The sequence below is a fragment of the Megalops cyprinoides genome, chromosome 9 (genome assembly GCF_013368585.1).
Source record: "Megalops cyprinoides isolate fMegCyp1 chromosome 9, fMegCyp1.pri, whole genome shotgun sequence".
NCBI classification, from domain to species: Eukaryota; Metazoa; Chordata; class Actinopteri; order Elopiformes; family Megalopidae; genus Megalops; species Megalops cyprinoides.
Window position 1 is genome coordinate 35,301,910 of NC_050591.1, and position 133,809 is coordinate 35,435,718.

General features: G+C 42.8%; 4 protein-coding genes across 26 annotated transcripts; 2 read left to right on the forward strand and 2 right to left on the reverse strand.

Moving 5' to 3' along the window:
* The first annotated feature begins 18,231 nt into the window (after nucleotides 1-18,231).
* On the forward strand, nucleotides 18,232-20,396 carry LOC118783605 (transmembrane protein 126A-like). Its single transcript, XM_036537549.1, has 5 exons — nucleotides 18,232-18,363; nucleotides 18,984-19,096; nucleotides 19,416-19,609; nucleotides 19,705-19,819; nucleotides 20,207-20,396. Exons 2-5 carry the CDS (start codon nucleotides 18,990-18,992, stop codon nucleotides 20,394-20,396), a joined length of 606 nt encoding a protein of 201 aa, XP_036393442.1. The 5' UTR covers nucleotides 18,232-18,363; nucleotides 18,984-18,989.
* Nucleotides 20,397-24,653: 4,257 nt separating this feature from the next.
* Nucleotides 24,654-57,886, reverse strand: LOC118783085 (synaptotagmin-like protein 2). 4 transcript variants are annotated; one of them, XM_036536772.1, is made up of 19 exons: nucleotides 57,716-57,886; nucleotides 49,652-50,018; nucleotides 46,382-46,533; nucleotides 44,683-44,800; nucleotides 41,740-41,806; nucleotides 41,078-41,183; nucleotides 38,437-39,264; nucleotides 34,443-37,757; nucleotides 33,508-33,624; nucleotides 32,909-32,965; nucleotides 29,862-29,956; nucleotides 29,302-29,421; nucleotides 28,332-28,501; nucleotides 27,906-28,008; nucleotides 27,296-27,457; nucleotides 26,615-26,693; nucleotides 26,208-26,307; nucleotides 25,486-25,691; nucleotides 24,654-24,953 (listed from the first exon to the last, which is right to left on the reverse strand). In XM_036536772.1, exons 2-19 carry the CDS (start codon nucleotides 49,750-49,752, stop codon nucleotides 24,805-24,807), a joined length of 6,045 nt encoding a protein of 2,014 aa, XP_036392665.1. In that variant the 5' UTR covers nucleotides 49,753-50,018; nucleotides 57,716-57,886; the 3' UTR covers nucleotides 24,654-24,804. The 4 variants fall into 4 exon arrangements, with proteins under 4 accessions (XP_036392665.1, XP_036392669.1, XP_036392667.1 ...); XM_036536776.1 differs by lacking the exon at nucleotides 38,437-39,264; XM_036536774.1 differs by lacking the exon at nucleotides 32,909-32,965 and having other exon boundaries at nucleotides 29,862-29,947.
* A 3,134-nt stretch (nucleotides 57,887-61,020) lies between these two features.
* picalmb (phosphatidylinositol binding clathrin assembly protein b) lies at nucleotides 61,021-96,316 on the reverse strand. Of its 20 annotated transcripts, none has more exons than XM_036536072.1 (24): nucleotides 95,798-96,316; nucleotides 83,722-83,864; nucleotides 82,201-82,276; nucleotides 81,549-81,651; nucleotides 80,959-81,052; nucleotides 80,400-80,511; nucleotides 78,731-78,837; nucleotides 78,588-78,629; nucleotides 77,364-77,375; nucleotides 77,090-77,175; nucleotides 76,300-76,423; nucleotides 75,222-75,346; nucleotides 74,342-74,442; nucleotides 72,763-72,915; nucleotides 71,764-71,847; nucleotides 71,341-71,421; nucleotides 70,693-70,800; nucleotides 69,380-69,505; nucleotides 68,815-68,845; nucleotides 68,352-68,451; nucleotides 66,618-66,677; nucleotides 64,520-64,615; nucleotides 63,670-63,774; nucleotides 61,021-61,915 (listed from the first exon to the last, which is right to left on the reverse strand). In XM_036536072.1, exons 1-23 carry the CDS (start codon nucleotides 95,925-95,927, stop codon nucleotides 63,679-63,681), a joined length of 2,190 nt encoding a protein of 729 aa, XP_036391965.1. In that variant the 5' UTR covers nucleotides 95,928-96,316; the 3' UTR covers nucleotides 61,021-61,915; nucleotides 63,670-63,678. The 20 variants fall into 20 exon arrangements, with proteins under 20 accessions (XP_036391965.1, XP_036391968.1, XP_036391982.1 ...); XM_036536075.1 differs by having other exon boundaries at nucleotides 69,380-69,475; nucleotides 75,222-75,352; XM_036536089.1 differs by having other exon boundaries at nucleotides 63,670-63,771; nucleotides 69,380-69,496; nucleotides 75,222-75,352.
* Nucleotides 96,317-102,914: 6,598 nt separating this feature from the next.
* On the forward strand, nucleotides 102,915-121,385 carry LOC118783836 (zona pellucida-like domain-containing protein 1). Its single transcript, XM_036537794.1, has 13 exons — nucleotides 102,915-103,023; nucleotides 103,198-103,418; nucleotides 103,814-103,995; nucleotides 104,774-104,846; nucleotides 106,109-106,206; nucleotides 106,997-107,077; nucleotides 107,281-107,452; nucleotides 107,631-107,736; nucleotides 108,871-108,900; nucleotides 109,619-109,790; nucleotides 118,220-118,238; nucleotides 121,018-121,075; nucleotides 121,162-121,385. Exons 1-13 carry the CDS (start codon nucleotides 102,918-102,920, stop codon nucleotides 121,383-121,385), a joined length of 1,542 nt encoding a protein of 513 aa, XP_036393687.1. The 5' UTR covers nucleotides 102,915-102,917.
* The last annotated feature ends 12,424 nt before the right edge of the window (nucleotides 121,386-133,809 follow it).

Sequence of the window (133,809 nt, forward strand, 5' to 3'; positions counted from 1 at the left end):
CACAGCGGCCTCATCCTACATACATGAACAGCACCGTATGGAAGCTGTACAAATCCAAGGCTGATCTTACATCTTACTTCCTGTTCAATGGAGCGGCAATCTTTTTCTTTTTTTATTTTTTTTAAAGACCACATTAAAGACAGAGTAGTGTATTTAAAAAGTAACCTCCCCTGAAAATATGAAAGGCCTACAGTGTTAGTCAAAATTTTGGACATATCTGATTAGAAGATAATGGGAAACATGCATTCAAAGACATTTTGATCTAAAGACTTATGCCTCAGCTATGAATTTCTTTCCAAAAAATTTATTTTACTATAAATATTTTGGCTACTTTGAAAAACCTAAAATAAAAGATCATTTTGATTTGCTTAATACTTTTTTGGTCACTGAGTACTTCCATTTGTGTTATTTCATAGTGTTGATGTCATTACTATTATTCTAACATTGTAAAAAAAAAAATACTAAAAATAAAGAAACACTTTCTATGAGTAAGTGTGTCCAACCTTTTGACTGATACTGTATACTCTGGTAGATAGGTATGCTGACTGAAAAGAAAATAGGGTTTCCTTGGACAAATTTGATGATTCCACCTGTCTGTGATATCAGAGAGCTGCACCCCCCTCACCCTGGAGTATGACTGATGACTGAAAGTTTCATTATGGTGACCCTGCAACATGTCCTTTCTGTTTAACTATTCATGATTCCTCAAAGCATGCATGGGTGACTGAAACACTGAATCCTTTTTTAATGGCATTATTAATATATCTCAGTTTCAGTTGAAACCAAGATTAATCCTTCTAAATGCATTCATATTTGCCTCCAGTTCCAGGGAAACTGGCCAGACCTCATCCAATTCCATACACTAAGACACAAACCATCTTATTATATAAAGAGTGGGCTACTCCATATCAAGCTACCTGTCTTCATAGGTACCATAGGTAGCTTGTAATTAGCTTGTCTTCTTAGATAGCTTGTAATTATGTGTTCCAATGAAAAATATACACTACAGGAGAAACCAGTGCTATATCTAGACTGGCCTGCCTTTGTTGAGTTGTACTTCACAAGGCACCATCATGAACTAACTCTTGCTTGTTTGTGAGAGGATAGGATATATAGGAATTACATTACATGCATTTAGCAGACGCTCTTATCCAGAGTGACTTCCAGCACAATAGAACATAAGTGTATCCATTCAAGTTACATGAGCAACAGTGTCAGACCAGGCTAACTTTTGGTAGGGTTTGAATGGTGTTAACTTGTGCAACCTGACTAGGTAGGCACTACATCACACTACATCAAGTTTTCAAATTCCACTGTGAACAAAACAGTTCCTTTCCATAATGGTACTACATGATCAAAATTGTGTTACCAGCAACATGGCATATATAGGAATAAATGCCAAGACTTGGAAATACTGTTAAATATATACTTCCTCAATAATATCAAATGTGGCTTAAACAGGGAATACACATTGAATTAATTAAGCATATATTGATTACATACATCAATTAAGTCCTGTAATCACCACTGCCTTAAGTCCAACTGTGAATGTTACTGACAGACTGCACCAAAGTCTTCACCTTTTCTGCTGAAAGTAAAACAGTTTTCAGCGATAAATGTGCTGCCTCAAACAAATGTGCTGCTTTGCCTGTCATTTCTCCCAGTGCTACCTTTCTCATGATTCGCATTTTACCATCCGGGGAATTTGATTTGCGTTTCATCTTTTGCCCAGGATGGCCACTCAGAGATGCTTTAGATGGGAATTCAGAAGCTGCAATTACTTACTCACCGCTATTTGTGACAAATGATAAAGAGAGAAGCGGGACAGGGCCAGGGACCTTTATCTGAATGCTTTATTTAATAAAAAAAAAAACTGGCACCCCTGCTCTGTGGTTTCCTTTCATGCTGTAAACAAATAACAGGCATTCTTTTGAAAAGAAAGAGCATTTTCACTGTCTGGAATTGCTGTCCATGACATCTGGGGATCTTTTAAAAGCAAATGTGTACTTTTTATCATTTAAATTTTCATTCCTTACAAAGAAGCTCCGTTCTCAAAGGCTTTGTTCACCGAGGTATACCCTTGTTTGCAGCCAAATCAGATAAATGAAATGTGTGTTTATTCATTATATCATTTTTGTGAATGAGAAACAACAATCTGAGATCCAAATTTGGAGCTGAGCTACAAAGAGAAGAAATGGATCAATGCATTCTGGGCTTTGCATATGGGTGATACAGCTGTGAATTCCATCACAAACACATACTTTTCAAATTACCCTGTATTTTTAGTTATTAAAAAATAAGTCTGTCAAAATGAGCAAATAAGCAAAGTGAGTGTTCCTAAGAAACACGTGTCAAGCAAAACCTGTTCTAATATTTGTGTATTAGTAATGCTCTTCAGTATGATGACAGACTAAAGATTAGCAAACATTTAATCTGCCAGGACTACTTTGGGATGCATTGCTGGTAACAGGTAAACAAAACATTACACATGCACAGAAATCCACAGCGAGCTCTGTTGCGTCAGAGACTGTTTTGACTCTGCTCTAATCAGTATGAGCCTGAGCAGTAGGCTTAAAGGAGGGGGGGGGGGGGTCATTACATTTCGATTGGTGCAGTGGCGGGAGCCTGAAGTTTCTGACAGGTTCTGACACGGCGTTTGGAGACGGTCCAGTCACAGGAGGGTTAACCCCTTTCATTATTCAAAAGATCACGCCAAAGCTAAATGATGTGAGCGGACGCACGGAAATCGGAGAGCTGGAGTTAAAGAAAATGAGGCAGTCGGAGCGCGGTGAAGCCGATCAGGGCAAAGGGGCGAAAATCCCTTTAAGGTAAAAAGACATGAATGGCACACGAAGACAGCCCACAACCGCTGGGAATTTACGGTCACATTCTGCAATCAGGCAACGTGGAGCGTGCAGAGGCATCTCTGTACTGCGGAGAGATTTCCCCCTCTCTCTCTCTCTCTCTCACACATTCTCTCTCTCATTCTCTCTGCATCTCTTTCTCTCTCCCTCTCCTCTCCTCTCCTCTCTCCTCTTCTCCCTCTCACACACTCCTTCTCCCCACTGTATCCCTCACTGGTGCCATGGTCTTACCTTGGTGGTGACGATACAAAGGCATTCCATCCTGGGGAATGGCTTATCCTCTGCCAGCGCTCATCACCCCCAAAATTAGCAGGAGAAAAAGAGGGGAAAGAAACAAGCTGCCACAGAGAGGCACACAGAGTGCTTTTGGCAAGGGGCCCCTTCGCAATAACTACAGTCCTCCTCCTCCACGGTGTTGAAGGCGATCATGTTTCTAAAACGACGCCGGAGCCCTCCAGACATCGCGCAGGGCGAAGTTGCGCTTGTTGCTGTGAGCCGCGAGCCCCCGGCGTGGAAGACTCCGGTCAGAGCGCATTCCTCTCTCCCTCTCAAGGCAGCGGCGGTGCGGAGTGGAGGGACGGAGAGAGGACCCGCGCTGATGCTGCTGACGGCAGGAGCACTGGCTGCGCTGGAGGAGTCTGCTTTCCCACGCTGCTCTCACTTTCCGCGCTTTGACTGGCAGTTTCAAAAATATCCATTTCTTTTCTACCTGCTCTATGTGTGCGTGCGTGCTCCTCCGTGTGTGTGTGTGTGTGTGTGTGTGTGTGTGTGAGAGAGAGAGAGAAGTGTGTGTGTGTGTATGCCTGTTTGTGTGCAGGGCTGTGTATCTTATGTGTGGCTGGGATTGAGTAAGATGAGTAATTGTGCATGAATTCCACGTGAGCAACACTCTGAATTAAATATGCGCTGTCACCTTAGAAACCTGCCCTCCATTCAAGATAAAAATATCCCATTTTTATCATGTTTTTTTTGTTTGGTCAGTCTGAAACAGTGTAATAGTAATATGTTTTTAATGGCCAAAAATGAATACATTGATAATTCATAAAAATGTAACTGAGAAAAAAATGAGGTGTGCAGATGAGCACCCCCCCCACACACACACAAACACACACATGCGCACGCACGCACACACATACACGCACGCACACACACTCTCTCATACACACACACATTTTCCACAGGAATTATACTCGAGTGAGTAACTGCTCTTCTGCAATGACCCTTTCCTCAGCCTGCCTTTCTTAGGCCTGCCTTCTTGCAGCAGAGACAGAGAGACAGCTAAGCAGGAAATAACAAGGTAAATTTGGAGTCAGACAGATTGAAGGGATGCTGTCTGTTAGATGAGAGGGAATTAATGCTGTCTATGCACTGTGGGACCACACTCTACCAGCCAGAGTTCTGACAGGGCCAAAGGAAATAATGGCTAAAAAAAAAGTATGTTACAGCTTTTTAATGCACCCCCAGTGAAATCTCTGTGAAGCCCTTGGCTTTCTCTCTCTGTCTCACTCTCCCTTTCGCTCGTTCAGGGCGTCATATTTTATCTATAACAAAGAGACCATAAAAGCGTGCTGATCTTATTATTCACACTGAAATTCATGCTCATTCGCACACATCCTTCACATACACACGAACACACAAACACATACGTACACAGACACATGGGTGTACAGACACACAAGCACGTGTACACAAACGCACACACACACACACACACACACACACACACACACAAACAAAATACTAATGATAAAGTCATCATCTAGCAGAGAATGTCATGGGAAAGCCACGATGTGACACGGCTCCAGTTTCTGTAAATAAATCGGGTGGTTGGGTTATTCTGCAGGGGATTGTCAAATCAGGATAGAATGTTCTTAATCAAATTTTAATCAAACTGAAAATCCACACTCTCTGTTCAAATTCCAAATTCCAAGTTCAGCTTCAGACACAAGAGTAAAAAAGTTAAAAAAAAATAAAAAAACAACAAAAACTGTCAAATAATTTGACATAATCTTCCTTATTGATCTTACACAAATTTTATAGTGTTGTACTGATTGAAGATTAAACAGATTTGGCAAACTGGCCTATGAACAGCTTTAACTGATTGAATCAGTAACATCAGCCCTTTTTTTTATATTCTCAAGTCAAAGTGCTCAGTCACCCATTAATAATCTGAATAATATGCTCTTTTTAGCCCCCAAAATGAAAAAAAAAAGAAAAGCTTTAAAACAGCAAATTTCCCTTTTTTGATGCAGAACCTGTACTTTTTTATTCCGTTGCCATGAGAACCATAGGTCGGCAGAGAGGTCTGAAAGTTCTGCTCGCTCACTGCCATCTGCTGTGTGAAACGGCAGAGATGCGTTGATCATTTCCCCCTCGGAGCAGACGCCTGCGCAGGGGACGCGATCGCAGACACCCGAGCGCCACAATCGCATGCGAGCATATGATCTCATTCAGCCTGCAGGCCCTCGGGCTGCGTCTTCCTCTTCTTAAGCAGGGACGTAATCCCATTTGTTCAGCTCCTCTGCTACGCACCACGCAGGGCCTTTCTCTGTACAGCCAATTTTAGGAAGTGCAACAACAACAGAAAAACCGGCAAAACCGGAGAACGTTCTGAAATCTCTGCCCTCACCCACTTTACCTCACTTTATTCTGGTCACCCTCATAGAAGTCAATCATAATCTACTGAAATACACGAGATTTACCATCAAAAGAAATCATCACAATAATTAATCTCAATTGTCTGAAAAGAGAAACAATTAAATATTTGCATGACTGTAATTAAATTAAATAAGCTAAAATGAGAAAACAAAAATTACTGTGAGAGAAGAACTTGACAATCAGAACTCAATACACTCAGCCACCCGGTTAGCTGTGTCTTCAGTCCCACATGAGAAGATTTGTAATCTAATTGCTAAAAAGTAAATAAATAAATCCTTATCTAAAACTGACTATCTTACTGATCAGAAACAGCACAAAAACAGGTTCAGGGCACTTATTGTAAGGGCAGGTCTGGTCCGCCGCTGTGTCTTGTGTGGAATCATCTCATGCTCAACTCTACGTGGCACAGGGGCAAAATGCCTGCACAAGCTTTACGTCTCCAGTGGGGCACCCCCAGGGCTGGCGCTATGGGAGTGTTTAGGGGTGCACTCCCAGACAGCCCTCAGTGTGCCCCCAGTTGTCTCGTTATCTAGTATTTATTACGCTTATTACATTTGTTTATTACGTTTTTCTTTTTTTTTTTTTTAAGATAGGACACTTTGTGACCCCCCATGGATTGCTAGTGCACCCCCTCTGTATTTTTTCCCGAGCGCCAAGCCTGGGCGCCAGTATTGAACCCTTGACCTTCAGTTTCCTAGTGGGACTGACGTCCCAAATGACGAGGTTTAAAAACGCAGCCTCCCTGCTGAAAACTACAGTCTAACTGCTCTCCCTGTCATACTTACAAGTTTCTAGGAAAATAATAATAATAAAATAATAATAAAACTGTGCAACTGACTTTGCCATTTTAGAGTGTGTGATAATGAAGCAGCATGAGGTGACAGCAGAGGACAATGTGGGCGATATGTGACAATTACTGATGGTACCGCTGCCTCACTGTCAAAATAAAATGGGGGGAAAAAATCTCCAAATGCTGCAAGTTATATAATGACTACTCCGGGATGGCAGGCAACCCTCTGGGTCCTGGCAGGGTGGTAACTGGTTCTTGTTCCAGCCAAACATTTAAATACAGAATTGGGCTGTGTCTGATGTTAAATGAGCAGATATGCATATTTACTCCATCTGGTGCAGACTGTCATGGCAATGGTGGGGTTTGAAAAAGGTGTGGCAAGTACTGTACTACTGCACACATGATTCATTCTAACATATTTTCATACCCTCCAGGTGACAAATAAGCACATATAATGTCTGTCTGCAGACAAGAGCCTTTTTTACGTGCCCTCCAGCTAGCTGTGAAGTTTTGTGACAAAAAAACATTAATTTATTCTACGTTTCAAAATTACCCTAAGAACTAAGAACTCCTTCCCCAGAGTAGCTGACATGCTACATTTTCCAGATTAGGACAAAGCATAACTCTAAATTTAGAAGTCAAGACAGCTGCTTCAGTTTCCATATGAAATATTTATGTTCTTGTCACTGGGTGTGTGGAAGGGGGATGGGGAGCAAGACAGTAATCAAATTCTCTTCTATGTAAAAATCATTTCTCTCACCGCATGAACAGTGAGTCCATTCCATTCTAGAATGGAGGTGAACTCCTCAACCCAATCTCAGCCAAAGGAGTAGAGCACTAGCATGTTAGCTTCAGCCGTCTCAGGTCTAATTTTCAGTCTTGCTTTTTTTTGTGAAGGATAGTGAGACAGCTCCAACGCGAGGAGTAGAGCACTAGCATGTTAGCTTCAGCCGTCTCAGGTCTAATTTTCACTCTTGCTTTTTTTTTGTGAAGGATAGTGAGACAGCTCCAATGTGAGGCTGAGATGGCCCTGTTCAGGAACAGGGTTAGCCTGGACTTGTCTGTGCTAACCTTAAAACATGGTGTGCAAGTTACAGATTTGGCAAGCAAAAAAAAAAAACCCTGTGCAATAGATTCTGAGAATAATAAACTATATTTTGCAAGTCATCGATGGTCACACTAGGGAGAAGATATAGCTAAAGCCAGAAGGTCTGCAAACTGTAGCCTGGTAGTAAGAACAGACTTCTATATCCAGCTATCCACAGGAGGTTAGCTTGTTTGGTGAGCTAAGCATATCTACTAGCACCATTTTGGAAGTGGTAAAATCATTCAACTAAGCAAGTGCAATGAAGTTTTTGCTCCAGTTTATGGGAACATTGACCACATCAGGAGTTTACTCCATTACTCAAAAGTATGAAAGCATGACCTTTCAAGCTCAGCAAAGCGTTAACTAAAGGTGAGAGAGCCAGGTGTGAGACATGAGCTACGACAGGGTTAACCCAAGGAACCACCATGCCTTAGCCTCACACGTCTCGAACCCAAAGTTTGTCAAAAAAAAAACAAAAAACAAAAAAAAACAATTTATGATAGCCACAGTTATTACACAAGTGCTTCCACATCAGAATGATGGAGCTCACAGTCTTGACATGGGTATCTGGGCTGGTCTGTGAGGCTGTGAGGCAACTTCCTCTGCAAAGGAAAAATGGACCAAAGGAAAAGCGGCACAGAGACAGTGCAAGTGATGTAGAAAATGCCATATATGGCAATAACACGCAACTGTATACTATTTTATTTATGCAGCTGTTGTAGCAAACAGGGCTAATATAACCAGGTATGAAAAGCTTTACAGATTTTTTTTTTCATGACCAAATAATGTCCCATAACCTCCTGCCACGGAGTTTAGATTTCCCTCCATGAACTTAGGTTTTTACCTGCGGCTGTAACCTTAAATGTAATCCTGAGGGCTGAACAGCATGCATCTCTGCACATACAGCTGCTAACCAATGTGAAATAACCCAGGTGACCCATCAGAAGGCAAAAGGCAAGCAATTGAATGCCATATGTGGAAATGGTTGAAAAACATTGTCTGGGTGCTGCAAAGCTATCTGATAATAAGTGCACAAAACAAAAAACAAAATATGGAATAATATTAAGACATTATATGATATTGTGTTATAAATTCTGGAGGGCCAGTACTGTGAATTTCCCTTGAGAGCTACCAGCACACTGGTAATGGGTTTCTCCAATTCCTCTTCAGTGGCTTTGCTGTGTAAACTGTTTTCCATTATGTTGTCTGAAAGACTTATGATTACAGGCAATTAAATGATCAAGGGCCACTTCACCTGTGACAGAGTGTGACCTGCAGGAAATAGAAACTCAGCTAAAAAAAATTACATGATCCAAAGACTGACAGGTAAATGGTATCAACTGTTCCCCCTCCAAAATTAAAAAAAACACTAAACAAAAAAAAAATAAACCTGGAGAAAGTGTTTGGCTGGACTGGCAACCTTTTAGTAACAGTGGTATACTGATAAGAAGAAAAACTTTCTGCATCCAGTGTGTCCAGAAATTGAAACCTGAATTCATGCTATATGGCCAGCTTCTCAGGATTCAGAAAAATGGAAATGAAGCCTGGTTAAAAACATGAAATTATGAAGCATTCTTAAATTTGAAATCATTCTGGCGCAGAAAGTATTTGCTTTAATTAATAATACCTTCTATCTTGAGGACTACTCAGTCACACTTCCTCTCACCCTCAGTGCTCTTGTGTTTGAGTGTCAAATATCCCCTCCAGCAATAATTACGATTTTTTTAAAAATCTCTCCCTCATTATTTCAGACTATTTCCCATGCAGAAGCTGTTACATACGTGGACGGGTACCTGCACATACAATGTTCTTGTGAGAGCTTCCAGACTGTTATTCAGAGCATCAGAATGAATTTCCATATTTACAGTATGAGGAAGGAGTTCCACAACCAGCAGGAACTTACAGAGGATATGGCCATTATGATTAGCTACTCAAATCATTATAGAATATGTTCCATGTCATAGAATGACTCCTTGAAATGACTGGTATCCTTTGAATATCCTGAGTCAGGTTGCTAGCTAATTTATTTTAACTTGATATATGTCTACCAGTTCAAATTATGTTAATTTAGTTTTGTGTTCTGAAGAGACTATGGACAATCTGACAAGTTACAGTTTGCAAGCTACAGGTAATAGGGCAGAGATGCAAGAGGAGGCAGGACATTAAGGCAAGGTTACAGGTAATGCCAGGGAGCTTGCTAATGCAGCTGTACCGCAGGATATTGGAAACAAGCCTCATACCTACACATTTTTTTTGCACAGGGTATTACACCAGCCATTGAAAAAAATGATCTGCCAGTGTGACTGTGCACCTGGAGAGGATGAGAGCCTCTCAGCAGTCTGACACAGGTGGAGAGTGCTGAATGAATCAATGTTCATTTGCATTTCATCCTGAATTTCCAAACTACTGCACCAGAGAGTGCTCTGACACTGCAGAAACACCCTCTGGTGAAGAGGCTAGCAAAGAATGGCAAAAGTAAGCTGCCTACAATAGACAGTTTGAAGGACAATGTGTGGATTAGCGCTGTTTTGCAAAACAGATGAATTCATTAAGAGTTAGCTGTGACTAAATCTTCCACCAGAGTACTGTTGCTGGGCTGAATTCAATAGCGCTACAGCGGTATTCAGAACCTTCGCCGGATGCACTTAACCCCTGCTGATAAATCAACTTCATGCTGTAAAGGCCATTGTTTAATTTGGGCCAGACTTTTGTCCAATCAAATACTTTACCTGCCTTTCGATTCCCTATTACATATTCAGTTATTTGAGGACACTACAAAAATCATGTCGAGCTCTCACTGCTGTATAGATGTAGAACAACAAGGTAAGGAGAACTAAAGATCATCAGAATGATCTTAAGTGCACTTACGGAGGAGGATCATGTCTTCCAGTATAAAATGTGTTTGCAAAACTGAAATAAACGACCTCACTGTTAACTGGTCATTGTGCAGCACAGTCTCTAACCAATCCTACCAGAGACTGCTGAGAAGAGGAACAAATGGCCAAGGGTTCCATTTTATTTTTGAGTGGAAACTAAAATCACAGATATGGCTGTAATAATGTACCAATTACTTCATTATACATTTAGTATGATGATCAGATTCTATATTTATTCTTATTCTTATTGCCATTGTCATTGTTATTGTTATTATTATTAATTTGTAGATGCCCTGTCTCATTTGGGACTTATTTTGTACATAGGTGGTGTATTATGTTGAAATTCTGTTAAAAAGAAAATAACCATTTCATATCTGACCAATAAGATGAACCAAATCCATAATTTATCACTGCAACAATTTCCAACAGTTAATTTTCTCCAGAGAGACTGCATTTACATGTGAATGAGGGTTAATTAATGACAGTAACTGATTTATATTCATAACCAGCTCATTATGTTTACCAGCTCAATGCCTGCATAAATATTCAGATTCCACCAAATATGGCTCAAAGGCACTTTTTAACAAAAGTTTGTCACGTCAAGGTGTCCAGCTCCAAAATGTACCATAACAAATTCCGATAAAAGAGAAACAAGCACAACTGCCAGCATGCACACCTCAGTTTTTGCAAACACGTGAGCAAGAATTTGAACTTCTGGATTTACGGCTCCTGGTGGACACAGATTCTGGCTTGCTTACAATGGTCATTTCCATAGTTTTTATCTTCTCACACTAGACTACAGAAATCCATTATTTGTAATGAACTGAGTTAAGTAAATTTATCTTGGTCTCCAAGTAGAGTGGGAGTGGAATGGGAGACAGCGTTCACCCTTAGCAGCTCCAATATACCACAGCACATTTCCACCTCAAACCTGTGTTCAGCAACGGGATTCAAGTCACCATTCAGGTGCAATGTTCCCCGTTCCACACAACCAACTACAGAACCTGATGAAATCTCTCTCTTACATGTTTGAATCACAGTCAGTGTAAATATCATCCTCTGCCTCAGTCTGAAGAATGGGTCATGTGGCCTTCTTATATGTCACTATGCCAACAGCATAGGGTTGCACGGCAACCAAAGGATAACCTTGTGCATCACAGGGAATTGCTTCTGATTTTTTTCTAGTTGATTTCAGGTTTTTCTGTTGGTGTTGTACTTCTTTAGTATATTTATTTAGTGTATATCATCAGATCAGATGAATGCAAGTCCTAACTTCTGAATAAGTTTTCAACTTTGTGGAAAACAAAGAGAGGAATAATAAAAGAAAAGAAAATAATAAAGAGTAAGAAAATAAAGCAGAGGCTTACTTTGGATTTTAAGAGGCTGCTTGCAAGGATGAAAACCAATGAAAACCTCAGATAGAACATTTATAACAATAATGTAGAACTTTAAATTTTGTACCAGCTTTGCCTGTCATTGAACTGAAGTTCTCCTGCAGACTAAAAGTTTTGTTATATACAGTAATTGATGTTGAAAAAAATCACTTAATAAATTCTTTCATATAATATTCCAGCTCACACAAAAGATCTTTTTGAAATAAGGTGCATGGGGGAAATGAAGGTCAATATTTATTTAATCAATGAAGCTGGTAGATTTGCCCTTTTCTTTGTCCTGGATGGCACATGGGGCAGGGTCCTCGATTTCTCATTTCACTCCTCCTCCGCATACAGAAGACCCTTCTGGGTCATTCGGCTTTAAAGAAAATGGTGGAAACAAAATCCTTCGTGGGTAGAATAGCTCCCACCACTCAGACGTCTGGTGCGGCCATTGTTCTGTAATGGAACTATGAGATCAAGAAGCAGTGAGAGGCTCCTCACAGATAACGTGCCTCAATACGGTGTGTTATATTAGAGATCAACTGATAAAGGCTATGAAACGGAGAGGGCTTGATGCCCTCGGGCTATTTTTTAACATCCTGAGTGGTGTGGATCCCAGTCGCAGCGCTCATTTTTTCCTGGGTGCTTCAAGAACAATAGTTTCTTGTGGTAGCATTGTGATGTAGCCCCAAAATGAAGAAAGCACATGTATTGCATTTCTTTGCGTTTTTCTTTGTGGCTCTTGTTTTTCTTTGTGGCTCTTGACAGGTCCTTTAAGGTATCATATAAATAAATAGGATCTATATATCTATAAGTCACCACGGAAACCTTATGCAGCCAAGTACTTCATGAGGGTAACCAATTCAGCTCCTTAAACCTACTGTCATGTGTTTCTTTTTCTTGTATTTTGCTTAATTTTATTACAAACTCATCCTAACTTTCGGCTTGCCACTATGAAGAGAACTTAGTATTCAAACAATCAGCTGAGTTGCGCTGGGCTGGATTTAACCAACTAGTCACATTCAACTTCTCAAACAAAGATCTCACCAAGACGTAAAAGAACCTCAAGAGCTTGACAGCTGGTTCAAAGATGAACGTGACGACTAAACTAAACTTTAATTTGATGATGATCCCTACCAAGAAAAGAGCTGCTTAAATTAGAGAACAAACAGAAGTTGAAGATAGATTAGCTCTGAATAAAAAAAAAAAAAAAAAAAGGATGGAGTGGAGGCTGAGTCTAGCGGAGAACAGATAAGCGATGGACAGCTGGAGGAGAAATGAGCGGCAGCCCGGAGAGGAAGTGAGAGGACAGGGTGTGGAGCCCCGAACCAGATGGAGGGATGAGATCTGTGCATTTGCGCCATGAGGATGGAGCAGGTTCACAGCCAAAAGGGAAGAGTGGAAACAGCTCTGAGAGGCCTCGGTCTGGCTGTGATCACAGGTTGACTGCGATGATGAAGGTGATTATGACGATGGCAAGTAGCACAGGAGGAAACCTCGTCACCTAAAAAACCAATTTGATTACTGTGTGCAAGCACCACTATTGTACCCTTGGGCAAGTTGCTTAACCCAAATTGTCTCAATGAATATATATAAAAGTTTAAATCCAGTGTGAATGGGTGGTCTGGCACCCTGGATGTAGGTGTTTGTTAAGCCACTTAACAGTAATGTAATGTGTAATGTAATATAATGATGCTGACAGTGAGGGTCAGAAAGATGCTTGTTTATTCAGTGTAGTTACTGGGCTGTATTGCAAACTGCTGTTGCTGGTGCCTGGGTGCAACCCTGAAGCAAGTGCGGGCTGGAGCAGCTGCCTGGGATATGAAAAAAGGAGGGGGCAGAGAGCTCCATCTAGATTAACTGCAAAGTCTAAAGTATGAAGTTCTGCGGTTCTGAGGCTCAATGCTGCTCCCAGAGAGAGCAATTTGGGGAGATTTATCAGGAAAGGGGATCTGCAGTGGAGCACGGCTTTTCAACTGTCATGGGGGCCAGACTTAGTTTTGTTTAAATGATGGTGCAGACGGGCCAAATATTTCCCACTTACTATTAATAAAGCAACGTGAATAAGCACTGTGCATATTTGCATGCAAATGCAGATATACTCTCCAAATATGCATAACTGCTGTTTATCTCACTCAGAGTAAAGAACTATTATTAACTTCTGTTCATTTTTTGAGTGTGGTAAATGATGAATTGAGAACAGGTGAGTGGTTATTAAACAATTATAGCAATAGTCAACAAAACAGGAACACAATCAATAACACTGCCAAAATCAAACACAATTTTTTTTTCCTCAAAGGACCAACAGGATATGAATGGCAGGCTGTTAGCTGAAGTCCTTCTGTAGAGCTTGCACAATACAGTACAACAGCTGTAGAAACAAAGTTCGTCTAGTAATTAAAAATTTCTCCCCATTAGCTGTAAATTCACACAAAAATACTGTGTCTCTATTGCTGCAGACACGGAGTACAGCACAAACTGCATCCTAGCTGGACTCATCTCCTGGTAAGGACAGCTCGTGAAGAGTGCAGCCCCTCCAGCTGCGCCCTGCTGGGGACTGAAGTAAAACAACGCTGCACTGATTTCCTTTCATTTAATAATCTGAGCGCGCGCTCCCGCATGTCTTCAAAGCTGAGCCACGGTGGCCTGCTACAGCTGTGCAGCTCGAAGGAGGCGCGCCGCTGATGGATGTGTGCCCAGGGTCCATTTGACTAATAGGCGTGAAAGCCTCACTTCCTGCGTTTGAATGGCTCGCTGAAGGATCATGGGGAATTAATGTGCAGCCTGGGTTCAGATTTCAGGAAGAGATGCCGTTAAAGAGGATATAGCTTTTTAGACCCTGGAATGTAAAACTGACGTCAAAATGAGCACCAACTGCTTAATTAATCCAGTACCATTCAATGCTTGTGACACGCAACAAACTACAAACAACAAATACAGCTCTGAGCACTAGATAAATCCTCAAATTTCCTTAATAAATTAATAAAGTATTTCTTATTCTTATTCTTATAAGCCAAATCTGTACACAACAAGGTATACACACACACACACAAGTGTGCGCGCACACACTCACACACACACAGACACAGCCAGTCCAGTGGGACACACAGACATACAGACAGTCTGTTTGACTCACTGGTATGGCTATCTCTGCTGGAAAACGGATGGGCAAAAAGCAGGAAGGAGGAGACTCCTGACGAGACTCAACCCCTGAGGAGATCCACCTGAAGTGAGTGAAACTGTAGTTTAGTCTGAGCTTTTCAGCCATTCGCCTCGGGGAATGATGAGGAGGTTTATTTATGGTTGTGCACATGAGAGTGTTTTTTGGACACAGAAACTGACCTGTAGCAGCTATTATGTTGGCATGCAAACTTCTCCTTCCCGAACTAGATTAAGATCTGTGGAAATGCAAGCCACGCTAATCAAGGTTTGTGCAAATCAGGCAGTTATTGAGACCATGTTGATATCATAAAGAACCAAACTATACTGCCACATATACATTTATGTGCCATGTATAACAAATTATCACACTTCACCCTTTAACTATCACTTAGAGCAATCTTTAAGATTAAAAATGTATGTCACTAAAACTGGATTTCACTTAGTCTTCCTGTATATCTATCTTCTCCCTATAGTGCCGAGAATGTCATTTCAATGTCGATCTGTCATCCGATAAAGTCCTGAAGATCTTATCTGCCCAAGACTCCAGTCAAGGGTAGCAAGTCTGCTTTAGAGATAGCACTGTGCAGCGTTTTGCTGAGCCGTCATTAGCAGAGCAAGATTAAGACGTTAACAGCGCCGTTACTGGATAGCACTCAGGAGTCATTTCTTAGCGAGACAGAGGGAATGGGGTGCCCGGAAAAACCTGCTGGCAGCAGCAGTGACAGAAAATTCGGTGACAGTTTGCTAACGGAAGGGTGACAGAGTTCAGAGATTGGCGAAGACGCCCGCGCGTCGCAAGATGGCTATGCTGCTAGTTAGCGTCCAGCCCGGCCTGCTGTTCACACTCATTGTAATTCACAGGAGAATCTGGTGTGGTGGTGGGCTCACAAAAAGACTGTCCTTCAGGGCATATGCATTTTTAAGCATCAAAAGATGCATATGAGTTAATGCGTTCACAGTGTTGTGCACACAAATAAAAGAAACAGAGGAATTAATTCAAAAGATTTTACTCAGTAAGCAGCCCTTGACTCTCACCTGTGCTCAGCCTGTAGATCTTTGAAGAGCTTTGAAGCATCATAGAGTTATGAAATTAGAGGGGTGTTCAGCTGTGTGATTGTGACAGGAGATTCTTTCTGTGCACAATGCAGGGACCCAGACACAGCCTGGCGTTTCGTAGGACAGCCTTCAGACTGTGCGGCGAAACACAGCTTGGTTAGTGGACGTCTCTTGCTTTCCCGCCTCATGAGAACGCTCTCCTCGCATATTGATGACAGATGTATCCTAATGATACTTATTTCATCTGTTTTTTTTTTTGTCTGGCTTCCAGGTACACAAGCAGCTGCCCGCATGCAGATTTACCAATTGCGTTTCCAAGGCAACCTGGCAGCGGATCCAGGGAGATTCACATCCACACAGACACGTACACGCCACCCACACAATGAAGATCTGCAGCCTTCTTCCACGCTTATGTAATGGGTAGGTGGAGTAGGTTCCAGCGTGCCGGGCTCAGCCCTGTAATCTCCTCTCCTCTCCCCCCCCCCCCCCCTCCGAGGAGTGATTATTCGCAGGTTTCCTCCGCCTGGGCTGGGGGAGGAGGCACCCCCCCCTCGGTGCGCCTCCGGGGCCGTCACTGACACGACATTCACTATTCATGAGTCCTCATGTTTCCAAATGAGGTGTTACAACCTCGAGCCGCACAGACCATCGGAGATCCCGCGTGTGAATGTGTTTGAGGTGCACAAGCTGTGGATGTCACTGACTTATTTATTCATCTCTGTATAAGGCTCCTACAGTACACTGACTTCTGAGGTTTTCCAATTCATCAAAGCACACACACACAACATAATACGTGTTAAGTAGGGAGACAGGAATAACAGAAAACAAAATATGCTCAGGAAGACATATTTAAGCATCTATCTATGACCGTCCTACTTCCTAGAAACTCCTACTTCAAGGATCCCTCACTATCTGGAATGATAACATTTACATTTACATTTATTCATTTGGCAGACGCTTTTATCCAAAGTGACTTACATAGGTTACAGTTCTTTACAATGTTATCCATTTATACAGCTGGATATTTACTGAGGCAACTGTGGGTTAAGTACCTTGCCCAAGGGTACAGCAGCAGTGTCCCAGCGGGGATTGAACCGGCAACCTTTCGGGTACAAGTCCTGCTCCTTAACCACTATGCTACACTGCCGCCCTGATAAGACTTACGTCGGGACACTGGCCCTTAACGGCTGACACCTCAAAGTCTCACACCCGACGAGTGACAGACAGCACCTTCTGTTCTCACACTCAGACCGGTCATGCTTTTAAGCATCAGTCCCTTTTAGTGTTCACCACTCTGCCATGGTATAATTTATGTGACAGCAGGAAGTTTCCAATGGCTACAAGAATGAAATGTAATGACCTCCACACTCCTCCCCCCAACCCCCTGTCAGCAAATTTCCACTAACCCCCCCCCATTCAAATCACACGCGTTGCACTTTGCTCACCTTGAGATCTCTGCAACAATTACATTTCATTATCTTGCGATTATTGTAATTGCCTTCAATTATTATTATTTCTTTATGTACGCACGTGATGCCCTGTTTTATTGATCTTCTTAAACTCTGCCGGTGAAGCCGAGGGTACTTTCTGCTGACTCATTAACTTGTGCGCCTTCATTTCACACACCACTGAGCCCAAACCAATGAGCTGACATTCATACTCTTCCTCCTCACACCCATAAGGCTATTCTGCTGGCCTGAAAAGTTAAGTTAAGGCACATTGATTAAATATAAAATATAAACTATATTCTGCATGGCAGCAATAACTTTCTGTACACATAAATATAGCACTATACATGTACATACAGTAATACTTATATCCAGGTGATAATTAACAGTTATCCGCTGCTTTGTATGAGTTATGGCTATTGTAGGCCTAAATATTGCACTTAAGTAGAATTTAAATAGCACAATAGACATAAGCGATCATCCAAACAACTACGCTACTATACGTACACGGCACACTACCATCGCCGTAAGCGTACTACTGTTTACAGACAGCAAAGTAACCAACAAGGTAAACCTAAAGTAACCAACAACCTTAAAGCAGACCTCTAAATCGCAGATTCACTGATCTGCATAAAATGTGCACAACTTATAATGTTCTCTGACTCACCGACATCGGTCTAACATCTAACACCTATGGAAATCAATGAATTTGAAAAAGGAAAAGCTTTTCAAATTAATCAGAGTACTGACGGTGCTGAGCATACACACAAATGTTTATATTATAGTGATGCAAAATGCTGTTACTATTCTACTATTTAATGACAGGACCTTTTAGCCAATCCGTGCTACATACGCATCAGTTTGTATGCGCAGCATCCGCGCAGAGCTGATTTCCGTGAACATGCAGACACAACCCTTAGCTGCGACGTGTGGTTCAACATGGCTGCGCCTGTAGCACAGACCTAAACTGATATTTAAGATGCATGTCACTCTGCAAGTGTAATGAATCTAGGTATATAACAAGGACACACAGCTAAGCAAGGAAGGTAAGTGCCAAATAAATGAATCACAAAACATCGAACTTCACGCATTGCACGAGTTTCTTTTCAAGGTCAGCCAATGCTAGCTAGCCATCATAACATAATATCAAATGGACTATATGAAAACGCCACTTGAATTTGTTACATGTGACTATTACTTTATCAAAATATCTGCAGTGCCGGCACAGCTGTGAAGCTATAATATTGCTCACCAGCGTAACTGGCAGTGAATATGTGACTATTTACGAACGGCGTAACTCAATTAAATGCTTCATAAAACGAGCTGAGAAAATATCTTCAGGGCTAGCTAGAGAGTTAGCAATCAGATTTGATTTGGATGGGTGAATGAGACTGTGAAAGTAAGGACTGTGTCCGCTGGGGTGTGAAGTCTGCGCCTCCCCCAGTTGCAGACATATATGCATACAGTTTCAGATTTATATAACTAATTAAAACGCAACTTTAAGCAGTGATCAGTGGCTGCATTTTCTCAGGGACAGTTACTAAAACCTTAAGTGATGTCGTTACTGTATCGTAACTCGTAGCTAACATGGATAACCTGTAAAAGCAGAGATGCTTAAATGCAGTTCTGCAGCTATACTGAAGGTCCTAACTTTACTTTTCTCCAGATAAAGATGTCAGAGACAACCAACGCCCTGAAGGATGTGGACCAGTTGCCTTCTAAACCTACGGTCCTGGAATTACTCCTGAAAAAGTTTGAACAGCTTTCGGATGCAGAAAAGTGCGCATTTGCATATTGATCATTATCTGATTTTAAATCATAATACACATTCTTGATTAGCAATGCATAATCTCACAAGGAAGTAATTTGTTTTCAGTTTTACACTGTGCAGCATATTTATACACATGAATGCAAAGGATTCATGTGTATGTTTCCTGGGACAGAATATCCTGCTAAGAGCAGCAGCGTCCCACAGACTGTTCAAACCCAGGTCCAGTGTTGTCACATTGCATACTGATCTGATAGATCACACAGCTAGCTGGCTGCAGTAATTCTGTGTTTAATGTGATCTTTAATGGTCCTCATTTTCGCTCTACAGGAACTTCTTCACATACGGCCCCCTGTATCTGGGATTCAACGGGGCGTTTTCTGGGCTGATCGCCAACAGTTTATTTCGGAGGGTGCTCAGCGTCACTCACGGCAGGTACACATCCAGCCTGCCGATGGCTGTTCTGCCTTTCCTGACAACGGTGGCGGCGTACCACGGGGCGATATCCGAGCCTCTGCTGTCGGGTGAGTGCAGGAAAGGCAGAGGCGAATATAAAACCTCAGTGTCCATAAGCTCCTAATCGGTTTCTAATCTGTCAGCGTTTGTCTGTGCTACACAGGTGAACTGAACTGTCAGTCCTGCGCGCAGGTAAGAGGCGTGCTGGTTGGTGCCGTCGTTGGTGGCTTGTACCCCATCCTTCTGGCCTTACCTATGAACATTGGCCTTGCAGCAAGGTAGGGGGAGCACAGAGATACTGTTCACGTAAACCTTCTCAGTAATTATCGTCAGAGTGTTTATATGTGTTTTATAAGTTCACTGAGAATGTTAGGTCTGTGAGGCAATTACAGTAAAGGCCTGTGATGTATCAGGCTGTGATGAAGGTCAAATGGAGAAGACATTAATGTGATGACATAGTTTCCACTGTGGTCAGACACAATTAAATGTTCCAGCACAATGAGTACATTTATCTAAATCTGCGTTTTTGATTGGAGTGTCACTTTTTGGAGGGCAAAGTCTTGTTTTTGTGTCAGTTTCTGATTGGCATTATTGTTTCAGCTGTAAACTAAACAAGCACAGCATACTTTAGCTGCTATTTAATACTTCTATACACCCCTCAACAGGTACAACACAGCACCCATGCCAGAGAAGGGGAAACTGCTGCCGTTCTTGGCCAGTGCTACCAAACCCGTCCTGAGGAAAATGACCTTTGTTTTGGGACTGCAGGCCTTTTTTGCCTTTTACTTGAGCTCAAGGCACTATGGGATCTACCTTAAAATGCTTAAGATGCCTCCTGTGGACAGTGAAGATTAAGAAAAGCAGAGTCAACCAAACTGTGTGATATAATGTAACGTGTGTGACATGAACACTGACTTTATAATAATGCACTCAGCTGATAAATTTGTTACTAAAAGAATGTAAAAAGCAACTGTTGTGTTTTTTTTTTTTCCATAATCTGCCATACAGTATATTTTCAAGTGCAGAAGTTGTTAAAATATAAAATGCATCAAGAGGTTTTTTTTTTTTTTGTAAAAGTATTGTATTCACATGTGACCTAGGATCTTACTGTACCTTAAGAGGCTCCACATGGAAAATCGGAAAGTAATTTAGTGTTTAAATTAAAGTTAATTACATGCTCAATCCAACTAGAGGCCACCCCGGGATGCATGTAATCTAATGCAACAATAATTGCCAAAAAACATTTTTGTCTTACACTGCTGTTTAACAGTGTCTGTGATGTCTAGTGCAAGTAAGCGAAAACTATTTCACAAATAGCATTGTAGAGGACATATTGTGGACAAACGGCAAGAGGGATCTCCAGTTTAGTCTTACTGAAATGAGCAGCTATAAAAAATAAGTGCATTATCTTAATGTTGCTCTCAGTGTGCCTATTGCAATAACTGGTAGTCAGCACATGGGCGCCACCATCGGTCTGCAAGTGGTATGGCAGCAAGTAGCGTACCCCTCGGGATGACCATTTCATCGAAGATACCGCGCTCCCTCCCCCGCAAATGCATACACATTTTTAACAATCAATCTTTTTTTCCAAAGCCGTTCAGCAACACGTAACACTTTGACATATCCATACGTTTATCATTTACTTTTCCATCAATTAGTTTGTTCTTTCCTGTGTTCTATGTCTGCGTCCGTGTACACCGCGCTCTTAGCCTAAATTCTCAATTTATCTGAAAAGTAAAGCTGTTTAGAAATATTCCCTAGAATAATCTCACATTTCTGACCGACAGAAACACCATCCACGTTGTAGCTCTACTTTACAACAAAACCCACGGTACTAAAGCGGCCCAGCATACTTACTCCATACTTAATCATAAAGTCATTTCTTTTCGTTCGATTTTAAATATTCCGCATCTGTCCTTTCTCTTTCTATTTTTAAGGACTTTAAAATATTAAGGATTAAGACAACTACTTAACTTCAATAGTCAGTAAAGTTACCATGCAATCAATACTGATGCTCGTTTCAGACGTCCCATCTATATCTTGATTTCATGGCTGCACAGCAATACCCATCATGATCTAACATAGGCAAATACAACCGCAGACCAACTCTGCAATCATGAGATGTATACATTTCATGACAATTTAAAATGCCATGTGATCCGTTTCATAAAAAAACACATGCAAAGGTGTGCGTTATTGTGATTATCGTGTAATTATCGCGTGTGTTATTGCTCTTCTTTAATAAACAGCGTTCAGCAGCTAACTAGAAAGCAGAGGCCAATTTAGCTAACAAGCTAACATTAATCACCTCAACGGGTTTCTTGGAACATTACATGGATAGGCTACTGTTCGTTAGCATAGGTAACGAGCTAGCGCTGCTAACGATCAACAAGTACGGGAGGCACCGGCGTTTAGTTGCCTACCAAACTCTGCAGCAAATCAACATCTTTTCATTATCATACACATACAACAAGATATTATGAGTAATCTGTGTATAACCACGCAGCCTGTAACAACAGTCAGATTACTTTTGTTTTGCAGTGGCACGATTTACCAAAGCCCTAGATGGAGCCAGGAGCCGTTCACATATTAAGCGCTAAACTTTAAACTCGCTTTAAAGTTTAGCGCAATTTCTCTTCATTGTATTACCCAATTCAAATCTGCACACAAGAAAGCCGTACGCACGCACAAACTTGCCATGTTTTTAAAACTGCTGAGTTTTCCAGATGCTTGATAACATGGTGTGGCGTTGGCCATATTGGCAAAAACTATGGCGGCGGCTACAGGTAAGCAATTGCAATTTATCAGTAAACAGGATGAGTTAATAACGCGGAATTTAACTTAAGACGTCTGGCAACGGGTGTTCCAAAAAATACTTGCTTACTTACTAGCCAGCAATAGGTGTCCCTGCTTGTGCCATAGCGTACCTGTTGCTCGCTAGCTGGTGTAACGATCGTGAAGTAGGATCCTGGTGGTCTTGGGGGTTACAGTACTCTTACAGCTGCGGCCCGAGTTTGATTCAGGTAACCAGGTACCTAGGACCCGACTGGCACACACCAGCTACGACACGCAGGTCTGCTACACTCACCTCTCTTTGACGTCCTCCTCCGCAGCAAACTTTGACGGCATGAGTTTCGCCAGTTATCCGGGTCATGGATCACACAACAAACAGCTAAGTGTATAGTCCTAATATATAGAGAGAAATCAAGGAAATAACCATGTAAGTATTTGGTTCTTATACTTTCTCTCCCTTCCAGCCACTGATGGACATATTGCATGGTGATAGTATTGAAGTGACACTCTGTGGCATTTCGAGTTGGATGATCAGTTGGCACTTCAAACTCTATCTCGCTAAAACAGAACTACTCTATCCTCCGGTATCATCTGTCCCTCTCATCAATCTCTCCATTACCCATGACAGCATAATGGTGTTTGCATCCGAGACTGCCATGGATCTTGGTGTAATTCTGGATAATAATCTGTCCTTTACTGAAAGTATAGAATTGATTACCCAGAGCTGTCAATTATTTCTTTCTTCTTACGCCTGCAAAATCCATCCATTTCCCATTTCATGTGCTGTCCAGCTGTGTGTCCCGACTGGACTACTGCAACTACCAGTCTCCCTAAATGTGTCACCAGGCCCCTCCAGTTCATACTACTCATCCTGTTTATCTGGCCAAAATACTTGCATGTCATGCCTCTCTTCATTTCCAGTGGAAACCAGTTGTGGCCAGCATTAAATACAAATCTCTGGCCCTATACTTTGCAGCAGAAAGCAGAGATGCAGCCTCTTACCTGCAATAATGAGCTCCCCACAGGAGTCGGAACTTTTTAATCACTGTCCATCTTCAGCTGCACATTAAGAGCTCATCTGTTCAAACTGCTACTCTTGATGAACTGAACACTGAAGTCTAAACATCCATGCTGTATCCTCAGTCACATGTGCTATATCATCAGACTTCCTCAAACTTCCTCTTATATTTGTCATGGCACTTGAATATCAACACAGAGTACTTTCCTGTACGCACTCTTTTAAGTCGCTCTCTGATAAGAGCATCTGCTGAATGAGTAAACGCAAATGCACCTATACTTGGACTCTAGTGGTACATGTTGTGTGAGGTAGGCCTAAACAAGTATAGCTAAAGTGTCACAGCATGTATCAAACCAGTGCGCAGGCAGAGTTTAATACACAGATAATTTCATGAATTTCCTATCTTTTGTGACTTTTGCCAGAACTCAAACATAAAAGTGCTTTTTGTTAATGAATATAGTGGCACTCAGATGTGTTATTTGTATGAACAACAGTACAGTATTGTAAAAAAAAAAAAAAATGAATCCATTGCTTAGGGTGTAATACTGTATCATATCCCTTAGTAATGTGTTGAGTTAGATATGAGCTAATGCTATACAGTGTGTATTTTTAATATATTTTTATATGTTTTTCACAGCTTAGTTGGATACAATACTTTCAATAGCACCGTCAATTGGGTCAATGTAAAACATGCATATTCAGTAGAATTGTATCTGTTCATAATCTTATTACTGTGGGATTATTTGGAGTAAGAGACAGAAACATCCTTTACATATTTTTGAGATGAATACTGTATTTTGTTTGTAAATGAAATATTCTCTTCTACCTTCTTTTATAGTACAACACAGAAGAGAGGCAAAACAAAACATCATTATGCAGTTGTACTGATATCCAGAATTGGTTCATACATCTAAGCACAAGTAGGGAAAGACAAGCCAAAGCATTGCTATGATAACATCAAATCCTCTGTAGGGTGTGTCATGACATAAATCTTTTCAGTGTCATGCATTTCTCATTATAATAGTATACCTTTGCAAGAGCAAAATTATTACAATGCAACAAGCAATATATCTGCTTCCATAAATCCAGCTGAATAACAAGCCATCATAGCATTTTGCAGTTCACTGTTTTCACTAAAGTTCAGTTTCAAAAATGTAGCTAGTCATTAAAAGTATGAAATATTGTACTTGGATGGGGAAAAATGATCTTAGTCACAGGAAGTAAAAAAGTATATTTTACAGAAGGAACCGAACATCTCAGAAGCAAAAGATTTATTTCTATATTCTTTCAATCATGCTGCACAGTTTTGTCTTTTTGTATTCCGGTGTTTTAAGTTATTGCTGTAGCAAGTTTTGTCGCTGCTTTATTGCCAAATATACACACAATATTTTATTAAAATGGGCCAATCTGCATGTGTCCTTATGTCAGATCACGTACGTATCTGCGGCATTTTTATTTCCACACATTTTTCGCCATTGTCAGCATCCTCAAAGGCAGCACATCCTCTACCCATTCGTTTGCAGAATCCATCATCCTTTCCCATAAACTTGCTTCAGCTGCGTTGGAGTCCATCCAGTCCACCGCTGCCCCGTAGCTTTTACCTGCGGAGAATAGGAGCCGTAACGATTCAACCGCTCAGTGCTGACAGTAAATCTGTTTTGTGTATAAACATGTTGCTTGTGTTTTATTTGCATTTCTGCAATGGTCTAAATAATCTGCCTTTGGCCTCCCTTGTCTAGTCATGTTGTACAATTAACTTGTGGTAGGGCTTGAATAGCGTTATGCTCACACTCACTGGTCTGGGAGTGTTAGCCTGGTCTGACACTGTTGCTTATTCAACTTGAATGGATACACTTCTGTTCTTTTTTGCTGGAAGTTTCTCTGGATAAGAGCATCTGCTAAATGAATGTAATGTAATGTAATGCCCTAAAATAACTTCTGGGAACATCTCAGTGATAAAGAGAAAAGCAGGTGTTGTAGTTGAGAGTTTTCTGAGAAGTAATAACAGCGACGGTTTTCTGGTCAGTGGTCAGCGGATTCTGTTACCCTCATCTGCTGACATGTTTGTGTCAGTCATGTGCAGGTGCATTGACAGAATGGCTGGTGAAAGGTCACGCAGAGGTCAAAGGTCACCTGTTCCCAGGCCCAGCCTCAGGCCTCCCACAAAGTGATTGGCAAGGCGGTCGTGGTCCCAGACGGTGAGCTCCACGCAGGCCTCTGGCAGATCCTCCGTCCTGAAGCCGTCGTAGACCATGGTGTGGTTGAACGCCGGGCCAGTCGTCCTCTTAAGCACGCGCGTCTTCTGTCGGCTCTTTCTGCTGGTGTCCGGCAGTACAAAGCTGCAGGGACAGATGGGAACCATGGTTACGGAGCACATGGAACACTGCCAGCAGCCACAGCATCCTGTGCCTTCCCCCAGCCTGGAGTGGAGCTGGGTGCAGTTAACACTGTATGTGGGTGAGAGATCTCCTGGGAAAACCAGTTTGCTCCTGGAAATGGTGTTTGTGGGCCGATAGGGAAGAGTCTTTGCTCTGTTCCAGGCAGAAGACCGACGCCCTAGTACAGTAAGACACTGAGCTGTAGGAGACTTCATCTTTCGGAGGAGACAGACAGCTGAGATCATGACTCACTGTGGTTGTTAAAGGCTTAGCGGAAATGATCTCTAAGAGTAAGGGGTTACTCAGAGTTTTGGCCAACTCCCTATTTTGTTGCCTTTATCATTATTATCAACATGCACAGCTGTTCCAAGAATTCATTCCCATTCGAAACTGACCAATTCATTTACATATCATGGGACCCATCAGCTGCAGCTTTCTTATCTGGTTACATATTTATTATTAAAAAATCTTACATACCATTTCACAAAGGGGTCAACAGATGTACCCCTGATGATAGGAAGATCCTTGCAGTCTTTTATCCAGATATGGACTTCACCTGTGTCGGATGTTCTGTTACCTGATCCAGAGAGAAAAGACTCCTACATCACCACAATAAACACCTGAAAGCACCCATTTCTTCCCTTTAAAAATATTATCCTCCAAAGGAGAACTTATTTAGCTACTTTCTTGAAATTAAAACAATCATTTTTATGGTCGTAGAATGATGCAAATGAGTTTTGAAAAAGCTTTCCCACCTCTTCTCATTTGTCAGTGATTAATTATTGATTAAAAAAAGAATAATACTGTTGCCGTCCTACAGCCTTGTGAACATAATCTGCGTTGAAAATTGCTTTATCAGACAGGTGTGCCCTTTGTAATCTCACTGTAAGTGATCTGAGGCAGGAAACGCAGGGCCAGTCTCATCTCTCCTCTGAACTCTGAGGGCTGGGGGCCTGATGGAGTCTGTGGATGGAGACACGTCAGTCTACACCACTGCACCACCCACAGAGGGTCTACAAGACTAGTTCCTGATGTTAATTATGCAAGTCTTTATGAGGCACGAGACATGTAATCGCTTTAGTTTCAGAAAAAGGAAACACAAGGAGGATTTGGACTAAAAAAGGGATTATCGAAGTAGATTACAGAAACAATTTCAAGATGGGTTTTGACAGTTAATCATGAGGACATAGGTGGAAATGAATTTAAGTTACACTAGTTAAGTAACACTAAGTATTTTTTTTTACACGGAGAGTGTGAATGCATGAAATATCTTACTAGGCCTTGTACTGGAAGTAGAGCCAGATGGATACACTTTAGACTAAAAGCAAACTACTGTGCCAATAATATATGGGCTTGGTGGCCTGTTCATATCATTAAACTTTTTGCATGTTTTTGTGCAGTTATGTCAATGCATCTATCCACTATGTCATTTACTGCAACTGTGAATAAATATGGAATATCTGTGCAAACTAGGTCTTTCCCAGGATTCTTAAAAGTTGTTTAAAAGAATAGAATAACTGAAAATTGTCCAGATTGATGGAATAACTCCTATCTGGGTGTCTTACCCTCGGTTTCAAGGTGAAGTTGTTCATCTGCGTGTTGCCAAAGTCCCACTTGGACAGATCCACCTCCACTTCACCCAGAAAACTGTTTCGTCCAAATGTATCGTTATGCCACACAGACAGGTTGAGTGTCTGAGTTTTGAGCGTCTCCATGCGGATTCTATACTGCATAGGGACAGAGCAGAGAGGAATCATTATTATAACTATAGTCCAGCCCTGACACCACATCTAATCCTCCTGTAATGGGTGCAGTTCTGCTTGTGATGCTTTTGTCAAAAGGCCCATAGATGGCGCTGTAGAGCTTATCAATATTTTTATAGAAGCAGGAGATGGGGAACGTTGTCCCAAGATGCTTAACCTTATTTTCGGTCTTTAATCCTTATTTCACATATACAGCCTCTCTTTTAAGCAAATATAAAGTAACGTCCAAACAACTGTCGAGAGACAGCACAGAGACACCGGACCAAATTTAAAAACAAGAATGTGTTCATTGTAATATGGAGACGAGGGATGTTTCAACACATTAGCTGATTTATGGCAACAGATTGCAGTAATGTCGGAACCTTTGCAGCATGCTAGCGGTATTTCCCTGGCTCTGACAAGAATGTCTTACCCGGAGGATTTCGTTGAAGTTTGGATTAAGAGTCTTCTTTTTCACTGATGTTTTCCTCTTTCCCAGCTTCAGCTGGTCAGGTAAGAGGTAACATTTCACATACCTATTATCAGAAACATAATCTTCTCATTATGGTGAAAGTTTTAAAAAAACTCAACAGAAGTCTAAAAGTAAGCCTTTTAAGTATTTCGCCCTGACCTCTTTTATCCATAATTTATCACAATTAATATGGATGGAGTTGAATTATCTTTATTTTATATAAACCAAGTAATTTTTCTTGTTAAAGCTGCAGTGCCTTCATACTTACTAATAAATCATGGAGTGATATCAAACACATTGTTAAGAGCTGCTGAGCTGTAACAAATGATCATCGTAAAAAGAAGACTTTTTTCCGAATTCACACTGACGGTGCTGTGACGCTCTTACGGGTTGGATCGGTTCCTCCCCACATCCACGGCCGCCAGGTCTCTGCACCGAACCACAAATATGTGGAACTCCTTCAGCTTCTGCACGTAGTTGAGGGAGAACTGGATGGTCCCGCGGACCTCCACGCTGCCGAAATCCCCGCTGTAGATACTCATCACGCTGCCGCTGGCCTGCCCGGTCGACAGCCACGAAGGGAGAGACACACAGTGTCATGGAGGCCTCGGCCAAGACCTCAGCTCCAAGGTCGCAGGAGTCGCCTGTTTTAGCTTCTGAAACTGTGTCAGCGATTGCAGTACACAAGCTCACCAGTAGCTGGCGGCCTATCTAGACACAAGTCCCTGTTTAACCCTCCTGAGCAAAAAGTTCTTTATGTCAAAGCTAATCACATTTCACATAATTTAAACACATAATATTTATTAATCCTCCTACACCCTCACCTTCAAGGTTAATTACACAGTGTACAGCCACTCATTTTTGTCCTAGAAGATAAAATAATGAAGCACTCCCTCTCCATTAAAAACCTTAGGAAAGTGTGAACAGAATCAGGCTAACATCAGGACATACAGTAGAGGAAGGGTTAGGGAACTGAACTTGAGGCAAGAAAAAGATTTGAGTAACTGGCAGGGCACTTCTACCACCCGTCTCAGGAAGGTATGGAGACTGCATTGACTTCAACAAAATATCTAGATGTATATACAGGCAATGTGTTTCTAGAATTTGCATGGTAAAAAGTACCATTACATCAATCATAGCAAAGTATTGCACATTTATATTCATTTTAGGCTGTCACTCAGATTGCGTTATTAGGTTAAAGGTCACCTAAAGTGTGAGGAATTTGACCTAAAGCCTAATACAGAACTGCAGACGGGATTTAGCCAACATTAACGTAAGGCATAGTGTGGTTAAAGCCACACAGCAGTTAGAAATGCGTTAGAACTGAAAGCCAGGTGGTGTTGGCATGCGGACATACGGAGGACACAGACGCCATGCCAGAGGAGCTGCTAAGGTTAGTGAAAGAGCTGCCCATCCTCATCTGTCTGCCACTGTAGATACTGCTCCCCGAGGTGGAGTCACTGTCCCTCCCATCACTCTACAATACAGCACACAGACAGGGCAAGCGGGGACACAAAGGGTTAATGACACACCAGCAGCCTCGGGGGTTAGAGCCGACATCCTCCAGCACGTCTGTGAGCATCGTGATGAATAATGGAGGTTGTATTAACACCTGCAGCAGACAACTGCAGAACAGCTTTCTGAAATGACCAGATTGCAGAAACCGGAGAGGATGTCTGTGTCCTCATGTGAACATATGCTGACGCAGGCACCATTGATATCCTTTCCATGTGCATCATGTTGCCGTCATAGGCACCCCTGCCATACTGAAGCTTGAAATTCATCCACAGAAAGTGAAGTTAAATTTGCATTTCCGCATCAAAAGGCCGTTACCGTTTGCATAAACATTGCATTTACCTATATGTCCAGTGCTCTCTGCCCACTGATGTTACAGAGAACATATATGATTCTCTTTACCTCTTTTTGCAGGAAAGAGGGCACAGACTTGCTCATCTTCTTCATCTGATTGGAGTCAGAGATGGAGGAGGTGGGGAAGGAGGGCACTGCGGAAACTAAAGGAGAAAGTAGAGAGAGCTGAGGTGGGGTAGAGACATCCAGGCATCTCTGTCTCTCCAGCACAACCCTAATCTGGCCCCTGCTTCTTTAATCAGAGCTCTGAATGAAAGAACACATTGATCCAATGTAGCTACCCTTCAGCTGTAATGGTATCTTCATCTTCTGGTTATATGAGTTGCTGTGGATAAGAGTGTCAGTCAAATGGATCAATAATTAATAATAATAAAATAAAATGGTCACCAGATGTAGACACTTGTCACATATAAGTCAGTGCTCTCACAAGTGATAAAAAGAGATCATGTAGGTTATCACAGTGCTTCAGAAATGAATTTCCCTCTGGATGACCACTGGCCTGACCCTTTGCAACTGGAGTATACAAAATGTAACTTCTGAGAGAAAATCTGGCAACTTTTTGCTCTAAAGAATTAGTAACTCTTCACTACATAAAATGAAAAAATAATTATATTGTTTTGTTTTTGTTCATGCTAAAATCATCTTGTGGGTAAAATCACATAGTGCAGCACGCCCCCTGCTAATTCTGAAGTCCTGCTTAATAATGAACATTGAACCTGAAGGTACATGAATAAAACATTACATTACATGCAAAACCTGAAGGTAACTGCAAAAAAAGAAAAGGACAAACATCAAAAAACAGAAATACAGACTCAAGCAATACAGTAGTTCCAGGTACTTCTTTCCCTCAGTATTAATCAAATCAAACTAATCTCACTACACTGAGATTCATGTAGGATTCACTTTTATAGAATTCAGAACACACTGTGTACATTGTAGATCATCATGTGGTACATTTTCATGGATTCTGATTTTAAAAACTCAATGCAGTCTGGATTTCCACAGTAGAGTTCACTGAGATAGATTGCAACAATGAAAAACCTGTGATTCTGACAGACATTTCAATCAATAAAATATATTTCATATATTTTCAAGTTGTACTTGACAAAGTGAGAGAAGATTAAAAGTAGAGCAAAACTTCCAATTGAAATACATTGTCAATTGATTCTACATTCTACATTCTACATCTACACGACTACATTTCTCTTTCTAGGTAATAGGAAAATGTACTCTGGTATCATGAAACACAGCAGTAGAATAAAAGTTTTTTGTTCTTATCTAGATTGAATATTAATAATTAATTTTTAATGTTGCTCTTTCTATTAACTAATTACTGGCTCTCAGCTGGCTGCAAAAATTGTGAGTGAGGGCAATGTTAAGATAGTGTGAACTTTCTTATCTCCACAGGACTAAGAAAGTTCAAAAGTATCACTTTGATTTTGTTATTGTTTGAAACTGTGTTGTATTTTAACAGTGAGCTGTTTAGCCTTGCATGGACTCACCCAGCATCATATAGAGATAATGTAATGGTTTGTACTGTTCTTTGCCTTGGTATGTTTTGCAAGTGCATTCTAACTGCTAGCCTAATAGGTAGATAATTCAGGCTTACGCCTCTCAGCTGTCTGCTCAACTTTTCCTCAACAGGGCATTTATTGGGTTTGTCAGCAGCCTCCTTTCACAGCTTTGTATTACAAGAACAATGCTGTCTATCTACAGGAGTCCATTGAGGAGAGGCCAGGAGGCCAACAGGAGAGGACATTTATTTATATGTGGAAGTTTTACTTCAGGGTGTGTGTTGGGCTTGTGTTGGAATGGGACAGTTCTTCCATCAGGTATATTGCGTTGCGCTTGTATGTTGCACCAATCAGTTGAGGTCTTGGCCCTGCGTTTGGGACTGATACTTGTTCTCATGTAGATGGCGGTGTCCTTGTTTGTGTAATGCTTTGTGCCCCTCTGTTGGACGCACTTTGTGCTTGACACTCGGAGTCGTACTTGCTAAAAGCGTCTGCTGGATGTCTGATATGTAAACGTATCAATCAAGTGTTCATTTCACCAGTCAAAATCTTGGGAAAGGGTGTGGCAGTCAAGTCACACACAAAGAAGTTTTCAAACTTTAATGTCAAACTTTGACATTAAATGTAACCGTGAGTTGATTGTGTTAGTGACTGTCCTTTAACTATGTTAATACAGTAATCACTACTTGACTGTCTTACTTACACATCTGAACTATTTCTTTTGGACTCTGATGTAAGTTTGTTTCCATCTCTGTTTGGAGGTGCAAACATTTAATTAATCACAGTTCAGCAACCATTCACTTTACACAACATCCACATAATGTAATAATGATGCTGAAAAATCAGATAATGATAATTTGGCATTTACTGCAGTACCTACTGAATTATGAAAATGTGTTCATTAATCACACATTCAAAAATTTACATATTTTTACTTTGAATTTGTTTGAGGTACACAGCTCCACTCAATTTCATAAAATAAAAAATGTGGAGAGGTAATCTGATAACGTCCATATTGAAAAGGCAGGTAGTGTTTTAATGCACCCTAAATTCACCATGAATGTATTGATAACGTAAAAATCAAATCAGAAATATGCCTCATAAATTTCAGACATCTGATACCTTTTGTGAACTGCAAAACAAAGTTCATCCCTCTTGACCTCCCAAAGGATCACTTTAAAAGACTCAGGAACACTATAATGCAATTGATTTGTCTACGATTGATCAGTGTCTGATCAGTGAGGCAGAAGTAGTGGATTCAGACAGTGTACCTTTAAACTGATTGTTTCCCTTCTTTTTCATTTGTTTTGTTTAATTGACCATCAAGTAAGCTGATCATTATTCAAGCAATCAATAGCAGGCAGGCAATTCTTTCGTTTGTTTTAATTGCATCTTGTGATAGCACTGTTTCTTTGGCTGTTTCCTCAGATAGTTCAGCTAATTAGGAAGAGTGTTGATCAAGCAAAGTAAATGGAAATAGGGTGAGAGTTATGGTCAGTTTAAAGGTAAGATTTCTGCCACCTCTACATTTCTAACTAAAATAATGCATTCAAAGGTAAAAAAAAAAACACAAATATTTACCATCATCCATACTAAGCATTAATTCACGCCTTGGGGTGATTTTACTTCGGTCCTTTCCTTGGGGAATAAGAAAAACAGTAATTACTCACAAACTGGAAAGCAAATAAATGAAACTGAAGTTTTCATAAATCAATGGAAACCCCTCAGCTTCCATAACATGCAGGCAAGTCTTACAATGTATTTCAAATTATTACACTTCAGTGTTCTAATTTCAAATTGCAAGATCTTCACCCATTCAGACAGATACTTCAGGAGTACATAACATCACACATAAGACCTACCTGATGTAACATCACAGAATATAATGCTTTCAGACATCTATCTGTACTGTTATTTGGAAAGAAACTTACTAGCTGCCATATATTAATACAATGACACGTGTGCCTAAAAATTATACAAGGTTTTAAGAAATGGCAATTATACGTGATGTGTTATTCTGTAAAATAACACCTAGACTCAGGATACCCTCAAGTAAACAATTAAAGCCACAGATGGAAATGCCATTCACATTTTTGACCCTTCAGCGCCCCTATGCTGTGGCCTTTTCTCACTGGCTGTGAGACTGAGTAAAGTACACTTGCTGGTTGGAGTACGCTTACTTGTTGGCAGTGCAGTTATGTCCTCCACACTTTTGGAGGAGGACATGGAGGGTTTGGAGGGTTTGAGAGCAGCTCGTTTCAGGGCCAGTCTCACAGGGTTCTGATCCTCATCATCACCTGGCAGAGATTATGACAGAGACTATGACATCACAACAGCCCACCCCAGCAACTAGGAGACCCTGTCCCAGAAATCAGGAATTTGATAGTATAAAATCATGTGGGAAAAAGATGTTGGGTGATTACTAGTAGGTCTATCTTATATTTCCTTTCATTTTGAGAAGGCTGGTGTGTAATAGTATGAAATATTTATTTATTGGAGAGTATCAGCAGAATCAGCACAAGGATTATCAAGCCATCCGTAACCACTGTGCTGTTAAATTGATTGATTCAGTTTATGCATAGCACTGACAGTTTCATTGGCTTCAAAAGTTATAGCATCTAAAAGGAAAAAAATCAGCCAACACTCAATTAAAATATGTTCTTTTATGGAATAATTGTATGAGCTTAATTTATTTGAGCGGAGAAAATTAAAGGCTAGGACAAACCATTTGTGTCTTATTCAAAACGCACATGCTTTTCAGGTCGGATAACATCAAGCAAAAGAAATAAAATCTTTGTTCTAATTCCTATACTTTCCTCTATAAACCTATCAATTTAGCTTTCAAAGTGGAAAATGAACTGAAAACTGAAGCAGATATTTTGTTTCATAAAGATTTTTAGAGGTTTGTATAATGGCTGTGTACTATAATGTCAGTGAGTAGGCTTTGATGCTTGTGCATTTGTTTATTTCAATGTACCCTGCTTTGATCATCCTTTCAAAAAAATCAAAACAAGTTGATCATATCACAACCTCCCCAAATTAAACAGCAGTGAGTAAATGTATTGCATATGGGTGATGAATTAGTGGGGAATAAATAGACAAATTCAACGCTCACAGGCTGAACTTGCCCCAGAGTGAGACCAGGTTTCGGGTGTGCTGCTCCTGTAGGAGTCGAACTCAATGTCATCTGGGCCTCGGGGAGACTGCCAGGAGCGCTGTCCCACACTGCTCTTTCTGACCTGGGACTCCTCTGAGGCCACTGGAGTGCTGGCTCTGACGGGCCCAAACCCTGCGCTCAGGTCCAGCTCAGAATCCTGGGGTACGGGGGTCCTGCTCGCCTCCTGCTTCTTCACAACTGGGGTGATCTGGAATGGGGCAATGGCAGCCCTCTCTGGAAGCCCCAGGTAGTGCTGGTAGTCGCGGGGGATGAACGACCTGGCCAGGGTCTGCTGGGTCTCGTTCTCGCCCAATGCCCCCGACGGCCTCCTCTCTGGGGTCTCCCTGTAGGCTGGCTGCTTCACTCTCTGCTGAGCTTCCTGTGACCTCCTGGAATGATCAAGTGAAGCTCTCCGAGGCTGTTCCTCACTCAGCTGCCTGGAGCGGTCTGCTGAAGCTCGTCGAGGCTGTTCTTCATTTAACTTCCTGGAATAATCAGGTAAAGCTCGCTGGGGCTTGTCTTCACTCAACTTCCTGGAGGGGTCGAGTGATGCTTGTGGAGGCCGTTCTTCACTGAACAGCCTGGAATATTCAGGTAAAGCTCGCTGGGGCTTGTCTTCATTCGACTTCCTGGAGGGGTCAAGTGATGATCTTCGAGGCTGTTCTTCACGGAACAGCCTGGAGTACTCGGGCAAAGCTTGTTGGGGTTTTTCTTCACTTGACTTCTTGGAGTGGTCGAGTGAGGCTCTTCGAGGCTGTGCTTCGTCTGACTTCCTGGAGCGGTCAAGCGAAGCTCTTCGAATCTGTTCTTCGCTCGACTTCCTGGAATATTCGGGCGGGGCTCGCCAGTGTCGCACTTCATTCGACTTCCTGGATCGGTCAGAGGAAGCCTGCCGCTGCTGTCTTTCTTTTGACTTCCTAGAATGCTCGGGGGAAGTTTGGCTCAGCTCCGCTTCACTCAGGTTTACGACATACATGCTGGTGGCGCGCCGAAGAGGGTTCACACTGCCGGTCATGTTTCCCAAGCTGCTTCTTCTGACTGTGTGAGGATGTAGCTCTTTGTCCTTCTGGGTTGTGAGGGCCTTTGCTTCATTCAATGAGATTTGTTCAGAGCTTCTCTGTGGTTGGTGGAGATGAGCAGTCTTCTCCTGCCCTGTGTGAGACAGAGCTGCTTCAATGGCAGGTCTACTCACCACAGGCTCCGAGCCATCAGAGCGTACCGATTGCTGTCGCAGTGGTGAGGCAGATCTGAGGTTTTCTTTCTCCTTAGGCTGTCTGTTTGGGGATGAGATGTCTATGGAATAGGTTTTGAGAAGGCTATTCTCAGCCCTGGAAGGTTTAACATGTGATTTTTCCGTATCTTTGGATGACAGCCTGGGGTAATAATTTGGATTAAGGTAAGGCTTTGTTTCAGCTGTTTTGCTCTTTTGTTGGAACATGCAACTTGACTCCTGAACTTTCGATTGTGAGCTTTGTGGACTGAGGGGCCTATTGTCTGTAGAGTGTCGCCGAGGATACTGCTGGTTTGAAGCTGCCCCATCCCAGAAGTCACGGAGATTTTTAAACTGGGAATTGCTTGGCGTTTGGCCTGTAGAAGCCTTTTCCATTCTCTCCTTCATCGAGAGGACAGTGAAGTTAGGCCTGTTCATGAGCGGTGAAGAATCGTCACTTCCATCATCATCGACACTTACTTCGGTACCTATTGTCCTAAGGTCATACTCTGAAGTGGCAAGTCTCTTATTCATACGAGCAGGTGTGGCCTCTAGAAATTTCTTTTCTTTGGCGTCGGCTACCTCTTCTTTTGGTTTTCCAACTATGACTTTGGGCCCGCTCTTCTCACTTTCCCAAAAGGATCGGAGGTGCCTTATCTTGCCGATGCTACCATCAGGTCGACTGGGGCTTTGTCTAACCACTGCTGGGGGGCTCTGCTGTTCTGTCATAATCTGTCTGGATGGAGAGACTGTCCCAGGCAGTATCTCCTCACCTTGGGGGCTGGTTTGAACATCTCCTTTCACCTCCACCGGCAAGGTGCACTCCTCCTCATCAATGATAACGCACTTAGCAGTATACTTCCCTGCCCCTTCATTCTCATCCAATGGCAAGCTGCTGCTCTCAAAGGAGGGTGGAGTTTCGTCCAAGGACGTCGGAGCAAAAGGAAGTTCCACTTCTCCTGAGTTACCCATGACTCTTTTTGGAGCATCCTCTCGAGTCATGGGTGGACTCGACTGCTCCCTCACTTCATTAATGACATCCTCTGCGTCGACAGACATCTCCTTGCTGTAAGCGTATGGAGGGAGCAGCCTACTGTCCTTGTTAGTTTTAAAATGAGAAACATACTTCTCATATTCGTGTTCCTCATCTTCAGGGGCCAGACGCTCCTCTTCAGGCTCAGGTAAGATTTCCTGCCCTGTCTTATATAGATCTACATCTGATTCTGAATTTTTTCTGCCAGCATCAATTTGGTTTTCAGGCTCCTTCCTTGTTTGATTGCTTCTGGAATCGATACTTAATCTACTGATCAGTATTTTTGGGCTGCCGTTTCCCCTCTCCCAGAATGACTTCAGGTTGGCAACCTTTTGAGGTGGTTTCTCACCTCTCACCTCCTTCTCTTTAATTTCTGGTTCAGCTTCCTTAATGACTGCACTAAGTGGGACAGCCATCAGGTCTTTGTCACTTTCCTCTTTCTTGTCCATTGCTCTTTCTTTATTTATGTTCAGGAGTTTCAGGTCGGCAGAGGACATACGCCGTCTTGGTTGGTAGGCCGTCTCTGTGTTTAGGGAAGAGTGACCAGGGTGGTGCTCAGGTGTGGACTCTTCCTTTATGGGTTCAGAAGATTCACCGGGACTCATCTGTACTTCCTCAACTTTTTCTCTACAGGCTACGTCCTGTTCCTCTACCCTGGAGCTTCTTTCTAACTGCAGCCTCCTTAGCTTAGGAGATTCCACCTCTGGAGCGAGAAGATCCTCCGCTGTCATGGTTTTCTGGGTGACATCATCTTCCAGCCCCCCCGGTTCGCCCTCTGACTCTTCCACGGTCTTCTGACGGACATCTTCGTCCTGCCTGTTGCTGCTGTTGACGCTCCGGCTGAACCACTCGAGGACCTTGGCGATGGAGTCGCCCTCCTCCTCCGTGTGCTCTGGGCTCTGTGCTGTCAGTTTGGGGAGGACCTCTTGGCCTCCCATCCCTGTGTGGACTGGCTCACCTTTCTCATCTCCACGGGACAGGAGGTAGAGTATCTGAGGGGGTCTGCTTTCAATATGATACTCATGTTGATCTGCAAAAGAACAAAGGTCATTCAAACTTCATACCATACATGAATGCATATATGTGTACATACATACTGTATGTACATTTGAAATGTTCCTGATAAAAAGGAGAAAATAAAAAATCATCAGTCATGTGCAGGCATAATTTCACACCCTACACATGAAACAAAAGGCAACAGCAACAGGGCCCTATTTCAGTGTGTTTCAGGAAAAGACCTTGCAATTCACAATTCAGCAGAGATTGGTAATATACATATATACCTTGCGGGTACAATATGTATATTAGATTAACTTAGTAAGGTGTGATTAGTAAAGAATATGATGGAAATCAGTAAGCAGTGACAGGACAAAGGAGTAAGGTAATGATGAACATAAGGAACTGATTCAGAAGAACATTTCTGGCTGCTTAGTGCAATTCTTTGTAATTGAATTAGAAGCTAGAGGAGGTTTCTGGAATCCAGAGTTATTTTTTCTGTGTTTTTAGCTACTAATGCAGCAGAAAGGGTGGGAGAGTTTTGAGCTTGCGCACAAATGATTATTTTGGCTGATTGTTCTGTTGATTGAGCATGTGATTAGTTGATTTTATCAAGTGCGTGATCAGATGTTTTGACTGAGTGCATGATTGGTTGCTTTGATTGAAGACGTTGGCCTGATTGAACCAGATAGCATTTGCTTTATCAGTCTTACCAACAGGGGTCTGGAGTGGGCCTACATCTCGCCTCCACATGGCTGTTTCCCACCTGCTCTTCAAGGCCTCACCCTTGCCCACCTCATCCCAGGTACTTAGGCCCCTGCTGGTCTGGGGCTGAGAGATGTAAGAGTATGTGTTGTCACTAGGGGGCAGCTCTGAGCAGATTGCCCAGCTTGGCTTTGGCTCTTTGGACAGAAGTGAGGAGAATGCATTGTCCTGGAGAGTCCTGGCAACAGCCAAGCTGGAATCCCCTCCCTCCAGCACTGTGCTGCTGGAATGGTCATTTCTGCTTTTGCTTTCCTGGCTACCCATGTTCAGCATGACTGGCTCTCCTCCCTCATCCAGATCCTGCAGGTCATGGTCACCTAGCTCTCGCCCTTCCTGCAGCTCAAAAGCTTTCTCAGAGTCAGTCGGGCTGACCATGGGTGAGAGCTTCACTAGCTTCTTGCCTAGAGAGTCAGCTAAGGTCCCCCCCTCTGTTCTCTCACTGGCTAATGTGGCATCCCCTGGCTCTCTCCCCTGGTGGGACGGTTCTGGTTGCCTGGCAACAGAGTCCCGGACCAGCCCGGATTCCTCTGAGCTCAAGGTTGGGCTGCGTTTGAGGATACCCCTGGGAGGGGTGGATCGGCTGTGTGAGTCCCTCCAGTTACCCCACCAAGGGAATGGGCTGTCACTGTCTAAGAAAGAGTCCTGGGGTCCGAAAATGATTGTTCTCTTTTTGGGTATCGGCGCAAACTCTGTGTGTTGACTTTGTGCAGCACTGGAACCTTCTGAATTTAGATCAATGAGACCGAGTATGTGCGTCTTGGATGGTGATGATGGTTCTGTAAAAATAATAAGGGATAACGAAGGGTGGATGAATGGCTTATGAATGTGAAGTGTCACAGAGCATGAGTGAGTACAACAGAATGCTACATGAAATACAAGCACAGCATAAAATGAAAGTTGTTAACAGACATACGATGGTACGATGGGAAAATCCTGTCATGGGAAATATATTTACTATTAGGGTCTTAAAAGCACCGTACATGTATTCATGAATTCAGAGAAATGCAGCCCAACAAATGTTTTTTTCAAGGCATAGTTTTTAACTAAAGTTTGACCACCATCTTGTGTTTTCCATTCCTGAGCCAATCAACACACTGAGACTTCCATCGTTCTGTCTGCACAGAGTGGTATAGTCATGAGGGCAGCTTACTGCCAGAGATGCATGCCAACCTCTATACAAGCTATAATCTGTTTGTTCCTTCAGCAGAAACAAGTGTGGAATGCATTCAGCGGAGAAAACGTAAAACTGTGAAAATGCCCTGACCAGGCCTCACTTGTGTGTTAATCCCATATAATTTCACTATGTTACAAAAAAGCCTTTGAAATATGAATAAAGTTCTTTGACAAAACTGATTTGAATTATAAAACTATTCAGCCCTGTTAAGCAATTGCACATATAAACAACACATTCCAAAGCTGTTGAGTTTCTCAACTCAGAAGTACGCCAGGATTATATCATAAGAATCAGAAAGGCTGCATCGTTCAGATATACAAATGAGCAATCGCTGATTATCTTAAATTTACATGTACATGTCATTTCTTGACATTATTACATATTCACGTAGCTTTGTCTGGAAATCTATTTGTAAAGCATAAGAAGTCAAAAATTACATATGCATTATAACCTTTGAATGGAAACTGTTGTGTTATTTCTGTAATCTGTAATACAGTATACACTGCTATTCTCTACTACTGTGAGGTAAACATCATGCCATATGTTATCTCTTCAGCCAACACCCAAGACAGATCCCTACTCTTTCCAATTTCCTTAAGCCTATTCTAACCAATGTATAAGGTGAAAACAGAACTATTCAGTTACTGAGGCATGCACACACACACACACACACACACACACACACGCACAGATACATGCTGGGAGAACAACCATGGGCAATACAAGCTGCCAAAGCTAAGAAATAGTAAGTATATTTTAGTAACAGTAAAACGCATGGCTCTCAATGGGATCAGTTAACCAGGAATATGTCTGATAGCCTGTCCTTTAAGTCATCCATTCAATACAAAATGCATGTAATGTAATACACTTGCATAACCAAGTAAGATCCTGAGGCTAAATCATCAGGTTCTAACTGATACAAGCCACTTCCACTCTGAGGAAACAGCAACAAAACATCACAAATATGAAATATGAACATGCACCATTCCTAAGTGGAGAATGTCTCACAAATCTTTTTAAAAGCAATGCACACTTTCCACTGTTCCATACACTTGAAGCACAACTAATAATGTCATGTTTTTAAAAATCTTTTATAAAAACACATTAATATAAATAGATAAATTCTTTACATATGTTGCATTTTATTATCTGCATGCATGCCGGACTTAGAACATCTGCTGTACTTCCTGTCTGAAAGTAAATATAAAAAATGTACAAAAACAGGTAATTGCAAAAATCCCCCTCACAGTGCCATGGTACATCTGGGAATGATCTGAGATTCGCCACAGTGCAGCACCTGTGGCAAGTCTGCAGGGGACCCCTGTCTACCAGACAGGAATGTCCGCCTCTTCCATCAGATCGGGCATTCTCAGAGACACGTGTCCCGCTGCGGGCGTTACCCCGCGAGCTCTCACCCCCTTCAGGTGTCTCCCGTGGCTCCACGGCTCCATTCAGCTGCTCCTCAGTGTCCCCGGGAGCCTCCAGCTCAACCGGCACAGTGTTGAACGGGTTGTGCCTTTGCTGCCGGAAAGAGAATAAACACAACAGTATTCATCTCCCTCTCTGGTGCATTTACGTCTGAGACCAAAGCTGATGATAGACACAGGCACACTGCTGGAACGAGGCACCTGCAGATTCTAAAGTAAAATAGGAGATCAGCTGTTGATTGAAAAGAGGGTTTTTATCAAGTTGAATATGGCTCTGTGCGTGCACCTGTGGAGTGCGCACATGCAGGTGACAACAAAAATGAACTGAAAAGGAATGGCATTGAATGTGTAATGCAGAGATAAGCAAAGCGTTTCGACCTTGCCGTCTTTCTCTGTGTCTTTAACTGCCTCATTCTCTCTTTTTCTGTCTGACAAAGAGTGTAGGGTTGAAATGTGTTGCTTAATTAAGTGAATAAGGCATATTGCAATCAATGGTTTCTCTCATATTTTACCTTTTATTTAGATGTCTTATTTATATTTTGCCATCCAGAAAGGATCTTTAATAAACCCATAATTGAGGAGCCTGATTCTTGGGACAGAAATGAGGAAAAAAGCGTGAAGATGGTTTTGTGCTGTGAGTCTTTACCAACCTTGGCAGGGGATCGCAGTGCTAGCTTCAGTCTGTCTGGCTGTGGGTCTGGGGAGACATCACTTTCCCTGCAAGGAGGACAACCTTGTCACAGAGATGTTAAAATACAGCCAAGAGTCAAATAGCCAAGTTACAGGAAACTGATGATGCTGTATCTTATCAAGTCTTCAATTCTGACCATTCGTTTCCTGTAAATTCAAACATCTCTACAGCAGGTATCTCCATTTCAAATTTCTGCCATTTATTTTGGTAACTTAATTGGTAACTAATTACAATAAAAACTTTTTGTCCTTTTTTGTCCTTTTTTATGAGCAGAGTTAGTTCTTATTGTGCAGTGATGTCTGTGTGATTGATTGCCCTTTCAGGTGAAGCTTAATGGCGTTTCTCATATGAGAGGAGTCTAATGAACGGAGCATGTGAGGGCTGACCCCAGAAGCAGATTACTGTGCACCTCTGAGGCACAAGACCAAGGCCTGTCTGTCTGACTGGCCCCCGCGGTGCTCACACCCCCAGACTCCCCGCTTCCTTCCACAAGACAGGAATCTTCCAGATCAGTGAGAGAGAGAGTGAGAGAGCGGGAGGCAGAGAGAATGCACTAAACCCCCATCTCCCACATCTTCCCACACTCTGCAGAATAGAGTGTTATTCATGGCTCAAGCCATTTTGAATTAGACAGAAAAAATGACACATTTTTTAGGTCAAGAGGAGAGCTTAGCCTACCATTTATAGATGGTATGAATGTATAGAAAGTAAGAATAATTTCCCGAGCTTGATTGTACAAGGTTGCTATCAGGTAATGGACTCCTGACAGTGTGTGAAACTCCCCACATGACATGGCAAATATCAGTTTCAAAAACATGTAATTACATCTTCAACTCACCAGAAACAGAGGTGATTTTACAACTAATGTTGATTACATGTTTTCAACACATTGTTTGTCTGTGGATGCCCTTTAGCGTTAATGGTTTCACACTTGCGTGACATGCTGTTAAACAAGATCAGTACACATGTTTGTGGCAGTGCGTCCAGTGTGATGTTTCCAGCAATGCAGAGCTCCAGGGATATTCCCAGGATTCTACTTAGGTTCCTCGGTTCTGAATGGAATTTGCCTAGGAAGTCTGTCATGGCCAGCTCATAACCTCAGTTCCCTCATCCTCAAACCATACCCTGGCACTCTGCACAGCAAAGAGTGGAAGAGTGGTGTTATTCTGTGTTATCCGGTGCTTCCGAAATATTCTGGCTTCATCTCAACTCAAATGCATTGTTCAGGGAGAGAATGCATTTCTGTATATGCTAAGTTACATTACATTACATTACATTATTGTCATTTAGCTGGTTCTCTTATCCAGAGCAACTTGCATACAGTAGGTTACAATTTTATCTATTTATAAAACTGGATATTTACTGGGGCAATTGTGGGTTAAGTACCTTGCCCAATAGTACAACGGTGCCCCATTGAGGAATCGAACCAGCAACGTTTTGGTTACAGGCCCTGCTCCTTACCACTACACCACACTGCTGTCAGTCAAAGTCTTTTGACTGTGACTACTCCTTTGCTTCAATCTGTCTGTTTCTTCCTGAGACTGGGCTCTGAAATCTCTCACAGTGTAAAAGCCAGATTGCTGGAATATTCCAAATGCCTATGTGTATTTACTTATATAACATCCTTTATGTTAATTACTAAATGGGCCAATGGGTGGACAGAGAATTGGTTCGTGGAAGAGGCAGGCTGCTGCCGTTGAGAGTTTCTTTATTTGGCACCCTCGGTAATTCTACTCCACAGAAATGTGTCTTGAATAAAAGAATGAAACTCGAGAGTTTAAAATAGGCAACCTTGGAGAGCGTAGCGGATTCAATAGGAACAGCAGACCTGTACATGCTGTGCTGTATGTGACACGTGTTCTTAGAGTATGGACGTATACTCTGCAGACCTGCGTTTTCATTTTACACAAAAGGATGTTTGGGTGTGCATTCTTTTTTTGCACCTAAAATCATTAGGTACGCTTACGGTCACAGCATCCGTCAAAGGGAAAGGCTACTGTAACTCGTGCAGACTCTCAGGGATAGTTCTGTTCCCTGATGCCACACTTTGCTTTGCCTTAGGCTCAGGCGACCGGACTTCTGTAAGTAACGCCTCTGTTTATTCACTGTGAGTCATGGCTCTCTTAGGACAGTCACAAGACAGACACACCTCAAAGACACACACCTGAACAGACAAGCAAGGAGTGATGTCACAAACACACACACACACACACACTCACATGTTTCCACATCACTTCCTGTTTCTGAGTGTTTTCTTACACTGACCCTCCCTTCAGAGACAAACAGAGCTATTCCACACCTGCCTCCACGCCACGTCCTGCTGGCTCACAATCAACATCAAAACTCAAACAGACCGCAGGTTATTGAGCAATTTATGACTAGAGATATTACTCATTTCATCTGTGTAAGTGTGTGTGCGTGTGTGTGTGTGTGTGTAGTTGGGGGGGGGTGGAGGGGAGAGTAATGCTTTAAGTTGGGTGGCCTTTGACCCAGATACAACAAAAAACAAAAAAACAAAGACAAAGCACACATAAATATTAAATAACGCTTTCAACACAAATGCTTTGATTTTGCACAATATCAGCCAGTAGTGATGTGATATACCCATACCATCTCTCTCTCTCTCTCTCTGGATTTTATTGTCCTACAATAGTGATTAAAACATAATTGTCCTCAAGGTTCTGCAATGCTTTAAAAGAACTGTAACAGCTCTGAGTAGGAACGGCAGAATTACGAAATACTTTTAGGGAATACGGTTGAAAAGTGAAAGGATTCCATCACCACGTGTTGGGATAACAGCAGGTGGAAAGTGTATGTAGACCTCCACACCCCACAGCCATGAGTGGCTGTGCTCAGAGGTCAGGGTATGGGTCACTGTGGCCTGAAGGACGTCAAAGGTCACCTCTCCTCCTTTGGCTCTGCTGGCGGGTCCTCTTTGGGTACCAAAGGTTCTGGTGGGATGTCCTGGTTCCCATTGCTGGCCGTGCTGGACTTCTCCATCCATGACTGGGTCAGGTCCACTAGAAGCCCAGAGAGAACGGAAGGCAGGGTGTGAACTGTACCTTTGCTTAGTTGATTGCTGAGCATATTCCCATCATAGCATCATAGCCTCCGTTCATACAGCTCAATATTTACTGATGCACTCTGGGTTGGCTAATCTGCTCACAGGTAAAAAAGTACTGTCCCACCTGGGAATCAAACCTATAACCTTTGGGTTACAGCCCTGCTCCTTCACATCGGATTTCGCACTACACCTGAGCAACAAGCTAGAGACGCACGCGTGTGATCTTCACAAAGCCATCTCACTGCACTATTTCTCCTTCAAGTTCGCCACCAAATATCTTGCACTTTATCATATGTAGAGGCCCCTACCAAGGTGAGCAGTATCGTGTGATATAAGGATATGAATTAAATGATATTTTTTTATTCATAATACATAGTGCTAGCTGTACTAGGCAGAATGTTTCAGTAGAGTGTTAAAATAAATCAGTCCATCTTTAGTCTGAAATCTGCTTTGGGGGTTCAGCCCTGTGTTGACAGACATGCATAGACAGATCTTGTCATAACAAGAGCATCTGAGAAAGACAATGCATTTGCATTCTAAGTGTAAAAGCTGTAATGATAGCCAACACTGATAGCGCAGCGGAATTCAAAGGATCACCGAGGCACAAGGACACAAAACCAAAAAGGCGACCCAGATTCTTCAGCTTCTCTCTTGGATTTCTGTGGATGCTGCTGCTCCCCATAACAATACACTGGCATCCCAGGCTCTTTTGTGAAGAATATGATTCTTTATCTAAGTATATGATTTCATTCTGCCACAACATACACAAAGAGAATTCTTTTTGGCCTTGCCAGCCTGTTTCAGCCCAAACTGCATTCCTCGGTCTGCTGTTTTACAAGTGGAGAAAAGGATCATAACCCTCCCACAATGGTACTGACCCATTAGAGTGGAACCTTATCTACTATTGTCTGTTAAAGTTAAACTCATAGGCTGCAACGGAGCAGCATAAGTGTCACTACATCAAGGGAAGTAATCAAACAAGTGATAAAAACTCATTAATCAAATGGATATTGTTTGATCCAGATTTGGGGGTGATTCAAATTCAATCCAATCAATTCAGTGAATGAGCTGGAATTCAATTCTGTAACTTGAAAATCCCCATCTATTGCTATTAAGATTTTTCAATTAATGAATTGAGTTTCAGTTCAATTCTTGAATTGACTGAATTGAAATTGGAATCGACCTCAACTCTGGTCTAATATTAAGAAGGAGGGAGACAATGTAAAATGCAGGAGCATTTGACCCCAGAAGAAGGCTTAATAACCACTGAAAGTTCAAAAAATAAAAGTGAAAAAGTAAAAACTTCAGCTTAACAAAATAAAAATATATTGCCTATGGGAAACTAATTAGAATCAGTAGAGGACCCTTGGCAGGAAGTTAAAAGCTTGTCCCAGAAACTTAATTGAGTATGTTTTTCAACTATAAAAGAAAAAGCTGGGGAAATTCTCCTATGTCTTTTTTTCTCACCCTTTGAATTAGTGGCCTAAAATACATCTTTTCAGAGGCCTCTGATGAAGGCTCTGGGTGACAGACTCACACAGCGTCATTGGTTTCCTTTGCTTCATGGAGGCTCTGATGATGTCCGACCCGTGGATCCGGTCCAGGTGCCTCTGAGACTTGGCCTCATAAAACCACTCCCCGGTCATGTACTTCAGCTTCCCCCTGTCGGGCAGCAGAGTCTGCAACTGCCTGAGAACAGAAGGGACACAAAGCAAAATCAAAGGCCTGCATTCACCACACAAAAACAAACTGGATGGGGGGGGAGGCATTTGTGGCCTTCATCAAGTTCAACATGAGGACGTGTTTCAAATCATTCTTCGTCTAATTTCTTTAACATAATTTACTTGTAGCGTACAGCATATGACCAGCTCTGTGAGGTGCCACCTATTCATGAGCTTCAAGGAGAAAAAGTAGCCCCTTGCCACGTCTGGGGAGAAGCCTCTAACCCAATAAGGTGCTCGTACAATGAAGCTCTTGTAAACAAATAGCTGACATTCTCTGAGGTGAAAGCTAATTTCCTGAGATGATTTTAATGAGAGAGAGCAGAGCTGTCATTACTAAACTTAGCATGAGATTTTTTGAGAAGTTTTCTGCAACAATAAATAAACAGAAACAACAAAAATGAGTGGTCATTTTCCTTCTTGTTTCATTAATGCTATAACATTCAGTAAAACCATTTTTATTCATTAATCAGAATGGAAAATACTGGATACTACCATATATTGGTAATAACTTGTCTTGAAGCAACACTGCCTGAAAACTCCATCATCAAACGCATGCAAGAACATGCAGAATCAAAAGCTGGCAAACACAGTTTACTGATTACAAAATATCTTTAAACAGTTCTCCTATCAACTTCTCAAAATACAGTGTGACTCCCTCATGAGCAAACTGCTGGATGCCTGAGGTACAAGTCTCCTTTCTGATCGTTCAAACAAACTTCATGAAAGTATCTGCTGAAGAAATATTAGTTCATTGACAAAAGTTATCGGTTTCTTCAGATAGATAAGCATACATATAATATCAACATTAAATATATCAATCAATATTTCTGGAGTTGAATCATGTATGATGTTTAGCTAAATCGGTGGCAGACAGGTATGGCCTTAATCTAATAAAACATTAATATCAGTAGAGTCCAGTCAATAATTTATTGCGTGTTCCTGGTAGAAATGTTTCAAAAGGATTTAATGTCATTTCCAGCATTCTGCAGAAATCTGCAGAAACACTGGATTATTTAAGAAAAGAGCAGATGGCATGAATTCCTGATATTGAGATTCTTTAGGATTTGCAGCTCAGTGAGGCACATTTCAACATTTGAACAGCACAACTTTCCCTGCTATCCACTAATCTTCCTCATTCTTATCAACATCATCATCATTTTCATTACTGTCATAATCACAATCTTGTTCTTTTTTGTCATTGGCATCATCTTCATCATCACTGATATCATCATCATCATACACCCATTCAATACTGGTAATCTTTCACAGTTCACATTAAAACATTTGCTATGGTTTGCAACACCTTTTGAAGAGGACAGTTTTATTTCAAAGATGTGTCATAATGGCAAAGGTGCTTGGCCTGGTTTGTCTGGTATATCACCAGGTTTATCTCGGTGGGAGCTGTCACTTTTATGGATAATTAAACTTGGCAAAAGAACTCCCTGATAGGAAGGCATTGGCAGTGCTTTGCAAAAACAGACCTTAATATTAAAGAAAGGAGGGAGACAATGAAGACAAAGTAATGCTCTTTAACAGGGAGTGTTTTGCAACTGTGCATTCAGTTCATATACGTAGTTTCTTATTTAGAGCACTTACACAACAATTTCTTATTCAGAATACAGGCCATATTTTGCCATAAAACAACAGGATTCAATTAGGATCATTAGTTAACCAATGGGTTATATTCTGTAACCAATGCATAATATTCTCCTCTGCATCAATGAGAATATTTGTTCTATTTTAAGAGACATTCTAGCTATTTTACACCTAAAGCAGGCTAAACTGTTTTCAAGGCGTGAGGGTTTTGTTATCATATTTAATATAGTTGAGTCTTCAGGTAAAACATGGTCAACTGTGCACAAAGTGAACATATACACAACATGATCTAAATGCATAACCAACAAAATATCATAAATATGACAACAGTTAGCACAGTTAGCACATCTGTGTTATACCTCAACCACATTCTTCTTACTGCAAGTCATAGCATCAGTATTTTAGCACACAGATCCTGCCCAAAAATAAAACAACAGAATATTGCATGCTTTAACATGGAAAATAAATACGACCAATGCATTCAAAAAACTGTAGTCATAGTAATGTGGCTTTTTCTGCTGTAGAAACACAGCTGTGAGACCCATTTCCATTTCACGGAAAATGTGCATTTGGGTTCAGGTTTCCAATGAGCTTGTGTCTCGTCTCCTTTACTCATTTATTTATGGGTGCTGGCCAATTTTCTTTTATCTTGTGTGAAACTGCACTGGTCATGTGAAAGGGACCTGGTACGTTATTACACAAGCACAGACTTAATCCTTTTAACACCAGGTTCAGTGGGGCCGTGCCTGCACGCTGGGAAACCAGCTGAGGAGAGAGAGAGGTCTCACAGTCAGCCTCCACATACCCCAGTCCTCTCAGAGCAGTACACACAACCGCACTAAACACAATTCATTATGTTCCCGTCTGGGAATATGTAGTGTTCTGGGGACAGCTTTAAACCTTTTATCTTGCCAGTACGGAGCTGTTTGCTTGGCTTTTTTGGATCTGAATGAGGGAGATTCCAGCTATCTTTATTACATTACAGCAAAGAAGAAACAACTTGCTTGACCTGATTCTTGACACTGTGCTAGCAGGATTGCGCACCCAAGAACTTTGAGTCAGAAGGCACATCTCAGAAGTTAGTTTTCTGTATAAATATATAGATGTATATGATATACAGACGTGTGTGTGTGTGTGTGTGCAGCCAGAACACACTTAGACCCCATTTACTTAGGGTGACTTAATCAGCTTACATTTTACACATTAACTGTTTCCTACAGCTAGATATTTACTGAGGCAGCAGCTCCAGCGTACAGCAGGAATGCCACGCCTGAGAATCAAACCTCCACCCTTCTGAGTTTGCCGGTCCCTTTCACACCGCACCGCCCTGACTGCTGGCAGCGACTGGAACAGGGAGAGAAAACACTACAGCACCCACAATCCTGTGCAGCACGCCGGCTAATTCTAACACAGCAGGCAGTGACTGGGACAGACAGAAAGTGCTGCCGCTTTGTAACACAGCTGGTGGTGTCCGGGACAGAACGCACCTCACTCGTTCCTCCTCCGCCCGCTTCAGCTCCGCATCCCTCTTCAGCACGGCCATAATCATCTCCTGCTCCTCCTCCGTCAGATAGCTCAGGTCGATCATGGTGACGCCCCGCCCCTCTCTGACCCCCGCGGGGTCGCCGGCTCCCAGCGTGTGGTCAGACCCGTGGAGTAGACGATGGGGTCCGCCGCTGTCCTCGGCGATGTTGGAGCTCAAGGCCTCGTCAGATGCGGGCACATCGCTGACCTCTGGACAGGTGCTATGGCAGTGGTTAGGGGTCCTTCCTCTCTATAGGGCCCAGTGCTGTTCTGCTCATCCTCCAGCCTCCCTCTGCCCACAATGCCGAGCGACCGACCAACACCCAGCGCCTGGAACACAGACAACCCTATACTGTAAACACTGTGCACACACAGACGCACACACACAGACGCACACACACAGACGCACACACACGCACACACACACACACACACACACGTAGGCGCACACACACACACACACACACACACACACACACACGTAGGCGCACACACACACACACACACACATACACGTAGGTACACAATCCACAGTAGGAACACCCTACTCATGCAACACATCTTTTTTTCTCCAAAAGGTCTCTCTTTTTTGAAATAAGATCCCCAAAAATGTATTTTATAATCTGTTGTTTCTTATTAAATTCCAAATGTGTGGATAATTCATTTACTTCATAATTATATTAATTTTAAATTAATATACAATTAATACAATTAAATTTTATTGTTTTCCATTTTATTTATTTATATGAAATGCTATGCTTGTCTGGATTGCACTGCAAAGCACCTTGGACAGTAATCTCTCTGTCTGAAGGGCCTACACGTGTCAAATTTATTCCTCTTCTTCCTCCTCCTCCTTTTCTTCTTCTTCACATTATTATTATCTGTATGATATGATATATGTCTATTCCTACTCATATTGGTAAGTATGAGTATCTCATTTTGTAAACTGGTCTCTCTGCATCAGAGCCTCTGAATGAGTGATAGAAGCCTTTGAATGGCACTGACCCATGCTGAATTCCTGCAGTTCAGCATCCATGGGAAATACTGTGTGATTTCCCCAAACCAATCCCACAGGGCCCAGTGAACCCCTGAGCAGGTTGGCCTCTGACTGGTCACACGGAGCATGTGACAACACACTGTCAGCTGGCAGTCTGAGGAGCTTCACACACTTTGAAAACAAGCTATTGGGTCTCATGTATGAATGCTGCTTTTGTTTTGACAATCAAATCATGCTGACTTCACTTACGTGATATCAAAACAGACCCATCTCCTTTCCTTAAACCAATTTTGCTTCATGTCAATGAAAAGATTAGATTGGAAGTAAACTGTTAAGATGGCATTCTAATTGTTTTATTTGAATTCTTTTCTGAATCTTTGTTGAAGAATCAATAATGTGCAATTAGCATGGAAACATGTCTATCACTGCATTTTGTACGCATTCTCTTATTCATTCATCTTCTTGACTTGTTATTATCATAATATTTCTTCAGTACAAGCTGTAATTTTCCATTATGAATGATTAATTATTACAAATGTTAACAAGAATAACACTAAGAAGAAGAATAACATGAATAATGAACAATACTATTAGATAATGTCTTATTTCAGTCCTTTTTTCCAACATCACACCAAAAAGTTGACAATTTGCTGTTATGACAACATCATACATTATCAAGTGTAATTAGGTCTTCTTCAGCCATAAAGGGTACAAACAATAAAACATAGCGATGTGTTTGAGAGATGTTCATGTTTAATTGGAAAGGCTCATTTAAACATTCAGATTACAGAAAGGTCACCCCACTATATGCTGACAATTCATCCAATAGAAAAACAGAAGACGGACAAATATTGACCTTCTTGAAGACATCACATACACTGGCTCCTGAATGTATTTGCCAAAGACGATAATGAAGTTTGTCAGAACTGTTGACTAAACTAGGTGGAGACTTGTTAACTAATGCCTGTTTAACCTGGCTCATTTCAGTTTAAAAGCATGTATGTCCGCACCTGCTGTTATTAACATGGGTTTTTTCCCATGATCCTGAAAGTTTAGCTCCTTCTTCTTTTTTGAACAGGAGCAGACTGTCTCCTTGCTCACATTGTTTTTTTTTTACTCAAAACCTATAGAATCAAATAGGTGTTTTTGGTGTCTGATGGTAGGTACAGACAAATGCTTCTGCCATGAGTTCCACATGCAAACATCGCTTAAAATCAGGAGTGCCTATCGGTCCACATATCTGACATTATATGGGGAAAAAAGTAGAGTATAAATACCTAACATAACCATGGCAACACGATTCACGAGGTACATGCCTTCGTGTCTGAAATCAGCTAAACTTCTCCTTTTATGGAGCTGTAAAGAACTGGACTTAGGAAAGACTTCAAAGGGATTTTACAGGAATTAGCTTCCAAATGAAACTTTTACATTTGCACTTGAGCTGTCTGCATGTGCAGACACACGCGCGCGCGCGCACACACACACACACACATTGTATTATTACACACGTATTATTATTATTATTATTACTAGTAGTAGTAGTCCTAATAGTAACAGCATCAGTTTTAGTATTAGTATTATCATCATTGATAGTTGCCATAGTAATAGCAATACTGAGAAACCCAATGTCCAGACACATACAATGATAGAAGTAATGAAGCAGCCTATAAATACAACTAAAAGAAACAAAAAAAGTTTACTGTTAGTAATTGGGCTAAAATAAGCTTCGGACTTTTTGTGGCAGCAGAATTCAGTGAATGTGCATTCTCCCTTGGAGGAGAGCTTGGTTTTACTTATGGGCAGCGGAATGGAGGCTGTGGACCGGAGAGAAACACCAGTGTGGCTCAACAACACAGATAAGCATAGGGCCAGAACAGAACGCAGGCCTTCATAGGGAGCCAGTGCAGGTTAATCAGTCTGGCCCACTGACTCTGCTCACCGACATAAGCAGCCAGCCACGCTGACTACACTGTATATTTAAGTTCCAAACCAAGATTCGGGAGGAGAATTTTCAGACAATCCCTGTGCAATTAACCAAACCTACACTATAGTCCTGTGCACAACTATAAAAGTTCCACTTACCATGTCAGCTGTTCACTGCATCTCTCCTCCGCTCCATCCTCCCTTTCATTTTCCTGTTTACGTCCACACAGGAGGGTCAACAGCCTCAGCTCAGGGCCAGGTCTGATCCTCTCATCAGACTCCAAGCCTCCAAATAAAAGCACTGCTACAATCACATCAATGGCAGCCTTCACATTTTAACTGTCCGGAAATTCATACCTAATGAATTTCAGTATAAAAATGTTAGTATAGAACTGCTTAGACTGATGCACAAATTTCATCAAGAAGAGACTGGGGCAGGAAGGAGTAGCACTCACACAGCAGGTAACACGCCACAGATACCTTATTGTGTCAAATTTTCAAATGCATTGCCTCAAAAGTACTGATGGGACAATTTCTTGTTCTAAGCTAGACTCCTTCCTCTCCTATATTTTGTCCACTGAGTACCTACTTACTGTATAATGGCTGGCCATATATTCAGTAAAGGGTAGCTTTACTTAGAGCTTTTTATTTCTTATTGCTTGATGTACTTCAAAACTTTGCTGCACTGATTCAGACAGCTCCTTTTTATGGCTGTACCATAGTCTAGAGTGTGTATCCATGCTCTGGGATATATCCCGCAAATGACTTCATAACAACTCCTCAGTTCTGATCAGTTCTAAATTAATACAGTTTGCACGGGAGAGCAGAACAAGCTGGTTCAAAGAGAATAAATGTTATGTTAAACCAAGGACAAAACTCCAGGGGATTATTTCTCCTATAAGGGGGTCTGGTGTCTGTTTATTCAGATCTTTCTCTTGAATGACCTCTTACCCAACTTTTCAGTTCCTAGTTTTTCAGTGCATTCATCTTGCACAGTCAATATGACCTAGACAAAATACCTCAATATCTCAAGAGTGTGACTACGGCCTGGTATCGGTCATACAGTCAAACTCCTGTCCTTAACTTAGACCCAAGATTAAGCAAGTGTGTTACTTTTTTTTCTTCACAAACACAGTTTGGTGGGTTCAGCAATAATAACAAAATGAATAAAACAAGGAGTGTTTGTAATACTTGTGTTGATTTATGAGTCACAGTTAAGAACATTAGGATGCAGCATCCTCCTCTTATTTTACAATGACCCCTGTGAGACAGTGTAAGGTGACAATGTTTAGTTTACAGAGATCTTGGACGTAATTTCCTTTGAGCTTTGCACTTCAGTGTCCCAGCACACTCTATGATTACACACAAACACACAAAGCAAATATGTGGTACTGGCTGTCCTATGTAATTCACTGTCAAACTTTCACCAAACACACTTCTGAGAAGGGACAAAACAAAGATCCTTTCCTTAGGTCAAATTCCCTTAATTTCATGTTTCCTTTAACTCTGAGTGAAACCACCATGAGTACACTGCAGGAATGTGATACATGGAACAGGTAATAAATGAGACAATGCAAATACAGATGAAGTTAACCCTCTCTGGCTGGCCCCAAGGACAAGAACTACAGGAAACATTTTGCTTTATATAGATACAGGAAACGAAGAAAAGAACAAACAGAAAAAAACACATCTCCTATAGCGCATATTTTGAAACCATCATCTATAGGTGCATATATAACTACCAACACTCTCTCCTACATCATAATTTTCTGATCTATGCTGCACCAGGCCAGATGTAAATGTCAGGAGTTTCCTTCTACATTATTCTGAAGGTTAGTTAGGTCTCATACCTTTCTGCTAATTTCCCCCAAATGATAGTACAATTTAAAGACATGCTGCACTCAGCTAACTCATTGAGGAAGGACACAGACAGGTGCTTATCGGTTTGATGGATCACCTTATCCTGCCTACCCTAGTCCTGTCCTGTCCTCTCTCACCACCCTGCCACTCATCACCTGCTATCCTCCACTTGTTGTTTGCTGCCCAGGTGCATTGTGGGACTTGTAGTTTGGTGCATGTACAGTATATTAAAGGGCAGAGAGGGCGCTCAGGGAGAGGGTAGTGGGCTTTGTGGTGCGATGAACCTAAAGTACATCTGGTGATTCCAAAAGTAGGAGGCAAAAAAGAGAGAAGAAAAAAGAAATACCTGGATGGAAAATTTAAAACAAAAACAATGGACAGTTCCCAGTATAATTAAAGACTTTGCTCCACTAAATTCTGCAGAATTCTGGCTCCTACTCTTTGTCAGGTTGGCCACCACTGGCTATCCACCAGTTACAGTCCTGAACCCACAATTCTATCCTTTCCTTCTCTCCATCGTATGCCCAGAGATAAGACTCACAGCTGGCTGAAAAACACATGCTGTGTTTGCAGGATCTATTCTCCACACGCATCCTGAGCCTTTAACATACACAATAGTAGGCACAGTTTTGCACTCTTTGGCCAAACACACAGATTGGCCCGCAGCAAACAGGCTTAGCTGTATGACGAGAAACACTCCAAAATAAACTGTAATAACTGCACAGTGCTACTCTGATATGCATAGAGGCTGTACTGTGGTACTGCTTAAGTTCATATTTGAAGTGCCCTCTCATGATTACGTGGTCTCTGACAACAGATTCATATTTACTGCTGGGAAGTGATTTCAGTTAGGGATCTTGTCAGAGTAAATGTAGATTGTGGAATATGCTCCCTTGGAATGTTAAATGTTGACCTCACACAGAGTTCAGGTTTGTGAAAAATGTTCACATGTACCAAGCGGGGCCAGTGTTTGAGTCTTTGTAGCCCCACCCAAACATTTAAATTGGGCTTGGAATTGGAGTACTGCCTGGCAGCAGTATAAGCTTTTGTCAGTGCTTAATACCATGTGGTAATATAAGTTTGGTGGCTCTAGGCTGTTGGTAGTAGGACAATGTTGTGTGCCTAATGACAGCATGTATTTCATTGCATCACAAGCGCACCTTCATTCCCAAATCCCTACATAAGACTAAAGATAACTTCTGACCTTGAAGCCGGTCTACATTATCTGGCTTGCAATGAGTTAAAGGATGGTGTGCTCTAATGTTTGATAAATTACTGTTCACTTGACACCTAATGAAAGTTGCAGAGTACAATAATACTCGGATACTGTAAAGAATAAAGAATAACCCCGAATAACCCCCTCAGCAATGTTTTCACTTATTAACTTTAATGTGCACTCCATTGGATCCACTCTCCATCCTGCAACACCAATAGTCACTAAAACGAGCCAAATTTTTTCCGTGAGTCTGAGGGTAACGTGCCATGGTTGTTTTCCGGCGCTTGAAATCGAATTAAGTAAATAGGGTCTTTACGCTGGAACTTTGGAATCTCATGCTTCGTGTTCTAGCTCCGTATCAGTCTATGTGATGATGTTGCCCATGTTTTGGGTGCGATCATTGCAGCGAGATTCCGCTACACACCTGGCGGTCCGGATGGAAACAAATATTAGTCATAAAAGAAAGGCAGCTGGCATACCAAAAGAATACATGCATACACACTTCACAAAATGAGACAAAGTAATGTATGTACCAGCGTGTATATCACTGTGCGTGTGCGTGTGTAATTTATCACAACATATCAGAAGTGCAGTACGTTGCCACCATAATGGTGATCACACCCCTGGTGATCAGAAATGTATGCATTCCTGGACAAAAACACTGTCAATTTGACATAACACTGAAGAGTGAGCCGTAACGCTAATATTCTATTTAGGGTCAGTTAAATGTTTACCAGGGGTTTCATTAAATCTAGTTAGAGGAAATTATATAGGAGTGAAGTTGAGAAGCGGGAGCCTCAGAAAGCATTCCTAGTAGTTTGCTGTTATAGCCTGTACACAATATATGCGTTATTGAATTACACTAACCAGGTAATGCAAAATGGCAGAAATTCTCAACAGCTTTGTAGACAGTGTTGACGTTTGTCAAACAAACATACTTGTACACCCCACCCTTTGGGCACGATCAAATTGCCGGATTAGTCGAACCTTTGCTCCAAGAAATTCCACTCAAACCTTAAGGTCTTAAGCGTGGTACTGCAATGCAAACGGAATAAAGAATGTTGCCTTGCACTTGCGCATCTAACGTTCTAAAGACCCCGTCTCCAAAACCAAAAAATAGGCTATACATTTTTAAAAGCATACAAGACCGCCGTCGTATATAAAACATTACGTTTACCCTAGTATAAAGATAATGCATCTGCTGATAGGCTTCATGCAGAAAATTGTGCCCCAGCGCTGATCAGAACTTAAATGTAAAATACACATGTGAAAATACACCTACGCACTCCTGCGTACACCACAGTAGACAACCTGTATTTGTAATGAAGTTCTAAATTATATCGTAGGCTAATACAAATCAGTTGAATAGAATAACACAATTAATCTGTAGGCATATCTGAACAAAAACACACGTCCCATAAACCTGGCAGCTACCGAGATAAAGTTTAACGGAGTATCACAGGTGGTGGACTTTGACGCTTCTCTGAACGGAGCTTGTTTTTCACCAGCAAGCATATGCGTAAAAAACCAAAAGCGTAGTCTAAGGCAGACTCATGAACACAGCTGGTAGTTACCAGATGATATAGTATTTGCCTTAACTCATGATGTCAAATACGTACTGAGTTATTTCATCCCACATCATACATTACTTTCAAGTTTCCTCATCGTCAAACAACAGCGACAGCATCGATGGTTATTTAAATTGCAAGCATGGTGCGTTTTCATAGTGTCCCGTGTGTTTACATTCGCCGCTGCGGGTTCCCTATAACTTTAGAGAACTTTACGCTTTCCATTAGTCGCAGGTGCGGGACTACGTTCTTGGATAGCTGCGTACCGTGCGCTCACACCGGCAGCGACTTTGTCGCCGTAAGGCGGCTGGCGTGACAGCTAGCTGATAACGTTTCTTTGGAAAGTGAGAAAAGCAGTTGGGGTTTCCTGAATATTAAAGTCTCACCACCTGACAATTCTGCGGTTCTAAAACGTTTGGACCGACAGTTGTTAAAGGCTAATACAAGCAAAAAGTTTCCTTACCTTCGTCCGGTTCCTAGATTGTTTTTCCCCACAGAGAGCAACTCGGAAATTAATTAGTGGCAGTGGATTGAACCCTCCTGCGCTTGCTTGCGACTGACATCAGAAAGCACGCCCTGTCAGAGAAACGTCCGCTCTCAAACTGGACAACGCGGTTAAAAATGTAAAAACTTCGGTTCGTACACTGTGTATTAGCCCAGCGTGTGCAATACACAGATCTATAAGCGCAAGCTACAACAAAATAAAATGAGTGCAGTTATCTTACCAAACAGCACAAGGTGTCAAACGTACCCGGAGTTATCTTGTGGTTCCGCCTTCTAGCATGTAACATTTATCTAGTTGTTTTCACTCGTGAAAATAAATAAATGAATGCGTGTTTCTGCAACTGTCTGCAGTTAGTTACACGTGCGGCTTTAATATAAGCAACAGTTCTGCAAAACAATTGCTGAGAGTGCTGAACCTGCTGTTCTTGGGATTACATTATAACACTTTACTGTACCACCTCAAAGTACACCACCCATATTACAATCAAGGGTACTAAGACAGTACGATAGGGATTGCTTCGCCGTGAGTTCTACCGTGCTAGCCCCCACACGATATTGGATACAGCTGTAGTGTGGTTATTTACAAGATACCAACAAATTGCACTATGGATAAAGTCGGGGCCATCACTGGTGACCAACCTCCGGGTCGTATTTTTATGCAACATTTACTTGCACTTCTACAGAACGCTGACCATATGATTTTCTGGTCACTCTTTGTGTTCTTTGCAGCTGTACCCAGTTGCCCTGTACCGAGGATACAAATATTTACATAATACGGGTTTTCAATGACTGTAGGAGCGCTGAATAATGGGGACAACATTCCAAACCGATACCTTTACTGATACAGGATGGGCCGCTGCATTAAATGGCCACTAGAGGGCAGTAAAGTATTCTGACAGAGATGATGCGGCAGGCAGGAGACATTGCGTATCTCAACCTGCGCGTTAAGCCTCTTGTCTTTCAACACTTTCATTGGTCTTTGATTTATTATTTGTATGATATGGCCTACATTCATAAACGGTCTGTTATATCGCTGGTTTTATTGCTATCACGAATTACTGTTATTATTGTTATTACACAACAAATTACTTTAGAATCAGAACTATAGAACTTTGGTTGCGTATGCCATACATTTTTTTTCTAAACTTAATATGTTACCACATGGAAAAAGTACGTCTGTGTATATGTGTATGTGTTTATATGGAACTACTATCAGCTTAATCTTTCTAATCTCATTTATAGACCTTTTTGATTGTTGCAGTATGTAAAGTACAGATACCGTACTATGCTGTTCATTTCTGTGTAAATATGACGCAAACCAATCCCTCAATAAAAGGCACAATTGGTAGTTTGTTTTTCCATTAGCACCTACAGTGCATTTTAATTATCCTTTTTACATTATTTTTGAGGAGCCCACTGACACCCTTGAAGACGTGTCACTTCCACAGTACCGGAGGCATGGGTGCCATGTGGTTAATTAAAAGTGGGACTGTCAAGATGTTGTGCCACAGCATAACACATATCACAGAATGAGGAGTTAAAACAGCACCAAAACACAAGCTTCTGTCTGTTGGCAACCCTCCATGTAATTAATTCTCCATGATAACTTCAGGAGAGGACTACTGCAAGCACTGCAAATTACTTAGATGCTCCATTCAATTCTTCAAGGGCCGTGCCACAGGTTAAAGCGATACCTTTCTAAGAAAGCCAGATAGGCTGAAAACCAGGTCAAGATAACCACCACACAGGCCAGCGGTGCAAAGTATTCCTCAGCCAGCACCTATTGGCCTGAGCTGAATAATAAATGTTTGGGTTATATCTGATTGGAATGCGCTACCTGGGTTAGAGGGTGAAAGTGTGCACTGAATCTCTGCCAAATAGGAAATGGCCCCAGCATGCACCTCTCCAGCCCTGTCCCTGTGGGCATACGGTGGGGGACCCAGACTGCCCATGGCCCCCAGTTTTGAGGTCCCAGAGCGCAAAGGGCCACCCCACCGTGCCTGCAGGCTCTCCCCCAGGCCCACAGGCTCCAGAAGATCCCTGGGGCCCGGATCCTCTCAGCCCACAGCAGCAGGGTCAAAGCAGCGAGCCGACAGTCTCACACAAACTGGTGGAATAAGTCCCAAGCACATATGAGAAAGCATATGTGCTTGTTCAGCTTCCAGGCAGGGCAAACATGTTTCAGACATATATTCAGCTATGAGCACTAATGCAGCCTGTAAGAATGTGTCATCTACCACATCTGGGGGAAAAAAAAAAAGACAGTATTTTCTTCCCAGTTGTTATGGGAGAGCAGATACCGTCCTTTGAACTCATTAGGCCTCTTTTGGATGCATGCATCCCAACTAAACCAGTAAGCATAAAGCACCCCAATAAGCCCAATAAGCATTAACTACAGCACTAAGTCATGGACTCCTCCTGTTCTCCTGACCCCCTGCTTGCTGTGCCCATCCCGGCCCTGGCTCTAACAGCCAGCTCCAGGCTTGCTCATCTTTCCCTCTGACAGAACTGATCTTCTGAACAGAAGGAGATCTGAGGGCCCTCCTTCATGTACTCGCAAAGGTGTCCTCACAGGTGGACACACACAAGTAATATTACATGAGTATCTGATACAGGTTACCTAGCAGCTGAACTATAAAAACTTACCTTCAATATTCTATTAAAAGGGATGCTGATGGATACAAACTGAATTGGGAATGTCCTGCTTTTTCCTACCCAGTGTGAACCCCCCCCCAGCAGAACACCCCATGAAAAGAAACTGATCTCGTGGAAGCTGCACTTTATTTGAAAACCAGTCAATTTTTGCTTACATACATTTTTTAAATATATAAACAAAAATAAAAAAAATGTGCCTGGACAATGCAGCAAAAGAAGAAAAGAAAAAAAAAACAAGCAAAATCAAACTGAGTGAATTGTCTTCATGGTTCTGCCCCTTCTCTTTTCCTGGGCCTGTTCTATTTACACAAAGCACCGATCAACAGCGCTCCACCTCCTCCTCTTCAAACGCCCCCTCCCCGCCCCGGCTACAAATTTTACAAAGACACTGCTACCGCTAGCTCTAACCCACCCCCAACAAAACCCACCCAAAAAACACGCCACAGCTCAGCTCCCACCCGCCAGAGGTTAGGACTCCCCAAACGAAGATGACAGGCTCAGAACACGAAGGCTGTTCTTCACATTCAGAATGGAGAGGCAGCCATGTATAACTGTCAATGTAAAAACAATGGCCTTGTAAGCATAAAGCAGTACAGACCCCCCCCCCCCCCCCCCCCACACGATGCTTCTGAATCACAGATGTGGTGTTTTGCTATTCTCCTCAAAGTCCCCTGGCAAACAAATCGATCTTAGACACAGTCTCAGCTATCGTACCCTTACAAATGTAGGGTTGTGAGATTCTGGGCTAAAAAGCAATTGCACTAGACATAGACTGGCTTAGAGAATATTTAGTGCTCTATTAGTCTGTTTACAGGTGGTTTTTAAATCTTTTATCATCTTTTAATATTTACTTTTAAACTCAGTTACTCCTTAAATTTACAATCCTATATCCATGTTTAAACCCCCCCACCCCCCTGCCCCCCCAGGTGTCTGGAATGATCATAAATAAATACAAACAATACACAAGGAATGTCTACTGCAAAAGGTAATGCACGGTTAAAAAGATGTAAATAAAAAATATTGGTATAAACTTAGCTAGCATCGCTAATGGGTGCCAAGGCAAGACTGATGATCGTAACAAGAGATAACCCCCTGCTCCCTCCCCAGCACCATCCCACCCCTAAGAGACCATCAAAGTAGTCACACCCAGCCACCCTGTCTTGCCCACACTGTACATTAACAGCAACATCCTTCGGCACCCTTTATCTATCTTTACATGTGTAAAATGGGACGAGGGCTCCCTCTAGTGGTCAAAATAGCAGCATAACAACTGGTAACTCGCTGGGCAAATTTCCAAAAGGGATTCGATGTCCGCTTCCGTGCCATTTGAACCCAGGTGTCTGCCCGTGGCTGCCTCTTTCCTTCCTGTGTCCCCGTTGGTTTGATTTTCTCACTTTGAAGAGCGAAACAGCAGAGTGGATCTTGCTTAAAGGAGAAGGTTTTGCTGCCGAGGGAGTTCTGTCCTCAGAAAGCCAGGGGCCCCTTCAGGTTACATGAACTGCATCTGATAGCACACAACAGAGACACAAAAAAAAAAAAAAACACCGCAGATGAACCCGAGCGATCCTTCAGGAGGGGAAAATGCACGTCTCTGTTTTTTTAACAAACTCTGTAACACAAACAAAGGCTGTGCTTTAGGGCGTGAAAAAGGCAGACATGAGGAAGGAGTGAAAGCACATTTCATTCAGCGCAGGAAAAGCAGCTGCCCGCAAGCTTGGCCACGGAGGGAGACCTGGAGCGATTCAGCGTGGTGCACCGCGCATGCAGTGGCTGGAATGGAGCTGAACACCTTGCTACAGAGCATGGAAATGTACTGCTGACGATTTCAGCACCATCTGAGTCATGCTTCTCCCTGCCTCTCTGAATTCTGCAATACCAGCAACAAGGCCAAGTGGAGAAAATACACACACTCATGCTGTACTTCCAAGAACACTATCATTTGAGGAGATGGAAAGGTATTGGCAATAAAACACTCCTACTGTTTCCCATCCAGGAGGAAGTGAGCTCTTTTTACATGCAAGGTGAAAACATCTTAAATAAAACATACTTCTTGCCTGTGGAATCTTTTCACAGGAAAGAAATACGCTGGCTGCCAATGAAACTTCAAGCAAACCCAAAGAACGTTTTCACAAAAAAGCAAAAAGGTTTCTCCTGAGAACTGACAACAAAAAAAGCTGTCAGTCCAGATCTTATGTACTTAAGATTTAATATCCGCGTTCTTGCACCGTCCTATATCTGCTTAATCACAGCCATGTGATCTGGAAATGACAGTTTCCTGTGTTTCCATGGCAAACCTGAAGGCACGAGAGTACTCAGATTGTGTGTCAGCTAAAACAGACTCTTTGGCAAGTGGAGGAGAACAGGGGCGTCTCCATGATCACCAAAACACACGAATGAGATGAGGAACCAGAAATGATAATGCCTTCTCCAGGTGCAGAATGCAGCAGAGCCGAAGAGAAGAGGGGAGAGGAGAAGAGAGGAGAAGAGAAGAGAGGAGAAGAGAAGAGAAGAGAAGAGAGGAGAAGAGAAGAGAGGAGAGGAGAAGAGAGGAGAGGAGAAGAGAAGAGAGGAGAAGAGAAGAGAGGAGAGGAGAGGAGAAGAGAAGAGGGGAGAAGAGAAGAGGGGAGAAGAGAAGAGGGGAGAAGAGAAGAGAAGAGAGGAGAAGAGAGGAGAGGAGAAGAGAGGAGAGGAGAGGAGAAGAGAGGAGAAGAGAGGAGAAGAGAGGAGAAGAGAGGAGAAGAGAGGAGAGGAGAAGAGAAGAGAAGAGAGGAGAAGAGAGGAGAGGAGAAGAGAAGAGAAGAGAGGAGAAGAGAAGAGAGGAGAAGAGAGGAGAGGAGAAGAGAAGAAAAGAGAGGAGAAGAGAAGAGGGGAGAAGAGAAGAGGGGAGAAGAGAAGAGAAGAGAGGAGAAGAGAGGAGAAGAGAAGAGAGGAGAAGAGGGGAGAAGAGGGGAGAAGAGGGGAGAAGAGGGGAGAGGAGAAGGGAGAGGAAAGAGGACAGAAGAAAAGAGTAGAAGAGGAAAGAGAGAGAAGCAGAGAGAAGGAGAGAGAAGAAAGAAGAGAAGAGGTAAGACAAGAGAGCAAAGCAGACCACAGCAGAGCAGAGCAGAAAAGAGCAGAGCATGTAGGCTGAAAAAAAAGCTTTAAAGAGACAAGGTCATCACAAAGCGCATGCAGATCATGCATGCTTGCGAGCGCGGGACGCAGGACGCAGGACGCAGGACGCGGGATGCTGAATGCAGGACGCAGGACGCGCTGTACCTAATGGCTCTAAAGGAAATCCTTGAGAGAGAGCTGTGCAAAGGGATCCTGAGCCGACCCCCTGAGAGGGCTCTGACTGGAGGGGCTAGAGGCCGTGGAGGGCTGCTTCAGAGAGAACCACAGAGACAGAGACAGTCAAGGGACAGGTCATACAGGGGTCACGGGGGAGACGGGCGGTCAGAGCAGCGGGGAGCGTGACCGCTCTCCTGCAGGACTCGGGGACGTACAGAACCCCCCACTGCAAACACAGAGCCCTGAGAGAGAGAGCTTTACATGAAGACAAAACACAGTCGTTTCCAACAGCGTGACTCACATGCCGGTCATCATATTCAGAACGCTGTGTCATGGTATGACAGTGAGTGCGCTTCACTCACACACATTCTGAATATCAAACTGCACACAGCAGAATGCCTATTGAGTCAGCAATAGAATCCCGCTGAACACAAATGCCTTTTCACAGAGACCCCCAAAACTCTGCTGAGCGCTTCCCAATACCAAGTCCGAGAGGCGGGATCAGACATTCTGCACTGAAACAAACCCTGTTTCTACCGCCAGGCAACTACTACAGTGAATCTGAAAAGGAGCGTTAATCTCACTCACACATACACACACAGGTACGCACCATGCACTCACTCACCCACACACACACGCATGCACACACAGACAGACAGACAGACAGACAGACACACACACACATACAGACACACGTGCACGCACATGCACAGACACTCGTGCACGCACGCACGCACGCACGCACACACGCACGCACGCACACACGCACACACGCACGCACACACGCACACACGCACACACGCACACACACACACACTGCAGCAGAGCATGTGGGTACCTGTGTGCTGGGCGCGGGGCTGAAGGGGTTGGGTGCCCTCATGACTGGCTGTGCATACACCATGGTGGGCTGGGTCATCATGGATCCCATCTGAGGCTGCAGAGACACCACAATACAGAGAAATACGAGTCAACATCCACCAAAAAACATCACCATACAGAGATATGAGTCTACATCTACCAAAAAACATCATACACAATACAGAAATATGAGTCAACATCAACCAAAACCCACCACCATTCAGAGATATCAGTCATATCAGCCAAAAACATATCACTCTACAGAGAAATATGAGCCAACCAAAAACACATCATACACAGAGCAGAAATCTGATCCTACATCAGGCAAAAACACAGCACCTTACACAGCACAGAAATATGAGTCTACACCCATTAAAAACATCATACGCTCTACAGAAATGTTAGTCAACATTTTTCAGTATAATTTTGCTTATTTCTACCGTCATGACTCATGCCGTGTACCTTGAGGCTACCTAATGTTGCATAAACCTGCTCTGGAAACCTGGAACACAGACTCTGAAGGGCATCGTAAATCAGTATTTTACTGTAGGGCTAGTTCTGCCCTGGGGCATTTTCCTGCTACAGCCTGACTGCTCCTTTCCCAGGAACTCCTCCACTAAGGCCATGCTGCCATTAGCTCATTAGCACAGTGCCAAGTCACTGAATCACACAGCCAATCTGTGCGGTCAGATCAATCATTTACCAACAGTTCAAGAGGCTTGTGCATGCGTGTGTGCATGTGTGTATATGTGTGTGTGTGTGTGTGTGTGTCTGTGAGAGAGAGAGAGAGAGAGAGAGACAGAGAGAGACTTCTCCACTGTAAAACAATGCTGTAAAAACACCCAGAAAAAGAACCATTTAAATATCCATACACTGATGAAGGAAGGAAGGAAGGAAGAAACAGGACAGACAGACGTCACTATGGAGACCGAAGCAGCATGATGGCTCGCCCCTAAACTCTCCACTCACACCTCACTCCACCTGTTTCTCTTCTCAAGCAATTCAAAAATACCCCACAACTTATGATGTGGGATGTATTTTAAACATACAATGGTGACAAATCAACTGGTGAGCATTTTATTCCAAAATTATTATTAAAACTTAATTTTCCTAGTTTTCTTTTTTTAGCATTACTTCTTGGCATTTACATTTTCAGTTAATGCAATGAAATCATTCCCCAGCCTAACTGCTGTACAAATCACACAAATGGAAATATGTTATAAATATTATTAAAAAGTCATAACAAATACATACTGATGTATTTATTTACTATTGTCCAGCAGTATAAACGGGTCCTTAAAATAAAAGCAGGCTGGATCCTGGAAGTATACCGAAAACAGTCACTTCCCTTTTCCAGTGACATGGCTGGCATGAAGCATTTCCTAAACTCTGACCCACTGGGTACAGAGGGGTACCGGAAAGGCTGGCTCTGAGGCAGAACTGGGCATGGGACATCCTACATCCAGCCTGGCAATGCTGTAGGAAAGCTACAATGTTCCCATAACATGACATGACAGTAACACTGTGAGAGAGCTTTATGGCAGTCAAAGTTTTGAGATCTCTCACTGGTAATAACAGTTAAACAATACGGAAAAGTTCAATAGACTGCCATGTACTTTGCAGTTCTCATGGAACTTGCATCCACTGTAGTCGCAGATCAAAGAGCAGCGCCAAGGGTCAATGGTCAAAGGTCAAGGGTCAAGGGTGATTCTTGAGAGTAGATCCTAATTCACATTAGATGCCCTTAACACCTGCGTACTCACACCGTATACGTGCACTACAGTAGATGCTGTACAGTGTGTAATTACAGTGTAAATATATGAGCATAAAGTGGCACCTTAACATCCTTCCCAGTGGACATTTTTTCCGCAGCTCAAGTTATTTCCATTACTCTGAGATTACAGAAACAAAAGCAACAAACACAACACAATCTAAGGAGAAAACATAAAAAGTGTGAAGATTACACAGAAGCATTACAGTAAGTGGACCTATGCATACTGTACAACCACGTTGAGTGGTTAGGACACTGGCAGCTGTGGGGAAAAATAATCCTCACGGTGGCACTGTGGAACACTCACCATGCCGTATCCCATAATCCCTGTGGGCGTCGTCGCCGGGAAGGCCATGACAGAGGGAGTCTGAGGGGAAACAGCCAGGTGAATGAAGCGACCTCACTTGCACAGTCAAAGACAACAGGTAAACTAAAGCAGCTTTCTACTTTCACACAACTGTGGAACCGGGCACAAACATGAACACCTCCGTCTTTCCTGTGTCTAAGATCTTTAGGCATAGCTAACCTGCACTCGACTGTACACTTCACCTCTGTGAGATATTCAGGAGGTGTTATTGTAGGAAGCACAGTGGCTGGGCAGAAAAGCCGTAGGAATTCTGGGAAAGATATTCAGTTATGATGAACAGTGGGCAACTGCAGAGGTCTGCTGTGAGAGGATATATGCAGGCTATAGAGTGTACACACAGACAAACACACAGACAAGCCATTCCCAGTTTTATGCAAACCAGTCACCATAATCTGCATTTAAAATATTCAGAAAATGGTGCAATTATTTCTTTTACAACACGTTATCCATAATATCTCTTTTAGCGTCTGCTAAATCAATAAATGTAAATGTAAATGTAACAGATCCACACTTACAACAAAACTGCATTTATTCTTTTATTCTAAACAAATCTGCAGAAGCTCTGATCAAACCTGCAGTCATCTGGGATAGCTTCAGACTGAACCTGCTGATCTTGTAGTCTAATGTGTGATTTTTCATCGTTCTGTTATGTTCTGTATATTTATGAATGTTGTCCAGCTTAGTTACAGTACTGTGGACAAGAAATAGCCTGAGGACTGAGAAATCATGTAGATATATACGAACACTTTCTCTCACTCACACACACAGCACACACACACACACACACAGGCCAGCAGAAGCATCACCACAGCACAAGATCCAGGCCTTCCCTGCAGAAATGAGCCCAAGTAATTGGAGGAGTGAGGCACTGACGCAAAGACAGATGGAAAAAGAGAACCTGCCCATCGTAAGAGATAAGCAGGTCAGAGGTTGCTGTGAGGTCACACCCAGGTCAGATCAGAGTGGCTGACACAGTTGTGAGGGCTCACGGTTAATTCAGTGCATGCTGGCTTTTAAACGCAGCAAGCCGGGACAGCTGCTTGACTTCCCTATTGTGAGAAATGCACGCCATTCTGTTTTTACCCCCAGGGAACAATTACATAGTGCAATAAACACCAGGTTAGAAGATGTCAGAGCAATCTACAAACAATTTCACATCGCAGCGCACAAAGGATCGCACAGAACATCATTTCAAAAAATATATGTCTTTAGAAGATCCCAACAAATCTATTCATCTGGTCTACTTGAACAGTACAGTGTAAACACATTTGTGTCGTTTAGATCATTCAGGCTGGTGGCAAAAATACATTATAACAGTATCAATTAGTGTAAACCACAACAAGACCCAATGATTCTAACAGCCCAGTGTGGTTGTAAAGCATGTAATTCCTCATCACTGCAAGTGTTTCTAGAGTTTAAGAGTCAATAAAGAGCCCCTGACTCTCGTGTGGACGTCAGTATAGCACAGTGGTCAGGAGCAGGGCTTGTAACCGAAAAGTTGCTGGTTCAATTCCCCACTGGGCCACTGCTGCTGTACCCTTGGGCAAGGTACTTAACCCAGAATTGCCTCAGTAAATATCCAGCCGTATAAATGGACAACATGTAAAAACTGTAGCTTGTGTAAGTTGCTCTGGATACGAGTGTCTGCCAAATGCCTGTAATGTATTGACTCACCATAGTGGCGGGGTTCCAGGTAGTGGTTGGGGCAACCTTGGGTTGCCAGTTGGTTCCTCCTGTCATTTTTTTCTCACCAGGCTGCGTCCAGTGGATGTCACTGCGTTAGAGACAGCCCACATCAGCGCACTCACCAACTGCACCACATCCATCAATACCAGCGAATCAGCGCACTCACCAACTGCACCACATCCACCAATACCAGCGAATCAGCGCACCCACCAACTGCACCACATCCATCAATACCAGCGAATCACCACTCACCAACTGCACCACATCCATCAATACCAGCGAATCAGCGCACTCACCAACTGCACCACATCCACCAATACCAGCGAATCACCGCACTCACCAGCTGCACCACATCCACCAATACCAGTGAATCAGCACTCACCAACTGCACCACATCCATCAACACCAGCGAATCACACATAGACTCACACTCTCTCATCAACATTCTTACTTTTTTGTTGTGCCGTTTCCAATTCCCAGATCTGAAAGAAAATGCAGTGGAAGAAATGAAACAAAGTCCTGCACAAACGCCCAGCGTGCAGGGTGCATTTAACGAGTTGCACTTTCCAGTTTGATAAGTTCTCTTTGTACAGTATAAAGCAGCTCCTTGTTTTGATGAATCCCTTCACATTACAATAAAAATACATTGAATTTCACACTCTCAGAGGTTCTTTTGGTTACATTTTCCACAGTCGTTATAAGGATACAAACAATGTCACCAAACCCCATGCGGGACACCAGTGCTTAAAACAACTTTTTCACTCTAAGAAAGGAAAGTTCAGTCCAGCTGGCTCATGACACCCCAGCTTCCACGGCAAAATGCAGCCTCATGTCCCAACTGCACACCCTGGACAGGACGCTGACTACTACAGGTCCACTACCCACAATCCATCACTTCTGACCACCTACCACAGCATTACATTTCCACCTGCCTGGGAGCAGCAGCTTTAAAACCTTCCCTTTCTACACGATGCCTTCTTTAAGGCAAACCGCTCATGACGGCTGACGACACTTACTGCCCACGAGGTTAGCCAGGGAGGAGTCCAGGTCATCCGACACCAGCTTTCCTGGCTGCTGGGCGCTGGCAGGCAGACCCTGATTGGGAGAGGCGACTGTGGGTTTGAGGATCCCACCTAAAACGTCTTAAAGAAACAGGGCAAGGGCGGCCGGGAAGGGGGGGGGGGGGGGCAAAGAGAGGGACACAGAGGGATAAAGAGAAGGAATGCCAGAACAGGAGAGAAAATGATGTTTAATGGGCTGATGAGGGTGCATCGCAATGTATTGCAATGAGGGCTGCCTCCAGCATAGCCAGGAACAGCGTCAGCAGTCAATGTGAAGCTCTGAACTCACCCGGTCATGCATGCCATGCAAAGCCAATGGCCAAAGAGTGTGCACCACGCAGTATGGGAGAGAAAACGGTGAGGGAGAAGATGAGCAAAGGTACCAAACCACACAACCAAACTTCAACATTCTACACAAAAAACCTGCTTTTTTAATCCATCTGTATATGATTACTTATGTTGGGTACTGACTTGAAAGTCATTTCCTTTTCCACACCACCAAACTGCACTCATATTCTATCCGCAAACTGACTAAACCAAATTAAATGGCAGTCTTCTCTCTACACAGACTATTATTTTGAGTATTTAAAGATCCTCTAACATCCTACAGTAGTTTACAGAAGATAATATGTCCCATTTTCATTTCAATGATACTGTGCACAGTCAAGCAACTGTTGAAACCAAATACACTCAGTTAAAGACTGGGCTAAAGCCGTATTAAGACACAATGTTCACAATCTGAGAAAAGTTAAACTGAAGTTTTTTTTCCTGTTCTTACACTGAGAGGCAACTCACTATCTGTCAGGAATGGCCAGCTGCTCCATCTAAAAACACTTTATTTTCCCTCAAAATGGAAGAAGCACATGAACAAAACTGTCCAGAGCCAATTCCCAAAGGTACAACCTCGGCGGTGACATTTTGTTCCAAGCTATTTCCAATGTTTTCCTTTTATGAAGACAAAGAAATACTTCATGTTCTTATTGCCACAGAACAAACCCGGAGCAGGACATGCAGCTGACATACAGCCTTGATCACAAAGGTGAGGTACACATTGAAGACAAAGGCTCTCAAAAAACACTTCTTCCTTATAAATGGTATATTTAGGGTTTCACATTGAAGTGGAAAAAAATGAAGGCCTGGCATTGAGACGATTGATAACACATTTGATGTTGATTCATGATCAAACCATGACCTGGACCTGTAACTGATTATGAAAGCGCTGGACACTCTATGGAAAGACTGTGGGAAACACAACATCAATGTCTTACCAGATGAATCTGTGTGAGCAGAGGCTGACTTATTGCCGAACACTGACTCAAAGTCAACATTAAGGCCTCTTGAGGTCTGTGGCTGAGGAACTGATGACGCTGAGAACCCTGCAAAAGGAAGCAGCAGGCTCAGGTCTGATTGGCTGAGGGAGAGTTGTGGGCGTATCCCTCAGTGTGGACACTTAATTCTGCTTCCCCTTCACAGACAGTTAAGATGTTACTCTTGCAGGGGGTCACCAAGTAAGGCATTAGAGAGTTCAGTGCAGTGAAACAGCACACCCACACCAAACAAACACACAGTTCCTGAGGACCTCAAAGTCACCAGCACTAAAACCCATACCCTGAGGAACTATATGCTCCCAAACATCGCAACCCAAGTGAATGTGCTGAATATCAAAACGAACTGATCACAGGTTAATGGGACATTGGAGAAGACACTGTGGGCTATAATGTAAGGCAATTACTCATTATTAAAACCCAGTAAAAACCATATGTTAGTGTGGAAGTCATGGCACTCCTCTATTATTAAGCAGAATCCCTTTCTTGCCCCTTCTTTGGATGCTTAAGAAAAGGCTACAAAGAACAGCCATGGAGACATAGAGTATACAGCAAGAGGAGAAGGGACACAGCTAGCTGCTAAGTACCTACCTCCAAATAGGCCAGCTACAGCAGAGGGCTCAGGGTGGAAGAGAGGGGCGTTAGGGTAAGACGCTGGGCCACAGAAGGAGTCTGACAGGCCAAGATGCAGGACAGGCCAAGTTGCAGGACAGGTACAGGAAGAGAAGGGGTTTCAGTGCATGATATAAGAAGACATAAGCTCAGAAACTGACAGCACAAATATAAAGCTTTATATCAGGGGAGTGGAATTAAAGGGACTGAATTACAAAGGGATTAAATATGTGAATAAAAAGAGGAATAAAACAGGAGACTAGAAGTAAAGAGCAAACAGCACCCACGGGGGGAAATTAACTGGAGGAAACACTTTCCACAAGTGAACTTTTGACTGGCTTTAGACCCCTATGTTTTCTGGGTTCCAGAAAACATCGGCAAGATGGATCACCATCGTAGTACCTGAGACAAACTGCTCTATCCGAACTCTGTGTTCATAATTGGTTGCAACAGAAGAGCTTGAATCAATAAAGGGATTGTAATGATCTAGAGAATCAAAGATATTGACATGAATGAACACTTCACATCTAGTTAAAAGTCTAAATAAAAAACAAGAACACTTCAAATCAACTCACAGCCTTATTCATGATCAACTGACAATATTATCAATGTAGCTAATAGGGAAACATAAATGGAACATAAGAGATTCAAAAGGCCCACTCCACCATGTGTTTTTATTGTGGAAACTTCTAGACAAGTTTCCTCGGTTTTACTGATCTGACCATCTATACCCATTTGCCTATCTGTCTAGATATCTATCTATCGACCAAAATGAGCATTTTGAGTTTGATCAAACTCAGCTTCCACTTCTGGACCACCAAGAGACCTGCTGCAGATCCCCACGGCATCTAAAACTGCCAGACATCACACAGTGACTCCCGAGATGCAGGGCGTCAACAGCACCCACAGCTCGGGCAGAGGTCACCTTGGACAAGACAGGTGGAGGGGGTCTTTTTAATAAGTCCCAAGCCCAGAAAGAAGAGAGCCCCACCCCCAAAACCGTGATCACACTCACTGCAGGGTTACAGAGGAGAAGAGCGACTGCCCTCTAGGTTCTTAATGAATTTTTCACCCTCAGGGGAGCACTATTACTAAGACTTCCAGCCCAGCAGGAACCCAGTGAAAGCACCCCGACCGCCACCAGCCCTCCTAAGCATTCACAGGTTTTAAAAATCAAAGCACGACCTCCACAGGCTGAGCTTTTGGAATCTAGCAATACCTGCACAGCACAAAAGACAACAGGATGCAACACAGATCTAATGATCGAACACTAATGGCCACGGGGCAGGCAGGCCTGGCGAGATTATGGAGTTACAGACAACTGACCCAACAGGAACTAAACACCAGACACACCACCGAAACACAGTGACAGAGACAGAGAAAGTCAAAAGGTATTTTTACCGCCAAACATCTCATGGCTTGGCGTCCTAGAAGAGAAACTAACAGCGTCTGAGGACACAACAGGTAGATGAGTGGCATCAACAGCAGGTTTGGCTAGGAAAGGGTTTAAGTTTGGAATGGAGTCGTCCACAGCTTCGGCAGACGCTAAAGGATCTACACAGAGGGTGGGGGGGGAGACACAAGAGAACAGGGCCATGTTAGAGAGAGATGCGACGCGAGAGACCACAGAACACGCAGAGCGTCTCTGAACACGCGTGACAGACATCAAACAGACACACAGCTGGGACCCGCTGTCAGAGGAGCGCTCCAGGCCGACTGTCTGTCAGCATCACTTCAGTTCAGTCTGTGAAATCCACTGCAAGCTGGACCTGTTAACTCAGCAAAGTGCTTCACTACAACTGCCACAGCAAAGACAGATAAATAGATAGATAGATAGACAGGAAGACAGAAAGAAAAGGATGGAGTGAAAGAGAGACAAAATCTACTGAGATTCACTTCTACCACACTGAGACGCAGTTCAGCCAAAATCCTCCAAAACAAACATAAAAAACACTGAGCTTTGATAGACTGAGCATTCACACCAAAACGCTAAAACTTTGAGTATCTGCTCTACCGTAGTCATGGGAAGGGTTTCCGAGTAAAGAAGGGAAAACAAACATCATCTCCCACCCAAAGCTATTGGTACCTCAGGAATTTTTACTTTGTCTCTTTAAAAATAAACACAAAGGACTTCATCTAAACTGACGGCCTATTTTTTCCCCAAAACCTCACGGAGATCCTTGTGCTTAAAGGCTTGCATGTCCCATCTGCAGACACTGCTGTGTGTTCCTGTTGTGCTGAACTGACAGCTCTGTGACAGCGGAGCAGGGAGGTTTTCCAGGAGAGAAAATGCTTCACTCGTATTATAAGTTAACATTAACAGATGCACTTAACTGGCACTTGCCTGGACTAAGAGACCCAGTCATGGTTTAATTGACCAATGAAGAAACCATTTTCCAAAAGGCCCCAAGCATTAAATAATTATTACAAAAAATCCAAGAAAAACACACTCACATTAATCAGAGTGGTATGACTACACACCCCATTATCGCCTGACCTATAACATTAAGTCAATGAAGCCAAGATGTGGAGGAGAGCTGAACTGAAAACTGAAAAAACTGAAAAAATCAACTGGGACACAGAGCAAGGAAGTACTGGTGGGAAAAGAACTTTTGAAAAGTATGTGTTCAACTGCATTATACTATTTATACAAAGAGCAGACTCTATTACCAAGGGCCTCCTACACCATTCACAATTCTGTAACTGACAGTCCCGAAGAAGGAGCGTAATGTCAAGAACAAGCCAATCAGCAAATCCAGGCTTGTCATTCTGCATGAGGGACAGAGTGCATCTAACACTACATCAACTGCCTCCCCCAGTCACGCTGAACTACCCCACGCATACAGAACGTTGCATGGAAAGAGACACATCCCAATGTCTTTATATTATATGAGACAGAAAGAGAGGGAGAGAGAGACAGAGTGAGATCAGGGGAAAACATCAGCGCGCAGGTGACAGGTGTGGTGTCCTCCTGCCCCACCTCCCCATGTGGTGACGGCGGGCAGCCCGGTGGAGCCTGGGTGCATTGATGGCGGGAACGCAGGCTGCAGGTCCAGCAGGTCGCTCTGGATCTTGGAGGTGCTGGAGGAGAAGACAAGGCAGAGAGGCCGGGGTCACCCTACTGCTGCTAGCACCCCCAGAAATACGTCAGCACACCGCTGGTGCTCATACAAAACAATTTAATCTGTAAATACCAAAGAAGAGGTGCATTTGAGATACTTAGGAAGAAGCCCAGTATGCAAATGATACCTATACCCAAGAATGATAATTACATATGATTTTACACTTTGATCCTTAAACAATCACTTTTTTAACTGGTTTTAACTCAGACAACAGGCAGACCTACTTGCTGGGTTAAGAGGTCTGTATTAAAAAGAACATAAAAAGGCTGTTTAAAAATTAGCAATAAAACTATGATGACAGAAGACTGAAGCATGGCAGTTTCATTCACAAAGAATCATTACAGTTGCACAATATTGATTTATGAGCAATTCATCACTCCCCTGCATCCACTAAAACCAGACTGAAACTGAACAAAAAGTACAACCTTAAAGGACTATAATGCAATACATTTACTTCTCTTAATGATTCCTTTCAACATGTAATACACTAAAATTATAACTAACTGAGAATGAGAGCTGTCAGAGAATTGTCAGAGTTCAGACTGAAATGTTGACCCAGCTCCCTCTATCCTAGAAGGTTCAAAGGAAATTTACATTAAAATGAGTCAACTGCCCTAAACTAAGCAAACCACAAAAACAGAGGTAGTTAGAAAGAGCACAAGGACATTCCTGACAGTCAGACCTACACAGTAAGCGTACTTCTGTGATTCTCAAAGGCTCCTATGAGGAGGTGCTCACCTGTTAGAGGAGCTAGGAGTGGAGAAGAGGTCAATGGCAGGAGCTGTGCTGATACCGCCCCCGGTGGTGGAGACCGGCGATGACGCCGTTGTGGCAGAAGGCTTCTTGGAGAGCTCCTTCAGCCGCTGCTCCTAGGAAAAAGGGGACCACATGAAGCAACACCAGACCTGTGATTCAAAGTCCTGATGTTCCCATGACACCTACAGCCCTGGAGAGGGAGAATCCAACAGCCTTCTCCCCTTTCCACTGCTGGGAAGCTCCACCCTCGGCTTCCTGTATGGCACCAAGGCCCATCCATTGTTTCCATCTTTCCATCCATCTCTCCAGCAGCTGTCTCCAAATTTATGTGGCAAACTAATGGATATTTTTCATTCGTCGACTTTAATGTCTCCTTTATGGAGCCAGTTTCCTCTTTCTGGTTTTCCAGGGCTTGGTCTGAACTGCTTTTTCCTGCAGCTGGAGTAATCCTGCAGCTGGAATAATACCTGTAATAATAACTTCTCCTCAAATGTTCTGGATATTCCATTTTTGTTCGTTTTGGTTTCTTTTTTTTGTTCACTCCAGAAAACACCTTTTCCAGCACGTGAAGACATTTTATGATTGTTAAAAATGTGCTACAACAAATTTAATTTTTATTTTACAGACTCATCCATTCCTGTGACTTCCAGTGAAAACATGAGGGAAAACCTGAACAGAAACTCTCAACTAGGCCATTTTCATTTTCTTAAACATGGTACAAATTGATCTATGTCCACCTTCATTTTTACTTTGGACAGACATTGTCCTTTCGTGGCAACATTCCTTCAGTCCAGGAGAGAAACGTGCTTCAGAATTTGCAGGGACTGCTGGAATCCTGACCACTGGTGAAACGTCAGAGCTGATAAAAGGTGAACGATCAGGTGAGACCGGATCTGAGACAGTGGGCAGATGAATGGCACATTCAGTGATAAGATCACGAATGGAAAGAGAGGAGAAGTTCAGAGACCCAGTGGATGGAGGTAGGGGGTGTGGGGGGTGTGGGGGTGTGGGGGGGGGGGGGGGGGGGGGGGGGGGTGGGGGGTGCGGCTCCATACTGTACCTTCAGTGCCTTTAGCCGCGCCTGCTCCTCCTCCAGAGCTGCCTGCTTCTCTCGCTCATCCACTTTGGTGAAAGACATGCCGGTGTTAGCCAGCGACGAGACCGCATTCGACAGAGTGCTGGCCCTAGCCACAGAGGACAGCACGAAAGATGGTTTCAGAACAGCGACACCTCAGTCAGACAATAAAACCTGCCACTCTCATATAAATAGCAGCCTTTAGTGATATTTTTCACTGCATTCTGGTATTAGCAATGTGTTGCCTGTTCTCAGGACTGAAGACAAAGCAAGCCACAGTTAAATGAACTCAGTCAACTTCAACCACACAGTAACATGGAAGCATACGGCTGAGTTAGGATGTTGGAGCAACAGCATATACACTCTTTTATTTATCAGATCACAGCTCAACTTTGATGTGCTTGTTTTCAGAGAAATCAGAAACAAAAAGTGTTTTGAAATGTTCACCTTTTATCCAAGCAGAGTTAGACTCTCACTTTCCCAATAAAAGTTTATGTGCGCGTTTAACGCCCACTCTTGGCAAACGGGGCCTATAACTGAAGTTTGCAAGTGTGCAAACCATGTGCTTTACCCCTTAACTTTAACGGAAAAATTAAAACCAAATACCAAATACATTTCTTACAAAACACTATGCTGTTGGTGGTTTGTATAATTAAAGGAAAAAATAATGTTTTTAACTTTATAAAATGTAACACTTCCTTAAATTTGTTTTGAAAGTCTGAAGACAAAGGCCAGCTGAAGAGAAGCCTAAGCCCCACAGCACCGCTGTTCATACCTGCTTGCAGCTGTGGAGTCCTTCACTTTCTTGCCCTCTAACGAAGCCAGGTGCTGTTCTAATGCATCCAGGAGACTGCTTGGAGCCTGCCACAACACAAACACCATCTCAGCACAGGGGCGCACACAAACAACAACACAAAAATAAAACCAAAACAAAGACCACAGGAAAGGAGCATGCAAAAGTTGGAAGCTGCGTACGCACACACACACACACACACACACACACACACATTTACACAGGCACAGAAAAAGAGAGAGGTGCCGATACTTACACAAACTGTAAACTGAAGACGGAAAGGGAAGGAGAGATGCAGAGCATAAAGGTGGTAATTGTCAGAGATAGAAGAATCAATATTTCAAATACAAACTACACACTCTAGCATCTCCCCTAATCACAGGAAGCTACTGAGAATCCCAGCTAACACTGGGAAGCCACTGAGAATCAGCACTAAACCTAGCGATGTATTCAGAATCTCAGCTAGCGCTAGCAATCTACTGAGAATCCCTGCTAACACTAAGAAGCCACTGGGGAATTGCACTTGGCCAGTCAGCATCCTCACACTCTCTATTAACCCCAGAAATCTCCTGAGAATCTCCAGTAAGTTAGCAATCTACTGGGGTTCCCGATAGAAAAATACTCTCACTGCATTCGAAAACAACTGACAATAACTGTACTACCTCAAAGTGTGTTCCCTTGTTTAAGCCTGCTGAAATGTGCTGCACACAATTAAAAAGTAATTCTGAGTTTTGCGTAAAAGTAGACGTATTACAGGTTTCTGCAGATGTGATATAAACATCACAAAGCTGACAACAGCTGGTAGTGATAAATGAGCACATGACTCAACAGAGGGGTTTCACTAAACGAAATGCTTTCATACCAGCAGTCAGCGACGTAACGACCCTGAATTAACACCTTTATTCACTGTGTACATTGAAAAGTCAAGAGAAAGACGTAAGAGATTAGCCCCCCTTGGCTACATCCATCATTAGTCCTCATGCATGTGGAAGTCTCATCTCAGTGATAAATGCACCGGGCAGAATCACACACTGGAAGGAAGTGAGTGGTGTCTGGCATTAAAACAAGAGGACATGAAGTCAAGAGCTGAGAGTGGAGTCAAGAAGTTCAGCTTAACTAGCAGGAATGCACTGCGATTGAACATGGTAGATTCTGTCCTTGTGCTTCTGAACCTAGAGTTCTGGTGAAGACGTGAGCCGACAGACTCATTAGCGGCAGGATCGTTCTGCTCTGATCTGAATCACTGTAACGATGTGTGAAATGCATTGGCCTCAGCAGATTATTTTGAATGAAAATCTGTTCTGTTCTCAACAGTGAGGAGTACAGAAAGAAGTCTTTACCAGAACTCTGGGACAAAGACAGCTAGGGACAGTGAGTGCATTATCTGTCACTAAGTACATCTGAATTAGCCCAGGTTAAAGTTGTTAAAGGGGCTTCCCTACCTGTGCACTCCTCGTACAGAGCAACACAGGAATCTTACCTGAGACAGGTCTGGTATGTCTCCCCGATCAATCCCCACTTGCTGTGGAAACAGAAACAGCAGAGATATATATATTATAGCAATGGCCTTTTGCACTTCCATTACCTGATACTCAATTGTGAAGTGAGAAAAGACAACCTCACCTCCGCGACTTTGAGGAATTCTGAGATTCTGGTCATCCGGGTGAGGAATTTCTTGTAGATGTCAAGGCCCTCCTTGCACTGATTTTTCTTCATGTCAAAGTACTTCTCTGTGTTTGAAACAGTGTTACGAAGCGTCAGTTCTGAGCTCTGATGAGGAGTTCAACATTCACAGTTAGTGGCATTGTATCCATCTTCTGAGAAAAGGAAGCTCCGTATTTTGATGTTGCTTGGTCACTTTAATTGCAAAGCCTTGGATGGTATATTCATGTTTCACTTATCAATTCAAAAGTCACAAAATTGAGTTTCACAGACTACTTTTATGACATGCAGCAGTGAATTTGTTTAGTATATGTTTTGCTATAGGTTGATTACTTAACTCTACTCAGCAGGCTATCATACAGCCTAGACCTTAAGACTGAAAAAAATCCCCTTACAACAGTAACTGGAGTGTAACCTGTAAAATATATCTGATTAAATTATACACACTGAATGAATTAGAACCTTTTTTCAATATAGGTGATTTAATGGATTCTGCACCTTTTACCTCTAAAATTAATGGAAATGTGGAGGGACTTTTTGCATTTTAATTAAAATGTGACCCAAATCACCATGGGTGGAGAAAATAGGTTTATGTTAAATGACCACTAATGAACAGCAGAGGCTGTGGACTAAGAATACTTTGTCCAATTCCATTACAATTAGTCAAAACTCTTTAATTAGAAAAACGGATGATCATGTCCATGACTTAGGAAGTCTTCTGTCAGTTTCTTATGATCTCTCACTGAATTTACAGATGAAAGTGACCCACAGCGAACGCTCGAGGAATGCTGGGGGAGCGCTGGGGGAACGCTTGGGGAACGCTTGGGGGAACGCTTGGGGGAACGCTTGGGGGAACGCTTGGGGAACGCTTGGGGAACGCTTGGGGGAACGCTTGGGGGAACGCTTGGGGGAACGCTTGGGGAACACTGCCCTTCCTGATCACTGTAAACAAGTGGATCTTGTTCATAAACTGGAAGGTTTGTTAGCTTACAGGAGTTAAAAATCAAACAGGATCCTGCTGCCTTGCTCTGTGGCACAGTGGACCAGGAAGCAAAGCCCTTATTCCCTCCCCAATACATGCATCACTGAGCTCTGTTTCCCTATACCAATAAACCGAAAAAATTCTGACTCAACAAGAAAAGCCAGAAACCGACACCCAACACTGTTACCGCTTTCACAGTGACCACACTGAGATAAAAAGACAAAAACAATATATGTTCAAATCTGAAATACACTGAAGCACCAATAATTTATATTAATCTGTGTCATTGACATGTATCATCGGGTGTTTCGTTATGCATCTTATAATGTCATTAATGTAGCAATTATTGGTTACAATGCTTTTTACAATACATTACATTACATCAATTAGCAGATGGTCTTACCCAGAGCGACTTAGAAATAAGTACACTTACAACACAATTAAGTACAATACATGCATGAAGTCACATGGAAGTGGTAGTCAATCACACAGGGAAGTTACACTTCTGACATAATGTGCTGGTAAAGAGAGTCCTGTTACAATCAGCCACATACCATCAAAAAGCACAAAGGTCCTCCACCCTTTCCTTGAAACAATCTTGATAGACGCCACCCACACAGTCCTTGGGCAGGAAGATTTCAAACTTACCCAGCAGGTTGATAATCCCCTCATTGTAGGCTGCAAACAGCCTGATGGCATCTTTAAACAGGAGCATGAAGGCGGCGTTGATGACCCCGTTTGTCAGCTCGTTGGCATTGACCTGTGGGCGGGAAAACACCACGCTAACAGAGGCGGTCCACGCGAAGCTAACCACTACATAACCTCATCCGACGTCTCAGCCTGGGGTTGGGAGAACACCGCACTGACAGAGGAAGTGTACACAAAGCTAGCTACTTGATAACCTTGTCCAACATCTCAAATCGGGGGTGGGAGAATACATGAGCTAACAAGCAATGAATCTGAAGCTAGCTACTTCAGTTACAAATGTCATGCAGGGAGAATGTTATTTATACAGCCATAATTTTACAAAGAGCAGTCAAATTACTTCACCTTATCTAGCAGCACAGAGCTGAAGATTCATTACAGGCAACAGAATGCAGAAGAACCTCCATCATGCTCTGTGGACGCAGCAACGACGCCACATCACTGTCTGGAGATGCACTGTGGGGGAATCACAAGCTAGGGGGGGGAACAGGGAAGGACTCACGTTGAAATCGAGCAGCGCGTCCATCTGGTTCTGGATTATAGGGATGGTTTTCAGCAGCTTCTCTGTGTTCATGGTTCTCATCACCCCATCCGCACTGCAGGACGCAACACGTCAACGTTTAAACAACGTTTAAAGAACATTTAATAACGACTGCAATGACAAGCAGGCACAGGTTAGATAATGAAGACGCGTTGGGGTTTGACTGAAGCAAGGGAACCGGTCACAGGGACAAGTATGACAGGCAGAGATGAACCACATCACTACAGGCTGCTGTATCTAGGAGAGAAACTGGCACATGTAGACAATGCATTCCATCACTACATAATATAAGAGGGACCAAAACAGAAACTGCATTTAGCACCTTCTAATGCATGCATGAGTCAAGTTATTTCAAGCCCTTCCTTTAAAACCTGCTCAAAACCAGTGAGAACTGACAGCCCAGGAACAGCAAAAAAGGACGTGTATTCTGAAGTGCTTTTTCATGCGAGATCCTGAACAATGCAGAAGCGCTGGCTGGCTGAGGTCTGAACCACAGGCGGAACGGGGAAGCTGTGGGCATCTGCGGCCGGAAAAAGCTGGAGACATCTCACCCGCGTTTTACTTTGGTGAAGTCAAAAGCCACCTGTCTGTAGGAGACGGCCTTTTCGTTCAGGTACCGGCTGTACCTCCTGATGAACGTGGACATGTCATAGCCTGTGGGTGGCGAGTTGAAAAGACAGAAGTTACAGTCTCTTTTCCTCCTCTTTCTACACGGGAATACTTATTTTACTGAACATGTAGGAACATCACAGACTCAGTGAATTGGGGGACTTTACGTCTCAGACACAGACAGAGGGGGAAGGGAAGAGAAACTCTCCCGAACTCATCAAATAAACAAGAGATCAAGCCACAAATGACGCATGACACAGGCTGTGCAGGAGGAACACAATGAATTTAAAAATTCTGAGAAAAGAAGCCTCTGGAAATGACAGGATTTCTTCAGCTTCTTCAAGAAACTTCACACAACGTTTTAGAGAGCTCAAAAAAAAAAGAACAAAGGCAAAGCATTTTTACTGGTATGATGCTCCCAGAACCATGAGTTATGAGGTATCTGATGTAATATGGGGGCTGAACTGACAATCACTGGCTATTGGGCAAGAGATCATGGCCACACACACCAGCATGGCAAGAGGTAATCTAAGTTACTTATTAGGGGAAACCCAAAATGACACATTTAGAAAGTCATAGGACAACATGACTCACCTTGTAACCCGCTTTTGTCCAAAAAATTACTGAGGTTGAACAATGTGTTCCTTGAAGCCAAGTACTGGACAAATCGCTGCAATGTTTAAAAAAAGAAAGCGAAAAGAAAAAAAAAAAAAACAGAATTAGAAATCAAATATTTCACTCTGAGCCTCATTTGGGAAACTTTCATTGAGGAATGCAAGCCTTATGAGCCTTATGAGGATCTGCAGCCCTTTCCACATGGTCAGCAGACAGAAAAGAGTTTCCTTACTGAGCATACGGCACACGTTTACAAAAACTCATTAAATATACATAAAAACCTACAACGCCTCCAATGAACACATTAGACATGCAGCTTGTGTGGAAAATAGTTTTCAAAAAGGACAATTAATTTCACAAATATTATTCACATGTGCTCATTAAGTTCTAAAAACAGCCGGTTTTATTTTATCTTTATTAAGCTGTAATATCACAGAGCCATTTAGTGGACCAAAGTCAATATCTCCGTGCAGTAAAAAGGAACTGAAAACAGTTCCAAATAGTCGTGTCTACCACATGCATAAAGCACTACGGTTAAATGACTGGTCCCCAGACAAGTTGAAACTGAAACATCCATACATGCCAGTATAAAGGTTTTATTCATGACTGTGTTCTGCTCCTGAAAGTGTCTGCAATCATTCCTGTAATTTTCTTTCCAACATATCTTCTTGCTCAACACAATGCGGGTATCACCGATATTCATCTGAGTGGCAGTGAAGTCACAATCAGAGTCTCATCAAAGGAGTGTCTATAGAAATAAGCAAAGTGTGGTGGTGCACTGAAGCTGGCAGATCAAAATTCACTGATTGTAGTCTTTCTCAAATCAGAATTGCAGTTCCCGCAAATCTGAGGTGGGTTCTTAGGTTGGTCCAATAGGCTACTGATTGATTCCAGGTAGCACTGAAATCATCAAGCAACATGACAGAAATCAAGCACTGGAGGGAAAAAATCCCATTACAACAGCAGGGAGTTGATGCTGAAATTTATGAAGAGGCCATGGATTTTAATGCATTACAAATATATTATTTATTGTACTGCTTTATATTTATGTGTGGACCAGCAAACACTGCCCATTGTTATGGACAGTAAGTGGGTGTTCCCTAACACTGTTAGGCCGTAGGACATAATGCCTAATCTACTCCTTGTTTGTTCTCCCTGATCACCACCACCCACCACCACGGTGTTCTCACTAGAGCTGAGTTTTCTGAGTCTTCCCTATTTCAACAAAGCTGAAAGCAATTGACCTTTGCCTCATATGCAGTGCTACAGGCAGAGGTGTGGCATAGTGGTTAAGGAGGTGGTCAACCGAGGGTTGCTGGTTCAAGTCCCAGGTGGGGCAGCGCTGCTGCACCCTTGAGCCAGGTGTTAGGCTGAAATGCTTCAGTAATAGCCTGCTGCATGAATGGATATGGAAGCTATGGGAGTCCTTAAGGATGAGGAACTATTTAACGTCCCGTAGTGGAAAGGCAGCAGTGCCCCTGTGGCCTGCAGGACACTCACCTCATTGCCGTACACCATGAGGTGGTGCGTTGTGATGAGGGACTTGAAGACCACCACCCAGCTGGTGCCTGTGGTCCTCTCGAACAGCGTGTCCGCCAGCTGAGGGATGTTCACGTTCATCTCGTTGGTGCACTGGATCAGGTCTGCAGGAGGCAGAGGGAGGAGGGGTTACTGGGGTTACCGAGGCAATGGCTCAGACCGTGCTTGTCTGCATGGCAAACACTGGTACACACATTACATTACTGTCATTTAGCAGACGCTCTTATCCAGAGCAAATTACATAGGTTACAGTTTTTACACGTTACCAGTTCATACAGCTGGATATTTACTGAGGCAATTCTGGGTTAAGTACCCTGCCCAAGGGTACAGCAGCAGTGCCCCAACAGGGAATCAAACCAACAACCTTTGATTAGAAGTCCTGTCCCTTACCACTATTCTACTTTGCTGCCTATAAGCAACCAACATGAACACGCTGGTGGAATGGGGAAAAAAAAAAAAAAAAAAAAAAAGTTAAATGAAAACCAAATGTCCTCACTTCAAATCAGACCAAGCAGAGCAATTCAGTTATTTAACTTACTTCAGTGCTCAAACTGGGGGAAAAAAATGATATCAGTTGCAAGGTTCTTTGTGTGAGTGTGCTGTGATCAGCAGAGTGACATCACGGTTTTCTGAGGAGATGGGATCTTTTCCTACACACAGCAGTTTTATTGATCCCGCGCTTCCGCTGCACCGTGGAAGCGATATTCTCTCCGCTAAACCCTGCACGCGGATCCTGCACTCAGACTGCAGCGGCTGCCGGCTGAGAGAACACTGTGTTACCTTCCTTCGCCGCTCCCCAGCCAGCCGGACTGAAGAGGGCTCATGGCTCATTACCATTCCCCAATAAAAGACAGCAGCCATTTCAGGCCCTCAACCAAATTCCGTCCCACATTTTCTAACCCGTACTTTTTTTGCTTTACCATAACCCTGTAACTGTACTAAAAACAATGCATGTCATCTGACAGCATCTGGTTAGCAAGGTCACCCTGAGGGATACAGCCTTAAACTTGAACCCACAGGCTTTGGTTTTGACAGAAACAGCCCAGATAATTTTTAACCCATTCAGAATCATGCTCTCACTATACGTTATGCATGAAATGCTAGTGAGGTCGTTTGACAGCTCGTCTCATGCATGATAGCCAGCCGTCACACAGAACACCTTAACTTACCGCACCTACAGAACTACTCCACTGGCACAAAGGCCTGGCACAGAACAGCGTGAGTGGGATTTCAGTTTGACAGGATCGGACTGTACTGGAAAGCAGAACTGACATCACCATATTTCGCTTTCAAACCGGAGCAGACCTCCACGTGAGGACACAGCCGCGCAGACCTGTCGAGAGCTGCCTCCTGGAACATGCTGGCTGTCAAAGCGTGCTCTGGTATTTGAATCATGGGAACAGCAACATGCTTTCCTCTCCCACGGTATGCAACACAGTGACACCTAAGACAGCACCACACAAGCTGGAAAGGTGCTCCAATTAGCATGTTACTGCATACCCCTCCAGTGGAGGAAGATTGGACTTGACTGTATGACAAATTTAATTAAGGCCGCTTTGTGGTCTTACTTCATCGATATACTGCTGCATCCCATTGGACAGAAGAGGGGTTACATATTCTGGAGGTGAAGCTCTTGGTGTAACAAGGATAGAGTAATATAAGAAAATGAATTACAATCATCATTGGTCAATTTGGTCTAAGTTTAGCACAGGTCTTTTTCAGACAGGAAAGACTTCTTTTTCTAACAATATTTGTCTTTTCTTTTGTGATGCTATGTGTAGACTGAGACACAATCTCTATAGGCTAAAAGGCTAAAGCACATGGTTAGAAACCAGAGAGCCAACCTCAGCAAAAACAGCTTGGTGTCATCACTCTTTACAACCTTTTTCAGAGAGGACCAGGCAGCTCCTGCTCCACACTCCATCAGGTGTGAGAGGAGGGTGGGGAGGGTGATGTCCTTACCCCCAGGGAATTGCCCCGCCTTCCCTGTCATGTGACAGTGGCACAGCCAATCACATGTCAGTGTCCCTCCCAGGTGTGGTGTCATGAATCAGAGACAGAGATAGATGATTGAATTAAAGTACTGCTTTGGCAAAGCGAAAAAACCTGTTCGGCACTTCTGAGCGCTGTGCCCACAGCTGCACTGAGAAAACGGGCCAGGGTATTACTAAAAGGCCGAACAGAAATAGCACCGGTGCTGCACTCGGCTTGCTGTGCTCAGAGCAAAACATGTGATTTCACAGCGGGGGTGATGTCGCAAGTCCCGTTATAAAAAACAACCGCCCCCTACTTTCAGCGTAGCACATTCATAGATAGGCATTCATTGGGAAGCCTCACCTTGAAAATGACGGAGAAAAAAATGAATACAAATCTTACAGTTACATTTAAAACAACCATTCAGACGATTACAAATCGGCATTTCAGTATTTTTACTTTACTTAAATCTCGAGGAGGCTTTAATTATTACACACACTTTAATGTGTTTAGCACAGTGCATACGGAAGAACCGTTAACTGATCAGGATCTTACTGTATCTGTACTAACGATCGTTGTCGGGGTCGCACTTCATTGTCAATAACAGTTACAGGAAGTCAAACTGTTGAAACATTCTATATGCATATTTCTCACTCCTCTACAGTCACGCATTACATCTCCGTAGCTATTCGGAAGCAGGCTAGATACCTGCATTCTGGTATCTAGTGGAAAAATGTTTTTTTTTTCCGTATCGTTTTTGGGTAGCATCGTTATTTCATTCCAGCGGGACATCCTCAGGTGCCCAAACACATCTTCCCCTCGGTTGCAATGATGAAAATGTCCCATACTTAATGGCAGGGCACTTACAGAAGCCCCATCCTTCGATTCGGTCGCAGGTGGTGTTTACAGGCTGAAAAGGGCAAGCTGCAATGACCTTTCCTGACAAAACCCCGGCAGTCGCGCCCGCAAGCGCGCACGGAGAGGCTATTAAGCCGGCAGTGGGACGCTTTTCACCTCCGTCACTTCGCGACGGGAGACGCGGTGGTCACTTATCCCGCTCCACGCTCGGCTGATAGCGGCCAACAGCATCAATACTGCGAGCTTTATACTCCACATGAGTCGTGAAAATCTCTGAACTGCCTCGCAAGTGAGCCAACTGCCACTCCGTTTGCCTCCAAAAAAAAGAGTAAGCCGATACTGCCCATGAATGCAGCGTTGCCTATTCAGCGTTGATGGGTCGAAACAAAATGTAAGGAGGGGGAAAAAAAACAAATAGATTTTATGCCCTGCGGCCAGAAAGGGCAGTGTCTCACAGCAGTGCGCAGTTAACACACGATTATCGATTTCTCGTATAAAAGTTGATTTGCAGCAGACACGTTTACGCTCGGACACAGTCATAAACGTTCAGAAATAAACGTGTGTTCGGTGTAGTTTAATAAGTGCGAGAAATCGATGAAAAGAGTGCAGAGTCATCTTTTGTCTGTATGTTATTATGGCTAATACAGACCCCAATCATTTTTCAATTAACACTGACACACATCATCCATATATATCACATCTGAGTTCCCTGGTGCTCGCGTAAAGACACATTCCCATATAGCCCTTTGGATTTCGCAATCGGTGTACAGCAAAACTAGGAGCAACTAACGTGGCACGTGGTTCAATTACGGAGCAGACCCTTGTTTTGATGATGATATAAGGGTATTCATTATACACTATTTGCACAGATTTACTATTAGATTTTATGACACTATTCCACACAGGTGAACCAATTAACACAGAATGACAGTTCTCTGGATATTTCGTTATCATAGAATGATAGTGAGAAACTTTCTCATTCTCATCGTTACATAACTATCGTAATTCGTAATTATCATATACCTGAATGCCTCCAACTGACTTTGATAACAGAAGTAAAGGCTTAACCTTGGGCGAAACCTTGTGCCACAAGTTCAAAACTGATTATTTACAATTTGACCACTCAGAATATTTCAGCTCCTCCAAACAGCCACTTCCAAAGAGCACTCATGTTGGCCAGCTAACTTTATCCAGGGCTCAGACAGCCAGACAACATGAGCTGTATTCACACGGAATGCTCCAGAATCTCCGCTATGGGGCACGGGGCACACCTGTGTGAGAAACCAAAACACAGTTCACAAGCCCCTGATACGTGCAAAGGCACCCAAACGGAAACCCTGACGATACGGCAGAGACAGTGGTGATCTCATACTGAAGCTGACACCAATGCAGGTTCATATCCTCAGATAAATCTCAAACTAGCCTTGCGTGAACCTTCACAACGCTTCTGCTCATCAATGAGCTAAACTGTCTGTGCCAAGAGGACCATAACACAGCTAAGGTGCAGCAGGGTCACCGCATAAATAAAACTGCAGAGTAGATGCACATATTTTAAACAAATGAGCATCTCCAGCTAGCACACACTACAGCAAACTATCCACATACATTTCTGAAATTCTGAAAACTTGGACTACGTATAGTGGAGTATAGTGGAGTCAGCGCAGCAGGAAGCAATAAAAATAAACAGAGTAAAATTACCAACAAGGACTGGCATTAGACCCGATTCAGAGGCTGCGGTCGGTGATGTAATCCATCCTTCCTCACCCAATCAGAACTCTCATGCGGTCACCGTATCCAGCTGCACTGAAGTTCGAGATGCTTCCTCTGATTTACTGAAAGTGCATTTCCTGGAAGGTGTAGTATCTGGGGCATTGCGATATAAGAGAGTTTCTCAGGCCTCTCTGCTTCTCCCTGCTCGAACCTCCTGCTCAGCCTCTCTGAGTTTCTCTGTCTGCATGCCAAACCACCTCTCTCTGGGTTACAGCACCACATCTCTGTTTTGAGAGAGTCCTTTCGGTCACTGTTCTGGGTCCTTGGTGTCGACCAGGTCCCCTGCTTGACTTTATCCAGTTCAGTCTCTTAAGACAAAGTCTGCACCATGTACAACCATCACTGACCCTGGTTAAACATCACTGAACTTTACAGAATGACAATAGGCCACATACACAGGCTTTCCACATAGTTTTCCAGCACTGTTGGCCTATACAACAGTCTCGGTCCCTGTCCCTAAGTGGGCAGAAGTGATGGCCAAATCTTACATTTGGCTTTGACCCTTGTGAATGTGACCCCTCTGTGAACTGTGGTTATGATTCCTGATCAATTTAAAGCAAAAGCTGAAGCAAGGGAAAGCCAAGTTCCCTCAGCTTCTCGTGATAATGGCTGGATGACGGTCCTAAAGTGATGTCTTCACACTGAGAGCAGTGTGGGCATCAACGTTTGGAGTCAAACAGAGGTGGCTACATTTAACTTTCCTGACTTCAGCTTACGTGCGTTTATGTTTCTAATAATCCATTTGACTTTTCCTCTGATGATCCACGACCTTGTTCCATGGTAATTAATGTGCCTCAGCTGTAACAATTTCCTCGCATCCTATCTGTAATGAAATGTTATTGAAAATAAATGTATTATAAATATAACAGCGCTTACTTACACCATGTTCCATGCATTGGAAATCCCCTGGCACTAGGGGGCCTTGTAAATGACATCATCATAAGGTCTACTGGTGTCACGTGGCCGCCTAAATAATTTCAGTGTTTATTCATTAACATTAACCCAACAAAAACAGCTCTGGATGGAGATACTAAAGCACATGTTCCTCTTCTGTGGCCAGCATTGCCTGTTTCTGATGACTGGTGCACTGTGGTGACCTATCACAGAAAATCAATGCTGGCCTGTTAATGACCTTCTCTCTTCCTTTTTTCCAGGTTTGTCTGCCAGGAAACCATTTATGTCACCTACAGCTGGTGAACACAGTGATTACAGCGTGCCAACTACAGGAACTATTGACAGAAAACTTCCCGCTAACAGTGGAATGCAAACCTGAAGTGAATGGAAATTTAAATGCCCCTTTTTTTTCAATGTAAAACATGTTGAGCTCAGTCTGAGTACATAACACCTTACATTTCAACATGTGTCAAACATATTCAAAACCAAACACCCCATCAGGAAGACAGCTGTGCATTTCTGAGCGTGTACCAAAAGAGTGCTCCTCTCACGCACGGGTACATCCCACTTGAGTTTCATTAAAATGTTGAAAAGGAAATCTCCATCACTCAGGTAATGGAACGAACACTCCCTCTGGACTGTCCCACATAAACCTGTCCTTTCCACCGTGTTCCCACGCAACTGGACAAAATCATGTGTCACACAGTGAAAACAACAGAGAAGCCACAGCCGCCAGGCGACTCCTTTTGAGCCAAAGAGTTTAAAAACTGAAATATCTGCACTGGAACACAGCATGTGTATCAATTCAGACAGCACTAATCTGCAAAGAAACTTCTGCTGTTTGTGTGAAAACCCCCACAATGAAGATCAGGCACCAGTCATTTCAAAGGAAACATAGGCTTGAAATTCCCCCAAAACATATGCGGCTGTGGCCACAGTACACTGAGGTGATGTACTTGGGGGCTGGAAAGATCGAGACATGAAAGAACACATACCAACCATTTCAAAGGCAAGGTGTAAAACAGCATGATCCTTCACATATGTGTAACATGAAAAACATGACTGCCATTACTCACTGAGGAGTCATTCTTTAACTCTGTGGCATGGCAGTGAGCTTTACCAAGGAAACTGATTATTTTGAGGTATCTTCCTCACTCTGTCTCTACTGTCTCAGAGCAAAGCTTGCAGTTCTTCTTTTCTAGTGGAAGTGCTCTTCAGTTATGTTAAGCTCAGCTATTTTCTGCATGCATGTCACTTCACAGGGTGTGGCTGCAGTGTCCAAAACAGAATGAGACACTTTGAGGGGTTTTTTTTCGGACAAACACCACTCTCACAGCTAGTAGAAATAGGGGATGTACACAGGTCACAAACATGTTTTGTTACCCCACTTCAAATGTTGAGGGTGATCAGATAATTCTAGTGACTTAACAAAAGCTGAGTTCTTTTTTATTATCTTTTTTTCACGTGTAGCGATAGTTAGTGTGAACAGTGCATCACTGAAAAAGCTTGCGAGTAGAGTCGTGATAATAAGTGACACGAGTGAGTGACCACAACACCAGCTCTATCACTTCAGCGTGTTTCCATTTCACACAAGTCCCTGGTCACCAGTCTGTGCCCATCTCTCTTCACCACGAGCTGACTGAAAAACTTTCTGCGTTTCTCAATCAGGTAGGACCCTCTTAATGTCCACCATGCTCCCTGTTCAAGCGATAGTGCTGAAAGCAATTTCCCCATCAGCACATAAGACCAGTCTGACAAACTCAGGATGCTTCAGACCCGGTGACTGGCCCATGAGCTTGACTTCACACGGCTCTCAGCTCAGCTCAGGATTTGGCTTGAAATGCTACCTGCCAGCTAGCAGCAACCGTATTGTTTTCATAACAATGTTGACTGCTTAATTTAAAAAGCTATTATCCTTCTCCTCGTTAAGTCCATTTTGTGCCTAATAGGCCAAAAAAAACTAAGCCTCAACAAAGAACCTTAATCAGCTACTTTTGGGATTTATTTGGATTTTAGCCTTATGGCACTTAAAAATGAGAAATAGACTACTTATGGCATATCAAAATGTGTATTATACCTCAAATTATTAAGTATCTCTGGTTTGACAGTCATTAATGGATATCTAGCCCAGTTTTCATCATTATTCCCAGCGCAAATTAAAGGTGTGGTCGGCAGGGACTGCCTCTGGTGTGGAAACAGGAAGCAGAAGATTGATGAACAAGAATCGGCCAATAGAAACCAGCCTTTTCAATCTTCCTTCCCTGCTTCTGCCGGAACATGACAATCATCCATCAAGGGTTGCTGAAATATGATCAATGCCAGTCCTATCAGCTGTCAACCCCTGTCCTGCTCATAGACCAAAGATAGAGCGCGCTTCCTCATTTGGAAGCCCGGGCTTGGTTGTCTCTACTTGTAACTTGTTTTGCAGGGTCTCTTGCAAAATCATTCAACGGAGGACATACAATGCTTGAGGGACATTCCGCATATCTCTATATGTCATAACGGGACATTCAGGGGGGTTTTAGAAGATTCATAATCTAAACTTTTACTGTTCTTAAATATGAAAGCGCTTACTTGGGGAAATGGTTCACAGCAACTTAAAAAAAAAAAAAAAACTACTGAGTGTATACCTGTCTTCACTTCCTTGTCAGTAAAGATGTTCCTTTGTCAAAACGCCTTTTGTAAGTATGCGCCAAACAAGGAACCCGGAGTAAAAAGCTTTGTATTTATAGTGCCACTCAAGAACATTTTCTGTTATGTTCTTGCTACAAATATAGTCTGAGAAGAAGACATGCTGCTGAGAGTAGAATAACTTGATTCTTCCCTGCAGTACACCATGACTGAAAAGCAAAGCCTGGAGTTGATTTAATCTGTTACAATCATTTCATTATAATGGACCAATTACGGCTTGTCCCAGCAAGGCATCACAACCTAATAACATGTGAAAGTGAAGATTAGGCTAATTGTTATTAGTGACAACAGCAGCGGTCCTTCATATTCTGACATCTTTCTATTTAACAAAATTTAAATAGCACAGCCATAAATGCTGCAACAAATTGGATTTTACACCATGCAATTAATAATAAAAAAAGGATCCAGCCTGTGACTTTGCGAGCCAAACCATTAATACAATTCGCCAGTCTTTATCGCTCCCTCTTTCATTGGTACCAGCGCTTTCAGCAGCTTGGAACTTAACCCATATCTTTTATTCCCTCCTACTGACCTTCACAACAAACCTCTTAACATGTCAAGAACACTACTGTATATCTCAATATCATGCACTTGAATACCAGACAACAAACTATGGACATTCTTGCCTAACACACAATCTGGTCACAGAAAAATGCCGTCATTAAAAATACCAATACAGAGTAAAGGAGATAACATTACGCACTCTCCTGTACCTATTGTACTTATTGTCTTCAAAAATCAACCAACGACAAACAATGATGTTGTCTGATGAATGGGTACCATTCATCACTACTCTGTGTAATCTTTCAGACAGCCTGTAAATATGGTTGAGATTGCTTTTCTGCTTTGAATACGGCCAACTTCACAACCAGTATAGTTACAACAGCAACAACTACAGTAGCCAGTCCTGCTAGACACAAGTAGTGAAGCCTGTTGTTAGCATGCTAATGTGCATGCAGTTGTGTATATTGTTCATAACATTACCATTATAGTCATTTTAGCAGACACTCGTATCCAGAGTGATGTATATAGGTTAGAGTTCTAAATTTTATCCATTTGTACAACTGGATATTTACTGATGCAACTGTGGGTGAAGGATCTTGTCCAAGGGTACAACAGCAGTGCCCCGGAAGGGAACTGCACAGGCAAACTTTCGGTTACAAGTCCTGCACCTTACCGCTACACAACACCGCTGCCCAAGTCCTGCACCTTACCGCTACACAACACCGCTGCCCAAGTCCTGCACCTTACCGCTACACAACACCGCTGCCCACGTCCTGCATCCCACACTGTTCACTACTTGATGCTTGAAGTAGAAGCAGCTGAGCAGTGGAGACGTACGCAAAGTGATGTGCTGCACTTCCTTTATTCCATTTCATTGTTCCATCCACGTTCAGTAGCAATAAAGGCATGAGGCGGTGCCCCTGCTTCCTCTGCAGTGTCAAACAGCATCCCGACTCCCGATGTCCATCGTCAGCAACAGCTGAAAACTCCCAGACAACACCTCCCTATTGTCAGCATTATAATCAACTGGTGTAGCTGTTGGCTGGTGTAGCTCTCACCTTGTGTTGTTGCAACTCTCACAGCCATCCACGCTGAAAATGAGAACTGTGCTTCACACACACACAGAAAGCGCAGTCGCTCATGTAATAGCCTCAAGAGTGTGAGCAAACACACAACAGCACAGAACGCACTGTGTTACGCACTGTGGCTGTCCTGCCAATAGGGGTGTGCGCAGGGAGGCCTCTGATTTGAGAAGGTCCAAAAATACATGTAAAAAGTTTGACAAAACACTGTTCAGCACTGAACATATTACTTTGTGCTCTTGCATAACCATTCATTCATTTCTGAGGCATCCAATATCCGTTCTACACCACAACTACTGAATGATTCATACGAAAGACTTCACAACAGCCAGTTTGAGAGACAGCATACAACACACTTCTTTGCAACCCTCTCATAAGATTGGTGTAACTGTCACCTTTATTTTAAGGAGTACCAGACAAAGATCAGTGGCTTTGCCATGCTGACTTCAAGGTAAATATAGCTGTCTGCTCCACACCGTCAGGAACAACAGGAGAGGCTTAGAGCACCTGGTCAAGGCCTTAAATAGAAGCCTATTCTGAGACACGCTGAACAAGTTAACACGCTGTACTTCGCCGGGGGCTACTTCAACTGCATGGTGGATTTCGGGCAAAGCTCTTAAATGACATGGTGCAGAGCCGCAAAAGTGTTTCGATTTGACGGTAAACCCGAACGATATCCATCACCGCTCCTGCCATACGAAGGCCTTTAAATGAAGGCCTCACGTCAAAATGTGCTCCCCCCAGGCCTTTGTGAGCAGACAGCTGACGTGACAGAAAACATGATTGAGTTTGTTCACACTTTAAGAGAGACTCGGGGCGAGAGTCAGCCAAACTGCACTGAATGTACCCAGCCTGCAAAAGATTTAAGGACATGTTTGTTGTTGTGTTTTTTTTTCTTTCTCCAAGCTTCCTGCAGTATGGTTTTCTTAAAATGACAACAAAACACAAAATCCTTGTGATGACTTGGAGCCAAAAGCAGCCATCACAAACACATGTTTTATAGATGCTCCTTTCTGGGGACGTTGTTAGGGCACGGTCTTTGGTCTGTCTCTGTACACCTTCCAGTAGCTATGATGTTAACTTCTCTCAGCGTTGCTGAAGAACTCACAGTATGACCTGACTAGATTGTCCCGAGCTGCACTCAGATCCACAGAAAAGCAGACTGTGTTCCTCGGCTAGCAGGACAACAGCCTGTGTAAGCTGACACAAGGCAAGCGGGTGTACTCCTGTGCGAGATGCTTTCTTAAGGGTTGTGCCCTGTTGCTAATTTGTATAACGTCACCCTGAAGAGCATCAGAATGTGGCTTAACGCGTGGCAGACTACATTTTTCAACTGGCCGACCATCATTAGTGCTTGTCAGCTTTTTCTTAGCCATACACAACATGTAAAGGTTTATCTGAATCAACAAAGTTCTTTCCACGTACTGAGGGATGGAATGAATTATTGGCATAGTGGGTTAAGTTCTGGGCAGGGTTTTTTTAGGTAGGCCAATTTTGTCAAATATACAATTAAGTGATCCACAAAAATTAATATCTTAAACCTGTCTCATAATGTAGAAAACTTCAATAATTGACAGTTACCTTGAATACGTAATAATAAAGCACAGGACCTGGTCCTATGGCCCATAACTGAAACCGTACTGTGATATCAGGTGATATCAGCTGTTTGTGTGCCTGTAGCTACCGCTGACATGGTAGCGTCGAATCTAAAGCAGTCATAACATCACTGAAAGGACGTAATCCTTTAAAATAAACAGCACACCCAGGTAATAATCAGGCTACAAACTGCAGCCAGCTACGCCAATAAGGCAACAGTAGCAAGCAAGAAGCCTAAACAAATCAAGCAAGTAGCTGATACAGCAAGACAGTAATGTTTTCAATAGCTGAGACAAATGGAAGCCAATGCGTTAATTGCTTCCTCCCATACGTTTACCGTTACAGTAGAAACAATGATAAAGCGATCACTTTCAACGCAAGAATGAATTTCACGTGTGTTTTTCTCCTGATAATCCAACACCAAATTGCCTGTGTGTGTTTATGTTATGGCTGCAGTTCGGATTCTGACTATTACATGACAGATTTCGGCGTGTTCTGGTTGATACCATATCTTATGGCTGTATCTAAATTCTGCTTAGGCCTCTGTTCGCCCTGACTAGTCTCATCCACGTCCTCGATACGACTCAGCATTGCATCGCACGGCAGACAAATAATAACACACAGCTAACGTTAACATGTAGCCGATCCCTGAAAAATACGATACTTACAGTCCAAATGTTTCTTTTTTGGACCCATGATTTCGTGAGTGGTCGCCTTGCATACTGTTTTGGATATCGCGGACCCGGTAACGCTGTGCTGAGCCGCAGTTATCCTGTCCGTGATGCTCTGCCCAGACATCTTCGCCGTCTTGTGCGATGAGTGAAAATGTCGAATATCCTCACTCTTCGGAAATAAGGGTGATGGCCAGTATCCTCTTTGTGTCTTCCGCCGTTTTCACGTCTTCGCGCAAAATAAAGAAACCGAGCAGGGATGAACGCGAAAACCGGCCGTACTCGCGATAAAAACACACACACGAGGGTAAAAAGGCAATTGTATCCACAGCCTCAGTCCCTGGTGAGCCAATGCATGTAGATGCAAATTCTCACTGAACGTAGAACTTGCGATCACGGCAGCTACATATCCACTATTTCCTCTTTTGAAGGTCCGCTTTACTCCCTCGCCCTGAACCGCACGCTCTCACGCTCCTCTCTCTCTCTGTCTCTCTCCCACTCTCTCTGTTCGTCTGTTCCTGCTCTCTCTCTCTCTCTCTCTCTCTCTCTCTCTCTCTCTCTCTCTCTCACTCTCTCTCTCGATCTCTTGTCTTTCCTTGTCTTTTCTCCTCTCTTGTTTCGCCTCCCCCTACTGAGATTAAATGGACCAGTGGCTTGCAGGAAAATGGCGGGCCTGGTTGCTCCGCTGACCTGAAGGTTTGTGACATATATAGGCTGGCTAGGCTAGCAGGCTCCGGGCAGGCTTCCTATAAAAGCTGACCCAGGATCAGATAGCCCATCCCTAATCCGCGCTCCCAATGATCCAACGGCAAAAGATGCCGTTTTAATATAATTAAAATTTGATTTATTTCTCAGAACCAGCATGGCAAATAATTACTAGTAACACAGTTACTCTTTACACACTTGGGATGTTGTGATGGTTTCATGGCCAAAAGTAATTTTTAACTTAAAATTTGCACCTTCTCTGATAAATTTATAAAAATAATAATAATAATAAAGGTAATGCATTTTCAGAGTCTGTGTCTGTGTGCACACATGCATTTTGTTAACTTTATGTGTTTGTACACTACTACAAATGTCTGCAATCCACATTTAATCATTTTGTGCTATGACACGGATACTAAGATAAATGTGTGTGTGTTGCAATTAGACAAATCGCACACACACACACACACACACATACACGTACATGCACGCACATATACAGACATAGGCTACTGTAACTAGCCACGTGTAAAATGGCTAATTATTTAATTGCAACCGCAGATAATGATGACAATGATGTAACAGAGGTAAGTGCCCTACTTTGATGCCACAGATTTTAACCTTCATTTAGGCTGCATTTCCGTGACATTAAAAATAATAATAATTAGGCCAATATAAACTTCATTTCTTTGGACTCATGTATGTATTTATTTATGTATGTATGTATGTGTGCGTGTGTGTGTGTGTGTGTGTGTGTGTGTGTGTGTTTGTGTTTGTGTGTGTGTGTGTGTCTGTTTTTATTTGTTTTGTCACCTACTTATGCATCTGAATGTCTGTTTCAGTGGGCTGAAAGTATCTTTCTCTTGTTCTGCTGTAGATTGGATTAATAATCTTATTTGCATTACTTGGAATGTTAGTTCATTAACTAATAGTTCTGGATAGCTATATGTCCCAGGTAGACAAAACATGTCCAAAATCCTGCTGGTGTCTGAGAAAAAGAAAAAAAAAAAACATAAGTACCTCATATGTATCCTAAGACAGCATATGCAAAGTGAACAGCTGTAAGAAATCATAAGGCCTGTAATTTAACCTTAAACTTAACTCGAGGTGTCTAAGACAAGTTAAAACAGAATTCAGTAAAAACGTTTGTAACACATAATGTTACTGTTTAGTAGACTCAACGTTAGCTATCCTGTTTTAAAATGAAAGGATAGAATAATAACATTTCAATACCCCGTGTAGAGACATGAACTGCTGCAGCGTCACTGCGCTCTGAACATGCCTGTCAATTGGCATTTGATGGGCCTCAGAACATTTTGTGCCAACATCTTTGCTTTTTTTGTTATGTTGCCATCTAGTGATAAGCAGTTGTAATTGCAGTTAGGTGCTGTGGAGATTTATTATTAACGGTGAGCTTCACCTAGGCGATGTTGCGATATTTTCTCTACTTTGCGCAAATATCCTGCTAAATGATAAGGCATGCCACTTTACCTGCCTACTTATGCCCAATTCATCAATTTATTGTAATTGGAAATAACTCTAATCACCAGTGGGTTATGGAGTGCTTTCACCGTTTTGTCTATTAAAGAATTTTTTGAAGTGGTGGCATAATTAAGGCAAAAGCTCAAACAGTAATTTGGATAAGAACTCGCTCCATTTACTTATTTTACACACACACACACACACACACACACACACACACACACACACACACACACACACACACACACACACACTTATCTTATTTTAACTTCTATTATTTATTTGTGAACATAGAACTTGATATGCATGTAAGTCCAATAAGGATAAAATATTGAGGCCAGTACTTAGGCTTATCATAATACAATATAAAATAAAATAACATTAAATAATATAATATAATATAATATAATATAATATATAATATATATATATCCTATGAACATTTACAATACACAAATTGTTGCGGTAGCGCACAGCGGTGTGTTGCGCATCAGGTAGCACAGGCGGTACTGTGGGACTTTTTTTAGAATAGGTTCACGTTAAATCGGCAATTTTGTGTTTCGTATCCAAGACCTATTCTCGATTGGCTACAATCTGTGTTGCAACCTCAAGTGCCTTTACCATTATTTTTGCTAGAGGGCAGTAGTGTAACTATTCAAAACTGAAAAGGGTTTTCTTTGCGTTGTAAATATGCTGTTGTAAATTACGTGCAGTTCACAGAGCATGAGTATAAAAACTAAACACGTTTTAGTAAATTTCTAGAAAAAAAAAACATGTTTGACTTAAATATCATGGAAGACGTTCTTTCTTCGTGCAGTTCTGTTTATTTGTCCACGTGATTTTTCTTCAGTTTGGCCTGGATATTGATATTTCATAATGGAATGACGTAATGACGTAATGAGCAACAATTAAATGGAAGCATAGATAGCTCCACTAACAAGGGCTGTTTAAACTATTATCTCAGAGGCTGCCGTGTCTTTAATTGTTCATGGGCAGCTTTTGAAAAATTGTGTGAACATGCAGTGTACTTAACAGGTGCAGTAGTTAGATCTTAGTGGTGTTTGTGGTTTCAGTACACAATCCAGACTAAACCAACGCTTCTGTACACCATGCCTTGAACAAATCTCCGAATGTTTTACTGAGGAACATGGTAATAGTCTCTTTTGCACAATTGCACAAAAAAACTGGTTAATTTGTGTGAGACTTGGCATGTAGTATTTCTTATTGGTTGGCATTTCTTTTCCTTCAAAACATGCAATGCCTGCAAAAAACCAAGGTATGTGCAGAAAAAAAACCAAAACAAACAAAAAAAACACCTTGGTACATTGGCATTATTATTTATCTGAAGTAAAGTGCTCACAAAAGTCTGAAATTTTCGGTACACATCAGAAATGCTGCATGAGGCCTGTTCCCTTTGCAAAATCACTCTCAGTCTCTGCTGCTCTGAGATTCAAAGAGGGGGAAATGGCCTTCAGTAAGGTTTATGGATATAAATAATATCTTCTTTGAATTTGTTGTTTAGGCTGGTTTAGTAAACAGTGTCTTCCTCTGTGCCTCATTCTCTATGTAAAGGGCTTGTGTTTCATGCATGAACAATAAGGCACCCTGTTGGTTTCTCCTTCCTACAGCTTCATACTGGGTTTAATGGCTGAAAGCCTTCACAAAGGGCCCCTCTCTTGTATCATACCCAAAGCCTGTAAATCTGTCCTCTGAGCACTATAGCGATACACGTCCTACAATGCAACATAATGAGAAGGAGAGTTATCGTCTTAGATTCCCCACTACAGGAGACGCACTGTTGAGAGCCGTGCACGAATGCTGTAGCCCTCTCTAACGTGTGCTCTGCTAGGAAATTATGATTTTCAGTGAGATAACCTTTCTCTTTTTGTAATGTGTGAGCAGTAGATGGTGCATTGCACTGGTTGTGTACTTGAAGGGCATGTTAAAATCTCTTCTGAACAACTTCTTTTCTGGTTTACCTTATGATTATCCACACATCAGTATTTTGAATATGTTTGACATTTTCCGGAAACAATAACTGAGGGCAAACCCTAGGGAAAGGGACTGACAACTTGTGCTTAAAGCTTTGCACATCTAACCAAATGCATTTTGTGTCCTTCTGTTAGTAAATAAGCACTCTTTTCTGGCATCAGATCTTGATTAATTCAATCTCAGATGAAAATTAGATGCTCTTAGATTTGCTCTGAAATTTTATCTATGCATATGTGGTTAATTGGTTTGCCTTGTCACACTGCACGAAAAAATATTTTTTTTCCCTTAACATTGACTGTCAATGTTGAATATGATAATATTGTGATTTACCTGGCTTGCCAGCACTTCATCCACAGGCTGTGGTGTTTACTGTCACTAGTACAGAAGGTAAAAGGTAAAGGAATGCATTGTAATGATGGGTTTACTTTAGAAATAACGGATTCAGGTTCCAAGCACATGGCAGGTGGCTGCCCCTCTGTCACAAAGCTGAATAATGTTCAGCCAATCACCCTGACTGCACTGCTGACTAACATCACTGTGGCCTGCATTGCATTACCCCTCAGCTTTGATTATCTTGACTTGAGAAAGGTGTGGATGAATATCTAATATCAATATTGAATGCCTGGGATTGGTTTTCAATGCCCAGCGCTGAGGTTAAACGGCCGATATTGAAGAGTAACAGAGAGGGCAGGTAAGTGTAAATGAAGAAGTTTTTTAAGGGCAGAGGCTGACAAAGTGCCCTCTGCAGGGTTTGACCTTCAGCTTTCAGTTTTCACTTTTTCAAAGCCCTTTTATTTCCTGTCTCACAGCCACAGTCTTTCAAATGTACTTTCAGCACTCGAGCTATCAGACGGAACTGAGCAGACGCCTAGATCGAAGGTTTAAGGGAAGGTGGAGGAATCGATTTAAATTGCAATGCTCTGAGGCTCCCCTGCCTCATCTCTGCAGGAGTCCAGGTGCATTTAAACCTAGTCATGCTACAAAGGCCATTTCCACTTACAGCCAGATGCTGGTCAGATGGGGTTGAGAGCAGGTGTCTCCAGGTACAGTTGGCTACCTATAACCTGCTTTAAGATTTGTTTGGGATGTGTGAGGGAGACAGAGACCAGATCTGGCCTAAGCTAACAGCAAACAGGTGAAACATTAATCAGGCTCATGGACAGATAAAGGATGAAGGTGCAGACACTTGCCTACGGGTGCACAAACCATGTGGCATTCCATTATATGGGTGCTATATATTTCGGTCTGAATGACAATCTGTTCCATACAGTATGCATCTGTTCCATACAGTATGCATGTTATTTGCTGCTGAAGAGACTCACAGACCCACACAGAAAACCTTCTGATCGTTTTCTGGTTCTTACCTATTGAACAGTTGATAATCCTTTCACTCATATTGTAAATTGATCCTAGTTGCTGCCAATCAAAGTGTCAATAATGTCAATATATGCCCACACTACCAAGAATATATAGTATTTATTTGCTTATATACAATAATTTTAAAACCAGACTGAATAGCTTTGCATCTTACACATATGGGTTTCCAGGACAAAAGATACCTAATACTGTACTTCCCATGTAGTACAAATTACAATATTACACATACATTTTACTGTACATATTACTGAAGTGCCCTTTTCCATTAAAATGCATTAAGATATTTATGTCCTTTGTCCTTCTCCATTCGTCTCTATAGGCTACATATGGTTTGCTGGATATGAGGCAAAGGTATTTTACGCTGCTTGTCTTGATCACTCACTGCAGACGTCAGGGCTGCAGGAACAGGAGATCAGAGGCCCAGTGTGTGCTCTCTTTAAGCCCTGTTTGCAGGAGAGAGGAGGGTACAGATGTGCTGACGGAGCCATCATACAGTCTTTGTGGGAAGCATTTGGACGGACCAGGTGGCGGCTTGGGCGTGCCGGCTCAGAGAATGGCCGCTTCAGTCCGCCGGCCCCTCCCTGTCCCTGCCTCTGCTGAAAAGATAATTCTTCAAACTGCCCCCCCCTGTGGAGCGGGAGCGTTTAACAGCAGGGGGGGTCGGGTGCCGAGGATACGAGTGGGAAACTGCGAAAAGCCGCTCATGTTTCCGGGCCCCTCAAAAGGGCCCTACAATGCAGTCGGATCTGATGGATCTTCCCTTGTTTTATGAGACTGCCCTTTTTGTTGAGGCGTTCAAATAAAGATTCCCGATTCTTTCCGTTCCCCGAGAGGCCCGTGTTCACGGGGGTCTGTGAGGATGCACCTCCTCTGATCATATGCACAGGCTGGAGGTACATGGAGCGTGGCTGACTCTTTAGCTTCATCTGACAAACGGTAAGGACTGGCATCACTGGGCCACAGGTGCTGAACACCCAAACCCAGGATTGACTCACCTACCAGGGCAGGATTCTGTCTTTTAACAGCATTTCTAAGTGCTCCCAGCTTTTATGAGGATTATGTGAAGCTGATAATGTGTTTTGCATGACAGGCAAACCAAACACTTGCCGGCAATCTAATTGATGGATGTCAGTGATGTTGAACTGCTGTATTTCATAAAAGCACTGAATTCCAGTCATTGAGAGTCATCTGTATCCTTTGTTATTCTTTAATTTTGTTAAAAAGGCAATTTTAAAAGGATTGGAAACTTCGGGAAAGTTTAAAAGCTTTTCCTCTGAACTTTTGTGGCTCAGTAGGAGGTTGGTAATTGTTTTCGTCTTCCAGCAAAAATGATTTGAGATGATATTCGCAGTTTCTGTTTCATATTCACATTCTTGTCAACAAGCCATCAGAGTAATTCAGGATTTTTAATACAGATATAACTCAAATGTGTGGTCTGCTATGTGCATGTTTTGTAATGTAACCTTTTACACAAATCGCTCAGGATGCAATATTTATTTGCAGTAGGATATTGCTGGAGTTGATTACTGGTTGTTTTTTTTTATCTTTTATAGGTGCTGAGATGGAACTAATATGTTGGATAACTCTGTTTGTATGTGAGACCTTTCTCACCTACGCACAGTTCAATGGCTACAACTGTGACGCAAACCTCCACAGCAGGTTCCCAGGTGAGGAAAAGTGAGAAACGTTTCTTCTTAATTCACTTGCAGGTGCAGTTTATTAGTTCTAATTCATTCAACTATCAATTAACGCACTGTTGTCACAAAACTGGTAAAACTAGGGCAAGTGTTTTTCCAAGTGTCTTTCCAAAAACACAGTTTTTTTTTTTGTTTGCGCTGCAGCGGAGCGAGACATCAGTGTCAGCTGCGGGGTGCAGTCCATCGCCCTGAAGATCAACTTCTGCCCTGTGCTCTTCTCTGGGTACGTGGACACTGACCTGGCCCTCAACGGTCGCCACGGCGACGCCCAGTGCCGGGGTGTTGTCAACAACAGCACCTTCCCCTCCGTGGTCCTCTTCACCATCAGCCTGAACACACTGGAGGTCTGCGGCACTGCCCTAATGGTGAGAGACGGAACTGACAGTGCTAACCACAGAAACAGACAAGAATACCAGCAGCATTACATTACATTGTTGTCATTTAGCAGACACTCTTATCCAGAAAGATTTACATAGGTTACAATATTATTCAGTTATACTGCTGGATATTTACTGAGGCAACTGTGGGTTAAGTACCTTGCATAAGGAAACAGCAGTGGTGCCCTACTGGGGAATCAAACCAGCAACCTTTCAGTCACCAGTCCTGCGCCTTACCACTACAACACCCTGCTACCCAGTCATGTCAGAAGTCAGAAGTTGATCTTCAGTGATAACCCCTGCTTACAGGCAGTGTTTAAGGTACAGGAAGCCCTGCGCAACGCCAGGGTGGGCACTGACAGCTGGTGTCGTCGCTGCTGCAGGTCTCCACAGCGCAGGGGGCCAACGCTTTCGGAAGCCTCTCGCTGGTGCAGATTGGAAATATATCAGGATACGTCGACACTCCAGACCCCCCGGCCACCATCAGCTACCTGCCGGGTCTGCTGTATAAATTTAGCTGCAGCTACCCGCTTGAGTACCTAGTGAACAACACTCAGCTCTCACCGTGAGTTCGCTCATGATTACAGCACTCTCAGCAGACATTCTACCACCCTGCATAGCCCAGGGGTATATTCTGAAAATTAAGGATGTGTTCTGAAGGTATATTGTTAAAAGCAGAGGTGTATCCTGGGGGGATATTGTGAACAGTATTGGTATATTCTAGAGGTATACAGTATATCATAGACTGCAAAATGTAGCAGTTGGTTCAGGAGGCATATTCAGAAAACTACTAGAGCAAGGTTTTACATTAAAATATTAAAAATTGTGCCAAGCTTTAACATCATAATATCCTTTCCATATTTCCTCATAACAGCAGAATAATTTTGCTGTTAATAGGATGGCCTCATGTACAGCTCTTAAGATGAAAATGTTATTTTTCACTTTTCAGCATGATGAAAGTAATTAATTGGATTATATAAAGTCATGACAGTTATAAAATGACTCAAATCGAATATTGATATAATTAAGCCTTCACTACACTACAACACGTTGCTGTGTTGTTTCAATCAGTAACTCAATAGGTATAAATTTAACCTATTGTTAGGGCACAATTCTCAACATAATTCTCAGAATTAGATTGCATATAATTATCACCAATCTTATACTATTGTAACACAAATCAGGTTGAATCGCACTTGTTTCTGGTCTGTTATGATTATGACTGTGTTTCAGCGTTAAGCCGAAGCTGCATGCAAACCTCTCCAAAGCTGTGCACATAAAATTACTAAATAAATTGAACCGCTAATTGCTTTGTTTTTTGTTTCTGTTGTTGTTTTTCCAAGATCATCTGCAGCAATATCTGTGAAAGACAGCAACGGCACTTTCATAAGCACTTTGAATCTGCTCCTTTACAATGTGAGTAAACACATTTATGCATCTCCATATTAAAATTGCAATGTATTTTATTTTGGAATATACAAAACACAGCTACTTTTTCCTTACCATATGTGCATCATACATGCATGTGTAAGGTGCATATTTAGGGTAGTAAATGTTAGACTATCTCTGTGTGAATATTAGACTGGAAATGTAAAATTAATTAAATCATATTGCAAGATTTTTTTTCTTCTTCTTCTTCTCAATTAGCCTTTTCAAAAGCATGGCAGAAATGAGACCAGAAATACAATGTTTTGAGGATTAACAAGAGAAACAATTGGAGAAATGAACAAATTTCTTGTGCAAAGAATATATCCAAGAACTGAAGTCAGGCAAAGATCGGTTATAGAGGAAATACAGTTTTAAAAAGAACAATTTTGGCCCTCACTTTCTCTTCAGACACAGTGCTAACACTAACCAGGATTTTGTAGGTTCTCCTCACAACACTTTCGTGGAAGGCTTTATTGCATTCTTGAGTGCCTCAGTATCTTTGCAGAGAAATTGTTTCTGAAAATGTATCATGGCGCTGTGTAGAGAGCAGAATCTGGAATATGATGGAGAGCAGCACAAACAAGCTTAGAATTACAAAAAGAGCAACTGCAGAAATAAATAAAAGATGGTGTGATAGTCTGGGCTGCGCAAAGGGAAAAATGCCTTTTCTTGAAGGGCACTGAAAACAAGCAGGCAGAAGCCGGCGTGTGCGGCGTGTGCAGCGTGTTTAGGAGAATAACAGGTTCACACGGAACAGGTGGGAAAAGCAGTAAACCGTTGAGATGGTATTGCGAACATATGGAGCACCGGTGAGTAAAAGTATTCTATCAGTTATGAGGCTGGCAATTAACATCGGCTTTAATGCAATCAGCTGTAATAGTTATTAGGTCCCATTTACAAAATTCCCTCCCAGTTTGAGCTTATTCAGGCCAGTGAAGCACATGAAGGATGGCATAGTGCATCTAGGGTAAGAATTCATGGTAATGCTACGGCTGACAAATGGTTATGAATTTCACCCATAACAGCTGGTTAGTAAATCCAGATCCATTGCAGTTTTTGCTGGAGTCTTTGCTGCAATGCACATGCAGTCCTTAATTAAATCTTTTTCAGTTTAACTGCAGCTGCCCTGTAGTGAAAAGAATAGCTAGAAAATGAAACTTGTTTTTCCCTCATTAGATGAAGTAAGAAAGGTTAAATCCGAACCAGATGGAAAAAAACAAGACTAATTTCATACCTGAAAAATTTTCCAGGACTCCAGCTATGTCCAACAGCTGTCAGTCCCAGTGGCTGGACTGACATTAAAGACGCGAGTGTTTGCAGCAGTGAAGGCCACCAACCTGGACAGAAGGTAGCACATTTGTTCTGATATATTTCATAATTTCCTATGCAAATTTATGCTGTATTAGTACTGAGCGGAACTCACCTTCACATTGAAAAAGCTGGACCACATTAAATTCTGCTGCCACTAAGGTCAGTGTTGGAGCAACACAGTCTGGATTCCATCAGTGTACAAAGCGGTTTATCCATAATTCTGAATAATACATGTAATGGATGTCAGCATTTGTTCATTTATTGTTGGTTACTTGCACTACATTATGAGTTCTTTTTTTTTCACTTCGGTAATGTATCAGTAATGAAATGTGCATCACTTGCCAAAATTCATTACTCCACAATTCAGGACAAATCACCAGGGATTGAACGCACGTCCAAGAAAATAAATCAGCACATAATTACTGTACAATATCATACTGCATTTAAGGTTTTTTTTTTCATGACAATAAAGGCCAAAAAATTTTTTTTGAAGAAGTACCTTAATGGATGTACCAGGCATTTGTCCATCTATCCTATAATTATCATCTTCTTGTATATAACCCACTAATGGACACTTTCTAGTGAATGTAGGATAAAACTCCATCTGAAATGACATATAAATGTATAGTATGGAAAATGAGAACACAGACGCAGGCAGGGGAGGGTTACAGAAGGTATCCACTCTACCAAGGGAAGGGAGGCAGTGCTGTGTACAGACCAGAGGCGGCAGCTTTCTGAGCTGGATCAGAGCAGCTCTGTGGAAGCCCCATTCAGACCTACTTCTGCATTTACAGTCCAATCAAACAGCTGCTTTTGTTTCCCAACAGATGGAGCATCCTGATGGACTACTGTTACACCACTCCTTCTGGGAACCCCAGCGATGAACTGCGCTATGACTTGTTCTCTGGGTAGGTCCAAATGTTTCCGTGTCAGGCAGGCCCAATCCTGTCCAATAGGAGAGGCTGACATACTGTACCTCAAAAGCTCATGGTACTGTAAGTGCTGTTGAGGATAATCATAACGGAAGTAACATCACAACTAGAAATATATCTTGGCTTGGAGTTCTAAACCCCACTTTCACCTGTTCATTTTCATTGCTTCGCCCTATCAGGTGTTACAAAGACCCACAGACGACCGTCTTCGAAAATGCAAAGAGCCAAATGGGCCGGTTCTCCTTCGAGGTGTTCCGCTTCGTCAAACACAAGAACCAGAAGATGAGCACGGTGTTCCTGCACTGTGTCACCAAGCTCTGCCGTGCAGACGACTGCTCTCTGCTCATGCCGGTCAGGGTTTTCACCACCTCGCAAAACACATGGAAATATTACTGGCCAAAAATGCTTAATGTAAACATATTACTACAAATATGACCACACACCGCCACATACACACACCCACACACCCACACACACACACACACATTACCACCACCACCAGCTTCTTAAAACAAGTAAATTGTTGCAGATTTGTGGCAGTCGGAAGAAACGGGATGTTTCAGAGGCCAACAGTGACCCAGATCTTGCCTCAGGAAATGCAGTCATAACGGCCGGCCCCATCATCACCAGGAATGGTAGGTTCCTCTGTCTGCCTCCCAAAGCCCTGAGCAGAACATAAAGACATTCCTCCCTTCCTTATCTTTGTGTTGCTGTGCCATTACAACCCTTATTATATTGATGCAACAGTTCAGTTTCAAGTAAGACAGGATAAGCCTTTAGCGCCAATCTGTTTGGAAATGATTTTTGTCGGATCAGTAAGTAAGTTGCACAGCGAAGTAAAAGTTGAGAGAGATGGATTACTCTGTATATACATTACCAGCTTTTTTAAAAATGATTACAATCTTCATGAATTTCCATGGGCATACAGACACACTGAGGCGTGTGCGCACACACACGCACAGACACACACACACACACACACACACACACACACACACACACACACAAAATACACACAGTTAGATGAAAATACATTCCAATTATCACTCATCCACCCACACTTCCTCACTTCAAGCAGAGAAATGATTACGTTCTGGCTTACAAACAGCAGGACTAACATTCCTACACACTCAGGTAAACAAAGTACAAGTGCACTCAGATAATTAATAAATTGCACACAACTTACTGAAGTTATATTAGTTTTATATAATATACATTTTATTGCATTTTGTGCAGCTGAGAGGCAAACCTAAATGAAAATAAGAAAACTGAAGGAGAACTGAAGCCTTACAATAACTGAATCTCCAAATAAAGATTTGGGAGGAGAATGTTCAGACAATCCCCACACAATTAACAAACCCGTCCCATCCGCGAGTATAAAAATCCCACTCAATCCTGCTCAAGTCAGCTGTTCACAGCATCCTTCCTTCTCTCCTCTCCTGCTCCTCTTATTCCTATTCCTTCTACGATGTCCGAATGGATGATCAACAAAATCAGGGTGCAATGTGTTTTTCTGACTCCAGTACCCCTATACCCTCATCGACAGCAATGCTTATGTGTCTCACTAAATAAAATTTCATATCTGCTGAAAGACCGTTTTGGAGTGAATGAATCACTTAGCTTTTGATACTGCTTGAGTACGACATTCACACTGGGTGAAGCCTATGAACAATAGAGGGTTTTTAGCAGATCCACAGACAACAGTCAGTGGCAGTTGTGTCACCTGCTGCAGGCTGTTGACACTGAGGTCCCCTTTTTGTTCTTTGCAGATGGAGCCCCAACCAACAGTGCACAGCCGGGTAAGATTTTTCACTGTGCTGTACACAGCCGTTTAACATTACAGGCAAGATGTCTAATTTATTTTTTATAAATGACATCTTCCATTTTGACCCTGTCAATTCACACTTGTCAAGTCTGTTGTTGCTGTTGGGTAGAAAATAAGCTTTCCAAAAGTGTGAGTGAGTGGGAAACTTCCGGAGCAAAACAAAGTCTGGTTCCAGTAATATAGCTCTGAGCTAATTAGAGATGCCAATCAACATTAAGGTTGATGTCATTATTTTTTGAAGCAGTTCTTATGTGTGTGCGTGTTTTTCATGTGTGTGTATGTGAGTGGGTGTGTGAGTATGTGTGTGTGTGTGTGTGTGTGTGTGTGTGTGTGTGTGTGTGTATGTGAGTGTATGTGTGTGTGTGTGTGTGTGTGTGTGTGTGTATGTATGTGTGTGTATGCGTGTGTGTGTGTGTGTGTGTGTGTGTGTGTGTGTGTATGTATGTGTGTGTGTGTGTGTGTGTGTGTATGTATGTGTGTGTATGCGTGTGTGTGTGTGTGTGTGTGTGTGTGTGTATGTGTGTGTGTGTGTGTGTGTGTGTGTGTGTGTGTGTATGTATGTGTGTGTGTGTGTGTGTGTCCGTGTGTGTGTGTGTGTGTATGTGTGTGTGTGTGTGTGTGTGTGTGTGTGTGTGTGTGTGTGTGTGTGCGTACACATGCCCATTCCCTGTGATCTCCTCTGTGTGCTCCAGCTCCATTAAACAGCCACGTCCTCCATATGGACTGGGTGAGCAGCGCCCTGATCGCAGGCCTGGTGATCCTGGGAGTGATGGCATTCTGCTTATTTACCTTCTCCTTCACCCTGCTCAAGCTGCAGACACTCGGCTCAGGAGCCCTGAAGGAGGGCAGGAAGCCAGACTTTCAGTGACCTCCCATCTCCTGGCCCGGCACACACTCGCACACTGCTGTTTGGCTTTTCGTTTGAGATGATAAAGCTGGACATCATGCTGCACATTCTGCAACTGTATGATCATTCACAGCCCAGAAGAGCCCGATCAGCGATCTGGTGGGAGAGCCATCTAATTGTTAAACCGATGCCACAGGTCGATACAGTTCTAAATGTTGTCATTTTCCTAAGCTTAATATTGCTTTGCTTTCAAATTTAGGAGAGATTAGATTATTATATTCATTTTATAAAGCTGTTTCATTGCCAATGTCAATATTTTCAGAATGACAGGTGAGATGTAGCATTAATTTTGCACCTTAGGTATTTGTTTTGATTTGGTTTTTGCAGGATTTAGCATAATATGATTAATTACACTGAGGGTAATTCATTATTTTTTTACTGAGAAAAGCAGACTCAGGACTGTGAAGAAAATATCTCATTTAAACTTTATTTAAGTTGATATAATGTTTAATCAAGTGATTCTTTATTGCAGTTCTTCTATTAGCATAATTCATTATTAGAGTACAGATCTATGCCTTTATCTCTTTGCTGTAATATCTTTAGGATTATCTTAATTTTTTCTTTATCACAAATGTGTTCATTGAACTTGAATGGCGCTCATGTAAGACTTATCTTTCACTACCTGATCTGGAAGTTGTCATACTTATGTCTTACTTACATGTTTACCGTTTGTACCTTAAAACATACAGATAATGTCCTCATTTTAGTATGCAAAATGTGCTGAATATGAATATGTTGCAGCTGTGAATGGTAAATGGTCATAAAGCTCTTAATGATTACATTTTCAAATGTAGATTTTGAATGCTTGTACAATGATTACCAGTTTCACGCATGTGATTACGCACATTTTGCAAGAGGGAATAGGCTGTGTAATACATTTAAGAACAGATATAGTGTATGTCATATGGTGCTTTAAAATATTTTCATCAGAGAAGAAATAACGTTGACTTTGAAAAATACATATAACTTGAAACTGTTGTAACATTTTTCACCTTTACATTTAGTCATTTAGCAGATGCCCCTTATGCAGAGAGGGTTACAAAAGTGCAGTGTTGCCAAATGAACATACTAACAGTGGACAAACCTCATGTGCTGCTGTAGCACCAGTGCCCTGCAATCACAATGCCCAGGTCTAGTGCCACCAGAAAGTGTTCTATGCAACTATTTTACTTGCTTTCTGTTTTGATAGCCATGCTTGTTTCCAAAGAGCGCCGTTCTGGCTACGCTACAAACCCTAGAAACACTCCCAGCGTGCAGTTTCTTCTCCATACTTCCCCCCATCATGCTCTGGGTCTGTGGAATACCAGCCATCCTCTCTGACCTGGCAGGAACGGTATTCTCACACCAACCAAGTGTTAATTTAAAAAATTATGCCAAATCTGCCCAAGTAACCACAGTTGGTGCAAGCGTGCAAGGGCGTGGCTTTACCCATCTGCTGTAACTGTAAACATTTTTTTTTACTCAGGCTGAGCAAACGAAAAGGAAGAGCGGAATAAAAAAAAAAGAAAGTGCAGATAAACACATATGCAGGTATGAACTGGGAACTGTATCATATAACACAGATTTATGGCCATTATTTTATGAAAAGATTTAAAGTTGCTCTAGCATCATGCCATTAAGCAACCCTGTGGGAGCATGATTTCAGCTTTTACTGTGAAATATTGTCTTTTATTATTGTTGAATTTGAGATTCCAATTCCAAATGTATTGCGTTTATTATACACTTAAGTGACGTTTAAAGGAGCTGTCCTGGCACGTCATCTTCCGTTTGAATTCGTCCCTTCACGCCAGTCAGATGAGCTGAAACTTTGGAGGATGCGGCTATCCTTTTCACTAAAGGAAGCTGATCTGCAGTGCACACACACACACACACACCACAGGGCTGTGAAACATGTGAAACAATGGGTAAAAGAAGCGTACCTAGTTGAGAATTCAGTTTTCATTCAGAGCGATCAAAACTCTGTGCAGTTTTATCTACTCCAATCAGTTCTTCACCAAAACTCAAGACAATAGGATGGAATTTCAGCTTGCGACTCACGGGGCTGATCGGTCTGTGGAGCAGTGACTGCAGGCAGTGATACTGGGTTGAGATGGGAGGGTTTCGCTAGCCCCCTACTGATGGGACCTTAAAAACAGGTCCCATGAACCAAACCTACAGACCGTTCTTCTGTCCTTGTATCTGGGATATACAGCTCGTGCCATGACCTGCACGCATACTGAAGTAATCCAGGCCAGGACTGCAAATACTGTCAGCCCAGAGGCCTGCAGTTGAGTGACAGATTCGTTACTCAAATACTGTGTCTCTCACATGAGCTACAGCAGGTCATCAAAGCAGACCAGCGAACCAATGGGGTCACAGTCTTTGAATATTTCCATGGACAACAACATGTCAAAAAATGACTATATAGTTAGGAATGTTGTCAGTTGTTAGCTGATACCATTCCTAAATGAACAGACATTTACGGTCAACCATCTCCCTGCTTAATCATTAGGAGGCTGTTTAACAAGTAGCCCTTGGGCAACAATGATAAATGCTGAAGCATAACTTGCATTCCTGATGTCACAGATGGAAATCTGACACAGGTTTCGAGGTTTTTTCAAGTTCAGTCACGTTTTCCCAGAAGAAGGCTGTGTTTTTCACCAATAATACCTTACAGACGGAGAGACAGCACAGTCATGCAGTGACTAGTCATGCAGTCTAACTATCAGGTGAATTCCCACCGGACAGTTGTGCTGTTTTAGTCCCTGTAAATCTCATGTGGCCAGCAGGAAACACACACGCAACTGCAGATGTTTGACAGACAAGGTCTATACACGACTACACAACATATATCATTTTCTACAAAGTAAGAGGAAGAATCCATGCGGGGATTACCCAAGATAGTCTGCTTGTGAGCGATGTGTGTGAAGTTCATCTTGATTCAATAGATTCTCTTTTTTTCCCCATTCTGTATCATGTAACAGCTAGTAAAACATTAACCTCAAGGACAGAAACCTCTGTGACAACAGTGCTGATTCAGAGAACATCTGAAAAATGCCAAGGTGCTCTCGCTGCCTTCAGCCATGAAATCCAACAGCTAGCCTGCACAGCGGTAACATGCCGGGCAGGCAGACTCGGGTCCTCGGATCTGCAGATCTGCAGCACTGGTGCAGGAAAACGTGCAGTTCAGCAGGAACATGCAGACAGGACACAAGAAAAAAAAAAAAGATTTTTAACTCACTAAATCAACTCAATGCGTGACAGGGGACTTAGCCTACTCTCATTCGCTGTGCACTACACAGCCATGAGTGATGAACTCTCAGGCTGTTGGACATCGCTTTATTGTGGCTCCTGGTAAACTTGTCTCTGCCTTCAGTCCCAGCCATGACACTGTATGGACATTAAAGAAGAACAAGACCTGAGCTGATTGAAACAGTTACTCTTTATCAGTGTCTGTGTTATACACTGGAATACGGAGGTCCTGCTTACGCTGAACTATGTGCTGGAATGTTGAGTTCCTGTTCATTCTGAACTATTTGCTGGAACGTGGAGTTCCTGTTTACACTGGAGTGTGGTATTTCTCAGAGTCACTACTTATATATCAGCCACCTCCAGTTACCTTGGTCTCTCAGTATATTTTTGGCTCTATTTATTTGGTAGACACTCGTCCAGAGGGGCTGGCAGGCCAAGATGCATCAGTACCTGCAATAATGAACAACAGCGAGTGCTGAATATGTCAGGCCACATTAGAGCAAAATCGTCGGTGCGGCATGTGCTCCAGTATCAAACAACTGCTTTCCCTGCTGTACCCAGGCCATGTCTGGTCTTGCAAATCACAAGGATGTTATGCAAATTAGAGGGTGTGTGTGTGTGTGTGCATGTGTGCAAGTGTGCATGTCTGGGTGACGTTTATCAGTGCGATGGGTCTGGCCCTCGGGTTGAACTCTAGCTTATGGTGGGAGATCACAGCACATGCTTCATGCCACAGACTTGTGGAAGCTGCTTTGTGGAGTTTCGCCCAGATCAAGAGCTTGCGGGCTCAGTCTCACAGATGGCTTCGGCAGGCTGCTGCAGTGGAGTTGCCTCATATGGATATGATGCATTCTGTTCATTTGCATGTGAGTTAAACAATATAACCTCGGTTACTGGTGATGTAATTTGCCTTGAGGCCAGACACCTGTCACACAGAGCAAGCACGTGAGAGAAGCAGCAGAATTAGCCAATCAGAACTGCTCATTTTCAACAATAAACTCAACTATAAACTCCCTTTCCCATGGCTCTGTAATCGATAATAACTTATGGTTTCCCGGTACGCTTACCTCAAACTGACTAAACATGAATAATAAATGCAATCATTGTCAAGCCTACTTCAGAGCAAGCAATGACACTTAAATGGAGCATGCAGTAATCTTAAACTTTCTGCTTCAACTGAAATTCATAAGAACATAAAAGGGCATTATCTTTTTTGGTTTGATATCACACTTTTCTGCAGGAATTCCATTAAATGCAATCACAATGTTTTACCCTCATCTGTACCCACTTCAAAAAGATACCATCTTAAAGCAACAGTGGTGCTTTTTCAATGTAGGATTTCTGTCATTTTAGGAAGTACCACTAGAGGGCAGGCTTGTCATTCCCCACTTCCTAAATTGTGACGGAACCTCGAGGATCACGGGACAGCCATCAGCGGGGTAAAGAGCAAGCAGAAGCAGTGAATTTACACTTGCATGTTTGCTTGCAGTGTCCTTACCACTTACCAAATTAAGTGTGACGTGCCGAGTACAGTCCAAGCTTAGTGCAGCCCAGAGTAGTAACACCTGAGTTTCACCTGAGGCATAGGTGTGTTCTCATGTTTTTCACTGTTCACTACTATAGTTTTCTCATTAGTCTCCAATCACAGAACCGTTTTATGAGCCATTTAATTATTTAATCAATGGTTTTATCAGTCATTCAGCCAGTCGCTCGGTAAAACTAAGTTTAGAGCCCTTTGTAATGAGATTGAGATTGAACGCTGTGTTTGTTATGTTTGTTAGGTTAATGCATCTGTGACCACGCCTTTAATCAATCTCGTAAAACTGTCAACAAAGAGAAACTTTGCCAAAAAGGCAATACACACCCTACTGTCTCTACATGCAGTACACAGGAGAAAACTGTTCCTATGAAATCCCCTCCCCCCCAGCCCTCAGGTACAGTACCGTCACAGCCCTCGTATGCCTGGAAGCAGACCTACAGATCTGCCGCACGCACCCCACATCCGTGCTGCAGGCTTCACTGAGGCCGTCCTACCCACAGTACTGCGTCAGCGTCAGGTGTACGCTCTGCGTGCTCTACCCCGGAACTGCGTTAACGACGGGAGGAGAGAGAGTGTCGATCGAGCCACGGAGAAACATTAATGCCACATCGACCGAGATTGTGGATTGCTGTACTTATTGACTGAATGTTGTGCAGACAGCCCTGGAGAGGACTCACCTGCCGGCTGCTGGTTCTGCAGCTGGTCACGCTGCCATTAACCACTAAAAACCAGCACTTATTCGCTGCTTCGCATACTGAGCATATTTCTCCTTTAATTTCCTGACCCATCAAATAATCCCTCAATTTTATGCAAATGCGACTTCAGAGCTTAATTTCTGTTTGGGAACGGAAAGTGGGCATTTTAGAAAACTCATCGACTTTCAATATTTCAAAAAAACCGTGTAAGGCCTTTTGTGTAGATGGTAGCAATTTCCCCGGCTTTGATTACGAGCTACAAGGCTGAATGGCTGCGTAATGCAGTGTGAACACCCAGGCTCCATAAACACAGGATTGCTACCTGCATGCCACAGAACAAAGAGCCGTTATTTGCTCAAGCCTGTCATTTAGGTATGAAAGGAAAATGCCTGTTGTTTTCTCTGACTTAATTAATCACTGCCATTTCGGGACATAATACCATTTCGTTGTGACAAGTTGCCGCATTTATTGCCTATGTAATGGCAGCTCTGATAATATTATTAATTGCCAATTTACTGGAGCAACCAGGCATGACTCTTTTAAGATTTGGAGATGCAAGGTCTTCTTCTCTCATAGCAACAATGGGTGACCAAAAAAGTTGCATCAACTTAACTTAAAGTCAATACTTAGCACAGCAAGGAGTGAGAGGCATGCCATGCTTCTAAGTGCTGGCACTCTGTATACGTGTCTGAATAAATATTCCTTCCTCCAAGACGTTCTGATATCTCTGCGGCGTGGAGTATCAAATGTATACTCAGAGCTCAAGATATCACGCTGGGAAAGTTTTAGCAAGTATTATTAGCAGTCCGCCATTGCCTTGCAAACAAAGCTGTTTATGCTATGTACCTGGGTAATTAAATTTCATTTCTGCTGCGCCTTGAGTCACAGCTTATACTGACTGGGGCTCCATTTCCAAACAGTTTGAATCCCTGACCCTTTAAAAGAAGGCAAACCACTGAGCAAAGCATAAGAATATCAAACACCAACTGCATCTGGAGGCAGAATGATGAATATTTCAGACTTAATGGAAAAAAAAAGAAACCGTAGAAATATAGACTGGATTCTACCGCATGGGGTTTGCTGAAGAATTTGCATGTAAATAGTTTACCACTCTCTTGAACTCTACCAGTCTTAGGTATATTGGCATTTACTCACATTCTGATGTGGTGTCTACAACACAGCCACAGACAACATTTGCATTGTTTTTTACGCTTTTAAATTGTTGAATTGTTGTGTCCTGAACTGTGTACAGAGCGTTTGTTTTTTTTTTATTCCTTAGGGTAAAAATTCCAGCCCTGATGCTCATCTCCTTGCCAAAACCGCGGTGACGAATCCGCTGTTATATTTTAGAGAGGTTTGTGTCATTGGTGCTCCCACCTCTCGGATGGAAGTGCTAATCAGGCTATTAATAGGACTCCATTCAGGATGCAGTGGGAATGCGCAGTACACCCACCCACCCGCACAGGTCACCAAAAGCAAAAGCCCACACTAAATGCGCTAAGCAATTAGGATATGACAGGCATATTAATCCACGATGAAAGGCTCAGATAATGTGCCGTGTTAACAGTGTGTGTGACATTAGGCCTCTGATCATCTCCCCACAGCCGTTAAAACTTTGTACTTCTGCCCATGGTCTGAAACTGCTCATTCAGTCATTTGGGGGCTTATCCTTGGCTTGGCTCTTTGCTGAGCACAAGCTGTGGAACGGGATAGAATGGCCAAGGTGTTAGACAGGCAAAAAATGCTGAGCAAACATGTAGGTGTTGCCCTGTGCTGTTCAATGTATTACCCTTCCATGGCCCTTCCCCCTTCCCCAGCGGCAAACCCGTTACAATCGCTATGGGCTCGTGTTTGACAAGATAAATTAAATTCCATTACAAAGACAGACAGTGTGGCCTGAACAGGAGAACAAAAGCATAAAAAAACAACAACAAGGAGGCCTAAATCAATGGCAACAGCCAGGATATTGTGGGCGTAAGAGTCCTGCGCTGATTCAAACCTAACTGGCGTGATTGCATGTTTACAGCAGAACCACATCGTTCTTTGAATGAGTATCCATTGTCATCAAACAATGGTATGAATGATTGGTTGCTGATTTGGTGAAACAATACAGAGTTGTGTGCCCCAGTTATTTATTTGCGAAACCAATGGCTATCGCAGTGAGTTGGATGTCCACAGGTAGTCGTTACCCAGAGAATAGCCTGCCCCTGTTTTATTCATGGGTTGCAGGGCTACTCGGTGGCTCTCTTTTTAATTTTGATTTCAGTTGTATTCAGATTTTTTTGCTTTAATGTTATGAATGAGGCCCATGATAAGAGAGTACATCCTGAAATCTGTATGACCAGCAGCAATAAAGCCTTTAAACATGCTGGGTTCCAACCCTGTACACATTTCTGACGTTTTTGATGATACACCGCATTGAGACACGGTGTATCATGTGACCCTACCTTTGCGACACAGTGTGTCTTGTGACCCTGCCTTTGTGACACAGTGTGTCTTGTGACCCTGCCTTTGTGACATAGTGTGTCATGTGACACTCTGCATCATTGTTGAGAGTGGGGCTGTAATTAAACACACCAAACAAGTGAAACAGAATCAGCTGGTGCTGTAAGGAAAGGAAGCCACACTGGTTGGAGGTGCAGACCAGGTATAAATATACCATGTATAGACTATCAGCCTGGGAACTGGCACGTCCAACTAATCACTTCCCATGGGTTCCATCTGCAAATACTTAAGGACTTTTGAACAAAAAAACTATGAATTCAAACTTCCGATTAGATATACATGTTAAGTGAAATCCTGTTTTGGAATTACAGTTTGTACATCAGGTTTGTTTCGTCACGACACCGCTATGCTTGTGCTTACGCAATCCTCCGATATGCGCATGTAACGGGTGGGACCTTGTGTTGTGTCTAATTAGGTGTTACGGGGGTCAGCAAGTGAGCAAGTTTCCAACCTGGGTTCTCACTGCTCACTGCCAACCCCTTACAGCCAGCGTCGTTGCCAGTTGAGCTAAAGTCAAATTGCCCCTAGCCCATCGGCAACAACGCTACTTAACCAAGTCTCAGGGAGCGACGTAACCGCTGCAGCCACTCGACTACCTGCTACCCCACAGGCTTTAGGCAGAGCTCACACGAGCTATTCAATTCAGCTCTGCTACACTCACAGGCGCCCAATAGCGTTTTTTCTCACTACCAGTCACATGGTGCACCACACTGAAGTGAGCACCCATTGGAGGATAGGCAATACTCCACTGATATCAACTGACCAACTCACAGGTGCCTGACAAATCATAGGATGCCTGAGAGCCGTTAGACAAGTAAACCTGACCTGCCAACCCCTATTCCTGGAATAACGAAGCCAGTTTTCTCTACCTCTGTGGAACTGCACCATCTGAGTCACTCAGGAGTCCCATAAATGATCATTTTAAAGCAAAGTACCGGTGGGTCTTCAGAGGAAACTGCTAGGCGCTTTTTATTATTTAAATGTTGTTATTAGGCAAAACCTCCTGTGAAATTTCTCCTTCTTCCTATTATTTCCATGCAGGAATTATGGTTATGACTGACTATAAATGATAAAAAGGCATCCTTCAGCAAATCAGTGTGCAAATATGCCTCCAAGCACTGTGGTACTGTGTATGTTAACAGTGATTAATATGGAATACTTCTGATACATGAATAACTTCATTCATAAAAAAAAAAATGTACACTATTACATTCATTTTTTTTGTTGTTTTTAATCCATATGTTCATATTTCATTGAAACAAACATAATTTTCAGCATGCTTCTTCTAAAAAGCAACAACATGGAACCTAGAGAAATGTGATTAATATGTGTTCTTAATTTCTCTACAGCGTATTGATTTGGGCATGGCAAAAAAGTCAACGAACTGCAGTAAAGCTCAATTTTAATTACAGCTATTGTAATTGCATTCACAGAGAAGGAGATCGGATGTGTCTGGGAACAAATGAGCTTTGGCAAATGGCTTTTTAATGCCCCCTTTTAATGTGTTTATAGCTTTTCTCTCCTCTTATAAACAAGGGTTTTATAAGTCATTTTATTTTATTTTTTTTAAGATCCAGGTGGGTAATAGCACCACGCAATCTTTTCCCCTCCGGAGTCTGCATCGACTTTCATGCCATCTGATTACGGAGAGCAAATTTAAGGACAGGAGAAACAGTAATGGCAGACAACTGCTGGAATTAAATATCTTTGCGATTCACAGAGCCAGACCGATTGAAGCCATCAATCCAGAGCCGTGCGCGGCACAGTTTGTTTGTAAGCATTTTTCATAATGTGCTTCCAAGTTTCAGTTGCGTCAAAGAAAAATTGAGTGTTGGCCCAGAAAGGCTTATTTCAGTGAAGGGTTTGTTGTTGTTGTCGTCGTCGTTGTTGTTTTCATGATGTGCTGTCTTATATAAGGCTGTGAGTGAGAGTGAGACAGGACTGTGTAATCCGAAATAAAAGCGTGGTGTGAAGCCACTGACTGTTTATAGTGCTGTAGGCAGAAGCAGAACAGTAGTGTTAGCCCGGCTCCCACTCCCCTGATGGTGAGTCAGACACTGGCAGGTTTGGCTTACCTTGTGACCAATGTGAAGGGAATACAGATGGCCAAGAATACCTGCCTTTAATCTTGGAAGTTCTCATCGCTCTCCCTCTCCCACGGCGTCCCGCCAAGCGCAGAGAATAGACACCTTGTTCAATTAAGAATATATAAAGAAATAAATAAAATACGAGCCAAATGACCGCTAAACCAACGTCCTTAGATGGTAGTCCATGGAACTCTGGAAACAAACTCACTGTGTTGTGAGTCTATGACGATGTGACAACTTCCAGTGAATAACTCCCCCCCACAAGGTGTTGCTGGTGACACATACACACACAAGTTATAAATGGTTCTCATATTGTACTTTTGTACGTGTTAAAATTACCTCACTTAGCTGTACCCTGACATCTTTTGACCCCGACCTTATGCCGAGACACACTTCATTCTTCATTTGAAGTAAGTTACATAACCCGTGTCATTTCACCATATTTAAAGCAAGGACCTCATTCTGCTGCTGTGCATCCAAACACAGTTATAGTCTGTGTTAGTACAAAGATGATAGGGATTGTCTTGGTGTTCGCTTTAAGTTTGGTAAACAGCTCAAAGTTATTCAAAAGCACATGTAATTACATGGACTGAAAGCATGTGTACCACATTACTAACTACAACAGTACGTGCACATCCAGTAGTTACAGAATAGTTGTTGTAGTGCAGTTAGATGAGTGCATTTTTCGCTTCTCAGCAGGCTTGGAAAGGAATGCATTTTCTGACAAAATAATTTAATGTGGTTGTCAATGTGTCTTTTCCCCGACAGTTACAGCGCGTTTTATATTTGCCGTTTTATAACACTGTGTCTTCCCTGAGGGAGTATCCAGTCTCCTCCCTCTGGTTGGGAAATAAAAGACGCAGTGCTAAACGGAAAAGTTTACTGAAGCTGTCCGGAGGATCGTAAGCAGACCTGATTCACAGGCCTCTAGTGCCACCCCATCCCTGGGGGTTATTCCTCTGTCTGGGCTCTCTCGGGGAGCTCCATCACCCCATTTCTGGGGTTAATTCCTCTTTCAGGGTACTCTCAGCAAGCTCCAGTATCCCATTGCTGGGGTTCATTCCTCTGTCCAAGTCTTCTGAGCGAGCTCTGTCATCCCAGTGCTGGGTCTCTTTCCTCTTTCCAGTCCCTCAGAGTGAGCTCCATCGCCTCATTTCTGGGGTTCATTCGCTCCTCCAGTTCCTGTGAGCTCTGTGAGCTCATTACTGGGATTCATCTCTCTCTCTCCAGGCCCTGTGAGCGAGATCCCCTTGGTTTCTCCCTGCTTCAGGTTGCCGTAACCACATTCGGATTCCGATGGCCAGGTGTGAGACGGAGGCGCGCCTCTCTGCCGCGATGCGTTTGAAATCGGCGCTGGAGACCTGCAAGTCTTCTTTGGCATGCTCACCAACATCCTCCTCAGCCTCAACAGTGCCTCTGTCTGCACCGGAGCGAGAGATTCAGGGGCCTCAGACAGAGACAGACAGCAACGTGGGCGTCTGTCTGCTGCTCTGAAGCGAAAATGTGAAATGAGAACACAGCAACTGAATGCATGAATAAGCTACCCCCCCCCCCCCCCCCCACACCCTCCCCCTCCCCCCCCCACACCCTCCCCCTCCCCCAGTAATTTCACTTCAGAGGGATGGTGCAGAGATCACTGCATGGAGGAGCCTTTTGTCTGTCAATTAAAGATACGGTACTCAGAGGAAGCACACAGAGCACCAGCAAATGGTCCCAGTAAACGTGCATTTATATGCAGACGTCTTTTTCTCTCCGTGTCACATGCTTCAGCGGCGAGGCGTCGCAGGAACAAAGCACGCTTATCGCCATGCACGCTTACGCAGCGGCGGCTGCAGGCTGCGTTTTGCATCCATTGCATTACGGGAATCGATTACAGCACCTGAACGAGTGACGGGATGCACGGAGTGTGTGGCCACACAGCCTGTCCCCGGGGGGGGGGTGGGTGGGGGTGGGGGGGGGCAGCGGAGAGAGTTCAACATCAGATAATACGAAGCCGAGACCCATGTGTTTGGATCGAAGGAGCGCCTGGCACAGCCCAGCAACATTTGTAGGGGTCTGCTTCTGTACAAAACGAGCAAGCTGTCGGAGTATCAGATATCGCTTCACGGGACACAGTGTTTATCTTTCATCTTCTTCATGACGTGTGACCGACCTCCACCCCCCCCCCCCCCCCCACCCCCCCGCCAGCTGTATCTTACACCATGCAGCCAAGAGGTATTCTTTGAGTTGCTGTTATGATCCCCTCGTTTCTGATTTATAGAACTGCACGCTGCTGTCATCCTTATTCCAGCCATCTGTGGCTGAGAAAATGAGCACAGCTTCTCTGGCTAGATGAAGGGCCTGGCTACTGTACTTTACATGTGTAAGAGACTTAAACGAGAGTGGATAACGTCAGCTTCAAGATGTCCTCAGACACATGCAGGCCGAGCAAAATCAACAGTTGTGAAATACTTCATTAAGCAAAATTATGGATGTAGGCCTCTTTTTTTTCCTGATCCCCATTATAGCATCAGGTTCGGTTTATACCACGGTCTGGCTTCTATTACCTCTCAGAGGTTTCACTCGTTACAGCTATGATTTAATTAAACCGGCCCGGTGAAATGAGCGAAAAAAAAGGGCCATTTAATTACAGTTTCCCCCCTAATGTTGCTGCAGACAGATGTGAAATTGCAGGCATCAATCTGTTTAGTTCAACTTTTATTTTTGTTGAGAACAGAATCAATAAATCCTCCTTAAGGCCTCCCCCACAGGGTTCATTTTTTTTTTTCTGTCTGACTCGCAGAATTTGTGGTGTGACAGAATTACACGGCAGCACGGCCTTCTTTCTCTGCAGAGAGAACAATCACAGCTCCGGAACCCACGCCGCTAGCACTTCAGGGCACTCTCCACCGCTGCACACAAATGGGTAATTAGTGGCATATCAATGGGGCTTTGCTTTCTTCCCAATACGCAAATTCTTCTGTTTGTTGCGCTTTTTTTGCTGCATTAGAAAACAATGTGCAGGGGTAGCCTCGGAATCTGTGCGCACACGACATAATCCATCAGACAAACCAGCACAACAATGGCTAATCTTTACAATGTAGAGGAATAATCCTCTTGGTGGGAGTGCCCTTCCTCTCGCAGAAGGCTGACTCGCACCCTGGCGGGGCTAGTTTGAGGCTTCCAAACGCACGCTGTGTGGGTTTCACTCTCGGCTCCTTCCAGGTTTAACAGGAGGCAGTAAAATTACAGAAATCCATGATTAAGTGCGCCGCCTGGCCCTGCTGTAAAATCCGGAGCAAGCTTCACGCGCGCTTCTTTCTTTCCAGTGGGTAATGGCGTTTGGCGTGGTGCGGGCGCCTACAGCGCCATCACGAATCACATCAGAGCGAGAGGAATCCACCGGCCCGCATCTCGACGGCGTCTGGGATTGGCCGGGTAACCTTTTACGGCGGGAACGCGGTGTGAAGTCACGGATCCGACGCCTCTCTCCGCTCAGAGTACCGCAGTGTGACCAGATGTCTAAATTCCTAACCTTGTTAGCTCCTATGCCATTAGTCTCCGCTGTCATACGGGGCTTTGGAATTGACAGTGAGTAATGGCGGGCCGAGCCCATGCTGGGAAGCGCGCCGCGATGCCATCACCTGATGAAGGCGCCGGCGCCGCGCCCAGCGCTACCTGCAATTTAGAAAGAGAACTTTTCAGAGGTATATAATGATTAATTAGCAAGGATGAAACCACGCGCGCAACGAAGTTTGGGGACTGAGAATAATGAACTGCACCAAGATGCATAAGTTATCACTTAATTATCATGCGGAGGGGCGCAGCGTTTTCACCTTTTCAAGGTTCTGCGCAGACAAACCAACTGCCCCCCCCCCCCCCGATCCCATCACCACAACGCGACAGAAGCATTTGCTTTCTCTGCTTACTGAGAGGTGTTTCCGTCTCATGTCACATGTCACCTCTGTCATAAAACATTCCCAAACAGGGGACAGAGGTGCAATCAGTGACAACAGAATACGTGTGAAAGTGTTTGTAAGTTTATGACAAATGGATGTTGCAATAAAGCTCGATATGCCATTCAATTCACTGCCAAGACTCCCCTCCCCTCTCCCTCAGACTCCCTGATAATTAGCTGTATGATAATTTATTTCAGTTTACACACTAAGAAATATTCTTGAGACAACAGCAACACAGTACGGTTGTCAGTAAACGCAGAGAAGCTCGCTGAGGGAGGGGGGACTCCCTGGGTAGCAAAGCACCAATAAGGCTCATTTGTTCCAGCTAATTGCCTGTGCTGCCAATCTTCTAAAGCCAGCTATATGTTCCTATGGGCGCACGCAGCGGTCTGTTCGAATGTGCCCATCGAGTCCGCATGGCCATTGCGTTTGCTGTGCTTGCAGTTCCTCTCCCGGCCTGACCGCCATGATAACAGAACGGCATTAGGCACAGTCTCGAAAATGATCGATATCCGTATTTAATTTGCAGCGTACGTCTCTGCCCGACCCGGAGACAGATTCAGAAAGAAATAATCAGATAACGGGGGGGGGAGCAAAGTTACGAGAGCGCATCACATTACCTGCTGCGGAACGGAATTCGGTGCTTGTATAACCTGCTTATCTGGGGATCCCGTTGTAACTTTTTTTCCCCTCCGAATCACATCAAATTGTCCCTTTGCATAATTTTTTGCCGTGAAGGGTTTTTTTTTCTTTTCTCTGTGTTCAGGTTAACATCTCATCTTTTCATTTATTTAGTTATTTACTTATTTATTTTCCCTGTGTTTGACTATTGACTGTTTCAGATGGCAGGCAATTGCAATCCGTGGGGGAGGGGGGGGTGACACAAAACTTAATAACATATTTTAAAAAAAAGCATAATGTTTTGGATAATATGGATATAAGGAGATAACTGTGGGTGCACTGAGGTCCGTCTGGGGGTGCAGTGCACTCCTTAGCACCCCCATAGTGCCGGGCCTGGCAGCCGCATCTCTGTTGGAGGCCTGGGCCCTGGGGCCTGGCCTCTGCACCTCGCGGATCTCCCCTCCCTCCCTCTCCTGCAGGCTGCAGATCTCCCCTCTCTCCCGCTCCTGCACCCCGCGGATCTCCCCTCTCTCCCGCTCCTGCACCCCGCGGATCTCCCCTCTCTCCCTCTCCTGCAGGCCGCGGTGCAGCCGACCCCGCAACTCGTGCTCTTATCAGCCTCAGCACCGTGTAATAACATCACCTCCCCTCGGCCGACGGCCCGGGTAATGTGTTTTCGTGTCTAGATACACATTTATTTTTGCCCCGCGCTTTCTTACCGGGGAACCTCTGCGGGTTTAAATAACAAAAAGGAGAAGAAAAGAATGGGCTTTGTGCGGCGAAACCTGCTTTGTATTGCGAAAATCCCCCAACCGAAACTTATGTTTTCCATCATGTTTTTGGATCCCTGCGACATGTACCAAATCCACAAATAAAAGACAGTAATCCCCTTTATACATCACTCTCATATCAGTATCCCCTCTGTGTCTGTGTGTGTGTGTGTGTATTTGTGTATATGTGTGTGTGTGTGTGTGTGTGTGTGTGTGTGTGTGTGTATTTGTGTATGTGTGTGTGTGTTTGTCAGCATTTATGTGTGTGCATGTGTGTGTGTATGAATGTGCTTGTGCGTTTGCATGTGTGTGTGTAAGTACGTGTGTTTGTGTGTGTGCATGTGTACACGTATGTGTGTGTGTATTTGTGAGCCTGTATGTGTGAGCATGTACATGCATGTGTGTGTGTGGTGTGTGCGCATATTGAATGTGCTGTGTCATACAGTGTACATAATATTATCCTCCCTTTAAACCCGTGGGAACATAACAAGCACAAGGGCAGCCTGCTGTTTTTCAATACAGCTCGGCAGGAGTTTACCTCTGTAATGTTCTGCCATGCCCATATCATTAGAGCAACAAGTCCTCATGCGCTACAAGGAGACATACACACCATGTAGGTGTGTGGGGTGTTATATAGGGCAGAGATACAGAAGAACAATGGTAAACTATATACATAATTCTGTCTAGTCCTGAAAATAAAATTCTGATTCATACAGATTCCATATGTACACATTAATTTCATTTCTGTAGGGTCTCTGTCTGGTTTTCATGCCTCATTAAATACAAGGAATACCCTTTTGACAGGTTCGTTAATATGCAGAAAATTAAGGATATCTAGATCTAGACATATTCCTTTCACTGAACAGAAGTGTAACATGGAGTTCTGCCATAGTCACATTTACTGTGTTACTGCTTACTTTATTACACTGACATTTCGGTTCTGCTCTCTTTCTAATTTGGAAAATCCCAACGCTCCGGAAGACTGAAGGCCTACCTTTTCAACAGCGGATCTCCACATAATCTCTACGTTATCTAGATATGCTGTATTTCACTCACTGTGTGTAACTGCAATATGGGGGCTGTGCCTTATAGTCTTCTTTAGAGTGTTACCGATTAGCATTTCTGCTTTGTACTTATGATTATTCTATAGGATCCCAGAATGGCAGAGACATATACGCTGCTAGCTTTTCAGCACTAGCTCTCTGTATCACCTCTGGATCACCTATATTTCACTTTCTGAAGAAAAGAGCAGCCAGGGAGCCCTGCTGAAATAGTCGTCATTATGATTTTACAGATTACCATTTCTGCTCTGTTCCTGTGATTAATTTGGAGATTCCCACCACAGAACAGAAATATACTCTGACCTTTTCAGCCGCGGCTTGTATTTAATGCTAACCTTCTCTCTCACTCACTTGAGTGCACAGAGCAAGCTGCCGAGCTTATCCCCAGAAATCAGAAACAGCAACGCAACAGGCAGAGAGCTCTCCCACTGGCTAATCCATCACAAAAGCACCACGGAGGAGCCGAATGCATTTCCCTCACTGTTCTGCCCATCTAGGTGTGATCGACATCAACCCCCCCCCCCACATACACACACAAGCTTTCAAGCTTAGCACCAACTGCACAGCACTTCATGTGTCCAATTAAGAAGACATAATCTGACATCTCTTCCACTCATTTTCAGGGGACGTTTCATAAGAAAAGTGTGCTAATGTGTTGTGCTAATGTTTCCATTTGCTCTTGCCATTGTAACTTTCTATGGGCAAAGGGATTCTCGTCTTATTTGCATGTAGTTAATATTACACACACACACACACGTAATTATATATCGATATGTCAATATCTGTCTAATTTTGTTTGTTCATACTGTGCTAAATTCCCAAAAAGCCTCAGACAAAATAAAAAAAACAGGTTCATGCAATGTCTTCTAGTAAAAAGTTTTGTTACCAAAAACATGGCAACTTAATTTATTTGCATCCAAATAAAGTAAAGCAGCAATGAGCAATATTATAAAAGCTTTGCGACTGGATCGTTCCCCTGCTCTAACTCGCACTATAAACCTGCAGACACTCTCCCATAATGCACGCCCTCCTGACCACAATGCACCGCTCCCAAATTCCACTATTTACACACATCCCCTGCACCCCCAGAGCCATTCCTCAGTTCTGCCAGCCACCCTGTGTGTGGTCACTGCTGAGGTCGTATAAAGAGGAGGCAACCCTCGTGTAAAAATACCGCTGCCGTTCCTTCAACAGCCCCTTGGCTCACAGACCAGCTTTTGTCAACTGCTAACGTGTATATTTCTACACTGAATCGGCTCTGTGGCTCTATCTCACAAAACCGGAAGGGCCTGGATATCCCTCCACCCTATCCGTCACAGGATCACCTCACTCCCAGTCCGCCGAAACACAAGGACAGGCACACTGGGTACGAACCCCACCCCCCTTCCCCGACTCCCCACCCAAGGCCTGGGAAGTTGCCCTTGGACAGGAGGTAAGCTTGTCCATACACACACACACATACAGGAATTATACGGCACACACTCACTCCAGCCACATTAGCACAGCCCCCTTCAGGTATTTCGTACACATAACAAGCTCTGCAGTGAGTTACAGCATACAAAACTGCTTAGCAATGATAAACCTGCCCCAGGCGCCCCCCACTCCCACCCTCCAGAGCTCAAACACCAGATCTTGCAGCTTTTGCGGGCTATAAAAAGGTAAAGCATCCCCCTCCCAAAAAAACACATGCGCAGACACACACAAAACAAGGAAAAAATAAACAGTGCTTTGGGGCCACCTCACTCCAAGACTCCCCCATTCGGTTATCCACTTACAACGTATAATCCGTATCCCAGCTCAAACTGATTTTCTGGAGGACACGGTACTTACAGGTATCTACTGTCAAGGTGTCAGGAAAGGTAAGACAGTGTTGCATTATGGGATGTCCCTGTAGATCAAAGGGACTTAGAGAGGCTATGAGGACAGCCCAAATGTCCATGTCAGACAGGTGGAATTCACACTGTCTACAGCATAAACATGCAGACGTATTTTGAACACAGTCACACATGCCGTGTTTTGGCACTGAAAGATGTGTAGATGTTTACTTTTAGAATTGTGTGAGTGGCTTTGCACAGTTAATTTGGTGTGCTGTTTTTGCCTTCAGATACTGTACCTCGCATGGAAATGTCAGTGGGGGCATGTTTTAATAGCATGAATTGGTTGCTGCTAATGCTGCTCATGTATTGCCAATTAACAGTTCCCTCATTACAGAGGGAGATGCACATTTTAACACAGAATGTAACATTTTTTTTTTATCAAAGATAGCAGAAAGAAATGTCTTGCTCTCTATCTGCTGGATTTGACTCACAAATGAACCGTGTTACTTTTTCAACACAAACAATTTTTTTCACTAATTTTGGTGATAGCTGACCTTGCCAAAGAGTGTTTGGGAAAAAAGTTAAACTTGTATTTAATTGTGAGTCAAAGTTATGGATGAATGTTGACTACAGGGTCAGTATTGTGCTGTTTCAGGGAAAACTGCCCATCAGTGTAGGAGGTGAGGCAAACACAATTAGAATAATGCCAAGAGTTCACTCCTAAAATATGTAAATTGATTTCTCTCTAATATCTTGTCCATTAGGTTATTATTGATTTTACCATGCTTAAAGTAGGTTCAGACAAGCATTTGGGTATATAAACGATACATATCTTGTAGCAGGCCAGGGAAAAAGGAGATAACACCCTTGCTGGCATTTATCCAAAGGCAGTGGGGATGCTGGCAGGTCTGCATACCTACGCATAAAACTGGCATGTTTCCTGTGGAAAACTGGGATTTAAGAGGACAAAGACGATAAGGAAGCAAGAGAAAGTTAATCCATCAGCGTTACAATAGGTGTGCCTCAGGTGGACTGAACAGGTATGTAAACCGTACCAAGCATACAGAAGCTAACGCTCACAAACAGTCCGCTGGGCTGAATATCCTCCTCTTGTCATCTGGCTTCTCATGTTCTTCTGTATATTTACATTTATGTACCGTGTGCTTGCTTTATTAAAAGGTAAGTGTGTGGACTGTGGCATTTTATTAAAGACCAATCACCTAGTTAATCAGAGAGGTGGCTGGGCACATCTAATGAGATGATTTCACCTGGTTAAGATCAAGCCAGGTGAAAATCAAGCCGCGCAAGTAACCACGGAAGTGCATTGCTTATTATATACCAGTGGCATGTGGGTAATAACTTAAAATAGGAATATTATTATTGTTACTATTATTTCATGTTTGATAAGGTGGGGTTTCATTTTCATTATATGTTATATCTGTTATGTTTTTTTTCCACTAGGTTTGTCATTCAATCATAAGTTCCAACGCTGATTTTCCTTACAGCTCCAAATTAGGCCTGTATATTACCCGCAATTTTGTTATGAGACCTCTGTGAAATATCACTGTATCGCTGAGATCTATTTTCTTCTGGTGGGTTGACAGCACTCCTGTGTTCAATCGACAACACCGCCATATGGTCGTCTACTCTTTCGGATAACTCCTTGCTGCTCTTGTGCATATTAATCCATTTTTTGATTTTCAACAACATGCAGTCATATCAGTTTTCAGCATCAACATGCTGTCTGTAAATTAAATAAGCTATCTGTCGTGATAAGGAGAAGGGCTTCCTTCCCACTCACTTGCCAGTTCAATTCCCAGGTGTGGCAATGATGCTTGTACCCTTGAGCTAGATTCTTAACCTGTACTGCTTCAGTAAATATCCAGATGCATAAATGGATGAAGTGTAATTAGATTGGGATAAGGATGTCTCCTAAGCAAATTACGTAATGTAATTATGTCAGCTAGCTAAATAACCTTCTACTTTTTTAGAAGAAGAAATTAGAACTGAAGACAAAGGATATTATAAATATTTTACATATGTGGACAGAATGATTATTTTGTTATTAACTTTAATAACCCGATCTTTTTTTGCCGTTGTTAAAAATCTGAGAAAAAGGATTGTCTACCGACGATTCTGGGCTTGCGGATTTGATGTTGGTTTTATGTTATTTTCTAACACAAAAGCCAATGTCACCTTAAAATAATTCATTTTGAGTTTCAGTGTTTTTAAATAAAATATCACACAGAACAAAATTTCAATGTATCATTTGTAATTCAGCAAGGCACTTTTGCAATTTGCAATTTTTGAAAGGCACACTGTGTACAGAATGCTTCATTAATGAGCTTTCAGACACCATCTACTCAGAGGCAGTAAAATGCAGGGGAGTCTGGCAGTGTTCTCCATGCTCTGCTTTCTCTGTGGCATTTAATGCAGGGCATTTAATGCATTCTGCCTCACCGTCACCATACTCCCGAAGATGTGTGTTCCACATGCCCCCATTTCCGTAAGAGAGACTCGTCTGAAGTGCAGCTCGCTTGAGATCTAATTACACCAGCCCATTTTTTTTCCCCCCACAATACCCATCAGTCTAAATGTTGCTGCGTGTCAAATTAAAACCACCTTCTGCACATTAGCTTGAAAATCCTGTTGCGTCAAAGGTTATTATTTTTTCTTTTTTTTTCAATAGTTCCTGTCTGAGTTTGTTTTCTTATTTTAATATGCTTAAACTGCATAGCAAACCCACTGTTTAGGGGTTTGAAAAGTAAGATTTTTCAGTGCGTTAATATAGGAAGGAAGTATCCTGTGGCTCTTCCCTGTGGTATTAATGGTTTTGCATGGCACTGTTTAGATGTTTGATTCATGTTTGGTTTTAAGATCAAATGCTGCCCCTCTTAACTGTTATTATGATATATTTAGCTTACCATCTAATTACTAATAAAATAGGGAATAACTCATTGCAAAGAGATGTCTAGGTTATTGTCCTACCAGAGATGCACAAACCATGGATGCTTCTTTTAGAAGACCAGATCGTCTTGCTCCACATCCTGCCCATCAGAAACAAACAGGAAGTCTCTCAAAGTGCAGCCTGTTATTTATCTTAGACCTCTTGTGCAGTGCTCACACTGAGCTCCACAACCACCACTCCTCTACTCCACACCGGTACTAAGAAAACTCCCAAACAAAAACACATTGGTGTCTATTTCATCCAAGAAAATCCTAGAGATCCAAGCAGAATGTCATCAAATGGCTCCTTCCTGACCACAAATGCAAGCACTGCTAAAATGAACTCCTCTCAAGGTCTTTTATGGAATGGAAGAGAAGATCTCAGGGTCAAGGTATTAGATTCTATATGCTGATGATCTTTTATTCAACAGCAGTTCATTCCATCTGTAGAACATCAAGATTTGGCGAAGACGTGGACACCTAATGTTTGTGTTCCTTGAAGTGTTAGTTCATCATAGACTCTACTCAGACTCATGCTTAATAAAACCACCAGTGTTCTTCAAAATTGACACTAATGGAACACCTCACTTATCTATGCTTAAAACTTACTTTAAACAGTCTCATGAATATGTAAAGTGGTGGCTTTGGAATTTTGATTTGAGTTTTTCTTTCTTAACAGCCTTCCACAGGCTTTTTTTCTACAGTCTTTCTCTGTCACTCTTAAATTATTGACAAGAGGAGAGAAAATTGCTAATATCTGTCTGGAATTATATCAGGCGTAAAAAAATGAGTAACTTTATGTCAGGACATGGCTCCGGCACTTGGGCTAATCTGACTAACAGATTACTGTTCTTTTATATGTATGTGAGCAAGGCAGAGTGATCAGGGGAACATGAGCTTGGGTTTGCACTGACAGCCAGCACGGCACATGCACTTACCCCGCTGCCAGGGCGGGGCAGAGACCATGTGCAGAGTCAGTATCAAAATGCTACGCAGGCTGTGTTTCAGCAAGTTTCTACAATTGGCTGCCTATTAATGTCACTGAACCTGCCCTCAACAATCAGATCTTTGCCTGAGGTGTACATGAAGCATGATGGCGTGCGTTGTGTGAGCACCAGCTAATACTACACCAGATAATATTACTGAAGTGGTTTTTCCATGTTTCTTTTGATGATATATATGTTTGACAGGTCTATATAGGTCAACGACATGGGAGATGACTCTATAAGTTAGCAGTTCTATACCCTGAAAAAAAAAATCTTCAGTTTAATATTTTTCCATTCAGTTTTTTCTGCTTTTATTTTAGTACGAAAAAAACACAGCAACACAGGCTGACAGGTGAGATGATGGGTAAGTCATCATTTTGACAATGGGAGTAATCAAATCCGATCAGATTTGGATTCTCCAGAAGGACCAAAGGGGGCCCCTCTTAGTGCCATCCTGCAGCCGGGCTCGCCTCCCTGGGGGACTGGAGTCCAAGTCAAGCCGAAGATCCCTGCAGCTTCCTATTCATTTTAATGCTCAACCTTTCCGTTAATAAAACTCTTAAATTCATTTCTCTTCTAGAATTTCCTGTCCTTGTGAAATATAAATAATGTATAAACCGACAGCAATTTCCTCCGTGACTTTGAAGTGAGCGCATAAGGGCCTTTCTGGGTGAACACAGATATCACCATGCAATACCACAAAGCAGGGTATATCTAAACACGGCTATGAATGAGATGGAGCTATTTCTCCATGATGTATGCATGACACTACTGCATTTCTCTTCAAAGCTATTTAACACAGAAATTAAAAAGGCTGAAGGACTAGCTACCTTGTGAAGAAGTGGTGGATCATATGAGTGATTATTAATAGTGCAGCCAACTGCATTAAGTTAATGTACGTTTACCCAGACATGTCTTTCAGAAAAGTTTAACTCTAATCATTCCCAGAAAATGATGAATATACCACTTCCTCCCAGGGTCTTCCAAGAAACAGCTACCTACATAAACAAACTTCGACTGAACTCGATGTATAATTTTATCCTGAGGTGTAATTCTATCACTTTCAGGGTAGTGGTTTTCTAATGAAATGTGGCATAGCTTTGTGCTATAACTTTGTGGCATAGCTTTGTGGCATAGCTTTGTGGCATAGCTTTGTGGTATAGCTTTGTGGTATAGCTTTGTGGTATAGCTTTGTGGCATAGCTTTGTGGCATAGCTTTGTGGTATAACTTTGTGGTATAGCTTTGTGGCATAGCTTTGTGGTATAGCTTTGTGGCATAGCTTTGTGGTATAGCTTTGTGGCATAGCTTTGTGGTATAGCTTTGTGGTATAGCTTTGTGGTATAGCTTTGTGGTATAGCTTTGTGGCATAGCTTTGTGGTATAGCTTTGTGGTATAGCTTTGTGGCATAGCTTTGTGGCATAGCTTTGTGGTAGGCCTATAGCTTTGCAAACTTTCTTCAACAAGGAAACAAAGATCCTTCTGCTTTTAATATACTTCATTCTTTACTCAATGTAGGTAAATATAAGGTTCAAATCAAATCAAAATCTGTGGCCATCATGTACACCAGGAGCCAAAGGCATACTGTAATATTGTACAGCTTTTCATTCTATTATACCTGTGCACATTTATAGGCATATAATCACAGTGTATTGGGAATTATATATTTTAGAACACAAAAGATAAGAATGCATTTAACCATCAGAAATATAATATTATAATGTTATAATATTGTAATGTCACACACACACAACATTATAACATATCACATCAACATTTAA

Excerpts from the sequence above, each read along its gene's own strand:
- LOC118783605 (XM_036537549.1), top strand. The coding sequence starts at position 18,990 with ATGTCAGAGACAACCAACGCCCTGAAGGATGTGGACCAGTTGCCTTCT. Across the intron at positions 19,097-19,415 it reads CAGCTTTCGGATGCAGAAAA|GAACTTCTTCACATACGGCC; the intron begins GTGCGCATTTGC and ends TTCGCTCTACAG. Across the intron at positions 19,820-20,206 it reads AACATTGGCCTTGCAGCAAG|GTACAACACAGCACCCATGC; the intron begins GTAGGGGGAGCA and ends ACCCCTCAACAG.
- LOC118783836 (XM_036537794.1), top strand. The coding sequence starts at position 102,918 with ATGGAACTAATATGTTGGATAACTCTGTTTGTATGTGAGACCTTTCTC. Across the intron at positions 103,419-103,813 it reads TCTGCGGCACTGCCCTAATG|GTCTCCACAGCGCAGGGGGC; the intron begins GTGAGAGACGGA and ends TCGCTGCTGCAG. Across the intron at positions 107,737-108,870 it reads CCCCATCATCACCAGGAATG|ATGGAGCCCCAACCAACAGT; the intron begins GTAGGTTCCTCT and ends TGTTCTTTGCAG.
- LOC118783085 (XM_036536772.1), bottom strand. The coding sequence starts at position 49,752 with ATGATCGACCTGAGCTATCTGACGGAGGAGGAGCAGGAGATGATTATG. Across the intron at positions 41,184-41,739 it reads CACTGCGATCCCCTGCCAAG|CAAAGGCACAACCCGTTCAA; the intron begins GTTGGTAAAGAC and ends TCTTTCCGGCAG. Across the intron at positions 28,502-29,301 it reads GCATGGCGTCTGTGTCCTCC|GCCAGCGGCAGCGTGATGAG; the intron begins GTATGTCCGCAT and ends TCGACCGGGCAG.
- picalmb (XM_036536070.1), bottom strand. The coding sequence starts at position 95,927 with ATGTCTGGGCAGAGCATCACGGACAGGATAACTGCGGCTCAGCACAGC. Across the intron at positions 75,353-76,299 it reads CGCGGCTAAAGGCACTGAAG|GAGCAGCGGCTGAAGGAGCT; the intron begins GTACAGTATGGA and ends CCTTTTTCCTAG. Across the intron at positions 72,916-74,341 it reads CGCCGTCACCACATGGGGAG|ATCCTTTAGCGTCTGCCGAA; the intron begins GTGGGGCAGGAG and ends CCCTCTGTGTAG.